Below are 143273 nucleotides of genomic sequence, written 5' to 3'. Positions count from 1 at the left end.
CCATCATTATCAATAATTATCAACACTTGGCCAATCATCTTTCATCCACTCTTCCTATTTACTTTTAATTCTTTTTGAGTATTTTAAAGCAAATTCCAAATCATAGAGATGCTTGTGTGCTGGTTAATTTTATGTGTCAATCATCTTGGGCTGCCATAATAAAACACCACAGGTGGGCTTGAACAACACAAGTCCATTTCTCACAGTTCTGGAGTTTGGACGTCTGAGATCAAGGTGCAAGGTAGGTTTCATTCTGAGCTCTCTTCTGTTGGCTTATAGATGGCCACGATTTTGGTATGTGCTCACATGACTTCTCCTTCCTGCTTACCTTATAAGCCACTGATCCTATTAGATCAGGGCCCCACTCTTATAATCTTACTTAACTTTAATTACCTCCTATCTCCAAATATAGTCACAGTAGAGGATTTGAGTTTCAACATGTAGATTTGGCAGGGGAACACAATTTAGTCCATAGCATCCGTGATGTCCAGATATTTGGTCAAATATTATTCTGGAAGTTTTTTTGAAGGTGGTTTTTGTTGTTGTTGTTTTGTTTTATTTTTTGTTTTTTGGGTGATGAGGATAACATTTAAATCTGCAGACTCAGTAAAGCAGATTGTGCTCCATAACGTGGGTGGGCCTCATCCAATCAGTTGAAGGCTTTCATAGAACAAAGACTAAGAAAAAGGGAATTCTGCCAGCAGAGAGACTCTGCTGAGATTCAAACTGCAGTTCTTCTTTGGATCTCTAGACTGCCAGCCTACTGTGCAGGTTTTGCGGTCACCAGCCTCCACAATCATGTGACCCAATTCCTTAAAAGAAATATCTATCCACATCTGTATCTATATCTGGCTCTGTTTCTCTGGAGTATCCTGACTAATACAGCCTGTAAATGCTTCAGTAGGTATCTCTAACAGTAAGGGCCTTAAAAAAAAAACCCCAAAACTCACAATTACACACAACAAAATTAACAATAATTTAGAATATCACCTAACATACAGTTCATGGTCAATTTGCTCCAACTGTCTCGAGATGTCTTTTTAATCACTTGTGTGTTTGAATAAGGGTTTAACAGGATCTATACATTGTGCATGGTGGATGTTTCTTGAGTCTCTCTCCCCCTCTCTTTCACATTGAAAATATTTTTTACTGTTATGAAAAATCTTTACATCAGTGTAGAGACAACAGTATAGTAAAGTCCTGAATGCCCATCACCAGCCCCTACAGTTATTCATACATCCATGATCTTATTTCATCTATATTCCCTTCCTCAATACACCCCCCACCCCTACATGTTATTTTATTTATTTGTTTGTTTATTTATTTATTTTTAAAGATTTTATTTATTTATTTGGCAGACAGAGATCACAAGTAGGCACAGAGGCAGGCAGAGAGTGAGGAGGAAGCAGCCTCCCTGCTGAGCAGAGAGCCCGATGCAGGGCTTGATTCCAGGATCCTGGGATCATGACCTGAGCTGAAAGCAGAGGCTTTAATCGACTGAGCCACCCAGGCGCCCCCCCTACGTGTTATTTTGAAACAATCCCAGACTCTACATAACTTCAGTTACATACTTCTGTATATAACTCTAAGAGATAAAGAATCTATTTTAAAAACACCCACAACATCCTTGTCACATCTACAAAAAAATAACAATAATTCCTTAACTTCATCTAGTACCCAGTAGGTGTTAAAATTTTTCTGTCCCATCAGTGTGTTTTACAGTTGGTTTGCTGCAATCAGGATTCAAGGAAAGAAGTTCTACGCGTGGCTTCTGGTTGATAGGTGAGGTAGAATGAATTGTGCGCCCCCTACCCAGATTCATACGTTGAAGCCCTAATCCACAGGATGACTATATTCGGAGATTGAGGAATTAAGTTTAAATTAAGTCATAAAGGTGGGGTCCCTATCCAACTGGGGGATTAAGGATTTATAGGCAGAGTATCTATGTGCACGCACTGAGGAAAGGTATAAGAACACACAGCAAAACGGTAGCTACCTGCATGCCAGGAGGAGGGGTCTCATCAGAATCCAACCATGTTGGCACCCTGGTCTTGGGCTTCCAGACTCTGGAACTTGGAGAAAAATAGGTTTTCATTGTTCATGCCACTCGGTCTATGGTGTTTTATTATGGCAGCTTGAGATGACGAACTCAATATATATGTTAAATTTCTTACATTTCCCCACTATCCCCTCCTTTGTATGCCATTCATTTGTCAAAGAAACTGGGTCATTTGTCCTATAGCAATCCTTACATTCCAGATTTGACTGATTGTTTTCTCCTGGTGTCACTTAACACAGTCCTTTTTTTTTTTTTTTTTTAAGATTTTATTTATTTAGTTGAGAGAGAGAGAGTACAAGCAAGGGGAGCAGGAGAGGGAGAAGCAGACTTCCCACTGAGCAGGGAGCCCAATGTGGGGCTGGATCCCAGGACGCCGAGATCATGACCTGAGCCGAAGGCAGACACTTAACTGACTGAGCCTCCAGGCGCCCCAACACATTCCTCTTACTCCCATATTTTATGTGACCAGAGAGTTAAATCCAAAATCTTGATTAGATTCATGTTCATTTGGCAACAATTCTTTAATGGTAGTGCAATGTGTATTCCTGCTGCATCACATCTGGAAAAAATATGATGTCTGGTGTTCAGTGATTTTAAGTTGACTGATGGTTCTAGATATTGTCAGCCTGATATATCCGTAATACAAATCCCCATGAGCCTTTTACCTAATGGCTTTCATACCCATTGATGTCCATGGCCTAGATCCATTAACTCAATAGGGATTTGAGAATGAGGATTGTCTAATTATGTCCTTCCTGCTGCTTTTATTAGCTGTGATCTACCTATAAAGAAGGTATTTCCCATACCGACAATGACAACGCAGTTACCCTGAAATACAGGTTATTCAGAATAGGCAGGAAAAGATCTGTTCCTTTTATTTAACAGCCTGTCTGGAACTGGTCTCCTAGCAACCTCCAAAGGAAATCACTAATTTGTTTTAAAATTGTCATTATATGAGCAATGGGATTTTTTTATATTTGATGTGTTTCAGTCTATTATGAGTATTCTTTGGTGTTCAGATTGACCCAACTATGGCCAGAGAGAGAGAGACCCTCCAAGTTAATTTCTGTGTCCTTCCACCATGACCCCAAGAGCCTTTGATGGTGACTTTGATTTCGGGCATAACAACATATTGTAGCCTTATTTCGAATAATTCCTGTGCCAGATCTTGAGTCACTTGTTTCACCAAGAGCCCTGGTTTCTTTTAGTAAAAAACGGTATTTAGAAACTATATCTGGTGCTAAGCTTGTTTATTGCCATTGAACTGTCTGTCATTGCTTCCTGGTCTGATGAATAATATTGAAGAACTAAAAATGTCTTACATAATGAATGGAACCCTAAACATCTCTTTAATTACAGAGACTTTTAAAGAGATTTTTTTTAATTGAGAGAAAAATGTAATAATTAAGAAAACTGAGTAGTTAGAAAATAAGAAAATAGCAGAAAATAAGTGCCAGCAAAAAATCAAACTGTCAACTTGGATAGATAAATATTTTATAAAAATAATGACACAGGGGTGCCTGGGTGACTCAGGGGGTTAAACCTCTGCCTTGACTCAAGTCATGATCTCAGGGTCCTGGGATAGAGCCCCGCATCGGGCTCTCTGCTCTGCAGGGAGCCTGCATCCCCCTCTCTCTGCCTGCCCTTCTGCCTACTTGTGATCTCTTTCTCTCTGTCAAATAAATAAATAAAATCTTTTAAAAGAAATGATGACACAAATATATAATTAAATATTATATATTTTGCTAAGTGTTATATTTACTTTTATGTTATTTTATTCTCTCTAATAATGGTGTTTTTTTTCAATTTAAAACAAAATGTTATTTATATGTTATATTTTATATTATGTAATATAGAACAATATAACATTAATAATACAATTACTCAATTATGTTATTATATAATTATTTAACATTATTATTAAATAGTAAAGAGCCATTAAAGGCAGCTACATGAGTGAATGACAGTCACAAATCAGGTTAGAGTTTTTTGTTAAGCCCTGTGTTCTGATTTGAGTCTCAGAAAATATGCTTATCTCTAGCAGAAAATGGAGCATCAAACGGTCACAGATGGATTATTTGATCGGTGGGCTTCATTCCAATTTCTGCTCACCCATTAGCTTTCTGATCAGTGTCTGCTTTCCTTTGTAGACTACTTTGCAGAGAAGAAAGTGCCCTGACCAACAGACATGAATATTTCAATTTCTTAGGCAATGCATTTTTTATGTCAAAATTATACTGAGGCACTCGGATTTATACATCTGTTTTCCATGACTTTGGTCAATGTGAGTCAATCCCCTGACTCGGATTGACCAGATGAACTGGAAAAACTGAATTGCTGGATGTTCTCAGATCAAACTCCGGACTATGACCCCTATAAGATTCCACCTTTAGGATGGAGGCTTTGCAGTCAAGGGGGCAGGGGGACCCCTTCACCATTGAGAACATTGAGCAGAGCATTAGCTTTATTTTCTTTGTTTCTAATCATTTTACCTTTTAAAAAACTGGGGCTCAACTGTATGTTTTGTGGCTCTCCATTCTCACAGAGTCTTTGTCCTGCTGTTTCTTCAGCCCCGGAGCACCCACCTAACCTCAGTGCACACACACAGAGGAACATGATTACTTCTGATTCCCTTCTCAGATCTTAGCTCAGTTATCTGCTTCTCAGAGAAACCTTCCGCAGCCCTCACACGAGATGTCCTTCTGTTAGATGCTCTCATGGCACTCCGTGTCCCTTTCCTTCTCAGCTCCCCTCACAGCTTGTAATTAAACACTTATTCGTGTGATGACCAGGTCAGGGTTGAGAGACAGGGGCCACCTCTGCTGTGCTCCCCTTTGCACCCTCCGTGCTGATCGCAGGATCTGGCACAGCAGGAGGGCAAATGACCAACATCAGGAATGAAGTGCATGACAGACCCGCCAAGGGTCGGTGAACACAGCAGCTGGAAACCCACTCAGCTGAGCCCACGCGATGGATAAACTCTGCCTCCGCCAGGTTCCTCATTCCTCTCCCAGCAGCTCAGCCCCATCCCCCAAACCTGGGCGGAGCTAGAAGTATACTAGCATCCTCTGATCCAACAGCTGGTCCAGGATAGGCACATGCTGTCAGTTGGCGTCCAGCGGGTTCTGGGGGCGCCCACCCTCATGCGGTCCTCCCTTCCCACCATGCTGGCCCCTGGCTTCTGACTGACTCTCCTCCACTTTGCTCCTGCGACAGGGACTCTGCCCCTGTTGCCTGTCCCCCTGGATGCCCTGCTCAGCATCCACTCTTCTGGCCCCCCCCGCCCACTCCCGGGGGACCTGCTCCACCAGCCTGGGATTGGGCTTTTAGCTTGTTCCTTCTTTGCTGTGTGACCTTGAACATGCCATATCAGCGCGTGCTGATGAAAATTGAGAGTTTCTAGCATGCTCTGTGGCATCGTAGCCGGGTGCCTGGGAGCAGATGAGAGGACTCGGAGGGCAGCAGTGTGTTGCAAGGAAACAAGGAGAGCCCGGCAAGTCTAGATCTGGAGAAAGCGTCCCTGAAAAGGTGACATTAGAGGTGAGATTGGAAGGATAAATGGGAGAGCTGCTTGAAAAGGTATAAGGGAGCCATGAGGACAACAGGTGTTCTATGGAGCAAATCACCATGTTTCCAGATGTGGCTCATTCCTTTGCGTCATGCAAAAAGGCATCAAGCATTCCTGGCTTTCCATGGAAGACAAGAGAGTTACAGAGATCACATAGATATGTACACCGGTTGTTCTCGCTCTCTTTTTAAAGATTTTATTTATTTATTTGAGAGAGAGCACAAACAGGGGAATGGCAGAGGGAGAGGGGGAAGCAGGCTTCCCGCTGAGCAGGGAGCCCAATGCAGGACTCGATCCCAGGACCCTGAGATCATGACCTGAGCTGAAGACAGAGGCTTAAACAGATGAGCCACCCAGGTACCCCAGGATCAGTGGCTCTCAACCACAGGTGATTTTTCCCCCAAGGGAGGAATATCCAGAGACCTTGATTGTCACGACGGGGAGAGAGCCGTGTGCTATTGGCGTCTAGTGTGTACCAGTCAAGGATGTTGCTAAGCATGCACTCCTGCCCAGGGCAGCCACAGAGCTGTCCGTGGTGTTGGGGTTGAGAAGCACGGCCACAGCCAAAGCAGTTAGCCCAAAACACACTACTGAGCCTTAAATACCAAAATGAGGACCACAGAAATTCCTACCCCTTAATACTGGACTTAATTTTCAAGATTTTTCTTACGTCTCCTCTCATCCCGAAGCCATCCCCAGGTGCCCCTACTCAGTCTTACTGCTAAAGACCATGGACCGCAGAGGCAGACTCCCCAGGGCTCACAACTGGGGTGCAGCTGGTGTGGTTGGCTGGGTGGCTCTGCGTGAGTGTTCCCTACTCCCTAGGTTTCTGCTTGCTCATACATGACACATGGGAGACTCTCCCTCCACACAGTGCTGGGGTGGTGAATGTAGATCACACGTAGATCACAGCGCCTGGCACCTAGGTTTATATCCGGGAACTGGTAACAGTTCTTTCTATGCCCACAGTGGTTTTGTTGCTAATTTGGCTAATTTCACCTGTCCTAGGTGTGTCCCTGTGTACTATGTACCAGGAATGCCTTGAGGGGCTTGACATATTTCAATTAATGTTTATAAACAATTCAATGTTTATAATAACGATTATGGACTAAATGCCTGTATCTTCCCCTAATTCATATGTTGAAGTCCTACCTCCCAATGGAATGGTATCCAGAGGTGAGAGGGGGACTATTGGAAGGTTATTAGGTTTAGATTAGATCATGAATGAGGGTGGAGCCCCCTGAAGGGATGAGTGCCCTTCAAAGAGAAGGAAGAGCTCACTGGCCTCTGTGGTTGGACAGAACATACTTTGATGCCTCCTCGGTCAGGCCGCTGTAAATCACTATTGGGTCTGTAGGCGATAGCCAAAAGGAATGCAAGATTAATATGCACTGATTCATCTTTTTATTTTTTCTGTCATCTTTTGATTTTAATTTATTTTTTATTTTTTTTAAAAAGTAGTCTCCACACCCAGAATGGAGCCCAACTCGACACTGGAACTCACAACCGTGAGATCAAGACTGAGGCCCCCAGGGGCCCCTCTTTCAGTAATCTTTTTGAGTGCTTTCTGTTTATCGGGCAATTGCTAAGGACTGGGGATATACAGCCATGTTTAAACAAGTCTTCAAGTGTTCCTCACATCAAGGCAGGGAGCTATGCAACAAATCCATGATGACGGGGACAGGTGATAAATTCAAAAGATGCGGCAGGCTGACAGAGGAGAGAGCTTTAGAACACAGTGGGAGGGGGTGCGTAGGAGACAAAATGTGACTTTGAATCCCAGCTGTGCCACTTAGCCGGATTTTGACCTCAAGCAAATCACTGGACCTCTTGAAGCCTTGGTTTCCTGGTCCGAGAAAAGGGGATAGCACTGACTGGCAACTTTTGCAGAGATTAAATGAAACCCTGTATTTGGAAGAGATTCCCTAAAATGAGAGAGAGCCCTGTGAGCAGGTAGCTGGGAGGGCTTCCTGGAGGAGGAAACATGTGTGCTTGTTTGGTTTGGGGTGAGGAGGGAGCATTCCAAATTGTGATAACAGCACTTGGACACACATGGGGCTCATCAATGTTTAACTGCTGAAGAGTAAGCCTGGGTTGAATTTCCCTCTTGTCAATGTCTGATATGGGAACAGTTTATGATCTTTTTAATGTTTTTGGAAACACTTCCCCCTATTTCCAACTACGGTTGTTGGTTTCTACCTGTCTTCCATATCTAGGAGAAGGAAACAAATATTCTCCTTAGAAATTAAAAAAAAAAAAAAGACAAACAAACTTCAAACTTGCCTTACATTTTGGTGGAGCTATGGATTCATTGAAAATGTTTGTGGGGTGACTGACTGGCCCAGTCAGTTAAGCATCTGCCTTCAGCTCAGGTCATGATCCAGGGTCCTTAGATCAAGTCCTGCATTAGGCTCCCTGCTCAGTGGGGAGTCTGCTTCTCCCTCTCCCTCTTAGGATCCCCATGCTTGTGCTCTCTCTCTCTCAAATAAATATTTTTTTAAATTTATTTTATATTTTTTAAAGATTTTATTTATTTATTTGACAGAGATAGATCACAAGTAGGCAGAGAGGCAGACAGAGTGATAGGGGGGAAGTGGGCTCACCACTGAGCAGAGAGCCCAATGTGGGGCTCGATCCCAGGACCCTGGGATCATGACCTGAGCTGAAGGCAGAGGCTTTAATCCACTGAGCCACCCAGGTGCCCCTATATATATATATATTTTTTTTTTAAAGAAAGACAATGTTTGTTAATTTGCTTAAGTTCATGGGAGTGACACTGATTTAACAGTGGGGAATCCCAGCTTCTCTCTGTATTTTGTTTGTTTATTTTACTGAAAACCCGAGAATGATACCAACTCAGAGGCTGGCTGACCCCGTTGTGGATTATCTAAGCTGAGTGACTGGAATTACTTTTTAGATATTTTGGCAACAAGGAAATCCCAAAATGTATTCTTCCCCAAGCACTTTTTACACTTCTTACCAAGAAAAATGTCTGTAGTTTAGAAAGAAATTAAATCTCTGAACACTTAATTACCTTAAATTTTACTCATTCGAATAGTGTTTGTAAAAAAGATATTTTGTTCCAAGAAACCTGTAAGACATTAAAAATCCTACTCACTCAAATTTCCCTTGCCAGAAATAGAAAAAGAGTGTCTGCCAAAATAAATGAAACTTCACAACCACTTTGTAAAACTCTTTGGCATTATTTCTTCAAATTGAGTGTTCCTATAACCTATGACCCAACAATTCATTCCTGGGTGTACGTTAAGACAGAAATCCATGCAGAAATATGCACTAAAAGACATATACCAGAATGTTCATACCAGCACAATTGCTAGCAATCTCAAATTGTAAGCAAACCCAAATATCCACGAACAGTAGGGTGAATGAATAAGTCATTGTATAGTCATCACATGGAATATTACGTAGCAATCAAATGAATGAAACACATCAGCCACATGCAAAAGAATGAAACTAGATGACGTTCTTACACCATACACAAAAATAAATTCAAAATGGATTAAAGAACTAAATATGAGAGCTAAAACCATAAAATTCCTAGAAGAGAGCACAGGAAGTAAGATCTCTGTTTGACATTGGCTTTAACAACATTTTTCTAGATAGGTCTCCTGAGGCAAGGGAAACAAAAGCAAAAATAAACTATGGGGACTTCAAAATAAAAAGCTTCTGCACAGCGAAGGAAACAGTCAACAAAACTAAAAGGCAACCTACTGAATGGGAGAAGATATTTGCAAATGACATATCTGATAAAGGGTTAGTATCCAAAGTTTGTTAAGAACTTATACAAAATCAACACCCAAAAAACAAATAATCCAATTAAAAAATAGGCAGGAGAAATAGACATTTCTCCAAAGAAGAGATCCAGATGGCCAACAGACACTTGAAAAGATGCTCCACATCACTCATTATCAGGGAAATGCAAATCAAAACTGTAACGAGATATCACCTCACACCTGTCGGGATGGCTAAAATCAACAACACAAGAAATAACAGGTGTTGGTGAGGATGTGGAGTAAAAAGAACGCTCGAGCACTGTTGTTGGGAACGTAAACTGGTGCATCCACTGTGGAAAGTAGTATGGAGATGCCTCGAGAAATTAAAAATAGAATTACCCTACAATCCAGTAAAATACTACTGAGTATTTACCCCCAAAATACAAAAATATTAATTCAAAGGGATTCACGCACCCCTATGTTTATAGCAGCGTTATCTATGATCGCCAAATTATGGGAAGAGCCCAAGTGTCCAATGATAGATGAATGGATAAGGAAGATTTTTACACACACACATACACACACACACACACACACGGGAATATTATTCAGCCATAAAAAGAATAAAATCTTACCATTTGCAGCGGATGGAACACGGATGGAACTAGAGTGTGTTCTGCTAAGAGAAATAAGTCAGAGAAAGACAACTACCATATGATCTCACTCATATGTGGAATTTAAGAAACAAAATAAATGAGCAAAGGAGAGAGAGTGGGGGGAGCAAACCAACAAAGAGATTCTTCACTCTAGAGAACAAACTGATGGCCGCTGAAGGAGAGGGGGTGGGGGATGGGTGACATAGGTGATGGGGATCCAGGAGGGCACTTGTGATGAGAACCAGGTGTTGTATAGAATTCTTGAATCACTATATTGTACACCCGAAACTAATACAACCCTATGTTGGCTGTACGGAAATAAAATTTAAAAAAAAAAGAAAAAAAAAAAAGAACGAACTACAACTATACAGAATACCCTGGTGACTTCCCAAAACATGTTAAATTAAGGAAGTCATACAAAAAAGAATACATATTATATCATTCCAATTGTATAACATGTTTAAACTAGCAAAACAAGTCTTTGTTGTTTAGACGTGAGAGTAGTAGTACACAGTGGGGAGCGGGGAGGGGATAGTGTTGGAGGGGGTTGGAGGGGGCTTCTAGGGTGCCAGAAATGTTCTACTTACTGACTTGGGAAGTGATCACACAGGTGTAAGTACTCGGTGATAATTCACTAGCCACTTTTGATGAGCGAACATGTTTTTAAAAATAAAGAAATTAATAATAAGTGCATTCTAAACCTCATGAGTTTTAATACATTTTGGGAGAGCAGACTAAATCTGAGAAAAGATATTCCTTTCTTCCAAATCTCATCCCTATGACTTCATCTAATGAGAAGGTAGCCTCCGTTATAAAGTACATAAATGAGTATTTGAATCATTTGAAATACCCAGAATGGAAACAGTTTAACAGTTGAGTTTAGAACAAAAGTAGTTAGTCAGTTGGTCTCTTGACTGTAGATTCTTATAGTTGTCTTTACAGATAAACTGAAGTTTTCTCATAGTGCATTTAAAAATTCACTTCTCTGTTAGTTAAAAAGAAAAAAAGAGGAAGAATTCACCTTTGAATAGCTCAACTCTTTTCTAGTGCAACATGGATTTTCAAATCTTGACACAATCTTGATGTGGGATTGGAACTCAAACTTAGAAAAAGATTTTTTTAAAGATTTTACTTATTTATTTGTCAGAGAGAGAGAGAGGGAAAGCACAAGTAGGGGGAGTGGCAGGCAGAGGGAGAAGGAGAAGCACTCTCCGTTGAACAGGGAGCCTGACGTGGGGCTCGATCCTAAGACCCTGGGATCATGACTTGAGCTGAAGGCAGACGCTTAACAGACTGAGACACTCGAGGGTCCCTTAGGCAGAGAAAATTTTCAAGTGTAAAGATGATAAAAGGTTTTGTGTATATTTCAAAGAGTAGCAATTCGTGGAGTTCTTGAAGGATGAAAGCCAACCACCCCCAGCCACAAACACCGACCCACCAGGTGGAGAGAGGCTGCAGGTTCCCCTTGGTCTTGTCTCATTCTCTCTCTGCCCCTCTGGCTGGAGGAACAGGGCCGCTGTCTGCTGCTCTAGTTGGCAGAACATTGGCTAGAGAAGCTGATCCAAGAATCAGAGGTCACAGCAGAGTTTTTCAATTCTTGTCACCCTGCTGCCCACATGTATATGGTCTCGCTGACTTTGGAAACCTGTTATCCCCATCCTGCCATCCCTGGGGCTACCTTCAGCTTCTATTTCCAAACTGTGGCTTTCAAATCGCCATCTCAGATGTTGCTAATAAACGTCCTACACTCTTTACTGAGAGTTCCACATAAATGCCGTGATTTTCAGCTGGCTGCTTGTTTCCCCCCTAGGGGCTGGACAAATCTTAAGATGCTTCTGTGGTTACTCTAAACTATTCTACAGACACTTTTTATGATATACAATGAAAATATGGCTTCATTTATGTTTCTGTAATGTATTGCAGGAGTGGACCGGTCACCCGCTGGGCCCTCAGCCAAGTGCAATCTTTTGCAAGTTGAAAATGACTCAAAACCAAAGTCATCCACAGAAGGAAGAAATCCTGAGCAGCTAACAAAAAAATGTAACTGGGGCTTCTGCCTTTGGAAATCCTTAAATAACATGGCTATGCGACCTCTGGGATCTGGGACAAGTTCCTGCCTTTAATCTAGGTGCTCGGCGGTCACTGGTCCACAGAAGCAAGCCCTGGTAACTGGCACGGATGCCACCATTGACACCTTGTACATCCTGAGACTTCCAGAAATGCAGATCTCATTTCAGAAAAGAACCAGGATTTGGTTGGCATTTCTGGGTACTTCAAAGAGTGTTTGAAATTAAAATACATGATTCCCCAAACAAGAGGAGATTCCATTAGTCTGAAGAGAAATGGGAATTTAAGACCACCATATATCTATGTATATATGTGTATTTATGTATATATGTGTATGTTTAATCAACTCAGTATACATCCATCCATTTTTTGAATATATATATGTATATTTAAGATTTTTCAGTTTGGTATTGGCACAAACAAAAACTCTATGTTATTAATCAAAGATTTGGGGATTTTATTAGAAATTCCAGGAAGCTAAAGCCTTCTTGGAGATAATGAATAAACCACAGAGAAGATATTGGTCAAGGCAGTCCGAGAGGGCCCAGATTTCAGTGCTGACAGGAGCTTGGGGAAGTACAAATTGGTTTTTTATAACTCTGGAAAGGTTGGAGAAGGTAGCTTGGCAGTGTGTTTCAGATGTTTTTAAAGTGTAGGGTGAGTTGGCATGCTGGATACTCAGGAAGAACTCATGTCTCAGTTCAAGTCCAAAGGCAATAAAAAACAGAAGTCCCACTTTGAAGACAGGCAGGAAAGTATTTTCTCTTATTTGAGAGAGAGTCAGCCTTTTTGTTCTACTCAGGCCTTCAACTGATTGGATGAGGCCCGCCAGATTAAGGAGGGCAATCTGTTTTACTCAGTCTGCCAGTTCAAATGTTCATCTCAACCAAAAATACCCTCACAGAAACACTCAGAATAATGTTTGACCAAATATCTGGGCACCCTGTGGCCCATTCAAGTTGACCCATAAATTAACTGTCTTCCCAATCTATTTTTTTAAAGTCTCTGACTGAGGTTTAATTTACTTCTGGTTCTAGTGTATCATACTATGAGTTCTTCCAATTTCTTCTAAACACACTGAGATCACACATATATCCATAAAAAGACAATTATTTGCATGTGATATAAAAATTAGAATAATATTGTACTTTTATTTTAATCAACAATATATTTCTGTAGCTTGTTCTTTTACTCTGGTGTAGTATTTGGTTTATTTTTTTTTAAGTTTTTTATCTTTTTTAAGATTTTATTTATTTATTTGACAGAGAGAGAGAGAGAGAGAGATCACAAGTAGGCAGAGAGGCAGGCAGAAAGAGAGGGGGAATCAGGCTCCCCGCTGAGCAGAGAGCCTGATGCGGGTGTCCATCCCCCCAAGATCATGACCTGAGCCGAAGGCAGAGTCTTAACCTACTGAGCCACCCAGGTGCCCCTAAAATATATATTTGGTTTAAATATACCATTTTTAATATTTCTCCATCCTATTAATGGACACTTGGGCTTTTCAAATTTTCTCTGCCATAACTGATCCAGCAATAACTATCTAATAAACTAACAGTGGGCCTTTTTGTGGAATGGGGCCAGAGATTCTCTCTGGAAACTCTTCAATGGCTAGGAGTGGAATTGTCAGATCACAGTGTATGTACACATTCAGTTCCGCTTCCTACTGCCAACCCTGTTTCCACACTGGCTGTAACAATTTATATCCCAGCAATGTATGAGAATTCCCATTCACCCACATTCTTGATATTTTTAGATTTGTTAATTTCTATCAATGGGAGGGATTAGAAATAGACTCTCACCCTGGTTTAATTTGCATTTCTCTGGTTACTAGTGAGATGGTTAAGGAGTATCTGGGTTACTTATTTTTCTATTGGGCTGCTTGTCTTTGCTCAGTTATTTGATGGGGTTCTTTGTGTGCTCTGCTTACTGTATGTTGCAAATTACCTTCTTCCTTCTTTTGTCTTCTCATCTCGGTGGTAGTGTCTTTACCTTTATGGCATGCGTTTGTGTGTATGCGTCTGATTTAAGAAATCTTTCCTATAACCATAGACATTGTCCCACATTATCTTCTAGAAAGTTTTGAAGTTTTGTGTGTGAAGTGCGAGGATCCAATTTTGTTTCATTTGGGGGTTTGTATGTCGGTTACCTATTGCTGCATCACAAATTACTCCATCACAAATTGCTCCAAAACTTAGCAGCTTGGAAACACAAGCATTTATTATTTCAACAATTTCTGAGAGTCGGCAATCTGGGAGCCGCTCCGCTGGGCGGTTCTGGCTCAGGGTCTCTCCTGAGGCTGTGTCAGATGTTGGTCAGGGGTACAGTCATGTGAAGGCCGTGCTTCCAAGATGACTCACTCACATGGCTGTTGGCAGGCAGCATCCGTCTCTCCCCACAGAGGCCTCTCCACAAGACTGCCCAAGAGTCCTCCTGACAGTGGCTTGCTTCCCCCAGAGCCACTGATCCATTCAAGACAAAGCGTGAGGGAGCGGAGAGCTGTAGTGCCTTTTAGGATGTATTTTCTAAGGTCTCACACACTGTTACTTCCATTTAATTCTATTCATTGGAAGTGAGCCCACTTCTATTCACGAAGTCTAGCTCAAACTCAGTGGGACGGGAATTACATTCCATATCTTGAGGGGAGAAATGTCAAAGAACTTGTGGAAATCCCCCGTCAGTATGATGAGTCATTCGTCCCATCCCTACTTACTTTGAAAAGCCTACCCTTTCCTTACTTCTCTATAATGACATTTCTGTCATTTATCGGGTTCCTCAGAAGCTAATACCTGTTTCTAGCCTTTCTGTTTTGATCTGCGGATTGCCTTCTCTGGTCATGCACCAACACTCTATTTTAACTTTACAAATCTTGACGTGCGACAGGTCCCTGCAGGACCAGTGAACCACATCTACAATATGTAGACCCCGGGGTCATCACCTCTTAGATCTAGGTTGGCTTAGTGACATGCCTTAATCTTAGGGTCAGGGAGAAGTCACACCAGGCCAGTTCCTGGTGTAAACCTTGGGCTGTCAGCCTTTATTTTGTGCTCTGGAGAGCTGAGCCACGCTGTAAACTGTCCGGTGGCCCTCTGGGAGAGACCTACAGGGGGAGACCCAGTGGACAGGGATAAGCTCTGACACTCTGTAGACAAAGAGAAGAGCCTAGCCATCTTCGCAAGCCACCTGAGCTGAGCTGCTGGCTGCAGGTAGGGTCACCTGTGTGACCCTCCGAGGACAACAGACCTGCCCGGCTGAGCCCATCCCAGGCTGCAAAGTCACAATGATGATAGTAAGCCACTGAGTTTGGGAGAGGTGTTTTATACATCAGTAGATAACCCAGACAGCTCTTTCCCCGTTGGGGCTTGTCTTTCTCAAAATTACCTTTTTTGAACTTATAAACTCATTGGGGGAAGAATACTGAGACTTTCTGTTTGTTGCTGTGTTCAGCTTTTCTTTCTCTCTCAACACAGCTTCTTGTATGTTTCCTATCAAGCCCTGACTATCCTTCGGTTAACTCATTCTTAGAGTCAATATAATTTAAAAAAAAAATTATTTATTTATTTGATGAGAGAGATCACAAGTAGGCAGAGAGGCAGGCGGGGGTGGGGGGTGGGAAGCAGGCTCCCTGCTGAGCAGAGAGCCTGATGCTGGGCTCAAACCCAGGACCCTGAGATCATGACCCGAGCCGAAGGCAGAGGCTTAACCCACTGAGCCGCCCAGGTGCTCCATAGCGTCAATATAATTTCTATTGCTATTGCAAATGAGAATTTTTTCCTACCAAATTTTCTAATTGGTTATTGATGGGATAAGGGAATGCTTTTTTTTTTTTTTAAGTTGATCTTATATGAAGCAAACTCTTATTCTTTCTAATAGTTTGTCTGCAGATTCTCTTGGACTTTCAATGAAGACAATTTGCAAAAGATGAGCATTTTCTCTCTTTCTCACTGAGTCTTTTGCCTCTTCTTTTCTTGTCTCTTTTCACTGGCAAGGAGTTCCAGTTTGATATCAGACAGTAGGGCTGAAAATGGGCACTTTGACTTGTACCTTGACTTCAAAGGAATGTGTTTAAAGTTTCATCACTAAATATGATATTATTATAGGGTTTTTTTTGGGGGGGGGACATTTCCTCAGGTTAAAGAAGTTGCTGTCTATCTTTTGTTAAAAGTTTTATTATTTTTTAAGATGAATGAATGTTGAATTCTATTGCCGACATTTTTCTGTATTTCTTGAGATAATCATATAGTTTTCTTCCTCTTAACATCTTAATATTTAATAGTGATTTGCTACATTTTTCTGATGTTGAGTCATATATTTTTTTAAAATGTAGTCTTTTTTTTTTAAGATTTTTTTAATTTATTTGACAGACAAAGATCACAAGTAGGCAGAGAGGCAGGTGGAGAGAAGAGGAAGCAGGCTCCCCGCAGAGCAGAGAGCCTGACATGGGGCTCGATCCCAGGACCCTGGGATTATGACCTGAGCTGAAGGCAGAGGCTTTAACCCACTGAGCCACCCAGGCGCCCCTGAGTCATATATTTTTACAGAATAACCTTAATTATGACAATTTTAATATACTGCAAAACTAGATCTGCTTCTTTTTCACTTAGAATTCTTTCTGTTAAAGTTTTTTTTGTTTGTTTCTTTTTGTTTTGTTTTTGAGAGAAAGAACAGAAGGAGGGGGAGGAGCAGAGGGAGTGGGAGAAGGACTCTCAGGCAGGCTCTGTGCTGAGTGTAGAGCCCCGATGTGGGGCTTGATCTCATGACCCTGAGATTATGACCTGAGCAGAAATCAAGAGTTGGATGCTTAATCCACTGAGCCACCCAGGCACCCCTAGAATTCTTGTATTCATATTTATAAATTATATTGGCCTATGCTTTTCTTTTTTGTTTTAAAAAATACTTTTCTACCTATAGTAACCTCATAAAATGAACTACGTATCTTTTCCCTTTCTTCCACTATGTGGAACTGTTTGACTAAAATAAGAATTACTCATCCCAGGGCACCTGAGTGGCTCAGTGGGTTAAAGCCTCTGCCTTCGGCTCGGGTCATGATCCCAGGGTCCTGGGATGGAGCCCGGCATTGGGCTCTCTGCTCAGCAGGGAGCCTGCTTCCTCCTCTCTCTCTCTCTCTGCCTACTTGTGATCTCTCTCTGTCAAATAAATAAATAAAAATTAAAAAAAAAAAGAATTACTTGTCCCTAGAAGGTTTAATTAAACTTGCCTGTCAGGTTATTTGAACTTGTAGCCTTTCTTGGGAAAAGATAGTTACTAGCCATTCAATTATTTTCATAGCGGTTGTTATATTCAGTTTTTCTATTTCTTCTTGGGTCACTCTGTAATTTATATTTTTCTGTAAAGTTGTCCATTTCATGAATGTTTTCAAGATTATAGGCAAAAGTTTGTGGCATTTTTGTCCCTCATATTGTTTATTTTGCCTTTTTTTCCCTAATTAGTCTTTCCAGAAATTTGTCTATTTTATCATTCTTTTAATTAATGATATTTGGGCCTTATTGATAATTCTGATATTCTTGGTTTTAGATACTATTATTCATGTTTCCATACTCTGGTTTCTCTTCAGATCGCATAAATCTTTCGCCTTTTACTATTATTCGTGTTTCCTAATAATTTCTCCTTTCTTCTAGATTCTTTTATTTCTCAATCATTCAGCTGAATGGTTAGTTCATTAATTTTCAAATCTTTTTTGTTATCCCAAAATATGCATTTGAGCTTTATTTAAAAAATTTATTTATAAAGATTTTATTTATTCATTTTGAAAGAGAGAGAGAGAGAGAAACAGAGAGCATGGTGGGGGGAGAGGCAGAGGGAGAGGCACAGGCAGAGGGAGAGGGACAAGCAGACTCCCCATTGAGCCAGGAGCCCACCATGGGGCTCCATCCCAGGACCTGGAGATCATGACCTGAGTGGAAGGCAGAAGTGTAACCACCTGAGCTACCCAAGTCCCCCTGCATTTGAGCTTTAAATTTCTGCCGAGCACAATTTTAGCTGTGCCTCATACTTTTTAAAAAAAAATTATTTATTTATTTATTTATTTGAGAGAGTGAGACAGAGAGCATGAGTTGGGGGGCGGGGCAGAGGGAGAGGGAGAAACAAACTTCGCGCTGAGCAGGGAGACCAACATGGGGCTCCATCCCAGGACCCTGAGATCATGACCTGAGCTGAGGAGAGCCACCCAGGAACCTCTGTCACATGTTTTTATATGTATGCTTTCTTCGTGTATCATTTCTAAATATTTTTCATTTTCATTATGGTTTCTTTTTAAATTCTGAGATTATTTGGAATGATATTTTTCACTGTCAGATTTGTATGTCAGATATATATTTGTCAGATGGGAGAATACCCATGTACTGTTGGTTTCTATTTTCAGTGCATTGTGGTGAAAGGACATGATCTGTATGACATCAGTCCTTTGGAATGTGTTGTGATTTCCTGTGAGACCAAACAAATGGTCAAGTGTGTAAACCTTCTGGGTGGGCTTATAAAGGATATGTATTCTGTATTCGTTGGGTGAAGGTTCTCTCTAAATGTCTGCTATTATTTCTATGTATGATTATTGTTTTACTAATAAATACATAACTTACTGTTTGGAAAAGAAGAGTAAAAAAGGAGCCTCATCTTGTCAGGAAGGGAAGAAGTGTTCCAGAAGCAGAACCTGAGTAGGATCCTGGGAAACCAAACACAACAGCAATTATGTACTCCTGGAAAAACAAACTCCCTTTCTGACCCCCAGATGGGGGAGGGTCTAAAGAACAGTCCTGCCCTCGGAAATGCCAGAACAGGTCAGAACAGTGTAAATGCCAGCTGTGTCACCGCTCTGCACTTGCAGTCATCCAGCAGGTGACACGGGAGTAGCCTCCGCTCAGACAGCAGAGTTATGGCCCCCTGGTTAACTGAGCCCTTCCTGTTTTGAGTATTTCTCCTTTGCTGATGCCTGACAACGTTCTTTCACCGGGGATATTATCTGATTAGATCAGATTGGATTGAACTAAAGTGAATTGGATATTCATTTAGCTCAGCCCTAGGTCCGTGTTCTATCTAAGGGTGGCTAGACAAGGTCTTGGTTCTGTAACCAGCCTTTCTTTTAGTTCCATGTGAATCCTTGTGGGGCTGGATTTTTCTTTTAGCTAGGAACATTGTCACCAGTATTCACTGGGGCAGGAATATGGGAGGGACTTCTCTCTAATTTTCTTAGTTTGGACTCTCGTAGACAAGGCTTTCCTCCTTGGTAGATGGGGATCCCATTGCTTACCTTCCTCTTCTCTCTCTGATTGTGATTTTGCCCATTTACAAGTGCCACTCCACGGCTAGATGACATCCTTCCAGTCAGGGCACAGCAAGCACTTCCCAATCCCTGTGGAGAGGGGTGGGCCAGAGGGATCTCTCAATCTGCTTGAAAGATGATCTCTTCTCCCTCAGGGGATCCAGCCGTCCACAGACAAGTCACCCCAGCTGCATGAGACCTTCCTTATTTTACCCCAGTGTGCTGTGAAATACTATTCTTCTGTGTACCAAGATATGAGAAAGGTAGGGAAGGTCTTTGAGGGGCTCTAAACTGAAGATAAATAGGTTTAATTTTTTAGCCATGTTCTCAAGTTTAAGGCTGTATCTGATATTATTTCCCAGCCATTAACTCCTAGACCTCTGCCCCTGCTCCTAGCCCTTTGTTTAAAAATTGGAGTCACGTCTTGGCTGTGTGTGGAGCGAAAAAGCAAAAGGTGAGTGTGTGTGGCATGGGTGTGGGGGAAGGGGTGATGGGGGAGGGTGGGAGTGGGGATATGGGGAAGGACAGCTGGGTCATTGTGGTGGTAGTGATAGCTGGTGAGAGACTCCAAGGGTGAAAAGAATTCCAGGAAAATTGAGGCTGTGGCTCCCATGGGGACTGTCTGTCCATTATCCACTGCTTACTATAGAGGATGAAAAATTAATTTTACTGAGGCAAGAAGCATTTCCAGTTCCTTTCTCATACCTTGCCCATCACCTCTCCTCTGCTTCCTCTCCACCCCTCACTTGGTTTGTGTGTGTGTCACTCCCACAAAACTGTGGTTTTCCTCCATGATTTTGCTTGGCCCATACTCCATCGCAAGTACCTGTTTGCCTGTCTGATGCACAAAGCTACGAGCACCCTACGGGACACGATGGAGTCTTCTAGCTCTATATTCCCAGGGAGCAATTCAGACCCAGACAGAGCGGGCACCTGCTGTGCACAAACCCAGTACTGGCTGTACTTCATGTGGCAATGTTCAGCCACTGCTCTGAGCTGTGGGGGCTGCTATGCCACCCCACTGCCTTGACCTCTCTCCCAGCTTTCCCAGGCCTGACCATGACCCAGGAATATTGTGTTGATGCTTGATCTAACAGGGGACCGTCAAGCCCATGCTTCAGGGATATCAGTGTTTGTTTGGACTGGCTGCTGCCCATGCAACACCAGATGTTCAAGAAGTTTACTATCACCTTTGGATGAATGAATGAGTGGATGGCTTTGGTTCCCTTCTATTCTCATTATGATTGACATGTTCTCTCCACCATCATTCTCCCAGGCCACATTTTGTCCCTGATCACCTCTACCTAAGAATAAGCCCTAGGTCTCTCAGCCCTTTGCGTAGCCCTCCACTGGACCACAGAATTACAGAGCCAAAGGCTATGTTGTGGACTCACTGTCCAGATATGAATAGTTCAAATGATTGATTTGGGGTTCTGTATATTGCCTTAATTAATAGATAGGAGAGACATGTTTAAAACGGAGGATATATTGTTTTATGTGCCTACTCTTTAAACCAGAAATTGAGGGAGTGGAATAATGCTCTTAATTTGAATTGCAAAGGCCATGTTATTCTCTCTCCAATAATATTTACTTTCTGCCAGGCTGTTACGAGGGTTATTTTTCTGGTGTGCTCCTCTGTGTGTGTAAGCAGCGTGTTAATGATTTGGGATGCTAAGTAGTTTTCCTACATCCTTATTGATCTGTCCAGAAAAAGCACCATAGTTTTTTTCTGTTTATTTATAGAGTAATTATATCATCTGCCCCTATGTCTTCACATCTAACTGAGGCAGTAGAACATTTCGTAGCATAGTGTTCTCCCAGAGAGACTGGGGGCAGGAAGAGGACAGGTGCCCTGAGGATTTTCACATGTCAAGAAGGAAAGTTCTGTATTTTCCATTGGAGCTAGTGATGTCCAAGCCCCTGTGTATTTACTTTAAAACCATTTCCACAGAGCCATGGATTTGGTGATAGTGTCTTAAACAGTGTCTCCAATTCTCTTGGCCTGGTGTGTGACACAGAAAAAAAACAAAAACAAAAACAAAAACAAAAACAAAACAACTGTTGCTGTACAATCTAGTTGGATGACTAATACTTTTGGTATTTCAGAGGACTAGTAAAACAGCTAGATGCATTTGGGTTCCCTCCTTCACTGGGTTCATTGACTCAGAGTGTGAGTTGGGCATGAAAGAAACTTCTGAGCATGTGACCAGAACTAATTGTTCATTTAAACATTTAAATGCCTTTTTTCTTTATTCTAAATGCAAGGGAAGTACAGAAATGTAGGGCAAAGTGGTTTTCTTTTCATTTCATATGGTATTTCTTCCTAAAAATAGAGAGTTGTATGCACAATGAGGGGAACTGTATACTTAAAAATAGTTAAAATAGTACATTTTATATTAGTATATTTTACACCAAAAAAAAGACATAGTTGTAATATTATATATGCAACATGGTTTTGGCTTTTTATTATTTATTTATTTTTTTAAAAGATTTTATTTATTTATCTGACAGAGAGAGTGAGAGAGCACTAGCAGGGGGGACAATGGGGAGAGAGAGGAAGAAGCAGACTCCCCGCCCGAGCAGGGAGCCAGATGTGGGGCTCGATCCCAGGACCCTGGGATCATGACCTGAGCCGAAAGCAGACGCTTAACCAACTGAGCCACCTAGGTGCCCCTTGGCTTTTTAAACATGACATTATGTCCTGAGCATTTTCCCATGCCATTATGTGATATTAGAAATTGTTTTACCGCCTACATGGTTAACTTATCGTTTCAACAAGGACTTAACTGTGTCTCAGGGAGATACCAAGTACTATTTCAGGCTGAAATAGCCATAAAGGAGACCAATGAGACCCCTGGATCCACGGAGCTTCTAATCCAGCCAGGGGAGACAGGCAGTGGTCGAGAAAGCAAACTCATGCAGACTGTGGAAGTGCTGTGGCTGCAATGAACCCAGTGGTGTTGGGAAGCAGCCAAGGGGTTTGCAAAGAAGAGCTACCAGCCTATGGTGGGGAAGACGAGACATGCCCGTTGAGCCCAAAAGCCTGAAGAACAAGCCAGTAGGTGAATGAAGGGCCGAAGGACAGCATTCCTGGCAGAGGGAAGAGAAAGTGAGTTGTCTGGAGGCCGGAGAGAACCGGGCAAGACAGAGGAGGAATCAACAGGAGGGGCGGGTGCGACTGACACACAGGCCTGACCCTCAGCTCGAGGATGAGTGGTGTCAGTCAAGGGAGGTGCAGGTGAACAGGGACGATGGGAGCAAGCCCCAGGTGACAAACATTACACACCGGGGGCACTTAACTGCCGACTGAGATTGTTAAACCGCTTCTCTTACAGAAAAGAACCAGGATGGGGCCAGGATGCGGCCCCATATGCAAGCCAGACTCAGAACAGAGGGCCCGGCGTTCCAAAAAGCACCAATGAACTGCCTGAGTCGTCTGCCAATATCGACCAATCAGGACGAGGCCCTCCCAACCAATCAGGACGAGGCCCTCCCAACCAATCAGCACGAGGTCCTTCTAACCAATCAGGATGAGGTGTTTTTCCTCCTTTCTCTCATTAACCTATTGGACCTGTGGGATCCTGAACGAGAACTTTCTCTACCGAAGCAGGACTTCCTCTTTGTTGGGCCGGGGCAGTTATCCTAAGAGCGCTATGTTGGTTCTCTGTCTCCTTTCAGCTCCATCTGTGGCCCAGACAAAGCCTTGCCTCTGCCAATGGTTCATCCCGGCCTCTTTTCTATCCGTGTTGGGCCCAAGAATCTGATTTCTGTAAACAAGGGACAGAGCTGAGTGTCCCCCAGGCCGTTTTGAGGGTTTTGGATTGTATTGAAGGTGCAAGAGGAAAGCAGTGGAGGGTTTTCATCAAATGGCCAATGCTTTTATTTTTATTCATTTCTGTCTTTTTTTACATAATTTTTTAATTGAAGATAGTTGATGTGTAATTTTTTAAGTTAGGAATATATAATATATTCCTAAATATATAATATAATAATATATGATTGTAATAATATAAAAAATATATAAAATATATTATTATATATAAATATATATGCTTATATATAAATATATTATATAATATATAATAATATATATGATATATGTATTATATATTTTATATATAAAATATAACAATATAAAAATATAATAATATATAAGAGATATAAATATCTATTATATATAATAGATATAATCTATAATATCTATTATAATAGATATATATTTCCTAAACTTAAAAATTATATATATATAATATATAGATATAGATATATAATTGACCTATAATGGCCAGTGCTTTTTAAAGCTCTGAGGGGCGCCTGGGTGGTTGAGTCAGTTTACCCTCCCTCTGCCTTCAGCTCAGGTCATGATCCCAGGGTTTCTGGGATGGAGAGGCATGTAGGGCTCCCTGCCAGCAGGAGGCCTGCTTCTCCCTCTCCCTCTGCCCCTGCTCATGCTCTCAGTCTCTCAAATAAATAAAATTTTTTAAAAAATTAAAAAAAAATAAAGCTCTTTTTGCTTACTTAGGGGTGGGAGGCAGCAAGAGTGTGAGGGTCTGCCATGTTAAGACGCTAGGGCAGGAGTCCAGGGGAAAGATGACAGTCACAGAACCATCCAATGCCCCCGTCCCAAGGAGCACAGTACAGGCTTAGTACTGCTTTTTCTGACCTGGAAACAGCTCAAGGGAACCCCTGCTCAGGAAGCCTGTTGACCCTTGCTAGGGGAAGGGGAGAAAGAGGAGAAATGCCAGCATGCCTCTCTTCTCTAGAGGGCCAAGGGCTGTGCTGTCCCGGGAAAGCAGAGGCTATGTTATCTACCCTAAGTTCAGGGGCTTAGTGGTCACAGACTATGATTTTGGAGCCTGGTGATTTCAGCCAAATGCTGTCTTTATGACCTACCTCAGGCACGTTAACTCTGTGTGTGTGTGTGTGTGTGTGTGTGTAGCAGGGGGATAATTGTACTTAACAGCAAAAGCATGCAAAGTTTAGAGCCTCATGTGTAGCAAGCACTCAATAAATGGTAGTCATTATTGAAAACACCCCCTCCCAAAGAGTTGAAGGTAGAACGATTAATGGGTAGTTTTTAAAACTCTACTAAGGATAAGTTCAGGAATAAATTTCAGCATTATGCATATTGGAGCTGCTTAGTAGGACTGCTCCAAGATCTTTGGCAGTCATTTGGCAAAGTTATATTTCTACCAAAAGCAGAATTTCATTCTACGATGGATTAAGATTTATAGGGATGTTGGGTATTTATGGATAATCAACTAAAAATAATCAAAACTTGTTTCTACATTGTATGAAAAAGAATAAACAAATTTAAGGAGATAGCAGGATTTTCTTATTTTTCATGAAAACAATATAATAGTTCTAAAATTGTGGAAGCAAATAAACCAAATTATTTACAGTGGCTACATAAGGATGGAGAGATTAAATCTTATTTCTGAAATTTCCACAATATGTATAAGTGACTTGTACAATGAAAATATATAAAATTATCATTAAACTGAGTTAATATGAGAAGAAAATCCATTTTATCATCATCCTAGGACTATGAATAAAAATATGAATCCCCACTATTTTTATTTCTAAAAAAGGTTGAGAATGTTCTTCTTGGAGTCACATGACGATCATCTTAAATGACATTAAACTAGGCCTCAAATCTTCACCCAAATGCAAATGGTAGAGATTGGCAGATAAATCACGGAATGAGGGGAAAGAAATTTTTAGGCTTATTTTTAGAACCGTTTAAAAGGCTAAAATGTCAGATTGTGTCAGGATTCAGTTTCCAGGTTTCAGAGGGTCTCACACAAAGAACATGAAAAATAAACACCCCAAAAAGAAAGAAAGAAAGAAACTTTGTGCAGGTACTAAAAAAAAAAAAAAAAAAAAAAAAAAAAAGAATAAACACCAGATATTTGTGAGGGTATCATGTGCAAAAGCACTGGGGTTCAAAGGTCCATGTTATCAGAAGCTCAGGATCCATGCATGCTAAGAGCCATCCTCCTGTGCCCTGGACTGTGTACCAGTAAGACATAAATGTATAGCCAGCCTCTCCACCAACCACAGCCTGGTTGTGTTTTTTTTCTCACTTCCCACGTCCGATTAGCTACACGGCCAGGGAGCCATCATTTTGTCACAGCAGAGTGCTTGCATCTTCACTCCCATGCCTGTGCCTTCCTTCACTCTCTGGTATTGCAGTGGTCTCCTTGCAGGGCTGTGTGGGGTGCACCCCCTTGCAATTCCCCTCCATGACGGAGCCTGAGTGCTGATTCTAAAATGCCAATCTGGGGGTGTCTGCCTGGCTTAGTAGGTAGAGCATGCAACTCTTGATCTTGGGGTTGTGAGTTCAAGCCCCACCTTGGGTGTAGAGACTACTTGAAACAATTTAAAAAAATCTTTAAAATTGTTCACTGTCTGCTTTACATCTTTTAGTGATTGTCCATCATGTTCTGGCCTCTTCCAAACAAATCCTTCTACCTTGAGTTAGCCTATTTTTAGCATCCCCAATCTAGAACCTTCTCCCCTCTATAGTCTAGCTAACAACTGCAGCAAGTCTTTCAAAACCTGGGTCTAGTGCTTTCCTCTCTCTGCAAGTCTTCGGAGGCTTCCCATTCTGATTGCAAAGCCTTCCTCTGCTCCCAAATCACCCCCTGCAGGTTCCTACCATGGCATGAACCATACTATATTGTCATTGTCCATTCATGTCTCCAATCAACAGGCTACCAGGCGTAAGCAACCTGAAGGCAGGTGCTTCCTCAGCCTTGCTTCTCCAGGGTCTAAATCATTCTTGCACATGGCACTTGGCACAGTTCTAAGCAGTTTATAAATATTAACTCATACGCTCTTCATAATATCACATGGTTATTAGAAGAACATATAAACATTTGTTCAACAAATGCATATTGAGTGTCTAGCAGGTGCCAGATCCAATTTTAGGCACTGCGGATTCAGAAGTGAACAAGACACACAGACTCCTGATCTCCATGAGTTTATAATCTGTTGAGGCACACGGATGATAAACAGATAAACAGGTATATATTATGTGTGGGGCAGTGAGAGGAGATATAAAGAAAAATAAATCTAGACAAAGGAATGAAATGTGACAATGATGTCACTGTAGCCAGGATGGTTGGGCAAGGCAATCTGAGGAGGGGATATGGGAGCAGAGACCTGAGGAAAGGGGGGAGAGTGAGCCATGTAGATATGTCGGGGTAGAAGGGGTGCATGCGGAGGAAACAGCAAGTGCAAAGGTCCTGAGACACAAATAGGTTCTGAGGACACTGTGCTGGAATGCAGGCAGTGGGGTGGAGAGCTTTAGGTGAAGAGGTGTCCAAGGCAGGGGGTTAGCTCAGGCAGAGCTTTTCAGGCCATCCTGAGGCCATTGGGGTTTATTCACTGGTAGGTGTCAAGCCTGGGGGGACACGTTAGGACTTATCTTTTAAAGGTTCTCTCTGTCTGGGACACCTAGGCTGTACTGTTGGTTCAGCATCTAACTCTTGGTTTTGGCTCAGGTCCTGATCTCATGGTTGTGAGATCAAGCCCCATGTTGGGCTCTGCTCTCGGTGTGGTGTCTGCGTGAGATTCTCTCTGCCTTTCCTGCTAGTGCTTGCTCTCTGTCAAATAAATATTTTAATATTTTAAATACTAGAAATTAGATTAAGTTAGATTTTAATATCTATTATTGTAAATATTAAAAAAAATAAACGTTCACCCTGGCTGCTGTGTGGACTGCAAGGGAAGCAGTAAGTGTGCAAGGAGTCTGACCAGTGCAGAGGTGAATGTTGTGGTCAGGCGGTGAGGATGGTGACCCTGAGTTCCCAGCACGCAGGGAAGCTGTCAGACTCTCGATGCATTTTGCAAGCTGAGCAGATAGGGCCTGCTGATGGTCCACTATGGAGCGTATGTGAGAGAGGAGCCCTGGATGCCTCCACAGTTTTTGGCCTGGTGGGCTGGCAGTGCCATTTGTTGAGATGGGAATGACTGGGGGGAAAATGGTTTGGGGGGAAAGGTTGGAAATGAAGCCTTTTCTTTTAGATCTATACGTTTGAGTTGCTACCAGGATTTAGTTTTGTCTTCTATGAAATGGGGATGATGTTTGTTTTATGCATTCAATGAGAATCAAATGTCATCATTTTCTTTTGCTATTATACAGATTTATTTTATTTTATACACAGTTTATTTAAAAATAAACACAGGTTTATTTTTACTTACATAGAAGCCAAGAGTAGAGTTCCTTTAAAAGAACACAGACCAGCTACCTCTTCCTGGCTAGATATTACTGCCCTCGTATAATGGGCTCTCATATCAAGAACCGATGTTGGTAACACACCTTCTCCATATTTATTTAATATTTATCTGGAGCTTACTATGTGCCAGACGCTATGCTAAGGACCTTAGAGAAATAGTCAATACAGTCTTCCAAAAGCCTTTGTATATGCCATTATTACCCTGACCTAGCAGATAGAACGGTGGCCCCCAAAGGGGAAGTAATTTGCTTAAGGTCCCACAGCTAGTGAACGACAGAGAAGAGAGTGAACTCTGGGTACTCTGGCTTTGGTTCTAACCCCAATGCCAAGTGCCACATCCCCAGCTCCAAATGAGCGGCTGCCATGGCTGACATGTGGCCTGCCCTCTTGTGCAGCAGGATGGTGCCTCGCGTCTGACACCACTGCCTGGACCCCTTGCCCCTGTAGGCGTTCCTGCCTCGGTTCTTAACAAAAACATCTGCTCAAAAGAAGCCTGTCAGTACAGATGGCAATACTCCTTTTGTCTCAGACCTTCCCAGGCTGCTGGCAGCCACTCAGAGCACTCAGTGTCCTCCGTGCTTTTCTTCTAACGCCCTGAGGTCAGCCACCTCCCCCCATTGCAACACACGAGCCTCTTTGGTATACTGCTCTCTCCACGTGCCGCCTCATTGGCAGTTGTTACAAGCGGCTTTAAATGCTTGCAGATAACACGTTTTCCACTCCCGTGTTGAAGCAGACCATGTGCCACGGTGAGCTGAGTGAAGACAAGAGAGGAAAATGCCCGGACCCCTGACCTCTCAAGAGACTTTGAGCCGGAAGCCAAGTCCCGTATCTTTCAGCTTTGGGTCCAGCATCCCGGCACTAAGCGGGCACAAAGTGGACATTTGGTGAATATTCATTTATTTAGCAAATGTTTATTGAGGGTTTACGACCTACCCGCCGGGTATGTGCCCAGGCAGGAGCAGAGGGTGGGGGTGGGGGTGGAGGCTAGGGAATGGGCGGGGGGCGGTGTAGGGTGGCAAGCGGCGAAAGAAGCCAAAGTCAGAGGTCGAGTGACCTGGCGCAGTTTCTTCTGGCCAGGGCGTCCTCTCCGTCTCAAAACCCAGACGTGCACACACGTGCCGCAGCCGCTTGGGGACCCCACACCTAGCGTCTGCTCAGGCGCTGGCCTCGCGGGGAAGGCAGAGTCTATTCAGAAGGCGACCGGCCGGTGCTCCCACTGCGGGAGGGGTGGCACAGGACTGGAGCAAGTTCGCTTGGAGAGAGAACTCTCCAGCTCACCGCCCAAACTCTGGAGCCATGCCTGGATTCCAAAGTCAGGCCAGCGGCTTACCTATCGTGTGACCTTGTGCAAGTCACTTACCTTTCCCGGGACTCAACTGCATCATCAGGTAAAGGTGTTGCACCAATAACCTTAAGGTTGGTGCAAGGATTAAGAGGGAGTGCCTGGAAAGCGTCCCTACAGTGGTTCTCTGCGCGTAGGAAAGGCTCCCTTTCCGCTGCGCACACCTCGGTGCCCGCCCCACCCCCCGACTCCCCCGGGACGAGTCGCCCACTGCCAGCTTCCCAGGGACTGACGACCCGCCCGAAAGGGCGCGCCGGGCCCTGATGGATTTATTGGCCTGCTTGGGGCGGGGTCTGGGAAGAGGCGAGGGAGGGAAGGAGGAGGTGAGGGCGAAGAAAGGGAAGCCTCCGAGGGACCGCGGGCGCTCGGGGCGGGGCGGGGGGAGGAGCCGGGCTGGGTTCCTGGGCCCCGCGCGGCGCGCACCCGGAGCCCGCGGCGGCGGGGCGGGGGCGGCGCGCGGCGGCCAATGGCGCGCGGCGCTGCGGCGGGGGCGGTGCGGCACCACCCCGGCTGCTGACAGCCAAACTCCCCAACTCCGCCCTCGTCCCCGCGGGATCCCGGAGCCCGAGCCGGCCTGGGGCCGAGGCCGCCCGAGCCGCGCGGTGAGCGAACATGGCAGCAGAATGAGGAGGCTGGCGCCGGGTCGTGGCCGCCCGCGCCGCGCTGCAGCTCGAGATCCGCGCCCGGCGCCCTCCGAGCCGCGTGCTTAGCCGGCCTCCTGGCGGCCGCTGGATTATTTCATTCCGAGCCGAGGGCGGGCGAGAAAAGGGACCCCGCAGCCGCGCGGGTCGGTGCTCGGGCAGGCTGTAGAGGCTCGTGGGTGCGAGTCGCCGGCTGCGGAAACCACGCGGGAGAGAGCGGGTCGCCGGAGCTGCGGAGGCACGGACGCGGGGATGAGCCGGCCATGGGGCGGCCGCGGCGGGGCTCGCAGAGCCGGCCGGCGCTGCGGCGGGGGTGCCGCCTGAGCCGGGGCTCCGCGGGGCTTCGGGGCCTCGGGCGCCCCGGGGGGATCCCTGCCGCCGCCCCCGGGAGGGACGAGAGCCCCGCGTGGCGGACACTGCAGCAGACGCCGTACTGAGGCGCCCCGAGCCTGCTCCGCCCGCAGCTCGGTGCGCTCTCGGCACCCGGGCGCCTTGCCGGGGGCACGGGCGGCTGGCGCACCGCGGAGAGCCCGGCGCAGGACTGGCTAGAGGGGTGTGTGTGAGCGCGTTGGATTGGAGATCTGAGCTAAGGCAGAACCCGGCGGACCAGAGCAGCCATGCTTCCCGGGGTGGGCGTGTTCGGCACCAGCCTCACGGCCCGTGTCATCATCCCGCTGCTGAAAGATGAGGGCTTCGCGGTGAAGGCGCTGTGGGGCCGCACGCAAGAGGAAGCGGAGGAGCTGGCCAAGGAGATGAGCGTCCCCTTCTACACCAGCCGCATTGACGAGGTGCTGCTGCATCAGGACGTGGACTTGGTGTGCATCAACCTGCCGCCGCCCCTCACCAGGCAGATCGCTGTCAAAACCCTGGGTGAGCGACCCCCTTCCCTCTCCCCTCCGGCTCCTTCCCTCCCCTGCTGCCTTTCTGCCCTCTCCCCCTCTGCATCCCAGAGGTATCTACGCCGGCCCGGGGACCTGAGATGCCACATGCCACTCGGAGCTCCCTCCTTCCTCATCCCCGGCCTTCCCTGCCTCTGAGCTTCTCTCCTCCCTTCTGGCACCACCTGGACGCGCCTTCCCACGTGCGTGGCGCGGAGGCTGGAGGAGGCGTGTGTTCCGGGGCTGGCGACGAGGCGGATCCGCTGCTGAGGACTGGGCAGGAGCCGCTCTCAGGAAGAGAAAACTAAGTCCTCAGCTGTGCCTGTAGTGCCCCGAGTGTGTGCGTGGGTGCGCGCCTGCGAGAGGCGAGTGCGCGGCCCAGGAACGCCCGATTAAGGGGCCCCACACGTGTGGCGGATATTCTTGGGGGCGGTGGACTACCTGATGGGTAGCCGCTGTGGCGCCCTGCTAGGCCGGTTTGCTTCTTACTGCTCTTAGTTTGGTGTGAGATTAGAATGTGACGTTCAACTGGGATGATTCCGCCTTCGCCGTAAGCGAGGATGGCGGGAGTGGTTGGATGGGGGGTGGGGGACGACTTCCAGGGGGGTCCTGGGTCCGTAACCAGGTTTGACAGAACCACCAGGGGGATTGAACTGTCGAGTGTGGCAGCTCGGGAATTGGGGATTGTCTTCCGCGTGGGTTTGAAATGATAGATCTTAAATTTTGGGGGGATGGGCGCACTAGTTGCGGAGGCAGGGATGTTTTGTGTGGGAAAAGGCCCAACGCAGCCAGTTTCACGTGGGAGCATGCTGTAGTCCCTCCTTAATAACCGTCGGGAAAGTTCCCAGGCCTGAGGTTGACAAGCAGGTTGGGAATGATTTCACCACCGCTCCCTCGCCATCCGGTCCCCCCACCAAACCCAAGCCGTCTGAACACTCAGGACTCAGGAGCTTCGGCGTCCATGCCCTGCCCAGAGGAAACAGGAGCGCATAGTTTGTCCGCCAGCAGTTCTTGTACGTACCTAAGACAGTCCCAGAAATACTGCTCACTCCTTACTCTCCCAGGAAAAGGAACACCCACCTTGAAAGCTGGAATTTTTATTGATGGGGAAAGAGACAGAGCTTATGGCACAGGACACAACGTTAAAGAAGAGTTACAGGGCACAAGCAGGGACAGTACTCAAGCCAATCAATGGTAATTTATGTCATCTTGGAAGGCATGTTTTATTTTTTTTTAAACTGGCATGAATTTAGGATAGGTGAAATGTACACATATGTTAATTCTATCTTCAGAGGTCTAGGACCAGAAGATAGAACTCTTTCTTCCTAGAAAACCACTTTTTATCAGGCCATTCTGCTCTTGACTCTAGCAGGGACTTCTGATAGAATTCCTAAGAGGCTGCCCAAGGCTGTCCGTTTGTTTTCATCTTAATTTCATTAAGTTTCTGACCTTTGTGGCTTATTTTCTTTGGTCTTGAATTGAATGGCATTGGGTTCTGACTTTCCTGTTTGATGTAATCTTATGTATTAGGTTGCTCACCTTTGTGCTTACAAGGGATCTGTGCATTATCAGATAGCTTATAACCATCCAAATAGCATAAATCTGTTAGAACACTTTGTATCCAACAGGTCTGTCCTAAGCTCTGTTTCTATATAGAGCTAATGACTGGTCATATCAGAAAGACCTTGTAACATTGCTTTTCCCCACTGTGGCAGCACAGTCCTGCAGGTCAGCACCCATAAGGCCTATCTCCAGGAGAGTGACCATTTGGAGAATAAGGTTGTTCCTATTTTCTGACCATCTCTTGTATTTCAGCCAAGAAAGCATCTGGGGGCTCTGGGTTGGAGAGAAGTGACACAAATAATACATTTCTGGATACTTCTGTTCTTATTTTCAAAAATTCCTATGACTTTCTTTTTCCTTGACAAGATTAACATGGGTTACCTCTCGAAAACCAAGCAAGAATCTTCAGAAATAGACCTAGTTTAATAATCATGACTAAAGACTAGGGTTTTGCTTATATTTTTGTAGGAAGTCTTGGGCTTTTTTTTTAAACCTGATTTTACAGGTAATTTGAGATAGTTTGTGATTATAGAGAATGGGGGGGGGCATTGAATTTAGGTGAGGCTGGGCTTTGTCTCATTCCCCAGTTGTCTTCACTGGAAAATGCCCAGAGGTCCCTCTCTTTCACATTATGTCTGTGAGTGTGCAGCTGGGGGTTCGTCTTGGTGTGCTCTGCTGTCATGGTTAGAGGTCCAGCACACACACACATACACAACACAGGAAGTGAAACACCCGAACAGTTACAGAGCTGGTTTGGCCGTTGGGGGGTTATAGATGGTGGTGTTTGCCTGGCATTGAAACAAGCCAGTGTTGACTGGCCCCGGTGAAGTGTCCTTTTGGCTAAAGCCTGGGCTTTGAGTTGCTTGTCCAGCGATGGCAAGTGGTCTGCGACCCTCCATCCATAGTCATGACAGGTCTCTGGTGTGTCAAGGTGAGGGACAATCTGGGGACCACGGAGGAATAACACTCAGAGTCAGTAGAATCATAGACATCCTCCTTGAATTTCTAAAAATTCCCGTGAGATCTGTCCTTTGGTGAACTAGGCATTTCTCTGTGGTAGAGACTTTCTGCAGTCCTTTTGTACAATTTTACCGCATGCCAGGCAATGTGGCCGGTGCCGTGTATAAAACATTCCCCTTCACTGTGAGAATGGGCCCCTAGTGTAGACGTTAGCCCCGTTTTACAAATGCGGCAAACTAGAATTCAGAGAGCTGAACGGCCTTGCTCAGGCGCAGACAGCTAGGGATTTGAGCCTGCCCTTCTGCCTCTTTTCTTCCTCTTCTATCCCCTAAACTTGCTTCTTGGCCTCAGTTTCTTCTGTCAGATCCAAGTAGCTTGGACGAGATCATTGGCGTTCTCCTTTGTTCCCGTTTACCCCACGCGTGGAATCTGTTCTCTCCTGACTCTGTTCCTTTTTCTCCATCATCGCTTCCTCCGTAGAAGGAACGAGACCCCTACCTAGGTCTCTGAGTGAGGTTCCCGTCTGCCCCTCCACACCGCCGCCTCCCTCCGTCTCCCACACCACTGCCAGCCTTTCCTTGAAGAACCGCAGGCTCGGTCGTGTCACTGTGCCCCCACTTTCATCGCTTCTAGGAAGAGTCTCAACTTCTTGGCTTGACTGGCAAGGGCTGGCCTGTGATGAGCCTTGCCCAGGCTTCTGTCCTGCTGGCGGTTCTGGAACCCTAATGGCTTCAGCTAAACCCAGAACTCCTGGTGTGTCCTCAAACGGACCCTGTTTGATTATAGGTCCATGCCTTTGTCTGGAACCTTCTGCCTTGTGTTTGTGATGGATGCCTGTCCATCCTGCAAGACTTGGCCCCAGGGTTGCCTCCTCCCTGAAGTCTCCCCCCTCACATACCCTGCTGGGCTCGCAGCACCAGTAGCTGCTCTCACCTTTTCTTGAACCTATTCTAGTGCATTTGGGTAAAATTTAAATTTCACTTAGTTATTTGGAATAGGTTCTATATCCACGTGTTACAAATGGTAAATACTATAAAAACGTACAGTGAGGGATAAGTGTCCCCCAGTCCCTGTTCTTCAACTAGAGGCAGTGCCAGGTTGTTCTGTTGTTGTTTTGTTTGCCTTTTTAATGTCAACCTTGGAAGGTTTTGCTAGGTATGTGTTAGCAAATAGGTGTCTGGGCGTTTTTTAAATCTTTTTGACACAGTTGGTAACATCTCATACACACTGTTATATAGCTTGATTTTGTTGTGCAACAGTATTATCTTGAGAAGAATTTATGTATTCGCTCACATACACATCTATATTCATGTAAAAAAACAGCATAGGGAAGTATCCATGTTATTTTTTTGCTGTGTAGTATTTCATTATGTGGATAAATCAAAATTGATTTAACCAGTTCCCTATTACTCAGCATTTAGGTTGTTCCCAGTGTTTTGCTTCTACAAATGAATAACCTAGAACCTATTTCCCTTTGCACACACACCAGTGTGCTTGTAGGGTAAATATGTGAGCTGCTGGTCAAAAAGTATGTGCTCATTTCCTTTAACAAAGATGTTGCCAAATGAACTGGCCCCTGAAGTGACACTGCTGTTTGTCGGTTTCCTCGCGTGCCTCGCCCTGCAAGCCCCTTGATTGCCCCGTGCCTGAAGGCAGCCAAGATGGGCTCACTCACCTTTGTTTCCAGTGCAGCACAGTTCCCGGCCAGCCTTGGGGGTGAGGGGTCAGTCAAATCCCATGTCTGATTTGTCCTCCAGCACCTAGACTGTGCAATGAGCCAAACCTGCTCGCTGCCTCCCTAGGTCCGCTCTTGTTCCTTATCCAGTCTAGTCTCTATACAGCAGGGTGAGTGGCATACAAACACGTATGTGGTTCTGTGTCCTTCCCTGTGCAGAAGCTGTCTATGGCTTCATGTTCTTGGTAGCGCTGTCGCTGTTAGTGATGACCTCTTTTCGTTTGTTTGCTTGTTCCCTTATTTGCTATTTCTCTCCCCAACTGGAAAGAAACTTCTTTGAATTAGGGCCTGTGTCTGCTTTGCTCACCAGGGTGGCCTTATCTCCCCTAGACAGTGCCAGGCGCTGAGTCACCCAGTAGGCACACTATAAATATTTGCTAAATGACGAATGAATGCCTTTCCAATGAATGAATGAATGAATGCTTGGGGAAAGCAAAAGATTATCAACAGAAGCCTCCCAGACATTTACACAGGGGCTCACCCCCTCCGCCCCCTGGGGAGTGACGGTGGGGCGGGGAGAGGGCTGGGGGGGCTGGGGTGGGGAGATCTTGTCAAAATGCTGATTCCAGGGTGGGACCCAGGGTTTAGAATTTCTGTCTAGCTCCCAGGTGATGTGCCTGCGGTGGCGGCCAGACACAGAGATGTGGTGGCTCTCCGCCTTTGAGAAAACAAGACCAACCCTGCTGTGAATAATTAACCTGGCTGGGGAACTGTGTTAAAATAATCCGTTGGCTTTAGTGTGTGATGTGACGATGTCTGTTTTCATGTTCCCTGCCCCAGTGTTTGGAGACCTTAGCGCAGACTCTGGGGGAAGCCTCTTCATGGGAGGGCAGGCTCCTTTGGGATGGGGAATAAGGCTGTAGAGTTTCGTTGAGCGTTGATGGCACATCGGTCTTGCCCGGTCATGTTTGGCATCCTCAGCTGAGGACCCAGAGTACCGTGCCCTTTCCTGCCCTACTGCAGAGTTTCCGTGGTTGCCCCCGGTGGAGAAGGGCTGCGGGAAAGGGTGGGAACCAGGAGGAAGCAGGGCTGGGCAGGCGTGGTGGCCACACAGGCAGCAATAGGGCTGGAGATGATCAGACGTCCTCTTTGGACGTGGTAGTAACCGTTCTGGAAACACAGTTCCCCCTCGACCTCTCTTCTGGATGTATTTCTCTCCTAAGACTGTGTGGAAGAGGGAATTGCGTTTTTCTCTCCGGCTTTCTGCCACTGAGCACTGAGTGAGATGGTTTTGGTCTATCAGCTTGGAGTAGGGTTGAGGAAGCCCTGGGGCATTATGTAAATGGCAGAGATGACTGTGTACTGTTAGGAAGAGTCAAGCATCACCAATCTCATTTCATCTAATTGAAATTAGGTGCAGTTGAGTGATTATTTTGCTGATGATATCTGGCTTTGAAGATCTATGAGTGAGAAGAAGCTATAGGAAGAGATTGGGCATTTTGATCCTGAAACTGGGGAAGAACAACAACAAAAAAAAAGTGGAAGTAGGGGAACCTGGGTGGCTTAGTTGGTTAAGCATCAGCCTTTGGTGCAGGTCATGATCTCAGGGCCATGGGATCCAGCCCCACATCGGGCTCCCTGCTAGCCTGCTTCTCCCTCTGCCATTGCCTCTCTCCCTGCTCGAGCTCATGCTCATGCTTGTTCTCTTAAAAAGAAAAATGGTGGAAGTAAATAGCCTGTTTTAAGGGTTTCACCAAGAAAGAAATACACTGGCAATTAGTTACATATATTGATTGAGGACAGTCATAGCCCATCACTGTAGACAGCGTTGTGATTGACAGACCTGCTGATGATAGAGAAGGTTGGCAGGTCACAACTGTATAATCATCCGCTGAGCCTCAGTCTTCTGATCAATAAAATGGAGCTAAAGATACTATGATACAAGGTTGGTATGACAATTAAAATCAGGGTGTGTGTGTAAAGACTTAGCCACCGCCCCCCAGCTATCTGTATAAGTTCCATAAATGTCATTCTATTTCCCCTCAAGGTGGTCAGTTCTTCAGCCTGTTCCAAGTGGTACTTTTGAAGATTTGGTTTTTGTATTTATTAGACATGATTCCCTTCTGCCAGATTCAGAAAATACAGTTAAAAGGTTTTTAAAATTTTTATGTATTTATTTATTTATTAAAAGATTTCTTTATTTAGAGAGAATAAGGGGAGGGGGAGAGGGACAGAGGGGGAGAGAGTCTCAAACAGCTTCCCGCCTGACATGGGGGCTTGATCCTACGACCCTGAGATCATGACCTGAGCCGAAACCAAGAGTTGGATGCTTAACCCACTGAGCCACCCACATGCCCCTTTTCCAAAAATTTTTATTTTTTAAAGGGAATGCGCCTAAGCCAGTCTTCAGATGTGGGGTTTACTTGCTTCCTGGGTCTGGGATCTGGAAGGCACTGACGGTGTTCCCAGGAGCGCACCGCGTTGCTGTGAGGATGTACCATTACCTGTGGGAACGATGCAGGGCCTTTCTCGGAGCTTGGGGGCAGGGACGTAGCAGAGGCCTGAGCAGGTGCCTGCAAACTCTGAACTCCATGTGTGGGCCTCATCCCCCATCCTTCTTTAGACCAGGGCCTGGGTGCAGGACAGAACTCCTAAATACAAATATTACGGGTTTAGAGACCCCCCCCGCCCAGCCCCCACTCCCGGTGGTCCCTGCTCGTGTCTGATGCTTTCTCTCAGCTCACTCTTTTGGAGGGTATCTAGTAATGTGGGGGTTCATCACAAAACACCATGGGGACCCTCTACTGGAGGGAAATGGGGCCGTAGGACTTAGGAGTGCCCCACTCCCAGAAGGCACAAATGCCAAGGCCACAGACTGGGTTGAAGATTTTGCAAATGCAGACCGTTCTTGACTTTGTAGGTTCTTTATATCCTTTCTTCAAATACACACCTGGCATTTCGCTGCTTGGCATAATGGCCATGGTAAAACAGTGGAAAGAGCAGATGTGTGGGGCGATAAACTGATGCCCGCCTTGTCGTCATTATTACTACACTGAGTGTCTGTGTTGGTAAAATATGGGATGGGAAAGCAGATAAACATAACTGGCTTTGTGGGGTGGTTCTATGGTCCAGCCCCTCCGGCCTGGCCTTTGCCCGCTGAGGACCGAGGTGAGGCAGAGACCCATTGTGTGCGTGTTAGGTTAGGGCCTCCAAGGTGTCAGGAGTCAAGAGAAAGACTGAGGTCCCGGGAAGAGGAATTTCTACCTTCAGATCGCTTCACACTGGAAACTGCAACATCAACCCTTCCCTAGGTCTCCAGCCTGCTGGCCTGCCTTGCAAATCTTGGACTTGTTGGGGCCCCATAATTGTGTGAGCCAATTCCTTAAAAAGAAACCTACCTTGCTCTCACTTGCCCACCCATGGTCTCTCTCCCCCTCCCCTCCCCTCCTTCCACCTCTCCTCCATCTCCCCCTCTCCCCTTCCCCTGAGTCTCCCCCCTCTCCATTTCCCCCCTCCCCCACCCTTCACCCCTTCTCCTCCTTCCCTCTCCTCTTCTGCTCCCCCCTCTCCCTTTCTCCTCCCTTTCCCACCTTCTCCCTCCCTGCCCCTTCTGTCTGTCTCCCCCTCTGCCCCCTCTTCCTCCCACCCTTCCTCCTTACCTCTTCTTTCTCCCCCCCTTTCTCTCTCTCTCTCCCTCTCCCCACACATCCCCCTCCCCCACCCCATTACTGGTTCATTTTCTCTGGAGAACCTTGATGAATCCATGTTTTGCCTGGATCAAGTCCACCCAGACAGGCAAGCTGGGAAGTGATGGACCTGACAGGCGTGTCACACAAGCGTGGGTCTGGTAAGTCTCGTTGGTGTGGAAGCTGCTCCCTTGAGCCCAGCTGGTGAATGTGGGTTCCTAGGAGAGTACTTTTTGAGCATCTTCCTCTAAAGCAGGAAGACCTTGAAGGCAAAATAAATCTTTTGGGTTCAGACTCAACCAAGGGGGGCTGTTGGGGGGAAAAGGCTTTCAAATCTTCATTGCCAAGACCCACATGGACCCTTTACCCTGACCAATTCTGCATCTGTCAACAGGGCTTTGGGGAAGCCGGCTTCTCAGGTTTAAGCAAGCCGGGACGCCTTGAAGTTTAGACTTACCTTGAGAATTGTTAATGCCCTGCGGATTATTTAAAAAATTCAGAAAAAATAACTTTCCATTAAAATGATATGACTTGTTTGTAAAATTTCTAATTTCCAACTATAATAGGTTTTATGGTACCGAAAAGCTCTTTTAGCTAGCATAATATCTATAAACTGAAGCCATAGAGTTTTAAAGCCCCAATTAAGTTGGTGTGTAGCTTTTGCATTGCTTTTTTGCTTTATTAAGATAAACTTGATATAGCATAAGGTTTCCCCTTTGAGATTCACTAACTTCTAGTAAATGTATATAGTCTTGTAGAAAGTTTTAGGAAACTCCCAACATCCCCAAGAATTTCTTCCTGTCAGTTTGCAACTAGGACCCATTCCTGTACCAAGCCCCAGACAACCCTGCGTGTGATCTATCCCTATCGTTTTGCTTTTTCTAGAAATCTCATATAAATGAAATCCTATAACATGTAGTCTTTTGTGTCTGGCTTCTTTCATTTAGCATTTTTTAAAAAAGATTTTATTTATTTGACACTGAGAACACAAGCAGAGGGAACAGCAGGCAGAGGGAGAGGGAGAGGCAGGCTTCCCACTGAGCAAGGAGCCCAAGGCAGGGCTCAATCCTAAGACCCCAAGATCATGCCTTGAGCCCAAGGCAGACACTTAACCAACTGAGCCAGCCAGATGCCCTTCACTTCGTGTGTTTTTGATCTTCATCCACATTGCTGCATCTGTCAGAAAGCCACTCCTTTTTTATTGCCAAGTAATATTCTGTTGTATGGATATACCACAGTTTGTTTATCCATTCGCCATTTCACTTGGTGTTTGTATTGTTTCTGGTTTTTAATGTAATGAATAATGCTGCTGTGAACATTTACACCCAAGTCTTTTGTAGACCCAGGCTTTTACTTCTTGAGGATAGATCTCTAAGAATGGAATTGTTGGGTTGTAGGGTATACATATATTTACCTTTTAACCAACTGCCAAACTGCTTTCTGAAGCAGCTGTACCTGTCCAACTCTTGGTCTTGGCTCAGGTTGTGATCTCAGGGTCAAGATCAGTGCCAAATCTCCTGGAGACTCTCCCTCTCTCTCTGCCCCTCCCTCCACTCATGCACTCCCCCCCCCCCAATAAATGAAAAAAAAATTGTTTGAAGTAGCTGTGCCATTATATATTCCTACCACTATGTAGGAATATTCTATTATTTTTATTTATTTTTTATTTTTAAAGATTTTCTTTATTTATTTGACAGAGAGAGACACAGTGAGAGATGGAACACAAGCAGGGGGAGTGGGAGAGGGAGAAGAAGGCCTACCGCTGAGCAGGGAGCCCGATATGGGGCTTGATCCCAGAACCTGAGCCGAAGGCAGACCCTTAATGACTGAGCCACCCAGGCGCCCCAATGTAGGAATATTCTAATTTCTCTACACTATCACCAATACTTGGTATTGTCAACCTTTTTAAAATTTTTTTTAAAGATTTTATTTATTTGAGACATACAGAGAGAACATGGGTGGGAGGTGTGGGAGGGGCAGAGGGAGAGGGAGACTCCCCGCTGAGCAGAGATTCCCAACATGGGACACAGTCCCAAGCCCCTGAGATCATGACCTGAGCTGAAGGCAGATGCTCAACCTACTGAGCCACCCACGTGCCCCATTGTCAGCCTTTTTGAGTATAGCCAGTATTATAGTTAGTGCGTAGTACGATCTCATTATGATTTTGATTTGCATTTCCCTAATAACTAACGATGTAGAGCACCTTACTGTATGCTTCTTAGCCGGTCATAGGTCTTCCAATTTCTTGAGCAATTTTAAATTGGGTTGTCTTCCTATTACTGAGTTGTAAGCATTGGTTTTGTGATTTTTGTTGTGGTGTTAAGTTAGGGGTAGTCTGTTGGGTTTTCAAATACTTCCCTTTGTTTTTGATTTTGGAACTAGATGCAGCTGAACAAATTCTCCAGCCCAAGTAAAATTAGCTTTGCCAAATAGTCACTGAAATGGTTCATTATGTAGAAAAGCGAGACGGCCATGTGAGCGGATACTGACGCCCGGGACCCCAGCGTTGCTGTGGGCCCCGATGTTGTGCTGAACGGTCTTTTTGGGACATTTCCAGTTTGAAGATTATCTGAGGTGGTCCAGGATCCTTTGGTCGCTTATTCTGCCCAGTGTCCAGGGAATGTTTCTCTTCCTCATTTATTTTTATTTAATTAATGTGTTTGAATGCCTGTAGCACTGTTAGCTGTGGTAGCAATGCCCCAGATAGTAAGATACGGTCTTTGTTCTTGACACAAGATAAGCATATGCAAACACACAACAACGCAGTAAAGTCTATGATTAAGTACAGAGTGAATTGTGATACTGTGAGGCCAGGAAGGATTTGCTTATGGCAGTTGTATAGCCCCAAAATATCAGTATTGGAATAAGGGTCCATCACCTGGGTAGCTTCCCCTTGCCAATCCACACAGGTACTAAAATGAAGGAGAAAAAAACAGAAACCAAAAACCCCAGAAAAAAACAACCAACAAACCCAACAACAAGACAGAGAATTCCCCTCACAAAAAGTGTTATTTGTGTGAATGGGAGACTTGCACAGAAGTGAGATCTGGCAGGGTCTGTAATAGGTGTAATAGGTGGTGAATTATCGCTATGTTGTCTTCTAGAAGGGCTGGAGCTAGAGGCTGGTTAAAAAGTTCACTGCTGAGCCTTTGTTTCACTGAGTGGGGAACTTGAGTTTGAGGTTAGAGATAAAATGCGCCGGGCCTGTGAGGAAAGGCCACACGGGTCCCCAGGGGCCCTGCTCCTCAGGCAGCAGGCGTCCCTGAGGAGGTGGCCTTGCAGATAATGGATCCTGCCTGACAGCAGAGGAAAGAGGAATTCCTGAGGGCCAGATGGTCCAGGAAGACCTTCTGGAGGAAGTGGGGGCTTATACTAAATCCAGAAGGGGGGAGTGCAGGGGTCAGAGTTACATAATTGTAAAGGAAAATATAGAAAGTTCTATGATATAAAGTCCTTTCCAAGGTATCACTTGGTTCTGGAGCAACACTTTGAGGAAAATTGTGTATCCTATGACTGACCACTTAGGACAAAGAGTAGTTTAAGAATGTCCAAAATTTAGGGGCACCTGGGTAGCTCAGTGGGTTAAAGCCTCTGCCTTCGGCTCAGGTCGTGATCCCAGGGTCCTGGGATCAAGCCCTGCATCAGGCTCTCTGCTCAGCAGTGAGCCTGCTTCCTCTTCTCTCTCTGCCTGCCTCTCTGCCTACTTGTAATCTCTGTTTGTCAAATAAATAAATAAAATCTTAAAAAAGAAAACTCCAAAATTTAAAAAAAAATTTGTTCTTATCTAGAATTATTATCATTATTATTATTATTATTTTGCCAGCAGATCACCCCCCATGCCATCAGCAGTAAGTTCCACTTAAATCTTTCTCTCCCCTCAATTCCAACTGGCGACAGTCACAGATGACACAGCTCTGGGGTAGGTGAGGGAAACAGCTTGCAGGATCATTGGAAAGAACCCCCTTGAGAGGAGCACAAATGGCCGCCTTATAGGGTGTGAAAAGAGCTGCAAAAATCCATTCAGCGAGAGACATTGTAAAGACAAAAGCTCCCTGTGTGATGGACTCAGGGCCATGCTGTGGTGAAGAGTGGGGTCAGCTGAGGAGAGGGGGAGCCTGCTCTATTCCTGGTTTTGTGCTTGTGTCCGATGGCAGTGGAAACTTGGAAACTCGCATCCCCATGTGATACAGTTGAACCCCTTACGGTACAAGGGTCAGTTCCGGAATGGGGCTGTGATTCATGACATGAGAAAGGATAAGAGGATCTCCTTAGAGAAGGACACTCAGTGCTTGATGTGTGGAGGCGCTTGTCGGCATCAGGAGGCCAGAGCTGCCATGGTTGTGAGGCTCCCGCAGGGTAGCCGGCTCTCCAGGGAGATGGTTTTAGGGAAAGGCCGCAGTGGTGGGATGGATGGTTAGCTCTTGTCCTGGCATCCAGGAGTTGGTCAGCAGAGCCTTGTGGGGTGCTTGCACTAGCTGGACTTCTAAAACATCTCCCCAGGGGCCCCTGGGTGGGTCAGTCAGTTAAGCGTCTGACTCCTGCTTTCAGCTCAGGTCATGATCTCTCAGGGTCGTGAGATTGAGTCCCACATCGAGCTCCACGCTCAGCATGGAGTCTGCTTGAGATTCTGTCTCTCTTCCGCTGCCCCTGCACTTGCTCTCTCTCTCTCTCTCAAATAAATGAAAAAATAAATAAATAAAATCTTAGGAAAGAATAAAACATCGCCATAGGTGACACACCGTATCTTCATTGCTTTATTTCAAAAGGAAAAGACGCCTGTTGAATTTGGTGTTGCCCTGTCGTAAAGTGACGCTCCTGAAAGCTTTTTTTCCATCAGTGGCAAAGTTGACCGGTTTGAAGAGGCTGCCGGGTCACTCTACTTGGGGCTGGGTCCTGGTCTTGCCACATCCTTTGTGGCCGCGGACCCTCCACTTAACTCTTCCGAGCCTCAGTTTTTTCCTCTGTAAAGCAGAGTTAATCAAAGTACCAGACTCCGAAGTTTGTGACTTGAACAGGGCTTTGTTTAAAGTGAGTGCCCACTAAAATCGAGAATCCTGCTTCTCGCAGTCCTTACTGTGGCGAACCACTCACTGCATTCACTCTTCCCATGACCAGATACTTACTGAGCACCATCTGTATACCAGCCACTGTCTAGTTCTGTACTTTGCGATCGAGTAGCCGTTAGCTATACTCTTGCGTGTGGCTCTTTACATTTACACACACTACAAAGAACTAAGATAAGCAATTCATGAAGTTCCTCAGGTGCCCTGGCCACATTTCAAGTGCACAAAGTTCACATGTGGCTGGCTGGTGGCTTCCAGGTTGGACGGTGCCTCACAGAACATATCCCTCGTTGCAGAAAGTTCTAGGCTGCTAGAATTTTGCAGAAAGTTCTAGCACACGGTGCTGATCTCCAGACTGGGGATTCAACCATGAACATAGCACTCATTTATGCTTGATCTACATGTGCATTCTCCTTCTTCTTCTTTTTTTTTTTTTTTAAGATTTTATTTATTTATTTAGAGAGAGAGCGTGTAAGCAGGGGGTGTGGGCTTGATCCCAGAACCCTGAGATCATGACCCAAGCTAAAACCAAGAGTTGGACGCTTAACTGGCTGAGCCACCCAAGCGCCCCAGATGTGGATTCTTAAGACATCCAAACTTTTGGGCGCATTTCCTTTCCTCCCAGGAACGGGATGATAGTCTACAGTGGATAATGACTCTCATGAGTAATTAGTAGCAGCTTAATAAGGTATGGGCATGACCTTCTCTATTTATTAGTAAGGACTCTAACAAGGAAGACACATGCTGGCTGTGGAAAGTTTCCTGAAATCCCCATTAGAGGTTGGCAGTGAGGAAGCAGGTAAATGATACCCCTGCCCGCCTGGGGGTCATCACAGGTGCTTTGGGCAGCAGCTGGCACTGATGAGGCTGGAGTGAAGCCAGGGCAGGAATGCAGCTTTTGGCTCCCGGCACACGCTTCCTTAGCCCTCCCAGCGACCTTGGGAGGTTTTCCCTCCTTTTGGCCGGTGAAGAGCTTGAAGCAGAGAGAAGCACAGGAGGGCAGGAGAAAAGGGACTCGCAGCAGGCATTGGAATCCCACAAGAACGTAGAACACTCTTGCAGCGACTTTCTGAGGGCTGGCTTTGGGGAGGAAGCCCGACTTCTCGGGGAAGTTGCTTTCCCTTCTACTGTCAACATACTGGGGGAGATGGGGTTTCTGCCTGATTGCCTCCTTTCTCCACTCCCCCTGTCCTTCTCTGCTTCCATGGGGGAAAGTTGAAGGAGTCCTAACCCATGAAGCTTCAACAAATAATTCTGATTTTCTGGTTATTTGGGGGAGGGGGTTCCCCTCCCCCTCCAGGTCCCATTCACTTTGTGAAAGCAATACCCATTTGTGAGAGCAGTGCTTGGGGGCCCTGGGACGGGGGACTGCGGCGCTCCCAGCTAATCCGAGCTGGTGGGGGGGCGAGTGTGCCTTGGTGAGGGTGCGGCCCTGCGCATGCCCAGTGCGCCTCCGGCGGAATGGCGCCTGCCTGAGGTCAAGGGCGAGGTGGGAATTCGAGGTGATTGTTCCTGAAGTCTGTCATCCGCAGCCCCTCTCATCTCCCACATGAACATGAATAATCAAAAGTGGGCGGTGGAAAATGAGATTCTTTGCCCTGCTCCGTCTCTTCCCCTTTTCCAACCGAGCGGGGGCCCTCCCGAGGAGGAAAAAGCCGCAGGTACACACATTTAGGGGGGAAAAAAATAATGCCACATGGTTCTGTTTGTCTCAACGTCTGCTCCTTCCAGCACCGCCCACGTGGGACATTTGTTTGCTCCGCGCCGTGCTGCTCTCAGAGTCCTGGGGGACAGGGGTAGAGCCCCTGGGGACGTCGCCTGACTTAATATGCACAGCCGTTCACATCAGGGCACGGAGGCTGCCCGGCTTTCCCCGGGAGGCCCAGGGCTGCCTCCGAGCTGCTGTGTCTGTGGGACTGAAACGTGGCTGCTTGTGCTTGTGCACAGCCTGCCTGCGTGGGTGGTTCATGGGGACGCGCCCTGAGCAGCTGACACTGACTTTTCTCCCTTCCAGACCCTGCAGCCCATTCAGGACGATGACACTGGCAGGTGCGCTTGTCGCTTCCAGGTGCTGGGGGAGCCGGTGGGGTCACATCGGCTGTGTCCTCCGACAGCAGTCCCCTGCTTGGGCGTGGGTTTTCAAACTGGTTCAGCCGTCGTAGTCACCATCCATTTATTGGGTGCCTGCAATGTATAGGGCGATATTCTAGATAGTGGGGGTGAGAAGAGGTCAGAGATGTGTAAGATAGGGTACCTACTGTGAAAGAGCTTATAATCTATCCGGAACTTAACCTACCACTTTTTTTCCCCTCTTAATTCCAGGATAGGGACCTATTATCTTTGTTTTTATTTTTGTTCTTTTAAGCGGGCTCCATGTCCATGGAGCCCAGCCTGAGGTTCAAACTCATGACCCCGAGATCAAGACTTGAGCCGAAATCAGGAGTGAGACGCTTGACCCACTGAGCCATCCAGGCGCCCCAGTACCCATCACTTTTGAAATGGGAAGAGGACCCGACATTGTGTCAAGCACTCACCACATACCAGGCCCGGAGTTAGGCACAGTATGGTGTCCTCTCATTCCCGCCTCACAACCAAACTTTAAGGTGGACATCTAGCACCTTGTCTTACAAGTGAGAGGTGTAACTGTAGAGAAGTTAAATATCACATAGCATTGTGGGTTTTTTTTTTTTTTTGGTCTCTTTTTTATTATTAACATATAATGTATTATTTGCTTCAGGGGTACAGGTCTGTGAATCATCAGTCTTACACAGTTCCCAGCGCTCACCATAGCCCATACCCTCCCCAGTGTCCATCACCCAGCTGCCCTCTTCCTCCTCTCTCACCCCCCTCCCAGCAGCCCTCAGAGCATTGATTCTTTTTTTTTTTTAAGATTTTTTTGCTTATTCATTTGAGAGAAAGAGAGAGAGCTTACGTGAGGAGGAGAGGGGCAGAGGGAGAGGGAGAAGCAGACTCCCCACTGAGTAGGGAGCCCAACTTGGGGCTCCATCCAAGGAGCCTGGGATCGATTATGAGCTGAGTTAAGGACAGACGCTTAGCCAATGGAGCCACCCAGGTGTCCCCTGCTTATCACTGATTTTTTTTTTAAAGATTTTATTTATTTATTTGAGAGGGAGAGAGAGAGAGAGAGAGAATGAGAAGAGAGAGGTCAGCAGGAGAAGCAGACGCCCTGTTGAGCAGGGAACCCGATGTGGGACTCGATCCCGGGACTCCAGGATCATGACCTGAGCCAAAGGCAGTGGCTTAACCCAGTGAGCCACCCAGGCACCTTTATCATTGATTCTGAGGCACTTTTTCTCACACTTTAACAGCTCCGATAGAGATATGTTTTACAGTCGCTGGCCTGTCCTAGTTTAAATTGGCAGAAGCTTTCTTTCTTGGTAGTAAGTAAAATCACCGTAGGTCTTTGCAGTGGTGTCCTTGCTCCTGTGACGCACTGACTTTGTCAGGTCCGCTTGGCTGAGCGGCAGAATCAGAACTGGATGGAGGTTTGCCAGCACAACGTGCTACAAAGTCTGTGGTCCTTATGCATGAAGGCTGCATGATTTTCACAGACCAGATACGAAATGGGGGACAACATGAGTACATTGGAGTTCCCGTCTAATTTCACAGACCGAGGAGACAACAGCAGGAGGAACTGTGTGCAGAAAGGTAGAGGAAATATTCTGGAACCGTCTCCCCTTCTCTACCGATCATAACTCATTGTTAAAAGAGGCCGATGATAAATGGTTCACTGTTGTCTTGGATAAGATTAAAACCAGACTGTTGTATTTTTCCATTTGTTCCAGTTGCTCCGGGCCAAGGGCGGGGTTTTTACCTCAGACGTCCACTAGGGATGTGACCAGTGGTCACAGACACGGTGGCCTCTTTATGGTCCTGCAGAACCCCAGTAGAAGACACAGGCTGTCTCCCTCCCCCACACACTAGCTTCTGGGACATCCCCAAGCACCGGCCTGGACGTGTTTATTGTTGTCACAGTACCCTCCGGTCACCACCCCCAGGTACGCAGCAAGGTCTGTGTAATTCCACGGCTGACCTGGATTTAGAGAGCAGCACCAGGGACCATAGCGGGAGGAACAGAGGTATTGGCTAATACCACGGCCCGTTTTGCACACCTTGGACTTGATGTGCCCAGCCTCCATGTACTCACAACAAATCTGGTCCTCTGATGGGCTTTGACAAAGTCCCTTTCCTGAGCAGCTGCAGTGAAAAGCAGAGAGGCAGGAGGGAGACCAGCTCGGTGACGTTTGGGCGCGGTAGGCTCTGTGGAGCAGCAGATGGGGAACACTCCTGGCGGGCAGAGCACCGCGACAGGCCTCGCGGGGACCCAGCTCCTGAGGCCCAAGGGAAACCAAAACTCAGGGGAATTGAGTGGCTTCTCGATGTTCACACAGCTAATCAAACCTCAATCCCCAGAGAGGGTTCCTTTTGGCCCATCAGATATTGACTCATTTGGGGCCCGAGTTTCTCCAACAGTGAGTAATACGGGAGGTTGACTTCTGGGAAACTGTCCTAAGGAAATAACACCCAGTAATAACTACGCAGAGACCTGCACGCCTAGTAGTGTTTAGTGAAGCCGTATTTGTGTTACTGAAACACTGGAAATAAACCTAAATCCACAGCAGGGAGACAGGGAAGTATGGCAAATACAGCTGATGAAATACTAAACAGACATTGAAGTGCTTGGAGGCCCTGGGACGGGGGACTGCGGCACTCCCAGCTAATCCGAGGGTTTTTTTTTTTTTTTTTTTTTTTTTTTTTAATGATATGGATAAAGAAGAAAGATACAGAAATATTTCTATATCATGATGGTAGCCTGTTGAAAGCACACACACGTACACACACACACACACACACCCAGAAAATTGAAGTCTGGTAGATAATAAGCCAAAATCCTAATGATGGTTCTCATGGGCTTGTGGGATTATTTTTAAAAATTTGATCTTAATGGAAAAAAATTAATTTATTTTTTTAAGAAAGAAACAATAGCATGGAGGAAACTCATTTGGTTGAGGTGACTCTCTGGTTCTTACATCCTGTGATGGATGAATCTGGGACAGCTGTCCCCAGGCACGTGTAGACATTTGTGGCGAAGCAAAAATTAGTGCAGCCTTGGCCAAAGGGGAAAAGCAGTCTTCCAGGAAGGGAAGCGGATATATAAAGGTCGAGCAGCTCTGCTGTTTTGCAGAAGGAGTAACTGGATATGAATTTGGGGAGAAGCCATAGCCTCCTGGTTATAGGGTAATTGATTTGTACTCTGACCGTATATGGTGGAAACCCGAACACGGTTGAACAGGGCTGGTGCGGTCCCATCCTTTCCCTCTGCCTTCTGAACTGGCCCCCCGGGTGGCAGGCGACGCTCTTGTTAGCTTCAGGCTTCCTAAAGGACATAGGAGCCATGCCATTGCTATGTTTGTCGTCCCCCATTGCTTTGCGGGAAGTTTTCTTTTTGGCCAAAGCTGTGCTGGGAAGCTGTTTCACAACCCTTAACACTGAGGCTGATAACAGTCCTCACCTTCTGCGGGAACTTCTTTCTGGGCGGCGGGGGACCGTGGTAGGGTGTACCTGAAGGACTGTTGGCCTGGGAGTCTGGACAGGTGGTTCTTGTCTCCACAGCATAATTAATTAGCTGTGTGACCTTGGGCGAATGACCTCACCTCTTAGACTTTCGTTTTCCTAACTGTAAAATGTAGGCCCTACGCTCGGTTTAGAAGAGTCCCTGCCGGTTCCCAGCTTGTCTGGCTGCTCCGGAAACTCACTGTAAAAGCTTGGCATTCGTGGGCCCAAATTATTTGGTTTGCTTAAATATTTTTAAGCATTTGTTTTATTACTATTGTTGCCAGATTGTTGATTAGCTTGACTTTTTTTTTAATTTAAATGTTTTTATTTTATTTAACACAGAGATAGAGAAGGCAAGTAGGCAGAGAGGCAGGCAGAGGGAGAGAGAGAAGCTGGCTCTCCACTGAGCAGGGAGCCCGACGCTGGGCTTGATCCCAGGACCCTGGGATCATGACTCAAGCCGAAGGCAGTGGCCCAACCAACTGAGCCACCCAGGCGCCCCGACCATTTTAATTTTTTAATTTTTTATTTTTTAAAAAGATTTTATTTATTTATTTGACAGATGGAGAGCACAAGTAGGCAGAGAGGCAGGCAGAGAGAGGAGGAAGCAGGCTCCCCACTAAGCAGAGAGCCCAATGCGGGGCTCGATCCCAGGACCCTGAGACCATGACCTGAGCCGAAGGCAGAGGCTTAACCTACTGAGACACCCAGGTGCCCCATTTTAACAAATTTTTTAATCTATTACACAAACATAGCTCTCCTTTTTACCAGGAAGCAGCTTTCCCTTTATCTGCAAGGGAGGAGATGCATTTTGGGGGCCAAGTGGCGTTGACTGGTATGGTTTAAGGGGAAGGCTGCTTGCCAGCTGCGTGTGTGTGTGTGTGTGTGTGTGTGTGTGTGTGTTTCCTGCTAATGTCACTGCTGAGAACACATCTGTATGTGTAGCAGCTACCAGCTGCCCAGCTGGTAATTCTGTGGGGTTCAGTATAATTTCTGGGCACAAATTTATCGCACAGTGTGCGTTGGGGGTTCGCTTTCTCTCTGGTGCCTCATTAAGCAGATTGTGCTCTGTCGCGCTAAGGAAAGATACAGTTTTGCCCAAAAAGAACTACTGCATTGTCGGCAGCCGTAGGGACATTCCTGTCAAAGGGATATTTATTCCTGCCAACTCCATGCCAGAAATTGTCCTGGGGACAGTTTACAGGAGGCCAAAGGGGGACGGGGTGGTGGGGGGCTGACAGTAGAGAATGCTACCTTGTCACACTTGATTAGCCGGTGTCCACGCTGGGATCCCCCCCAAGACGGGCCCCTCTGTGGGTCGTTACCCAGAGAGCATGTGACGGAACTGAACTTGGGGGGACCCTGTAGTCACTGATCAGAATGCCGGCAGAGGACTGAGAGGACCAGGTCAGCATAAAGATAAGACACAGGGGGAGCCTTGCAGGGAAATGCCTGCTTATTTCCTAACTCAGATTAGGGAATCCATGCCATATGGCAACAAAGCTAAGAAGGCTTGGTAATAGCATCATCTTGTACCTGTCAAAGAGGTTACGTAAGCAGAGATCAGGGACCGGCGCAATACAAAGGAGCCAGTGGAGGTAGGATGTGTGTTGGCCTGGACATTTTTGGGTCACCCTAGACCGGGGAGTGCGGGTGGCTCCTGTCTTTCCCAGCACTAATTTTACCCTTGGCTTCATTTTTGACAGTCAGTATAAATGGGAAGAGTTTCGGAGAGCTAACCTAAGCTGAGTGATTCTTTGAATTCATAGAGAATCCCTTCGGTTCTTCTTTCCAAAGGAGACACTTGGTATAATGACAGTGTTCTTCGTCAGCTGGGTGTTGGATGACCCAGGTTTCATTTTAAATTTGCCCACAGTGTACATGGATCTTTCTTCTCTTTCGTTAACATTTTCAGGGACACCGGAAACCCTGGTGGGGTCCTGTTCCTGATATTAACTCACTGTGTGGCCTGAGCCAGGCTCCTGACTTTGTTGTCTCACTTCCTCTTATACAATGAGGGGTGCGTCTAGAGTGGTTCTCCAGCTTGGCTGCACATCAGAAACCCCTACCCCTGGGAAGGTTTTAACATCCTGATGCTGCCCCGGGCTGTACCCCAGACCAACTCCATGAGTCTCTATGGATGGTAACTTTTAATGCTCCTCATAGTTAAGGAGCTTTGCTTAAAGCAGTGCTTCTCAAACTTTGACCTGATAGGATTCACCCCAGCACCTTGTTAAAATGTAGCTTCTGAATCTGTGGTGTGGGGTGGGGGTCTGAGATTCTGCATTTCTAACAGGTTTCTGGGCGATGCAGGTGCCACCTTTCATGGACCAAGCTTTGCATAACAAGGTTTAGAATCTAAACATCAACCACAGTCCAAGGCACAATAATCTGCAAAAATGTAGCACGAGCAATATACTCCTGAGATGAGCATAGCAGAAGTAACAATTATTCTAACAGAGGAAATCAGGGGTGTTACATGGAGGAGGCAGTATTTGAGAGAGCCTTGAACAACGACCAGGCTTTCTCTGGATGGAATAGGAGTGTGTGTTAGGGAAATTTCTGTTTCTTAGAGAAACAGAACCAGGGAGGGGTGTGTATGTATAAAGAGAGACATTTATTTTAAGAAATTGTTTTATGTAGTGGTGGATGCTGACAAGTCTGAAGTCTGCAGGCCAGGACAGCAGGCTGGAGATCTAGGGAAGAGTTAACGCTGAGTTCAAGTTCAAAGGCCAGTCTGCTGGCTGAATTCCTTCTTTAGGGGAGAATATTAGTCTTTTTCTATTGATACCTTCAACTGATTAGACAAGGCTCACCCACATCCTGGAGCATAATCTGCTTTACTCAGAGTCTGCTGATTTAAGTGTTAATCTCACCTAAAAAAAAAAAAAAAAAAAAAAAAAAAAACCAAAAAAAAACTTTCACAGATATATCCAAAATAATGTTTGACCAAGTAGCTGGGTAGCATGGCCTAGCCAAATTGACACATAAAATTAACAGGAAAAAATGGGTCTAGAGGAAAACCTGTGTGTAATGCTATGGAACAGACACCCTGCCTCATTGCCTTGTGATTTGAGTCATCTGGGAAAGGGGAAGATGCATGGGGGCAAAAGCGTTCAAATATCTGTAGACCAGGATCACAACTATAGTGAGAGGGTTTGACTTTCTCTGACTTGGACCCGCAGGAGGGAATGGATTTTACATTATGGCCCAGCGGATATATAACTAAATGTATAGATGTAGATAATGAGTACATGTGTCCAATGAAATTGCATAAAACCAAAAAGGTTTTCTGACCTGGCATGGCCCGTATTTCATTGGCAAATGACACACTATGATATATTTTTTTAAAGATTTTATTTATTTATTTGACAGACAGAGATCACAAGTAGGCAGAGAGCGATGAGGAAGCAGACTCCCTGCTGAGCAGAGAGCCCGATGTGGGGCTCCATCCCAGGACCCTGGCATCATGACTTGAGCCGAAGGCAGAGGCTTTAACCCACTGAGGCACCCAGGCGCCCCCATTGTGATATTTTCAACTGTCTTCTATTTTATCGCGAAGAAGGAAAGCTGGCTCTGTCCCACGGAACCAATTTCACGATGCTTGGTGGGTGGATACCTGGAGGGAAAGTGAGACCCAGGCCCTAGTAGGGTGGAAAGAGCTCAGAGAGCCTCGGGACCTGAAACCTCACTGTCCCGTAGAATTCCTGTGGGGATGGGAATGTGCCGTTCTGCACCATCCAGCACTGGCCCTGTGTGTCTCTTGAGCACGTGAGACGTGGCTAGGCAAATGAGGAAGTGGATTTTATATTTTATTCCATTTTAATGAAATGAAACGTAAGCAGCTGCGTCTGGCTGGTGGCTCCCTTGGTAGGCAGGACAGATCTGGGGTACCGCCGTGCCTCCACCTCTAACTGGTTGGCAGTGAGCCCCCTCCCTACCCCCACCCCTGCCCCACACCCCCAGGCCTCTGATGCCACATCTCTTCCCAGGGAGGAGGCTGGACTCTGGGATTGCCACCACCGCTCCACCTTTCTGGAAAGCCAGGCTGACGGCTGACCTGGGGCCTGCAGTTAATTGAGTCCCCTGGGCTGTGTGACAGATAATGGTGCTCTGCATTTTTAAATGCCCCTTAAGAAACCCTTGCCTTCTTGCCTTACAGTTGCTTAACTGCTCACTCGTGTGACTTGACGGTTTGAAAAGGGAGATGCTTTCTGCTTAATGAAATCTTGCCGGCCCATCTTCACAGACATGCTGAGCTCCTCGGATGGTCTCTGTGACCCGAACATGAGGCGCTTTGCTTTGCCCCGCTCTGTCCAGACAGCCATACCGGCCCGGAGGAAGAAGGCAGTGGGAATTGGGGTGCACAGGGTTCACCATCAGGGGTGGGCTTGGTGGGTTATTTTTGTTGTATGTGGATCACAGAGCTAGTGATTATGTTCGAGGAGAACAGAATTTGTTTAAATTCTAGGAGTTGGAATTTCCAAAGACCCATGATTTCGCAGACCTCAAGGCCCAGCTGGGAAAATTATGGGACCCGGTGAAGGTTGGGAGAAGAGGTGATTCCTTCCTCCCTTTCTCTCTCTCTCTCTCTGACTCTCCAAAAACTCCAGTAATAAGCGTCAACCTTGACTGGGGATGGGTTTGGCAGGGCATGCCACAGCCCATTTTACTTTTCTCCCAGGCCCTTCCTCCTGACAGGACTGGGGGTGAGCTGGGTGAGAAGCTCCGCAGCCCAGGGGTTTGTGAGGAGGGCAGAAGTGACTGGGGATGTTCTGACAACTCATTTTTGAATCTGATGGGAGGGGTTAAAAGAGGGATAGAAGATTCTAGGAAGGGCCCTAATTTAGGATATTCAGAAGTCGGAAACAAATTATCAAGCCCCCTTCCTCCCCGCATTGGAATTAGGGGGCCCCAGGTTACTGGGAGCATTTATCTTGTTTCTTTTTTTTTAAACTTTTAAATTTTTTAATAAACATATAGTGTATTATTAGCCCCAGGGGTGCAGGTCTGTGAATCGCCAAGTTTACACACTTCACAGCACTCACCATAGCACATACCCTGCCCAATGTCCATAACCCCACCCCCTTCTCCCTCCCCGCCTCCCCCCGGCCCCCCCTCAGTTTGTTTTGTGTCTTGTTTCTTTTTTGTTTTGTCTGTGTGTGCTTGAGAGCCACAGGGGAAGGAGAAGGATGCCCCGCTTCAGAGGAGATGGGAGACATCCCCCCCCCCCCCCCCCACTGCCAGGTCGAGCCCTGCACAGACCCTCGCTGCTGTGCCCTCTGAACTGCCCTGGGTCTCCTGAGTCAGCTCCCACTGCTGTGTAGACGGGTTGGCTAATGAGCCAGAGCAACTCCCCCCCCCACCCTCCACTCCTGTCAGCTCAGACCTGCCGCCCTCTGCCCCCACATTGCACATTTCTCCTTCAGCTGCCGTTTCCTTCCAGCTGCATCTGTGAGTGCCGCACTGTTACATTCCCCTTCATCAGGACGCCCGGGGCGCTCTCTCTCCCGCACCCCGAATTCCTTCCCTCTGACTTCCGAGAGAAAGAAGGCTCCTTCGCCATCCCTCCACCTTGCCCCAGAGTCCAATCTGCCCCCACAACACAGAAGCCAGGCTCAGCTTCCACCAAGAAAGCCAGAGGGCAGAGGATTAGCCTTCCCACCCCTTTGGAGCCATGCCACCGTGTGCCCCTTATACCATCTGCGCGTGCCAGGGATGGCATGATGAGTCACCAACACACCCCCGGGGACACCGCAGGCCACCCTCAGCTTGTCAGCTGAGAGGCAGCACGGCCATTTAATAGCCCTAACGGTTGGCTTGGGGTCTGACTCTGCCGTCCCTAGCTGTGTACCACTGGTCAAGTTACTCAACCTCTCTGTTTTTCTATCTGTAAGTGAAGATAATTCAGTTCCTCCGAGTGTGGTGGTAAGAATTATGTGAGACGTCTGACATACAACAGAAATTTGTACTTTTAACAAAAGAGGTTGCCTGTGTGTGGGGGCGGATCTGACGTAACTAACCTACCTTGCTGAGCCATTGTTATGTTGGGAAATCAAAAGTAGACGTTCTACAAAAACAACAAAATTGGAGCACCTGGCTGGCTCAGTCGGTGGAGCGTGCGACTCTTGATCTCAGGGTTGTGAGTTCAAGCCCCACACTGGGTGTAGAGATGACTTAAAAAAAAAAAAAACACCCAAAACCCAGAACCAAATGAAAACGGTCAGAGTCAGAATTTGAACCTACCGTGTGGCCTCTCACACTACCACAGGCTGCCTCTCAACTTCAAGCCTGACGACTCAAAGTGACATGCGGTATCCCGGGGTACATGTGACTCATTGCCACTGACGTCCTCGTCACCCACAGACACGGGCGTCCTTGGGGCCCATCCCCTCGGAAGGCGGAGAACGAAACCTAAGGCAGATTCTGGTGCTGGCCTGAGGGGTGATCGCTTCGTCTCTCCTTGGAGAACTCTCCTTGGGGTGCCGGGGGCAGCGGGATTCCCGAAGTTGGCCTCGGCTATGGTGCAGCAGCCGTTTATTTCGAGTCTGTTAGAAGGAGAGCGAGTGGGGGTCCCATCCTCAGTGAGACCCCGGTCCCTTGGGGACAGGCTGTGGTACCGAGTGAGAAGCCGGACTCACCTGGGAGGGGAGGGGCCCGGGTGTCGGGGCCCGGAGGGGATCCTTACAGAAGCCCTGACATTGGAACAAAGCTTTAGTGGGGGGGGAGGGGGCAGCATGAGCTGACGTCAGGGCATGGTGTGTCCAGGGAAGGGGACCGGGGGACGGTCAGCGACGAAGCTGGGACACAGAAGAGCGCTGACCCGCGGAGCAGAGGGCCTCCCAGGTGGTGGGGAGGGACCCCGTGAGCCCTGGGTTTGGAAGGCCCATCCGTGACAGGGCAGGAGAGCCTGGGGGATTGTGGGCACCGGAGGCAGGGAGCCAGCTGAGTGGGAGGGACTTGCCGTGGTCCTGAGCGGGATGGCACTGGAATAAACACAGCCAGTGGGACTGTGGACGCCACAGATGGCGGGAATGGGAGGTGGAAGGAGGGGGTGGGGGGAGGCTGAAGCAGGGGTAATGATCATTTCTTTTGCTCACCAACTTAGAGGTCAATGGGCTCACATAGATGGTTCTCACTCAGGGTCCTTCATGCTGATGCAGTCTGATGGTGGGCCTGGGTCTTCTCGAAGGTCCCTCCCACAGCAGTCAGGTACCTGAGCAGAGAAGACAAGGTCCACCAGCAGGGACTGGAACACATTGGCTCCTCGGCTCCCCACCACCTTCTCTCATCTCTCCCCATGAGATTTTAGGGGTAGCTGGACTTTTTCCAGAGTGGCTGGAAGCTCCCAGAGTGACTGTTCTAGAAAGTAGGGGGAACAGCAGACAGAGGGAGAGGGAGAAGCAGGCTTTCCACCGAGCAGGGAGCCTGACGTTAGACTCGATCCCAGGACCCCGGGATCATGATCCGCGCTGACAGCAGACGCCTAACTGACTGAGCCACCACTCCTCTGGTTGAGGAGAACAGGGCCAAGAGACTAGGAAACAATCAATTAGACTTGTATTTTAATTATCCTTAATTTCTTTGGGCTGAGCCAAGATCTCTAGGCTTGTGGGACAGGATAGGCTGTGGGGGAAAGAGGGAAATCCCTTTGAACCAGTAACCCCAGTCTGAGCTCTGGGAATTGGATCTGGAGCTTCTGCCATTCATTGCCTGGGTGGAAAACACTTTTTGGTTTCAACCAAGGGCTGTCATCGAAGCAGCCCAAGCAAATGATTTAAGAACACGGAGAACAGAGCCAGTGAAGGCTCCACATTCATTTTTCTTGCAAGAGGAGGCTGGCAGCTCCTTCCAAAGAACGTAAGTTAGAGTCCAGCTTCAAACTCTATGACGGGCGTCTTGCGGACTCTGACTCACATCCGGATTCAGAAATATGGCACAGATGGTGGCTGACACTTGGTGGGCTCCCCACCAATAGTTAATAATCAAGAACCTGGCATAGAAGCTTCAAGTACGTTGTCATCCAGCCCCAGCCCCGTCATTCCCCGGGTGCAGGATTTGTTCTCTCTACCAGTCCTTCAGAGTGTTTCTGAGGACCCCGAGTTGGGGACGGCTAAGAAACACATTTCTTGTTGGGCTCTCGGCTGCAGGCTGACTTATGCATCATCATGCCCACTCTGAGCACCTGCTGTCCGCAGGGCAGGGTTCTACAGGCTGTCCAACTCTCTAGAGAGCATTCCTCCACTTTAGGCTCTGGAAAATCACAGAGAGTCCAGGTCACCTCTGCAACCCTTGGCAGGTGCCCCTTTGTGTTTGGCAAGTCTGCGTAGGGAGGCAGGAGGAAGCGTGTCTGGGAAGGGGAAGCTCCCCCCATGTGGTCCTTTCTACTTTCCATGTTGGGCACATGGGTCTCTGCCTCTTTGCCTCAAATTTATGATAGAAAGCCCTATCTTTGATTTTCCCACGTGGGCCACCAAGTCACCTGTGAGTCATGGAAGCAGCGAGGAAAGGCAGGGAAGGCTCACCTGCCCAGGTTCCCCAGAGTGGGGGAGGGGCCTAGCTCAGCACCTTTTGGGGGCCATGCGGGTTCTTTGAGGTCCCTTGTGTCTTTTTTTTTTTTTTTTTAAGATTTATTTATTTATTTACTTGACAGAGAGAGAGAGAGAGATCACAAGTAGGCAGAGAGGCAGACAGAGAGAGAGGGGGAAGCAGACTCCCCACTGAGCAGGGAGCGCAATGTGGGGCTTGATCCCAGGACCCTGAGATCATGACCAGAGCCGAAGGCAGAGGCTTATCCCACTGAGTCACCCAGGCGCCCCAAGATCCCTTGTTCTTGTTTCAGGAATTCAGGGGAATTCTTTCTTCTTGGTAATGTTCCTGTGATTGTGTGAATAGGGGAATTTTTACTCCCAGGAGGCTACTGGGTGCCTGGTGTGGAGGGGGAGGGTGCGGGTGCCCTAGTCTGTGAAGCTCCAGGAGATTGTACCTCAGAGCCCAGTGCTTGGTTCTGCGTTGATCATCTGCAGCGAGAGACCCACTGAGCTCTGTCTGTATCTTCTTTAGAGTCTTACTTCTTTCTAGAAAGGGTTAGAGGGGACTGCCCCAGGTAGTTTAAAAATGCACCTGTTTAATGGATCCAGGAGAATGGAATACACCTGGTGTGTCATGACACTATTCGTTAATTTTTTTTTCTTTTAAGCAAATTTTTTTAAAGATTTTTATTTATTTATTTGACAGAAATCACAAGTAGGCAGAGGCAGGCAGAGAGAGAGGGGGAAGCAGGCTTCCCACTGAGCAGAGAGCCCGATGCGGACTCAACCCCAGGACCCCAGGATCATGACCTGAGCCGAAGGCAGAGGCTTTAACCCACTGAGCCACCCAGGCGCCCCAATTTTTTTTTTCTTTTAAAAAGCTAAACCAATCTACAAGAAGCCTCTGTTCCTCTTACCCTCTGGAGCTTGCTTAGTGATCCCCTTTGCCTGCAGTTCCAGACCTCTCCCGGTCAGTCTGCCATCCTCTGGGGAGACAAAGGGAGGATTTCCTCTTTAAGGTGATACCTGTCTACCTCTCCGGTATTTCTACCATCAAATTCAGACCCGGAGACAAGGGGGGCGTTCCCTCCCTGTCTGGAACCATTCTGCACAGTGAGCCAGGGCTTGGCTTCCTTCTGGGGAAACAAAACCCCTGCTGGGCGTCTGGAATTACCAAGGTGATTGAGTGATAGGGACTTCTGAAAGCAGTAACCCTGAGTGTAAAACTCAGTCCGGATCGGGTCAGAAACCTGACCCATCACGCACCTCTCGGGGTGTACCTCCTGGCTGCCCAGTGCATGCTTTCCGCTTAGGCGCCCACGGGGACTGGAGCCTGGGGGTGGCGGGGTGTGTGCACAGAGCCCCCATGTGACAGGCACACGAGCGGAGAGATTTAGATCAGACAGCTTCAGATGACTAAACCCTAAACTCCAGTGGGAGCCACATCATCAGATGGTATAAAATCTCCTCTTGAGGTATTTATAATCTCTTTGAGGTTTTTCATGTTGGGGCGGCCAGAGGTTCACTGTGAGTGACAGCCAAAGGGTGAAGCCAAAGTCCTGGGGTCTGAAGTCCGCCCCCTCAACCCCAGCCACACACCCGCACCTCCCCGACTCCTACTCTGGCATCCCACGTGGGGCCGCTCCTGTCTCCCACATGCAGCCCACAGAAGGGGTAGGAAGCGCTGGCTTTGGTCCCTGGCCATCAGCACTTGTTTCTGAGTCATGAGCGGCCCCTGGTCCGTGGGAGGTAGAGAATGCCAGCAGTGCATGCAGGCCGCGGAGAGGAGGGAGGTTTCTGCTTTCTGGGTGATGTGTGTGAGAGCACACGTGCTCTAGGGACTTGTGCCGTTGCTCATTCTAAGGAGCTCGTGGGCGGCATGGAAATGTGTCTTGGTTTCTTTTTGATTGGCTTTAAAAGCCGTAGTCACCGAAAGGCCAGGAAGCAGGGTTTGGCAATGCGCCAGCGAACAGGATGCTCCTTGGGGCCTTGGGTCACTTGCCTGTCGCTCCGGGAAGCGTGTGTTACTACTGTGCTCTGTCTGCTCTTTTGCAAGACCATCTGCCAGGACACCTTGGCTTTGCCGGTTCCAGCAGATTCCTTGTATTGGCTGGATGCTTGCCTTCACAAAATACCTCCAATGGCCTGGCTTCAACAACAGAAATTAATTCCTTAGAGTTCTGGAGTCCAGAAGGCTGAAATCCAGGGGTTGGGACAGTCCCTTCCAGGCCTCTCCCGGAGCTGCTGGGGGCTTTGTCATTCCTTGGCTTGTAGAAACATCTCTCTGTCTCTGCCTTCATGTGTGTGTGTGTGTCCCCTCATGTTTCAATGTCCCCCCTTTATAAGGACACCGGTTCCCCCATTTTAACTTGATCCTCTGTAGATGTCATTGCTAAATAGAGTCACATTCACTAGTACTGGGGGCCAGGACTTCATCTTTTGCGGAGGGCTGGTGGTGAGGGGGAAACGCAATTCAACCCAGAAGATTTGGGTAAAAGGGTTTTTGTATTCACCTTATGTGGGGGGCCCTGGGAACACAGGTTGTGGGGTTTGATGGCCTGGTTGGAAGCTGCCGCTTACTAGCCGTGTATCTTTTAGGCAAGTTACCTGCCTCGTTCCCATATCAGTAAAATGCACAAATTAAAAAAAAAAATGTTGGCGGGATCAAAAGAGTCAATGCATATAAAGTTCTTTAAACACTTGGCATATCGTAGCTCTCAGTAAACGTAAGCTGCTCACTGCTCCACCATTTGACTTGTGTTTTAAGATCTGAGGACATAGGGCGCCTGGGTGGCTCAGTGGGTTAAGCCTCTGCCTTCGGCTCAGGTCATGATCTCGGGGTCCTGGGATCGAGTCCTGCATCAGGCTCTCTGCTTGGTGGGGAGCCTGCTTCCTCCTCTCTCTCTCTGCCTGCCTGTCTGCCTACTTGTGATCTCTGCCTGTCAAATAAATAAATAAAATCTTAAAAAAAAAAAAGAGAGATCTGAGGACATACTATGTTAAGGATCCTTCACAATGATGCACTGAAAGGAGTCAGGGTGTCGTCACCTGGATTTCTACATGGGTACGTCTTCAAATGATTCCGTAATTGTCCCCTCCAGGGAATCTGCAAGGATCCATTGTGTTTGGAATGGCAAGAAAAATTTACCTTTGAAACTAGATGTATGCATCTAGCAAACATTTATTCAAGCCTCTTGGTGTGCAGGACACTTCCCTAGGTGCTAAGGTGAATTTAAAAACAACTAAGATAGTATCTGCAGGTTTTGAAGGAGCTTGCAGCCCTAGTGAGAGACACAGACGTACATCGATGTAATCATAAGTGGTAGCAGGCATTGTGCAAAGTGCTGCTCCTGGGTTAACCTGTGTCATCCTCAGAATAATCCGGCAACATAGACACAGGACCACGATCCCTAAGCCTCAATTGTGAATGCACCAAAACCAAAAGCAAAACAGAACACAAATAAAACCAAAAAGCCCAAACACACAAACCCAAGTATGAAAATTGAATTTTTTTCCTTGGGTCTTGTGTAAACTCATTTGATCACAGAAGCTAAGCTGGGCTTATGGGAGACAATTTGTGGTTTGATTTTTCTCCCGCACATCATGTGAATGCTCAACACATTTCTCAGCAGAGAAAAATGCTGGGAGTGATGTGTAGCATCTAGTAAATGCACCGTATTATCTTTCTGAAACCTGGGAGTCCTGACTTGCATCCGGCCCCAGAGAGTTTGGAAAAGGGGTGGAGGGCCTGTGCAATTAGATGTTTTACCGACAAGGAACACTGAGGTCCAGAGGAGCTGAGCAGTCTCAAAGCTTTGGGCGGGGGGGGGCGCCTGGGTGGCTCTGTGGGTTAAAGCCTCTGCCTCCAGCTCAGTCATGATCTCAGGGTCCTGGGATCGAGCCCCACATCTGGCTCTGCTCAGCAGGGAGCCTGCCTCCCCCCATCTCTGCCTGCCTCTTTGCCTACTTGTGATTTCTGTCTGTCAAATAAATAAATAAAATATTTAAAAAAAAAACCTTCAAAGGGATTTGCATTGGTTTTCAGAATCCGCTTTCTTGGTCCAGGGCCCAAAGCTGAGTCACTGTATGATTCTGAGCTGGAGGGTCCAGCGCGGGAAAAGTGCTGAGTGCAGGTAGACCTCTTACCTGTCTTCTTCCTTCTTGGCCCACGCCATCCTCAGCCCTCGTCTCTCTCTCTTTTTTTATTTTTAAAAGATTTTATTTATTCAACAGAGAGGTCACAAGTAGGCAGAGAGGCAGGCAGAGAGGCAGGCAGAGAGAGAGGAAAGCAGGCTCCCCACTGAGCAGAGAACCCGACGTGGGGCTCAATCCCAGGACGCTGAGATCATGACCTGAGCCAAAGACAGAGGCCCAACCCACTGAGCCACCCAGGTGCCCCAGCCCTTGTCTCTTTAGGGTCCTTTAATCGGGAACATTGCCACAGGCTTTCTTTGTCCTAAAGGGTGGACCAGTTAACTCTGCAAGCTTGGGGCAGCCAGTCCCACTGGTATGTTTTGGGTCCATTTTGCTCGGAGGTCCTAGAAACTAGCCCCAGGAGTATTCAGAAAGGGGGCTGGGGTGGGTGGGTGAGGGATGATTTGGGTCCAGGCCCAGAGCTGCAGACAGAGCTGGGGCTCCGTCTCAGGAGGGGTTAGGAGCAGGGGTGCAGGAAATCTGGGCTTCTTTGTTGGACCACTGACCTTGACCTTTCGTTTCCCAGTCCCCATGTTAGAAAACAGCCACAACTGCCCAAACCTGGCTCTGTAACTCCTCAATTGAGGAGAGTAGCTAGACTCATCTACAATCTCTTCAACCTAATCCACATGCTGTGTCTGCCTCCCTTCTGCATGTGGGAATGAAGAATTGGGGTGGACTGGAGGTCTGGTTCCAGAAAACACAGCGTGCAGGAGCCCTCCCTCCAGTGGTGGATTGGATCCGCATCCCTGGTCTTGCTGACCTCAGCCTAGTATCTGGTACCTCTTTGGAGTGAACATTACCTCAACCTTGGTTCTTACTGCTTGGGTCTGTTGCCTTTTGTTCCCTTTGCCGACTGGCATTCCTGCTGTCCTGGAGTGATGGTGCAACCCATTCGCTTGGGGCTGTGGCAAGCTGCTTGGCCTTTGGCTTCCCCTGTCCCCCAAGCTCCTGGCTTCACATTGGTGGGCCCCTGGAGTCACAATCCCAGTACCTGTTTAACAGCTACTTGGAGGGCTTTCTGGTGACCCAGTATTTATAAAGATGCACTGGACTTGACCTTGCATACTCCATGACCTCTCCATGACCTAGCTGCTGGCCGCTCTTCCCTGACCTCCTCCTGGTCCAGTCGAAGAGCCAGCCTGCTCCCTAGGCTCAGAACTCCATGTTTCTCGTCTCTTCCCTCCTCTCAGGTCCGAGGTCATGGCTGAGGGCCAAGGATTAGGGCCAGGTTGGTGTCAGGGACCAGGAGAATCTGGCAGAAGAAAAGGGGCTTTCAAGTCCAGATTTATTCCAGAGAAATCACTTAACCTCCCTCTGGGTCTCTTTCCTCTTCTGTATCCTGGAGGGAATGGACCAGATGTCCTTTCAGGGGTCTTTTGGTTCTGAGAAATTTCTGTGATGTCCGTTAGGGTCTCTAGCAGGAGTTATCAAGTGTGTACAAAGAGTGAGCATTCACAGCTGATGAAAAGGATGGCCTCTCTATCAAACCGGGCCAGCCACAAGTGGGAGCCTCTCTTAACACCAAGGCATGGCAGGTCACCTTACCGAGCACCATCCCAGGCAAGACAGCTATGGTCTGGGATTCACATACCTTGGCCCGAGTCTTGGTTTACTTGTTGCGCAGGCCCAAGACAGCCTGAGAAAGGCTGGCTCACGAGGTTGACCCTTGGCTGACGTCTGGGAGCTTGACTGTAAATAGTTCCCTATGCTGATATAAAACTTTCCCTAAGTGATAAGCATGGTTCCCTGTGCCCGAACTGTTAGTCCAAACAGTATGGTTGATAGCAAACACTTGCTTTCCTTTTGGAAGTCTGGAATTTGGGTAGAAATTCCAGGCAGAAAGTGGCTGACCAGCCCTCCCGTATGGACCCTAAGCACGAAGTTTCTCCTGGGCTTCCCTGGGGGACGGCATTTCACACCTGAGGTACTGGTGGCTGCTGGAGGAATTTAGCATATCCCCGTGCGACTCCACCAGGAAAGGAGTCTTGATAACTTGTGCCTGGTTCCCCCAGACTTTGCCCTGGGAGCCTTTTCCCTTTGCTCTTCTGGCTTCCTGTTCTTTGGCTATGATTGATTGTAGCCTTGGGTATGGCTGACTGTACCCTGAGTCCCGGGAATCCTCCTCCCATGCCTGGGCGTGGGCTTGGGGACTCTGGGCACTCATGGACTTTGAAGTGCCCCAGAGCAAGTAAAGATAAACCCCACAGCCCTGTGCGGTCTCCCGCTGCTGATTCACGGCAGAAACGTTCAGGATTCTGCTGCCTGTTCAAAGAGAAACTTTGGTTTAGTGAAGATGGCGTCCCGAGCGCTAAGGTTCTCACCAGCCCCATGTAGAATCCAGATGTGGTACCCTCTGCGGAAAGACCAGATCCCTTGTGTAAAAAATCAGCAAGGAACTCTGGGCTCTGCCTGATGTTCCAGAAAATGGAGGGAATTTTCTGAAACGGTTTGGCTGGCTTGGCTTCTCCTCTGGGCAACTCTGGAGACAGGCTTCAGGATTCTTCATCGGAGGAGGTTATAGATTCCCCAGAGCCAAGTAGGAAAGCCAGGTAGTCTTATGCAAGTTAGGGGGCGAAAAATGACTGATGGAAGAAAGTCATTTGGGAAGAAATGCAAGGAAGGTCCTAACCTTAACATTTTTAGTCTCTTTCCATGAACTTTCATAAGAAACCGCGTACGTTTTCCCGGATGCTTTAGGAAAGCCTTGTGTTTGGAAACAAGTTCTGTCCTGGGGAGGTAGAGTCCTGCAGCCTTAGTAGCAAGAACCGTGCATCTCTGAGTAGTGCAGAGTCTGAGCTCTGGTGTTTGGCTGTCAGATCTTTGATGGACCCCAAGAACCCAGATCCTAGGATTTGAAGCTCTGTGCAGCTGTCTTTTCTGCTCGCAACCGGCCTGCGTCAGTTGAGTTCCTGCTCTCCAAGGGCAGAAGATCACTCCTCGTGCTCCAGCGTTGAAAATTAGCCCCTGCTTTAGAGAGGCTTGGGCTTGGTCTCTGGAGTGAGAATGTTAAGGAGAGAGCGTCTTAGGAAGGGCTGCTGGAGCTCCACCAAGTTGCCAGGAGCATCGTGACCCTCGGAGGCCATTCTGAGCGTCTGTACGTTTCATGGCGATTTCGTGGCTTGAGACACGGACTCTAGGTGAGCACGGCTGAAGCACGGTTTTCTGTGTCCTTGGGCACGTGGAGACAAGGCATCGAGCCGTTGCCGGTGACATGCGTGGAGCAGGCAGATACGCTGCCCCTCTTGGCGTTTGGGAGGAAGTCTGAGCATTGCTGTGGCATTTGGAAACGCGTTTTCTTTTCAAAATTGGGTGTGGCTTAACAGGGTGTAAAGAACACGCATCCATCCTTTACACAGATCCACCTGTGGTTAATATCCCATTCTTGTTGCACAGGAGCTATCTCTCTCTCCACATGCGTGTGTGCGCGCACACACACGCACACACACACACCCTCTAATCTCATTTTAACCGTGTGAGCGTGCATTGCATACATCCTGGCCCCTAACTCCTAAATACTTTGTGTGTTTCCTAAGAAGGGGGATGTTCTCCGACATCATCCTGAGGCTGATATCAACGTCAGTGAATTAACCATCAAGACAGCTACAATCTGGGCGTGGGCTTGGGGACTCTGGAGATTTCTACAATCTCCCTTCCCTGTCCAGCTGTTAAACCAGACTCAATTTCCCCTCCATCCATTACTGTTTGGGGGGGTTGCAACTAAGCCATCCACGGGGGAGACTCTTTAAGATGACTTTTGGTTCACCTTCACGGTTGCCCCGCAGATTTCGCGTTCACCGATGGCATGTCTCATCTGGACTCCGGTTATGATTTGCCAACTCTAGCCTCACTGTAATGTTTTACCTGGGTCAGTGCAGCAAACAGCCTTCCTGGGGGCCTCCCTGCCTCAATTCTCTCCTGTCTCCTCCATGTCTGCTCAGAGGTGGTTCTCATTCTTCGATCCCCATGCACACGTGGTTCCACTGGCTCTTCTCACTCCTGGGATAACCTCATGCCCTCCCTGGCCTGCCCCTCTTCATCTTAACCTATCACCCTGCTTGTCTGGTCCTCTGTTCTCCAGGAGCATTTAGCTCGTGATGTCCCCTCAAATGTGTGCTGTGTTGTACCTCCGTTCCCTTCACTTTCTTGACCAGAATGGCTTTGACCCAATGACTTTGACGGGCAGACTCCTGCGCATGCTTTATAACCCAGCGAGGCTCTCCCCTCAGGAATCCTTCTCTTACGCCTTCCGCTTCTCCAAGGCTCGGGTAAGTTCTCTCCTCTGGGCCCCCACGGTGACCTGTGCCTGCCTCCGTCTTACCACTTACCATAGTACGCTGACATTTCCTGCTCTGTACACCCTCACCGCCATCCCCCTTGAAAAACCCAGTTCCCCAGAAGTAACCAGGTCTTAACTGAGTTTTGGAGTTTCTACAAGCTCAGAAACTGTTGTAGAGAACAGGTGCTTCATAAACGAGTGTTATAATGGATTCCTAGGATATAGTCAGAGTCTTTCTCAAACATATTAGACCAGAGGATTCTGTCTTTTTTCCTAATCTATTACTTTTTAAAATCTTTTCCTTTTTAAAAACACCTTATTGATGGGGCACCTGGGTGGCTCAGTGGGTTAAAGCCTCTGCCTTCGGCTCAGGTCATGACCCCAGGGTCCTGGGATGGAGCCCCGCATCCGGCTCTCTGCTCAGCCGGAAGCCTGCTTCTTCCTCTCTCTCTGCCTGCCTGTCTGCCTACTTGTGATCTCTGTCAAATAAATAAATAAAATCTTTAAAAAACACTTTGTTGAGGTGTGATTGCCATGTAGGAAGCTATTTATATTTCATGTATGTAACTCAGTGATTTGGGGGATAAGTGTATACCTGTGGAAGGATTCTTTTTTTAGGGAGCATTTTTAAAAGCTGGTATTTCATAAAACATAGTTTGAAAATTCCTGGATCTCTAAGATTCCTTCCAGGGTGGGTTGAATTGTGCCCCCTTCCCCCTCTCCCCCTACCAAAAAAAAAGAGAGAGAAAAGAAAAGACAAGAAAAGTTAAGTTGGAGTCCTAACCCTTAATACTTCAGAATGTGACCTTACTTGGAAATAGGGCCTTCAGGCTAAAATGTGGTCATTGGGTGGGCCTTAATCCAATATGACTGGTGTTCTTATGAAAAGGGAATATTTGAGACAGACACTTGCCCAAGGAGAGCTCCATGTGAAGATAAAGGCAGAGATTGGGGTGACAGGGAAGAAGCCAAGGTTTGCCCGCAGACTGCCAGAAATAAATTCTTCCTCATGCCCTCAGAGGGACCTGGCCCCGTCCGTATCTCGATCTTCCAGCTCCCAGGGCTGTGACCCACCTCTTTCCGCTGTTTGAGTCCCCGAGTCTGGGGTCCACCTTCCAGCTTAAATCTTTGCTCTTTTGTGATGATGGTCAAACAGTCATCTGTTTAACATCTGGGAGGGCACCTAGGTTCCCCCCCAAAATCTCTTAAACATTCCCTTTCAGATTAGGAAATTTTTGCCAATAAACTTTGACACCTGTAACTGATGGGTCTAGAATTCAGGAGGCCACTTCAGCTATAGGTCCAGGTGGGCCGAGAAGGGTCTGGTGAGGCCAAGGGATACATGGCTGTGGGCTGGTGGAAGGAGAGGGGACCCACAGGCATGCTTCCAGCTTCATAAAAGCTGTCTTCACTGTCAGTAGGATGGACTTGTGGGACCGTGGTGGCCTCCTTTCTTAGGATGCCTATCTCCTTGCAGCCCCCACCCCCACGCCATAACTGGCTGCCATCTGCCTATGTGTGTTTGGAAGAGGAGATGCAGCCCATAGGTGTGATTCACCGCCCATCTCGGGGACGTGTCTGCTGACACTGCTTGAGAATGTCACTCTGGGATTAGCAGGTGGCTGCAGCAGGCCTGTTGGGACCTGGCAGGCCCCCAGCCTCTCTGGGCTCAGCCTTCCCCTCCTGGGGCTACACACGCAGGCTCTTCCCTGGCTGAGTGGCTTTCCCGGAAGGATGGACTTCTCTTCGGCTGGAGCCTCCAGCTGAGAGGTCAGGGCCATCCTGTGATCAAACTAATCACCTTGCTCTTGGCCCCCTGGGGTTCTAACAAATACAATTCTCTATTTTGATGCTTTGGCGTCATTCTCTGGGGTCAGCCCGGGAGAGCTGGTTCTTAGGATTGGATTTTGGAAGTCACAGGTGAATAGCATCGTGCTGGGGGGTTTCAAGGCGATTTGAAATAAATTGCATTTAATGGTGTGACTGTTTCAAAGCCTGTCCGCTCTTCTGTTACAGTCCCCGGAGCTGCGACTTTGTTAACCTTTAGTTTCTAGCCTTGTTAGGATGGTGGGGCTCTTTTTGTTAGCAACGTGGGCAAGGTAGAAGGTCCAAACTCCCTCTCCCTATGCTAGTCCTTTATGGTCCCTGACAGCGTCACCGTACCCCTTTTGCACTCGAACAGACGGACACTCTCCCACCTTCCGTCTACTACCGTGCACATTTCTTCTCATCAAGGCTGCCGTGCCTGGCTGGTTCCTTGACACGATGGTCTGTTAAGAGATCAGACCCGCACTATGGTGTCCAGCCACAGAGGCTTAGGACGGCGAGGGGTTGGAAGTACATACCCTGCAGCCCAGCAGGACAAGCTACTGGCTTCTTAAAAATGAAACTTGATTTGAGTACGACTGCGCATGCTCTAAGCTACATCATTAGGATGTCCATTTACGGAGTATGTCTCTAGATGCTGCAGGAGTAAGGGAGAATATAGTACCTTAGAAAGCAAGCTTGTCAGCAGGAACGGTGACGTGAGAGACCCAGCTGACTTTCACTCCCTCTGGTTAGTGGCAGGAATCTTCTTTCCGTGTCAGAACTGTGGCTTGGAGAGGGAAGAAGCCAGGCATGGCCAAAGGGCAAGATCTGTTTGCGTCTGGCCCTGGAAAATGTTAAACGGAGAGTTTGTTTTCCTAAACGGAATTATCTGGCCAACCCCATACAGGAAAAGGTGGGGTTGGATCTTGGTTTCCTTAGATTAAGGGCTGAGAACAAGTGCAAACATTATTACTGTCATTAAATAGATTATGGCCATGGCAGTGTCTAGATCTCGTTGAGATGCAGGTTAGGCCCTGAATATTCATATACAGATATGACACATGGTGCTTAGCGAGCATCAGGAAACTTGGCCCTTTACCGGAGACAGGAGTAGGAAGCATGTGCGGGCTTCGGGCTTCAAAGCCTGCCAGCCCTCACCTTTACCTGAATACGAAGGACTTCCCTCCTCCCTCTTCTTCCACATCCCCTTCTGCCAGAGGCTGAACTCTTGTTTCTTTGCCAATCCCCTCTACCGTGGGCCTGAGCTGGTCTGTTACCCCATTCCTGACCACAAATGTGCAGTTATGGGAGGGCTGGTGTTTCTGTTACGAATCAAGTAACAGAGGGGGCCTCACTTACAAATTCGAGGAGCTTGATTTTAACGGTGAAGCTGAGAAGATTAAGAAATTCTTTGCCCAGAGTATGAAATTGAAGAGAAGCCTCCGTTCAAATATTTTCTCCTTTCAGAAAGAAACTTGGGCCCCGAGTGGTTTTAGGACGCTTGCCTGAGGTCACAGCTAGTTAGAAACAGAAATGGTGGATGAGATAAGTCTGGTGGTTTCCAGGACACCGTGGACTTGTCCGCTTCTCCATGAACAAGGTCAAGGCATTTGAACGCAGGGATGGGGAGTGTTGGCTCTGGGGGTACAGAGGCACCCCTTTCCAGCCCGTACCCAATGAGCCTACATCGAACACATTTGCCCTCCATCTTACTCTTTGGTGTCAAGGGTGCTTCTCAGCACAGCTCCGTCCTTGCTAGTAGGGAGGACCAGGGGAGGCGAACTTAATGTTAAATGCTTCTGATATCAAGAAATTATATTAGCCTGGGCAGATGTGAGTGGTGGAATTTCTTTGCAGTTCTCTGATTAGTCTTAGATTAGCGGATGAAATAATTGTGCAACAGGCCAAATCCTATTCTTTTTATTCCCATGGGTCTGAACACCCAGATAATTGTAGTGTCTCCGTCTCTCCCCTCAGGGAGGAGCAGTAGGGAAGAGGAGAGAGTGGAGGAGGGATGGAGAGCAGGACAGGCGCGCCCCAGGGACGTGGTGGCCACGCCGAAGCCTGGAAAGACCCTGGAAAGATAGCGACAAAAGCTCTTTTTTTTCAAGTATTAAAGGGCTCCGCACTTCTCAAAATGGGCTGTGGATGTTTGGATCAAGACCCAAGTACTGTTTACGCTGAAAGCTGTTCTCTGATTTAATAGGAAACGTATCTGGTTTTGATTTCTGAAAACATCTGTTAGCAAGATTGCTGCCAGGAGACCAAGCCAGCCCTGGAATGGGAGGGCGGCTTTGAGCTCTTGCTTCTCTGGAAATGAGAGGTGTTGCCCAGGGGCAGGGTCCGAGAGCAGTCGTCTGAAAACGGATTGAGGATAGTCTGCCGGGGCACGGTTCCCAGAGAATTTACATTAACCCTCAGGTCGAAAGACCTGGAACCTCAGGGAGACCCGGGCAGCCCGGGGCAGAAGAACTCTTCTAGCTAGGCGTTCCTGTAACCATTACTAGTGACTGGCAGCACTTAACGTGCCTGATTTCTGCACGGAGGGCCGTAGAGACGAGCAGTTTCTATCACAGGCTCTGGAATCTGTCAGACCTGGATCCAACTCCTGCCTTCCCCATTGACTCGCCTGAGTGAGGTGATGTCCTGCCCTGACTGAACCTTAGAATCATCCGGGCTCTGGACGCCCAGGCTACACCCTAGAGCCAGAATGATGAGTATCTCTGGGGGAGGAACACAGGCCCTGGTATTTTGTAAAGGATCCTTCCTCTCCCTCTGTAGCGGATAACCGTGTTGAGAACGACGGCTCAAGACAGACCGTGGAGAAGTTTATTAGTTCAGCACCTGGGTTCCCTTTTCTGTCACGTGGGGATGATACTATCTCATGTAGATGGTCCCGTGAATATAAAAAGAGGTGATACGTGCCGGGTGCTTGGTCCAGGGCCTGGCGCATAGCAAGGGCTCAATAAAGAACACCCTCCACCATGAGTTTAGCTTCTGTGCATGCAGAGAAAATGCCTGAAATGCAGAACTGTGATGTTGCTCATGTCTATGAAAGAAGGCTCTGGGTAATAGCTTATGCCGTTGAGACAGACAGACAGACAGACTGAGAGCCTCCAACCCAGCAGCTGTCAAGGAGGGCTGGGCCTCAGAACCCCTTCTGGGTCGGGCCTGTTCGGGTCTGGGTGCCACCATCGTCTGACTTTTTCAGATCTGTGGGCGCACCCAAATCCCTCTGACATCCCAGCGACCCACCATCTTTTATTTCCAACTGCTTCTTCTCTGACCCGCCCTCCCTCTCGCCCCGACATTACGGTAGCTGCTCACAACTCCATCCTGTTTCAGTGTGTGACCAGAAACCCAAACTTGAGTCAGGTGTGGGCGGTAGATCTCCAATCTTCTACGCAGTGCGTCTGAAACCGTGAATTCCCAAGTGCTGTGATGGCAAGGAGGACGTCTCTCCCAGAAGTCAAGAATGCACATTGGCCTCCTTGTCTGTGATTTTTGTGCTCGTTCCCTGATATAAAATAATGTCCACTTGTGGCGTATTAATGGGTGTCTGTGTTGCCACCTTAAATATCAGTGATAAAAAATGAATACCTTGTATCTGGGCTAACGATTCTGCTCTCAGGACGTGGTCAGCTGGGACTCCCACCTGAGCACCCACTCAGACACTGATTTGCTGGTTCGGGGGGTTTAACTGACACGTGCTTGGGGCCGGATGTCCACCGCTCTGCTGGGCTGTACGTGGCTGAGGGCTCCTTCCTGGAGTGAAATAGAAGTCATAGCACAGCACCAAGGCCAGGGACAGCCCGGAGTGCATGAACTTCAGACCTCAGGAGGTCGGGTTAGGGGCCCAGGTCAGTACCTGGCCCCTGAGCCTCAGTTTCTTCACTTGTCAAATGGGAGCAGTGGTGTCCATGTGGCTGGGCGGCAGGTGGTAAAGATGGGAAATAATATAAATCATATATATGTTCCGTAACGTAGATTAATAGACGAATGTTAGATATAATCTCTGTAAAATGTTATATGTAATGTTAGAGAACTAATATTAATGTATTACTAGTTGAGACAAGTCATTTGCATTTCCTTAAGATTTATTTATCTGAGAGAGGGAGAGAGAGTATGTGTGTGCGCGAGGAAGTATGTGCTAGTTGGGGGAGGCCCAGAAGGAAGAGAGTCCCAAGTAGACTCCCCACTGAGTGCAGAGCTGGACCCGGGGCTCGATCTCACGACCCTGAGATTATGACCTGAGCCGAAACCAAGAGTCAGCCGCTGAACTGAGTCACCCAGGCACCCCAAGTCCTTTGTGTCTTAAAACTAAAACCTTTTTCCATTTGTTTTTGGGAAGGTATGATTTTATATTCATAGACGGCACTGTGTTTTCTCAGGCTGGGGAAGGGGTCTTAAGTTAGAAGATATATTAAGAGTCTGTATGATTGCAAGCAGTTTTCTTTTCTTTTTTTTGAAGATTTTATTTATTTATTTGAAGGAGAGAGATTGCAAGTAGGCAGAGAGAGGCAGGCAGAGAGGGGAGGAAGCAGGCTCCCTGCTGAGCAGAGAGCCTGATGCAGGGCTTGATCCCAGGACCCTGAGATCATGACCTGAGCCCAAGGCAGAGGCTTTAACGCACTGAGCCACCCAGGTGCCCCGCAAGTAGGTTTCTTTATAAAGAAGGTAATTTGCATCCTTGGTTCCTCAGCATTTTCATTGCTCTTGCCTTCCACATCGAAATAACTTTCTTTTCTGCCCCTTCTTCCAAAAATGTGCTGTGCAGTTGCTTTAGTCTAGGTTTTAATAGGCTGGGCACGTGTGGACGTGGGTGGGGGCGAGGGGCTTGTTGGTATAGACCGGCAAGATCACACTTTGGAACAGAGGTAGAGGCTGAGTTCATCACATGGCCTTTGAGGCTCCCAGAGTTCTCTGTGCATAACACGACTAACCCTGTTATCGTGTTACTTCGTCACTGGGCACTGGTCTTCTCTGTGAAGCTAAATCAGTGAAACGACCCGTGGGAAAGCCCAGAATGCCCAGCACGTGGTTTGTGTGGTTTGAGTTCTCTATGCACACATATATATCTTCCTCCTCCTCTCCCTCCCATGCTCTCCCCCAACATCTTATGCCTCTGCCACCCCGGAGCCCAGCCCAGCACCGATGTCATAGGTGTTTGCTGAATGAAGGAGGAGGGGAGCATCTTTCCCCTCCCAGGCTCAAGGGTACCAGTGATGCGACCCTGTCCAGACAGAAGCAGGGACTGCTAGAGGTCATGGTCAGCATTTTGGCCCACGATGTATTCACTTCCGTACATCCATCTGTTACGTGATAGCTGGAGAGCTTGTCGTGTTCAGTGAGCCGATCGAGAAAGATTTGGGCTCAAAGGGCGTCTGCACTTTAAAAACCATGACAGCAGCTCTGCTCGAGACAGTGGCCACCAGCCACATGTGACGATTTACATTCAAGTTAATTAAAAGAAAATGACAATTCAGTTCTTTGCATGTGCTCAGTGGGTGCGTGTGGCCAGCGGCTCCCATGGGGACGGTGCAGAGAGCACAACGTCATCACCGCAGAAGGTTCTATTGGCCGATACTGCATTCAAGGGAGGGTGGGAAAAGAGTTACAAGTGGCCTGTAGAGGGGCACCTGGGTGGTTCATTTAGCTGAACATCCGACTCTTGATTTCGGCTCAGGTCATGATCTCAGGTCCTGGGATTGAATCCTGTGTTGGGCTCTATGCTCACAGGAGCCTGCTTGAGATTCTCCCTCCCCCTCTCCCTGTGCCTTTCCTCCCACTCTCTCTGAATGAATGAATGAATGGATGGGTGGATGGATGGATGAATGAATGAATGAATGAATACGGCTTGTAGAGGTGAGAGAGGCCCTTTCCATCTTCCCGCATTTGCCATGGTTAGAGGAAGGACATTTTCAAAGATAAATCTTCGGTGAGGCTTGGCATATCACTGTGGGAACTCAGAAGTGGAGCAAGGACAAGGGAAAAAGCAGCCGAAATCCAATCTCCTTGCATCTTCTTGGGGTTTTCCCTCCAGCCATAGAGGCTGGAACTCTTCTTTTTTTAATCACTGCCTTCGTTGACACCCGGTGCCTTCGGGTTGGGCTTCCCTTTCCTCTCCTACCTCACTCAGGAGAGCATCTTTTTTTCTTTGAAACTGATTTTAGGAGGAAAGCAAAAGGCCGTCCTGGACATGGACAGACCTGTTCCTTGGCCGCCGGGCATCCAGGGCCACTGAGGTGGGTGCTTGTTGGACCTGCCCGCAGCCCAGCCTTGTGTCTGGCCCCAGACAACAGTTCTTTTGGGATTTTGCACGAACATGGTGCCTTTGACCAAACGTAACCTTAAATTACCCCACTTTGTATTTCTCAGGCTCGCCAAGCCTTTTACGGGAGTGAACTGAGAGCCCATCAATAGTTTCCGGATGTATAGATGGAGAAAAGAAAGCCACACAGTGACTGTGGGCCAAGGAGTGCAGCAAGAGCGAAGTTAAAATCACGCCTACCCTTCAACCCTGCAATTCTACCTCTGGGGATTCATTTAGCTGTTTTAGCACAAAAGCTTATTGAAGCATTAGTTATAATATTGAGTAACTGGAAGCATCCTAAGTGTATACGTGGAGGGAAATGGATCGTGTGCGTTGTACTCTAGGAACACAGTGTAATTTGCAACCTATAGTGCCATGATTTACGTAAGTATCCGTGGATATGGAAAGATCTCTAGGATATTAGGCGAAAAATTAAGGGTGTGAAATAGACCTTACAGCATGATCCCATTTAGATTAATTATTTTTTATTTCTTATTTTTTTTTAAAAGATTTTATTTATTTATTTATTTGAGAGAGAGAGAGAGAGAGAGCATGAAAGGGGGAGGGTCAGAGGGATAAGCAGACTCCCTGCTGAGCAGGGAGCAGAGGATAGAGGGCACCCCTTCCGCAATCTTCATTTTACAACTCCAGAACTCCTTCTTCTAGAGTTCTCTGTTCCTCTGTGTTTGAGTTTAGTTGCTTGATTTTTCTTTATTAGCACCCCTTTCCCAGTTAGGTAAATAGAGATCACCATTGTGCCTGAGATTTTAGGCCCCCAACCTGTTAGAAGAAGTGGCGGGGTGGGTGGGGGGTCACGAGTGCAGGACAGCCTCTGCTTGGATGTGCCCCAGGGAGAAAGCTCTAGAAAGGAGCAGCTCTGAGGTAGCCCCGGTGGTGCGGAGCCGGGGACGTGCCTCTTAGGATGTGTGAGTTTCTGTGGTGACCTTTGTGGACACAGGTGGCCTGTTGAAGTGCGTCAGATGCTGGCTGAGCACTTGGCAGATTCTGGAAGCTTCTGGGTCTCCAACCACATTTGTCTTGCTGCTTCTTTCCAATGCTTCTGCCATACATTGGCCTTCAGCCTGCTCTTCTGAGAACCCACTGTGCTTCCCTCCATCCTGTCTTCAGGGAATGCCTTCCCTGCTCCATCTGCCTAGCTGATTCCTCCTGGGCTTTTAAGATGTGGCTCAGACATCGCTTCTGGGGGGTGGGGTGGGATGTTACCTCCTTCCTTGTCTCCCTCAAGCCTAAGCCCAGGGTTGGGCACTGGACTTCTGTGTTTCTGTGATACCCTGCGCCATGTCCATGACTTCCAGGCTCTCCCGGGACCTGGTCCCTCCCAGGTCTCTCCTCGCTTTCTCTTGGTATTTAAGAACTTGGAGAGGCTGTTCCAGAAGGTTCTGAAATGTTTTTCTGAACAAATGGTCTGCAGATTACATCTTCAGGCTCTGGAACAGGCGATGCTGTGCAGACGAGGGAACCCATAGAGCCTTGATGGAGGGGCTTGCCGACCCTTGTGGCAGCAGCGTGGGAGGAAAAGCCACGGGCAGCGTGGGTATGGGCAGTGGAAACTCACCGAAGAGAGAGAATGTGACGTGAGGTGGGTGGAGGGGGAGAGAAAGAGTGGATAGCCTGTGGAAAACCCCTATGGGCTTCCCCTACCCCCACTACTAGAAGCCCCCCTGTGGGTCAACCCAGTGGTCTTCAGCTGGAGGAGACTCCGCCCCCCAGGAACATTTGGCCATGTGTGGAGATAGATGTGGTTGTCCCAGCTGGTGACGTGTTACTTGCTTCTAGTGAGTAGAAGCCGGAGATGCTGCTGTGATACCCTACAGGGCATGGGACAGTCATGCCACCCACAGAGAATGATCCCACACAAAGTGTCCCTCATGCCGCTGCTGTTGAAAAACCCCATTAGAAGCAGACCAGGACGTTGTTCCACACTGATGACGTGGACCAGGGCTAGGCGAGCAAAGAGTAAACTTTTCTAATTCACTTGCGCGTATGACCAGGGACACTCGACAGGAAGTGTTTTATGACCAGAGATGCTGAGAGGAAGTGGGTTGGGGGCAGATGGCTGCTTTGTTCATCGAGGTCTTCTGCCTTCTGTCAGGACCAGGCTGAGAGGCTACACCATCAGGGTGTGAGACGGAGAGCTATGCAGGAGGTAGAGGCCGCACAGTCCTGTGTGCTGCCCACCCCCGTGGCTGGGGGTGCACGCACGGGCCATTGACAGGTGTGGAACCACAGGAACAGACGACCACGTGGACAGGTGTCCTGATACGGACTGAATGTTGTGTCCCCCCCATTCTTACCTTGATGCCCTAACTCCTCCCCCCACCAACATTGTGATGGTATCTGTCATTGGGGCTTGAGGGAAATGATTCGGTTTAGGTGCAGGCCTGAGGGTGGTGAAGCCGCCATGATGGGATTAGTGCCTTTCTGAGAGGAGCCCCCAGAGAGATGATCTCTCTCCCCCATGTGAGGATAGGGGAGCAGGTGGCCGTCTGCAAATCAGGAGGAGGTTCCTCCTCAGGAACTCCCTTCGCTGATCTCAGACCCCAGCCTCCAGAACTGTGAGAAATGTCCGTTGTTTGCGCCCCTTGGACCGTGATATCTCACTGCAATGGCCTGTGCTGGCCCAGACCAAGGTGGAGGGACCAGGATGGGGACGCTTCCCTGAAGCTTCTCTTTGGCAGAAGTGTCAGAGTTGACCAGAGACAGGAGTTGCACCGTGTCTCCCTCCTCTGTTATTTTCCTAAGAGTCTTCTCTCTTCGGAACATCCCTTAGCCAGGACGAGGTCTGCTCAGTCGCTGGTTGTGTGGCCCTGGCTGCCTCCTGTCCCTTCACGGATCCACACGGTTGAACCTGTAGCTTCTTGTTTGACATCTGGCTGCTCGGGGTGGGTTCGGAAGCCCCCTGGTGTGCAGAGAGAAAGGCTGGGGCTGAGTTGCTGACGAGTGAGAAACCCCTTGAGAGAGTAGAGCAAAGATCCTGCTAAGAGAACATGACCTTCATGTCCGCGTTCGCGAAGGTCAAGGGCGGAGAGGGTTGCTTTTTCCATGAAACGGGCTGTTGGAAGCAAGGGCGGCAGCCGTCGGTCATTACCCCAAACTTTGAGTTTCGAGGTAGGCTCCCTCAGGGGTGCTGTGGAAACTGAATGCATAGTTCAAAATACGCCCAGCATAGTACCAGGCATAGCGAACATTTACAGAGTGAATAAGTGAATAAGTGATTAAGAAAAATAAGTGTATGCATTTGAGTTTTGCTCGCACAGATGGTCTAGTTCAGGGTTTCCCAGAATTCTTGAACATGACCCACAGTGAAGAGAGAGCTTCCGTGTTGCATTGCAGCCCACTGGTTTCTGCTTCTCTGCTGCTGCATGACGGGCTGTCCCAACACTTAGTGGCCTGGAACAATACCAGTCATATTTTGAGCTCTTAAGTCTGTCATCTGGGCAAGGCTGGTGGGAAGAGCTCATCACTGCTCCTCATGCATCATATGGGCGGCTCTAACGAGGGCAAGAGGCTGAAGTCACCAGAAGGCTCCCTCACTCATCTGTCCGGTAGTTGACACTGGCTCTTCGCTGGGACCTCAGCTGCGATCCCTGGCAGAAACATCGGAGTGCGGCTCGGTCTTCCCGCAGCAGGGTGGCTGGGTTCTGTAAGAGAGCATCCTCGGGGGAGAGTGTGAGTCCTCCGGAAGCCAAGTCACCTTCTAGCACTGATTCTTGGAGGTCCCGTGGCGTCTTTCTGCATTTTTGCTTTCGTTGCCCCACTTGTAAAGACCCACCTAAATTCAAGGGCAGGGCCATAGACTAACTGTTCATCAGGAAGTGGCAAGGTTCTAGGAGACTATGTGAGACCAGAAGTCCTGTGATCACATTTGAAAAATACAGTTGGCCAAACAGTATACCCATGGGTCTGTATATATAACGTAGACATGCATACATATATATATATCATATAATGTATAAATATCTGAACATACAAGACAGGTGTTGTAAGATGGTACCCCCTTATTACATGCAATATGCTCTATTTTCTGTTGTATTCTTTAAGAAAGGTGATCTTCGCTAATCCAGCCAGCTGATTTCATGACACACTGTGATGTTGTCTGGTTTGGTGGTTCCAGAAAGTCCCAGGCAAAGAGCTGTTTCTAGGAACCCCTAGTGTCTGAGCTGGGCCCAGAGGCCCAGGGCACCCCCTCACCACGTTTCTGGTGAAGCTTTTTACATCAGTAGTGCTTGAGTGACCATTCAAGTTCTTGGCCAGCCAGACCCTTAACCCTTCCTGCCTGAGGGCACCAAGGAACTCACAGTTTCCAAAAGTGGCTTCCTTTGTGTTAAATAGGCCACTGGCAGTTCTTGAAGGAGCAACAAGTTGGCAGAATGTCTTGGTGGATGGTATGCCAAGGAACCAAGTCCTGAGGGCAGCCACCCTCCCACGTTGGGCCACACAGCCCTTTGACAGTGCCAACACCTGCCACACAGGGGACACGGTCTTCCCTGTGACCCACTGTATCCCTTCCGGGCAGGGAGCTGAGGCCAGCGAGATGCCCCTAGTTTTCTCTCTGTCCTGGAACTACTGGATTCCCACCCACCTTGATTTCTCCCGGGAGTGCATCTTTATAGGTATCTGCCTGAGCTCATGTTGTTAGAGTCCTTGTGTAGCTTTCTAGCGGCCTGGCATCGCACGTTCAGGGACTTTGGTGCTAATTAAGATATTAATTCCCACTATCTTGGGTGGTCAAGAAAATAGATGCCCAACACGATACTTTTTAACAAGGCTGGAGAGAAAGCAGGAATTAACACCTCATACAGTCCTTAGCGGACCTTATTATTAGAGCGACTGAAAAATCAGAGTCCCCTGCCCCTGATGGAAGGTCACGGACAGGAAGTGAGGAGGTGCAGAGAATTCCCATTGCCCTGGGGAGGGGCACGGGCTGGGGGACTCCCTCAGAGAAAGTTCTGTGTGCGTTAGTTGGGGAAACGCCTAAAACACCTCATCCTCACACGTGAATGCTTGAAGCTTTGTTGTTTTTCTTGAGGCCGTCTTTCCTGTGCTGGGTGTACGAGCTGGTGGAAAGAGAAGCTGGCGCAGTCACCCGGGGTGCCCGATGCGACAAGGTGACAGGAAAATGAAAACGTCAAGTTTGCGTTTCCATGGCCGGCGGTCGGGCTTTGAGGGGCACCTCCCCCGTCTCTGCTCACACACCCTTCCCCACTTCCTCCCCGGCCCCCAGTTTTCACTCTGCTGGGTGACAGGTGTCACCCCCAGACCGAGCCAGAGCCAGGCTCTCATTTCATCAAAAGAGGCGCAGGGACCAGAGCAAGGGCAGTTGAACGTGAGGTAGGAAGCCCAGAAGGGACGCAGCTTCCTCCAGACACCGCACATGGGCTGGCTTTCCTCCTTGTATTTTCTAATGCCAAGAAGAAAAGGGAGGTGGCATTCAAAGACGGTTGATAGAAAAAAGTAACTAGTGGAGTTTTCCAGTTACAGGGCTCCCGGGCCTGCCTGTCCTTGAATGTTGACTGGGTCGGTGAGGCTCTGCTGGGCTACGAGCCCTTTGAAAAGGGAGCAGTCAGCAGCTTGCTGTCAGGGACTGGTCATTTTTCTCTTTTGGCAGTTTCTTCCCAGGCTTGGGGGCCTCAGGGTTAGAAGGCTCAGTGTCCTGGGTCCTGCTCACCATGGAGAGGTGCCCAGTGGGGATCCCCCCCACCCCCGGCGTCCCAGATATGCACAGACCAAGGAGAGCTCCAGCAATAGCAGGGGGCGGCATAAACTCTCCTTTATGGCCAGATGCAACAGTGGCATTTATGAAATGTGGGTGTGTCAACCTTACACGAACTGAGTGTCCCAAAAGCATCAGAGAAGTTTGCTACTGGCCGTACTTTTAAAACTCGTGTTTTTAAACTCTTCACAGTTTGCTCATGTCTGTTACCTCCCCTGAGCCTCTCACTTTGTCACTTTGGGTTTTTGCACACTTACTGGACTTTACTGAAAGGCAAACCCTCCTGCATACACATTCTCCTTACAGAGGCTTGGTCTGTGTACCAGACACGTGGCCCTGGGTTCTGGACAGACTCTGCATGATCTTGAAAATGCAATTTCAAGATGATTGAGTCAGACTGGAAGAACTCAGTGTGTTGTGAGCCTCTGTGACCTTGAGTTTGTTCTGTGGGTTCCCACAACACCACATCGGGGCTGTTTCCAACTTCCTGTGTTTTCTGAAAATGCTTTCCCATAGTCTTGCTCATCACAACAACCGCGTAAGAAATACTGTCATATCCCTGCCTCATGGGGGAGAAAACTGAGGCCCAGAGGCATTAAATAACCTGCCCTAAGACACAGGAAATAAGAGAAAGAGCTGAGACTCGAACCCCAACCTTCTGGTACGAGGGCCGAGTTCTGGCCCCAGTGAGCCATTCATTCTCAAAGCTCTCTGTCCTCTGGTCCTTATCTCCCAGTCCCCATTCTGCTCGCAGCGAACTGAGTGGTCCCTTGCTAGAGGCCTGCCTTGCCACTCCACCCTGACCGCTGCTTCCGGGCCCCAGGAAAGCCGCTCCTCTGCTCTCCCTCCTTGGTGCCTGCAGAATGCCAGCAGCGAATTCATTCAGCCTCCCAGGGAGCAGAAATCCCACATCCGTATGTTTTGAGTTCTCTTTGCATGTGAAGAAGCTGAGCTAGTGGTTTGGGGGGTTGTTTATCGCGCTACTTACCGGGTGACCTTGACTTCATAACCTGAGCACCCCAGCATCGTCCTCAGTGTGGTAAAGTGGGCTTCACTGTATTCGCAGGGGGACACACGACAGGTGAAGAGGGTAGCCAGCCTAGTGCTCTGCACAGAGCAGGCGCTCAGGAGATGGACCCAGCCTGTTTCTCAGGAGTGTCCGTCAGCGGTCAAGAGGAATCTGGTCTCAGCGGAGCCCCCTCGAGCGAGGGGGTCTGGTATTTTGGTTGCTTTTTATCTGCCTGGTACGATGCTGGGCACTTGACATTTATTCTCAAATGTGATGCTCTCTGGGGTTTCATTCTATTATTTTCTTTTGGGAGTGAAACAGACTTTCAGAGGGATCCACCTGGCTGGTTTTCAAGAAAGCTTTGAGCAAGCCAGCTAGCTGTAAAGGGGTGTCAGGGCTCCCTGTGACATGCCACACTTCGTGGGGGCCACGTTCATCCCCACATATGTGCCCCATCCCTGGAAAATCTGCATTTTGAACAGCATTAGATGTAGAAGGAATAACCAACTAAAGTAAAGGTGGATTTAAAACATTTCCTTGGAAAGATAAATAAACAAAAAATTTAATTTAATTGAATTTAAATTAAACACTTCATTGGGCAAAATCGCTGGGCACACACATTCCCAGTCTACTCTGCTAGCTGGCTTTCCAGAATTGTCAAACCAGAGGAAGGCATTCCCCCCAGAGAACCTCCTGCTTTTCACGAAGAGAAAATTCCTGTGCAGAATCCCTGCCCTCTGGTTCCCTGCGGCTTTCAGGAAAGCCTTTTGTTTCAACAAAGGAACCAGCTCACTGGTATCTGGGTGAACACATGCTTCCTACTAAAATGGAAATGATCTGAGTCAAAAGGAACCTGGCTTTCCTCTCTCTTTCTTTCTTCCCCTTCTTCTCATGTACCCGAGACTGTGAGTGACTTGCTTGCAGAGGGTCAAAGTGTAGACACGTAAGCATCTCTCCTTTTCGAGAAGAAGCGTCTGCACCTGTCCTGCAGAGGCGTTATTGTGAAGGAAGAAATCGTGATGAAGGGGAAGTGGGCGGAGGAAGGTCGGGGTTTGCTGGGGAGAAAAGGCTCTGGGCAGCAGCATCTCGGGGACACCAGCACCCCGTGGCAGACCTCAGAGTCCTTGCCTGCAGGGTGGGCGGGCTCTCCAGTCTCTTCTGGCCACACCTTTCTGATACCTGCAGACTTATCCTCTCCTAAGAATCTAGCCGCGCAGGATGTGTTCCACGGGCCTGTGGTACCACTTGGGGTTTTCTCAGCATTGCAAACCATAAAGCTTCTGGTTCTTTTTGTTTGTTTGTTTGTTTGTTTGTTTGTTTTTAAAGATTTTTATTTATTTGACAGACAGATCACAAGTAGGCAGAGAGGCAGGCAAAGAGAGAGAGAGGAGGAGGAGGCTCCCTGCTGAGCGGAGAGCCCGATGTGAGGCTCCATCCCAGGACCCTGGGATCATGACCTGAGCCGAAGGCAGAGGCTTTAACCACTGAGCCACCCAGGCGCCCTGGTTCTTTTTGTAGTCACTAGAATGCAAGGTTTGAATTGCAGCCCGAATTGGAGGAGGGTATCATTAGCAGAGAGGGAGGGAGATCATGTGTGTTTGTGTGTGTGTGTGTGTGTGTGTGTGTATGTATATTTGTGCATGGTATGTTTGCATGCTTGTGTGTGTGTGTGTGTGTGTGTGTGTGTCTGTGTCTGTGTCTGGACGTGTGCCTAGCAGTGAGAAAGGCGAAGGGCCCCCACCAATCCCTAGTATCCATCCCTTGGATGCATTTCTCCTCCAAGGAACTATAGCTCGTAAGTCAAGATTTTGCCCCTCGGTCTTTCCTAGAGGAAGAAACCGCGGTCTTCTGTCCCCTGCCATTGCTGTGTCTGTTTGATTGACAGCCCTGGAGGAGGGCTACCCTTGCCCAGCAAACGGTTCTGCAAGCTTCTAGAGACCCTCCTTAGACGGGAGGGTCTTCAGGCTGATCTGTGAGGCGCCCCTGCCTCCGTGACTTGTATCCCAGCCAAGGCCCAAAACAAGAGAGATGCTGGAAATGCTGTTTGGGTTATAGAATGATGTTTTTCCTCTGCCTCTCAAGTTAAAGCAGCAGTTGGGGTAGAGAAGACAGGTCTTGGGGGTGGCATGTGCCTTTTGTGCCCCTGGCAATTACAGGGGTTGGGGTGGTAGAGAAAGACGGATGGCGCTTTTCCTGACAATAAGGCAGACATACAGTCTCCCGTGGAAAGGTGATTGTTCAAGTATTTCTTTCACTCAGATTTTGATATGCATGTGGCCATTCCAATAGGGGAGAAAAGCTTAAAAAATCACCCATCATATAGCATACCACACTTTCTTTAGTTACTCACAATAAAAACATCATTTCTACCCCTTGTTGGTCAGTCACTGTGTGCCAGGCACTGAGCTAAGAATTTTACATACGTAACCATTCTTATTTTGAGATATTTAGGCTGTTTCCAGCTTTTTTCTATTATAAATGTGCTTAGATGACTATCTTAGCATATAACTTTTTGCCTGATTTATGACATCCTGTTTGGAGTGGATTTCTCTAAGCTCAGTGACTGGGTACGGAATTAAAAAAAAAAAATCACTCGGGGGGTACCTGGGTGGCTCAGTGGGTTAAGCCTCTGCTTTCAGCTCAGGTCATGATCTCAGGGTCCTGGGATGGAGCCCCACACTGGGCTCCCTGCTTCCCTTTCTCTCTCTCTGCCTGCCTCTCTGCCTACTTGTGATCCCTGTCTGTCAAATAAATAATAAATAAAATCTTAAAAAAAGAAAAATCACTTGGAACATGGGCAGGGTCGTCTCAGTGCCATGTTCGACTCCCACCTGAGGGAGGAGCGCGCCTGTGCTTACTGCCTCCTGAAGACTCTGGAAAAATGGTCCTCTGGTGAAGAAGAAGCATCAGCCTCGTGCACGCATAGAAGTGCAGAGGGATAAGATGACTACGTAACCAAGTTTATTCTAAAGAATTAGAAAGGGGTGCCTGCATGGCTCAGTCATTTAAGCGTCTGCCTTCAGCTCTCGTCATGATCTCAGGGTCGTGGGATCGAGCCCCGCGTCGCTCAGCAGGAAGCCTGCTTGTCCCTCTCCCACTCCCCCTGCTTGTGTTTCCTCTCTTGCTGTGTCTTTCTGTCAAATAAGTAAATAAAATCTTAAAAAAAAAAAAAAAAGAAGAAGAAGAAGAAGGAGAAGAATTAGGAGTACAGGTGGCTCATTCGGTTAAGCATCTGCCTTCGTCTCAAGTTATGATCTCAGGATCTGGGGATCAAACCCCGAGTCAGGCTCTATGCTCAGTTGGGAGCCTGCTTCTCCCTTTCCTTCTGCCTCTCCCCCCACTTGTGCACGTGCTTGCTCTCAAATAGATAAAATCTTAAAAAAGAGAGAGAGAGAGAGAGACAGAGACTTAGAAGAAAAGATAGCAGCTCCTTTCCTGGGTCTCCATGAGATGTGACGTTGGCAGGGTAAACTCTGCCTTTATTCCCGTGGAGTTGGGATGTTTTCAGGAGGGCCCTTGGGCCGGCTTGGTGCATGAGTTCTTAGCCTTGCTCTATGTTTCTCTTCCACTCAACTTCCACAGCATTCCACTTTTGAGCTAACTGTCTCTTCGGAAGGAGATGGGAGGGGGTCTTCTTGGGAGAGTCAGGGGTCAGGGCCACCCTTGGGCTCTGAGCTGGAGGAGGTCCTCTCCCTCTGGGGAGGCTGCTGCTGAGCCCTCTTCCTTGTTCTCCCTGCCTGGCTCCGTGTGGCATGCCCTGAGGCTTGGTTGTCGCCCTTTACAAACAGGGCTGTGTGGGGGCGCCTGGTTGGCTCAGTTGGTAGAACGTGCGACTGGTGATCACAGATAGTGAGTTTGAGCCCCACAATGGGCATAGACCTCACAAACAAAAACAAAAAGAAAAAAAAACAGGGCTATGTGGACAAATAGGAGAATATATATTTGGAAATAAGCCTATGTGTACTGAGAAATCAGGGGGCCCATTGGCCTTGGGTTTTCCAGTGGAAATCAAGTTTTCTTCTTCCAGACCGGGTTTAAAGGCAAGGTCCACGAAAGCTGACAAATACGTATGGAATGCCTCCTCTGTCCTAGCTGTTGTCACTGGGAACAGGGTAGCAAACCGACTGAGTGCTGCCTGTGTGGAGGTTACCCACCTTCCAGCAGGGGAAAGAGAAACACAGAAGGGATAATGGTAGCCCTGTGGAAGGCAGAGGAGGGAGAGGACAGAGATCGATGGGGTCGCTGGCTTCCTGGGGTGGTGGTCAGAGAAGGGCTGTCTGAAGATGTGGCATGTGACCAGAGAATTGAAGGCAGCCAGACAGTGAGAATGTTTGGGGACGTGCCCAGGTGGAATGTTCCAGGTGGAAGCCACAGCGAACTCAGAAAGGGTGGACATGCGTTGCCATGTTCCCCAATAAGGGGGAGGCAAGTGGGCCAGGAGGGAATGAGTGACGGGGGAGAAGGCAGAGGAGCAGTGGTGTGGGGCTGCGCGGGAGGAGAGGCTGATCGAGGACTGCTCAGTAAGCCACAGTGAGAATTCGGGGTTCTCTGTTGAGCAAGTGCAAAGCCATCGGCGGGTGGCTAGCAGGAGGGTGATGTGATCTGAGGTCCTGTTTTAAGAGCCTGGCTCCAGCTCTGGTTTAGCCCATTGGCAGGGGTGAGGCGAGACGATCAGCTGCTACTGACAGATTTTGGGTGGAAGAGGGTGGTGGTAGCTACGGAGATCCAGGAGTGGCCCATTTGGTATCACGCCTGTCCGGAGGTCAGGTGTCATTTGCCTTCACTCCATCCCTTGGGAGTAGAGTTCTGGCCAGTAGAGGCAGGAGCAGCTCTCTGGCACCCTTCCCTCCCACAGGGAAAAGGAAGAGCCCCTAAAACAGTCTGTTTCCTTTTTTGGAATCTTGATCTCTAGGTTCCAATCCCAACCATCTCCTTTGGAAAGACACTCACTCACCCCTCGAACTGGCACAACTCTTTCTTTCTACAGGAAATACCCGAGAAGTCCAACATGACAGCCTGGCCTTGAGCAAGCACCATCTGCTCCTTTTCCTCTGTGCCAAGCCTTCTGCTGGGTGGGGAATTTGAGGGGAAAAAGCCACAAAACCAGGAACCACCTGCTGCAGCTCCCAAGCCACACAGGGTGAGCAGGAAACACAGAACAGACGATTGTTAGGCTACATTCTGCAGGTCTGTGCCTTCTATGTGTGTTTGACTTCCTTCTGGGACTTTGTGTTATTGACAATGTTAGCAAAAGGGCCTGAGAAACGTTTCCCAGTGTAACAGGAAGGCTCTTGCTCGGTCAGGGCTTGGGAGACCTTGGTTTTCATTTTGTCTGTGCCAGATGTGTGCGTGCGAGCGTTCATCTGCTCTGGGACGGTTTCTCAAGCTTCACCGTGAGTTCTAGATGGCTCAACTTCTAAGATGCCTTTCAGTTGTCACATCTCACACTTCAAAGTAGGAATTGAGTAAGAAATAAAGAGTAGAGACGACCGAGGAAGCCCATCTTCTGGGCTTCGGGAGAGAGATTCCTGCACGTGGTGGCTTCAGTCTAAATTCAGGGCAAGCTTCTCTGCACCCTCCGCCTTCAGTATTTTCAAGATATCTGAGGCTTCCTGACTTGTGTCAAAGACGAGCAAGCTAGAAGGGTGGAATGAGAATGCCCAGAGAATCTCCTGTGACAACTTCGTACCCCACTAAAGGACCTAGTTTCATCAGCCCTGCGTCAACCAGACTGTGTGTCTTCATTGAATTTTGCATCTCAGGATGGTCATGGACCATGGATGGCCCAGTTACCCACCCAAGATCGGGCTCTTCCTCCAATTCTAGCCTCATTTGGGGAGGCGGGGTGGAGCGTCCATTCTCCGTTTTGTTACCCTGCAGAGGCTTTGGGGTAAGGTTTTACTGTGAATGGCTGGCTTCCAAAAATGACAGGCTGAAGCCAGGTCTGGGGCTGATGGCCAGGTCCGGTAAGCCCGATGCCTTTCTTCTTACCTACAAGTTAGCACGTTCTTCCGGGTTGGGGGGCAGGATGGGAGACCCAAGGCACCCACCTTTAGAAAGTTCCCTTTTCCCTCTTACTTTGTGTCCGTTTCCTCAAGTGTCTGCTGCCCGCTGTGAACTTCATCCTTATGTTGCTGAAGGGGGTCCATGTTTTCTGGAGCATTCTGGAACGCATACTTTCTTACTTTAGAGGGGGTGCTCTGCACCGAGGGCTGGAGCGAGCTCTTTCATCAGAACGGTTTCCCAGCAGGTTCCCAGGACAGGCCCGTGTTACTGTTTCGGCGACAATGATGTGGCCCCTGAAAGCGTTATGCACGCTGTGGCTGAAAGAACCCGTATTCTAGCAATTCTTTCCCCGCTGCATTTTTTTTTTAAATATTCTATTTATTTATTTGACAGAGAGATCACAAGTAGGCAGAGAGGCAGGCAGAGAGAGACGGGGAAGCAGGCTCCCCGCTGAGCAGAGAGCCCGATGCGGGGCTCGATCCCAGGACCCTGAGATCATGACCTGAGCCGAAGGCAGAGGCTTTAACCCACTGAGCCACCCAGGTGCCCCTCCCCGCTGCATTTATGAGACGTTGTCCCCAGGCTCAGGGCTTGCTTGCTCTTTGAGCCTGACATCGTTCTGGGCCTCTATGCGACACACCGAGGGACACCCCCTCCATGGTAGGTGATGCTGGCCATCCTCGCGGCACCCCTGCGTGGGTCAACAGCACTGGTACTCAGCGTCTTTAGGCTACATCCCTGCTTTTGCTCTGAGTGGCGCTGACTTGAATCCATGGGACCGTTCAGCAATTGTTAGGTTCTTTTGGAAGCTGTTTCTAGACTCAGCCCTTGGAAGTCAGTAAAGGCAGAGTACCCAAGCATGGATTACCGGAGGACTCTGGGGCCCAGAGTGACCTCATGTATGTGCTCGGTATGGAACACAGTGTCTCTCCAAGTACAGGCACATGTAGTAGGTGCTTTATAAGGAAATCGACTTGCTAGTTTAATCTTGGTCTTTGGGTGAGTGATGATCGTGGCTGGGGATGATGACGAGGGTGGTGGGACAGTTGGAGAAGCCAGGGGCATTGACGGTGCTGATGTCTTCCCCGGGCCCCATTCATTCTGTCAGCGTGGACTTCTTGAATCTGTCCACTTCTCTTTGTCTCTGCTGCCATCACCCTAGCGCCCATCGCTGGTAGCCACGCCTGGATAATGCTGGTGAAATTCATGGTGCATAGCCCACCATGTGTGGAAGTGCTTGTGAAAGCATAGATACGTCTATATGAGGTACCATTTCTTGATTAAAACCATTCTGAGACTTCCCTTAGGATAAAAATCAAATTCCCTTCCATGGCCTACCACTCAGCCCCACTCTCCCACCTTACATGTGACATGGTCCCTTTCATGATGGCGCCCCAAGCCCTACCGACTTCCTTCATTTCTCAGACCCATCAAGCTTCGTTCTACCCCAGGCCCTTCCTGTGTGCTGTTCCTTCTGCCTCTTCTCTCCATGTGGCTAGTTTTTTTTTTCTCATCCTTAAAGTCTAGGCTTAAATGTCACTACAGAGAGGACCTCCCTGCCCACTGTAACCAAAGTGAGCTCCCTCTGTCACAAATTCCCTTTGATTCCTTCATAGCACTCCCACACCCTGACATGATATTTCTTGGTTTGCTTGTTTGTTGGCTGTCTCTCCCAGTAGACCCTAAATTCCACGAGGGCTGAGGACCATGTCTGTCTTTTACCACTGTGCCTGGTGCATGGTTGGTGCTAGAAAAACATGGTCAATGTTTGTTGAGTGAATGAATAGGAAACTGGGCACTAATCATTATAGCCACACAGATAATGATGCTAATGAGTAGTTAGGCGAATGGCCCTCATGTGCCAAACTCGAAACTATGTGCTTTGTGTTCTTGATCTCACTTGGCCATTTCCATGGCTCCAAGCAGAGAGCCATCTGATGGGGAAGTGAGCCATCCAATAGGTCAGCTTGCCCAGCCGTTGAATCCAGAGCCACAGAGGGTCTGTGGAAGTTAAGCCTGGATTCCCCTTGAATCCAGGACCTGGACAGCCTCACCTTGAGGAAAGAGGAGGGGTGGGACGGCATCCGAGGTCTGCAGGTACCCGCCCAGGAGCCTCCACGTCCTGGGAACTTTGTTACGTCCTGGGAGCTTGAGCAGCCAAGGCCAGGGGGGTGGGGACGTGGGTGACTCGGCGATACCATGTCCATTTTTCTAAGGACGGGGTCCTTCCTCCTGTCCCCCCTCAGACGGGATGTCGGTGTTGAAGGCACTCAGCACGTGGAAGGGCAGGGCAAACTGGCTGGCAGAGAGAGGCCATCCGTGTTGTTCACGGTCAAGCATCTTCTCGAGCTGTCTCCTGAGGAGACCAGTGTTGTTCAAGTTCTGGAACTGGTGAAAGAAGGGGAGGGAACCACCGTTACTGGGACCAAAGAAGAGTTGGTTGTTTGGGTCTAGATTCTGAGGAGTATCTTAAGTGTTCTCACCAGAAAGGCCATCAGTGCTATGGAATGATCTGAATGTAAGCAGTGCGGGGTGAGAGGGAGTCCTGCCAGCAGAGCGCCGGCCCGTTCCTTGCCGCAGGGTGTTTTGGGACATCACCCCTGACGGGCTTTCTCTCCAGTGCGGGCTTCTGCTCCCTGCTTGGGCTCCTCACCCAGCAGGCCATTTCTGTGACTGGCCGCCCCATGAGCTGAGGTTACACGGCCTTGACTTTGAGTTACAGGCTCTTCTGACAGATGCCATGTTCCCGGGAACCTAGCGCCTCCGCAACCCTCACCCAAGAAGATCATGTTTGCATTTCCATTCTGGGGGGCGCCTGGGTGGCTCTGTCGGTTCAGGGTCCAGCTCTTGACTTTCGGCTCGGGTCATGATCTCGGGGTCACGAGATCTGTGTCGGGCTCCGTGTTGGGTGTGGAGCCTGCTTGGGATTCTCTGTCTCGCTCTGCCTCTCCCACCCCCCTAAAAATAATGAATTAAAAATGTTAAGAATTTACCTTCTGCTACATAGTGTGTCCTTTGACTCGGACTGAACAGCTTGCCGCGTGCTGCCCACCCCCTTAGAAGTTCAGGCCCGTGATAATAACAGCTGATGTTTGCCAAGCGAATTCTCACGCGCTGTGCTGAAGTGCTTCCCACGACAGCTCGATGACATCAGCACTCTTTGTTGGTGTCCATTGTACAGACAGGGCCATGGAGGCCCAGAGACGTCATGTGAGGGCCCCGGGGCTACACACTCAGCAGGTGAGGTGCCCGGAGTGGAAGCCTAGCCAAGTGACACTCAGACTTGCTCTCTTCAGCTCTGCTCTGAGGCAGCGGGCCCCACCAGAGTCCGCCATGATCATCCCAAGCCACCCAACACATTGCCCTTTCTGTTTAAGACCAACAGCTCAGCTCTTGGACTCTTAAGTCCAGTTTCCTGCAGTTGGTTGGGTGTGCGGTGGGGCTGGCTGCCTCTGGCCCTCTCTGGACCCTCCTAGTGCTCACAGCCCCACGTCACACCATCTGGTGTTCCATCCAGTGGGACTGTACTGCCATCTCGAGTCATTTCCAAATATACACATCTTTTCTTCCCTGAGGAGGGCAGGGTGGTAAGGAAGAAGGCCCATGCTTGGTTTTTCTCCAGTTTCCCCAGAGCAGTTGGCGTGTTCATAGGAGCTTAGAAGTGGGGTAATGTCCCTTAGCCTGGCGAGGGGACCGGGCAGCTGCCTCGTAAGTGGCAATCTTCGATGGGTGAAATTTGCTTTAGACCGCTATTAGAGCCCTTACCTGTAGACTCGAGAAACCCGACTTTTGGGAGACTTGTCAGGGACTTGGCCATCTTGTGCATTTTATATTGGCCTCTTTATATGGGGTATTTTTGTGCTGTGTCATTCCTGAGGTGACTGCTGTTCTCAGTAATCTGTTCAGAAGACAGAACCAGATTGAGCTCAGAGATCGAACTCTTTGGGGTCTGAACTGCCAGGTTGTTTCTGCTTTGTGGGGGGCTGATTTGCACGCATGCTTGTTTGAGAGGGAGCACAGGCTGGCCGAGGAGCCAGGGGGTGCTAGCTGATATGGCCGTGGAGGGAAGGAGCAATAACAGGGTTCAGAGTGGTGGTGGGCGGGGGAAGGGTGTTTGTTTGAGTTTTTTCCCCTTTTGGCTAAAGAATGCTCAGACATTCTTTTCAGCTTGCCTCACCCTTGGCTTACCACGGGTGAGGAGAGTAAGGAGCTAAATTACAGCCATCTGGGAGCTCCCTGCCCTTCCGGAGCTCAATGCCACATGGGTCACCTTGCATTAGAAAGGATTTTATTGGTTATTCTTGGATCAGACCTCTTCTTTTGATTATTCTGTACGAGGAGCACACACTTACTGCTTGTTGCGCCTGCTGACTGTGGCTGCGTTCACGTCCCTTGGCGACAGGGGAGAGCATGGAGGCCAGTGACAGGCAAAACAACCCCTGAGCAAGTGGGGGACCTAAGCCTCTGGTGCCTGTCCCCAGGCAGATTTTTTTTTTTAAAGATTTTATTTATTTATTTGAGAGAGAATGAGAGAGAGCGAGCATGATGGGGGGAAGGTCAGCAGGAGAAGCAGACCCTTGCTGAGCAGGGAGCCCAATGCGGGACTCGATCGTGGGACTCCAGGATCATGACCTGAGATGATGGCAGTGGCTCAACCAACTGAGCCACCCAAGTGCCCTTTCGAGGCAGACTTTGAAGACTAGTAGGTCACTTCTGTTCCTTCCTCCTGGTACCCGAGTGGGCGTGAAAGGGTCAGGGCACCACGGGCAAATACTCCACCAAGTTGTGTGACCAGCAACCTTCCCGAAGAGAATGTCACATTAGCACGGGATGCAGACTCTCCAGGGGGGATAGGGAGGCCGAGGCTAACTGCGTGACAGAGCCAAGGGGGTGGGTCTACTTGAGACTGGTACAGCTTCTTTTGCAGGTCAGATTTCTCTGGGTTTCTTGTGATGCCACTCGAAGGACTGAGCAGTGCCAAGCACGCAGTGAGTGTCGCGATGGTCACAGCAGCCCTGTCCTGGACCCAGGTGCACACACCACCTGAAGCAGACAGGATCCCACAGAGTGTCTCTGCTGAGGGTCTCGTGATGGCCCTTCTCAGAGGAGCCCCCTTTACCCCTTCACTCTACTTGGTGGGCACAATTTCTGTCCTTCGAAGGAAGGAGGCGTGCCAGAGCCCACGGAGCACTGAGCTCTGTGTAAGCCCAAAAGGGAAGGCAAGACGAGGCGGCCAGAGAGCAGACATGCCCTCGCTGATTTCTGTAGCCAAAGGCTGATTCTCTTACCGTCCAAGGTTTGGCTCCACTAGCCTAGGACTAACACGTGTGAAGAGGGGCGGGTGATAAAAATATCTGAAATATTTTATAACCAAAATCACCCATCAGATGTGATCGTGGTTCTGCTTGGATGTGGGTTCATCCTGGCTGGACATCTGCTCTGCTAAGCTAACAGGCAACCTTTGTGTGTGTCCGTCTGTTCCGGCGCCTGTAACTAAGTCCCACGCACTGTAGGGCTTCAAGAATTGACCGTTCTGGAGGTTAGACGTCCAAGATCAAGGTGTCAGCAGGGCTGGTTTTTTCGGAGGCTTCTCTCATTGGCCTGCAGATGGTCAAAATTTCTCCCTGTGTCTTCACGTGGTCTTCCCTCTGTATCTGCCTGTGTCCTAATCTCTTATAAGGATGGCGGTCATCCCGGATTAGGGCCCACCTCCAAGACTTCTTTTACCTTAATTGCCTCTTTAAGGACCTTATCTCCAAATATAGTCACATTCTGAGGTCCTGGGGGAAAATCCCAACATAGGGATTTTCAGGGATATAGTGTAGCCCATAACTCGGGTTAATGTGGTAAGAGGTCGTGCTGGGCCACATGGGCCTTACCATGTGTTGGAATTGTTCGGGCACTTGGTGTGCACTATCTCCTCAGCAGAGGCTCTAAGGTAGCTTCTAGTATGTTCCTCATCTCCCATGTGGGGAAAACAGAGACACAGGGAACTTGGGTACTTTGACTCCAATAGCTAGGAAGGGCCAGAACCAAAGCTGAGCTGGGCAGCCTGATTCTGAAGTCCATGCCCTGAGCGTCTCCACGTGGCCTTTAGGGGAAAGGCCTTGTGCACGTGTCTCCCTGGAAGTCATGTCACCAGGCAGGTTGGGAAGAGGCCTGATCCCAGCTCACCAAGAGAAGGAAATCTGGAGGTACCCTTTCATCCCTGTGCCTGGATCCCCTCACAGACTGGGACGACAGGCCTCCATCTGCGGGCCAGCCGCCTACTTCTCCAGGTGAGAAGGAGAGCCTCCGGGTGACCCTCGGTTGTGAGTCCGAAAGGAACAGGCCACACGTTACAGCTTCAGGCAGGCGGGCAGCTGGTGTCTGTGGGAGTCCTCCCTGAGTCAGAGTGGGGGCAGGCCCCACAGCCTTCACCTGGATTCCATCAAGGCTGGAGCCCGCTGTTTTCACAGCTGCCTTCTCTGATCCAAGGTGTGACTTCGCCTGGAGCCTTCCTTCTGGTTCCGGGCTGTGATACCGAGACAGCAGGCTCGCGGGATGGGACGACAGACTCGCTGGGCTGTTTGTAGGGCCCTGGGCTCTTCCTGCCCAGATCTTAAGGCTTTACCGGGTGGTTATGTAGGCGGTAGGTCCTGGTTACTTTGAAAGCATTTCCCCACTGTCTCCTGGAAGTTAAACTGCTTGGCAGTGTCAATAATTATGTGGCCTCAGTTGTCCAAGGCAGAAGGGAACGGTTGGGGTTTGGGGTGAGGCTTTGGTTCTCAGTGTCAAGGCTGCCAGACACCTTTTCCTCCTACCCTCTCCTTCCTTCTTTGTCTTCGTGGATCCAAACTGCTCAGGCCTCTCTTGGCCTATCCTGGGAGTCCCCTGACATGAATTCTGAGCTTTCAAACTGCTTCCCACTTGTCTCCTGTCAGCGCATTCTGTGATTAACACCCTTCCTTCCACCTTCCTTGTTGTCTTCTGGAATTACCCAGTGCTAGGTGGATGCTCCCTCCTTAAGAGGTCGCATAATCTGTCAAGATCCTGGGGGAGCCAGCCGCATTGTGGGAGCCTGGGCCCTGGGCCAGAGTAGCTTGCCCCCTCTTATCTCAACTGAAGGCATCTCTCCAGAGTGCCAAGGAAAACATTTTCAAATCACTCAGGGATTGGGGTTTTACTTCCCTCTGTTATCTGCTTTTCTGAAGTCATTTACCTTAGCTGGCCTAGGACATTCACTGTGCCTTCAGAACCTGAATTATTTCAGAAAGCGAGCAGATTCTGTTCCATTCCCATTTCTTTTTCTTCTGTGATGTTTAAAGACTGGAATCCTCTTTATGAAAGATGGTGTGTAGTGGACTCCCGGTACTGTCATCTCCACCGTCCTCGATGCGTGTGTGCATGAAGAAGTAACTAGATTACTGTCACCTAACTTACCGATAGATGTTTGACAGGTGGTGGGATTTCAAGTTTCATTTTCCATTTGAGATTTTTCTGAGTTTCTTAATAAAGAAAAAAATGAGCATGTATCATTCCTGCAAAGAGCAAGAAAGCCATTCCAAAACAAATGAGTATATAAGTAAGCAAATAGATCAGCCCACCTTGTTTCCCTTTACAGAGCTGGGTTTTTGTTTGTTTGTTTTTTAAAGATTGTATTTATTTATTTGACAGAGAGAGACACAGCAGAGAGACAAGAGAGGAAACACAAGCAGGGGGAGTGGGAGAGGGAGAAGCAGGCTTCCTGCTGAGCAGGGAGCCTGATATGGGGCTCGATCCCAGAACCCTGGGATCATGACCTGAGCGGAAAGCACACATTTTAATGACTGAGCCACCCAGGTGCCCCCTACAGAGCTCTTTTAACCAGGTGAGCATGGAGTACCATTGGCCATGAAAACGCAGAGGGGGAGAGGTCCCAGAGACTGTGGCAGCATCAGATTATCTCCTGTTTATTAAATCTTTTGTTCACCTGTGGCTGGATTTTATTTCGACCCACTGGCCTACTTTCTTTTAGGTCCTAAGTTGTTTGCCTGAGCTCCTTTAACATGGCTCCTTTATCTTTTCTCCCGTCCCAGGTCACCTGGGGAGGTTTTCCCAGGTGAATATAAATTTTTATGGGAATAGCAGCCATCAGTAGAAAAAGTACTTTCTCCTCGTAATTAAGGCTGTGTTTTTTTAAAAAGCAAAACGTGCCCTTTATCAAACTTCCACTTCAAACCATAAGGAGGAACAAGAGGAAGCTTTTGCCTCACTACCCAAGATAAGGCACTTGCTACATTGTGCAGAAAATTTAATTAGGCAAAGCGGGACAATTGGAACGAGGTCCTGCCCTAAGCAGGAAAAGAAATTAACCTCCGCCTGCCACAGCTGGGCCCAAGGTCATGTTCAATTGTGTTCTGATCAGGCGGTTATTTCCTGAGCTGGAGAGAGAATGTGTCAGTTCCTAAACACTCGCCACATGGGGGACGAGCGCTACTTTAAAGGGCTCTTGGCCGCTCTCGTCTGCAGTGGTCTGTAGGGAAGGGCGCATTTCTCACATATCTCTGCCAAATCACAGTTTTTCTGGGAGCAAAGCCAAGTGCTCCCATCCTTTGGGAGCTGACCCAAGAAGAGATATTCTGCGAACTTAATGCTCTTTGGTTGGGCAATCGCAGATAGTCGGTTGGATGCATATGAGGAAAGAGGTTACATTGGGTTAGAGTCACCATCTACGTTAAACGGAGGGTTTGTGTTTGCAGTTCTTTCCTGATGAAATTGAGTGACTCAGGAAAAGCCATCTAACTAAACCCGGTGGTGACAGCTTGCTCCTTTGAGCCCCGTTTGCTCTTAATTTTCCCCGAAGTTTGCTACATAGAACTTCATAGCTATGCAGGAGGTATTTATACAAAACCCAGTCTCTGCTTTGAAGAAGGTTTCTATTCTAAGATCAGCCCTTTGAACCTGGCCGTTTGGGACAATTTTCTCAGCCATTGTAGCAGAGTGTTTCAAAAGCATTCCAAGGAGACATGACAAAGGGCTTTGTTTTGAGTATGATCTTTATTCCAAGTATCTAAGTCAGTCTGGTCAAGAGGTACTGCTCTGCATCCAGGCATGGGGTAGACGACATACAGAGGGAGGTGGGGACCAAAGAACGTGATGAGAAAGATAAAACTTTGCAAGCCCAAGAAGTCATATAGTGTAGTGAGGGGTGTAAGATTCTTTATCAGTAAGAGCCAAAGGCTCTCCAGAAGGAAGGCCAAATAGTGGGTGTATTAGTCAAGGTTATCCAGAAAAACAGATCCAGTGAGAGAGACAGACAGACAGACACCGAGAGAGATAGATCATATAGTATGGTAGGATTGCACAATCCCTTGTCTGTCTCCCCACTGACCATTGGCAAGCCTGCAGCTTACACACCTCCAGCACCTAGCACAGATCCTGGCAAATTACAGGTACAGCACAGACCCCTGGCTATCCCTCCCCTCCCCATAATCAGTTCCCACCTTCTTCTCTAGTAACAAAACCCTTAACTTTTAGCTGGACCCATGGTTGCCAGGAATAAAAGAATTGGGTTACACAGTTACAGAGGCTGAGAAGTCCCAAGATCTGTAGGCAGCACGTTGCAAACCCAGAGGAGCACATGGCGTAGTTCCAGTCCAAGTTGGAAGGCCTGAGGACCAGGAAAGCCTGGGGTGTAAGTTCTAGTCCAAAACCAACAGGTTTGAGACCCAAGAAGATCCATTATTTCAGTTCAAGTCCGAAGGCGGTTAAAGAGGAGTTCTCTCTTACTCAGCCTTCTGTTTTTTTTTTCCCCCAGGCCGTCAGCTGATTATATAAGGCCCACACTCATCAGGGAGGACAATCTTCTCCATTCAGTCTACCAATTCAGATGTCAGTCTCATCCAGAAACACCCTCCCAGATCCACCCAGAATAATGCTTGAGTAAATGTCTGGGTTCTCCCTGGTGCATTCAAGCTGACCCACAAAATAACCATCACAGTGGGATCATTATTTATTTTAGGGGTGTTCTCCTTTGTCCTTCTCAACAAATAAATCCTCAGCATATAATTTCAGATCTGAAATAATGATTTCTTCCTCAAGTGCCAGTCCCTCTGAAAGCGGTCTGGCAGCTCCACGTTATCTAAGAGCCAGGGTCCTCCATCTTGTTTTTCCACACTCCCTAGGGTGTGGTCCTTGCCCAGGTGGCCTCCCTTCCTGTGAGGATCCACCCAGGAAGAGGGGAAATGTCGAATGGCACCATGGAAAATTTCCACTTCACACTTCTACTGATACCCTATTGGCCAGAACTTAGTCACAGGGCCGTACTTAACTGTAAAGCATACTGGGAAATGTAGTTTTTATTCTTACCAACTGTGTGCCCTGCTAACAACTCATGGTTCTGTTACTACAACCATTGGGGGGTGGGGAGAGACAGCTAAGGGTCTCTGCTATACTTATGATTTGCTACTAGACCCTGTAAATAGAGTGATGTTTAAGATGCAGTCCTGCCAGTAGTGCGTGGGGAGATAAAGCACTCGTTACTGCATTGTGTGATAAATGCCAACATGGGGGTAAACACAGGCAGCCAACCTGGAACAGGGCTTTCCAAGAAGGCTGCCCAGTGACCGAAAAACAGTAAACCATTTTAAAGGATGGCTCTATAGGCCCAATGTGTGGAGAGCCATGCCCCAAAACCCCAGTTTTTGCTGGACCTATACTTTCCCTTCTTTGGCAGGCAAACTGAATTCGGAAGTTGAGGTTCGGATCTGTGTCCTTAAGGTCAAGTAAGGAGATCTGAAATATGCCTGGAAGCATGAATTAAAAACAAACAGGATTCCTTCCCTTTCCTGGCATCCCTTCTCAGCCGGTTAGGCTAGGATGAAGGGCTTCCATAGGCCCAGCAGGAACGCAGGTGTCCTTTCTGACCTTGTTCACCCTGTATGTGTGAAGCCTTGTGGCCTTTGTGCAAGAGGCCCTTTGGAGGGTTTCATCTTGGCGGCGGGGGCAAGGAGTGGTGGTACAGAGACCTCTTACATAATGTGGTAAACAAACAGCCAATGGGCGTTTCATTTTCCATTAGCTGGAGTGGCATTTTATTTCCACTAGAGATGGGAGCAGACGAGAAAGCAATTAGTGTTAGTGGGTTTACGGTGACATCCCTGGAGCCAACAAAATCCCGGAGCCAGATGTCTGTACTTTACTGGTTCCTTGTTCAAAGAACATTCGTGAGTTATTTCCACCCCTGCCCATCCCACCTCCTGCCAAAAAGGCCCAAAATATCACAGTTGGGAGAACATAATATTCCTTGAATAGCAGAAGCAGAAGGCCTGTTCTTTGGAGATCGGGAAGGCTGCCTCAGAAGTTGGGGAGGAGAACTCAGGAGTGGCAGGAAAAATTCCCACTGGCCACCGCCTGGGGTGGGGACTCTGAACTACTGAGGACTGGTTGGGAAGGCAGGGCTCGAGGCAGAGATAAGTATTAGGAATGGTGGTCTGTCAACCCCACTCTCTATTCTTTTTTGTTTGCTGCTTTTTCCCCTGCCCAATCTCACCGCCCCCAATACATAGGAAGTACAAAGGATAGAAGGAGAAAAAACAGCATAAGTTGAAGCCCCGAGTATCCTCCCCTCCCCCTCTACACTGGAATAACGTGGTCTCAGTGTCTCTTGTCTGAAGCTTCCATGTGACCATTGTTACCACCAAGACCATGAAAGCCCCAGAACCCGCCACTTCAGTACTTTCCAACGTAGCTGTTGTTTTCCTGTAGAAGCCATTCTCCCCTTAAGGTCTCCCGGTGCTTGGTTTATCATGGGTTGTCTCTGTCTCCCTGTCCAGTTTGGGAGGCCCTGGCCACATGTGGTTATTGAGCACGCGAAATGTGGCCATTCCAAACTGAGATAAAAGTGTAAAACACGCACCAGACTTCAAAGACTTAGTTGGAAAGAATATAAAATATCTCATGGGGCACCTGCATGGCGCAGTCTGTTAAAGGTCTGCTTTCAGCTTGGGTCATGATCCCAGGGTCCTGGGATCGAGTCCCGAGTTGGGCTCCTTGCTCAGCAGGGAGCCTGCTTCTCCCTCTCTCTCTGCCTGCTGCTTCCCCTTCTTGTGTTCTCTCTCTGTCAAATAAATAAACTCTTTTTTTTTTTAGTTTTTTTTTTTTAAAGACTTTATTTATTTGACAGAGAGAAATCAGAAGTAGGCAGAGAGGCAGGCAGAGAGAAAGGGGGAAGCAGGCTTCCGTTGAGCGGAGAGCCTAATGTGGGGCTCAATCCCAAGACCCTGAGATCATGACCTGAGCCAAAGACAGAGGCCTAAACCACTGAGCCACCCAGGCGCCCCTAAATAAATAAACTCTTTAAAAAAATAAAATATGTCAAATTTTTATACCAATTATATGTTGATACTATTTCAGATATATTAGACTAAAAAATGTATTATGAAAATGAATCCCATTTCTTTTAACAATTTTCATATGGCTACCAGAAAATTCAAAATTATACATGTGGCTTGCATTTCTTGTTACATTTCTATTGGTGCAAGGATAGTGCAAGGTGTTATCTTTTCAGATATTTTGGAACTTTGTATTTTACATTATTGAAGCTATTAAAAAAGAACTTTAAAAACCTTCCTAAACCTGAAAAGCCTCTAAAAGAAAAACGGCTCTTCACACTTTTGTAGGAAGAAAGTTGGTTAACCAACAAAGATATTTCCCAGTATTTGAGATAGACTCAAGAAACACAGTCACCTTCAGGAACCAGATAAGGATATGAACAAGTGGAATAGGCTCTAGGTTACACAATAGGGGATGGTGGGGCTTGTGGTTCACTGGAGCGAGGTAACCTACGTAAAAGCATCTCAGTTCCCAATTTTGAAACACTAGGTGCTCCATAAGCAGTGTCTTCAGGTAGAATTTGGCCCAGAGGACTCCTGCATGCTATTCTTGGGGTCTTAAATACTTGAAAACAAACTGTTTTACACTACAGAGTCCGTGAAAACTACCCCTTGCAAACAATTCAAACCAAGCTTTGTAAATTGGAATTTCTTTTTTAAATCTTGAAATGACATTATTTTAAATTTAGCACCCAAGTCCACTTATAGCATCTTACATGTTCTTTTACCAAGAACATGCCCGCATGAGTTAACTTACGTTGAATTCACATTCTGGGAGCCGTCAGGGGAGCGTCCTCTCCTATAGTCCTTTCTGATAATCCTGTGAGGATGATTGTATCTTCATTCTCATTGAGCCTCCAGAAATCAAACTATCCACTTGGGCATAGCAAGAAACTGGCAGAAATGAGGCTTCAAGCCCGTCTATTTCAGATCCTACTGCCAAAATCTTCTAATGCAAGGTCTCGAGATTTTACTCCTGTGTTTTCTTCTAAAAGTTTTCTATTTTCAGCTCTTACATTTAGATCTTTGATCCATTTTTGAGTTAATTTTTGCATATGGTGTAAGCTAAAGGTCCAGTTTCTTTCATGGAGATCTCTGTCTCTGTATCACTTGTTGGAAAAACTACTCTTTCCCCGTTGGATGGTCTTGGCACCCCAGTGGAAAATCAATTGACCACGCGTATGAATATTTATTTCTGGATTTCCAGTTCTTTTTTTTTTTTTAAGATCTTATTCATTTATTTGACAGAGAGAGAGATCACAAGTAGGCAGAGAGGCAGGCAGAGGCGGGGGGGGGGGGGGGGGGGACCCAGGCCCCCCGCTGAGCAGAGAACCTGATGTGGGACTTGATGCCAGGACCCTGAGATCATGACCTGAGTCAAAGGCAGAGGCTTAACCCACTGAGCCACCCAGGCACCCCCGGATTTCCAGTTCTAAGCTGTTGCTCATGCCACCACCACACTGTCTTGATCACTGTAGCTCTGTAGTAAGTTTGAAATCGTGAATGACAAGCCTTCTAGCTTTGCTCTTTAAGATTGTTTTTACTATTCTGGGTGCCTCGCAGTACCATATGAATTTTAGAATCAGCTGGCCAGTTTCTATAAAAAAAAAATAAAAAGGCAGCTGGAATTTTGGTGGAAATTATATTGAATCTGTAGATAAACTTGGGTACCAATCCATCTTAACAATACGACGGCTTTGGATCCAAGCTAGCATCCAGTGGTCTCTTTCTTTCCTTCTTTCTTTCTCCTTCCTTTTTCCCTCCTTCCTTTCCTCCCTCCCCCTGCTTCCTTTTTTTCCTTTCTCAGTAGCCACCATGCCACTATTGGACCCATCACAATTAACAAAATGCCCTGCTTTCATCTACTACACAGTTCAGATTCTGATTTCTTTGATCATCTGTAAAAGGCTATGACAGTGGTCAGCCTTCTCAAATCCGGGTCCAAACAAACCTTCCCCTTGTACCTGAAGTTCTATGGGTCATGTCTCCTTTATGTCCCGACAGCCCTCTTTTCCCTTTTTTATGCCTGACGATTTGAATTTATATTATTAAGGCACAGTGAGTCTTTGACCTCTTATAAAACTGACCTCTATAGTCAGGCAATCCTCATTCAATGGATTCCTAGTCCATATAAAGAAATTTGAAACCTGAAATTATTTTCTTCAGCAAGAAGGCCCCTGGTCTGCCCAAGTGTGTGTTGGCTCTCCAGGGACCTACTAAAGAATTAATCCTTGCTAAAGATAATGGACAGAAGGCCATTGTTGTCTCTCCACACCCCCCAATACTTGAGCATCAATGACTAGTTGTAAGGACTGACAGAGGCTCTCGCTCATCTCACTCTATTTAATAGGGTGGAGAGCTGGATTCCCCTGGCCCCACAGAAGAGGGGGGCTCTGTTTCCTCAGGGCCTCTCGTACTCCCACACCTCACTGCTGGCCTCCTGTCACCAGATGTGGTCTTCTGTCCCTTCTTCCAGGATTCTTCCTCTTCCCTTCATTTAAAATGTTGATCTAGAAGCGAGATACAAGTCTGCAGTTAGGGTCAAAGCAGAGCTTACAAGTAGGGAAAAAAAAAAAAAACCTTTAGAGTTTTACATGGCATGGGACTCAAAAAATCCCACTTTTGTGGTTTTTTTCCATTGACATCACTGCATTCTGTGTTCCGACAAAATGCACACTCTTTTTAATCACCATATGCTTGTAGATTATTCCTCATTTATATTGTTCCAGAGGAGGAGGGTGTTTGAAATATTTCCTCACCTAGTATGGCCAGGCACCAAGCTGTCATTACAGAAGCCATCTTGGAACTGGAGTAAGGTCTTGGCCATCTAGCGGTGAAGCCTTCATGCTGCTGGACTGTGGGGAGGCAGAGAGGGGCCCTGGGCGAGGAGGGAGATGCTCAGGAATCTCAGGGCAGAACCACTTGCCAAGTGATAAACACAAGTTTAACTTTTTTTTGCCTCCCAAGTGTAGGTCGTGTGCCAGCTTTGTATCGGTCCAGGCATTGGGTCTGGCTCCCTGGGCAAGTTTGTGCGGTGTCCTCTCTGGGGCGTGCATCCATCTGCCAGAAAGTCTCTACTCTCTTCTTTTTTTTTTTTTTTAAAGATTTTATTCATTTATTTGAGAGGCAGAGAGATCACAAGTAGGCAGAGAGACAGGCAGAGAGAGAGGAGTAAACTGGCTTCCCGCTGAGCAGAGAGCCCAATGTGGGGCTCGATCCTGGGATCCTAGGATCCTGGGATCATGACCTGAGCCGAAGGCAGAGGCTTAACCCACTGAGCCACCCAGGTGCCCCTCTACTCTCTTCCTTTAATGTGTCAGAAGGCTGGAGGTCTCTTCCTTGAAAAACAAAAATCCGTATTCCCATGGTTTCACAGATTATAATCCTTCCGGGATGAAACTCAGTTTCTTTAGGAGCATATGAACAACCGTGTGGAGGATTTCAGGAGAAAGAGAAAGGGCGCATTGTCCTTCCCTAAAGGGAACGTGTCCTCAAAGACATTAGACACCTCTTCCCTTCCCCCCACCCCGTCCCCCATCTACCCTCTTCCATCCCCCTCCCTCCCTCACCTTCCTGTCTCGCCCTCCCCTTTCTGTCTCAGTTTTTTTTCTACTTACTTTATTGAGGTATAATTGACATATAATAAAATACACTCATTTTAAGTGTATAGTTGGATGAATTTTAACAAATATATGTATGGGGGCGCCTGGATGGCTCAGGGGGTTAAGCCTCTGCCTTCGGCTCAGGTCATGATCCCAGAGTCCTGGGATCAAGTCCCGCATCGGGCTCTCTGCTCAGCAGGGAGCCTGCTTCCTCCTCTCTCTCTCTCTGCCTGCCTCTCTGCCTACTTATGATCTCTGTCTGTCAAATAAATAAATAAAATCTAAAATATATATATATATATATGTATGTATATATTTGTTAAAAAATATATATGAAAAAATACATACATATATATGTATATATAGAAATATGCATATATATATATATGTAACACCACCCCAATCTCAAAATATAGAATGTTCCCATTATTCCAAGAAGTTTCCTGTGTGACCTTCTGGCCCATACTACCCGCTCTGAGCCCCAGGCCCAGCCCCAGCGCAGGTGTCCACTAATGTACTTTCCGTCATGGCAGCTAACTTTCGTCTCTTCTACTGCTTAGTGTAAATGGAGTCCTAGAGCATGTGCTCCTTTGCATATGGCTTCTTTCCCTCAGCACAGTATTTTCGAGATTTCTCCATACTGTTGCATGTCTGGTGAGTTTATTGCTTTTTATGGTTGACTATAGTCTATTTTCTGGGTCTGTCATAATGTCTTTGTCCCCTTAGCTACTAAGGGACACGGAGCTGTCTCCAGTTTGGAGCTACTGAAAAGAAAACCACGGTGTACCTTCATATTCGGGTCTTCTGTGTAGACCTATGTTTTCATTTCTCCCCAGTTACATTTCTAGGAGTGGAATTTCTGGGCTTTGGGGCAGATATATGTTTTACATTACAAAGAATAATGCCTGTTTCCCAAAGTGCTTGTCCAGCTGTCTCTTCTCACTGCCCAGCATCACTGTTCACTGGCTCGTGCTTTATGCTAAGAGAGACAAAGAGGATGAGTGGAGTGGACTTGTGTTCGTGGAATCTTCGTCAATAGCGAGGCTTCCAAAAACGACCCTGTGTCCCCGAATGCCCCTCTCAGGTTCCTGTTCTGGGGCACGCTGCGCTTGGTGGCAGTCGCGGGCTGGCCTGAGCCCTGACTGGTGGGAAGGGCCCCTCACCGAGGCACCTGGTCAGCTTAGCAGGTGGCTGAGAGGGGATTCCTGCTCAGCAGAGCTCCCTTCTGCCTCCAGGCTTCGGGATCCTGAATTACTTCCTTTCTGAGGGCAGGGAAGTGCCTTCATCAAAATTAGTATGAGCTCTCATTTCTATTGTACAGATGAGGAAACGGGCCTGGAGACATGACTAACGTAATATACATGTAAAAAATATATATGTGTGTAGGTGCTGTGTTATATAACCTAGAACACTATATAATGCATAGTACATATTTTAAATATACTATATATGTTATATATGAGATATATAACATAATACATGTTACATAACTAGCATGCTACAGCGAGGTGCTGGCCACGCCAGCAGTCAGACACAGCCGGGAAGACCCCAGTGTTGGCGCTTTTCCCTAAATGTCACTTGTCAGACTTTCTTCTGACATATTTATTAAGAACAAAGAAAAGTTAATATGCTTACTTTGGGAGTCAGGGGGAGTATCTAAGGACGTGGCCTGTTGTCAGAAATTGCTTCTTCTAAAAGTTACTACAAAATTTGTATTCAGCTCCAACTATGCTTGTGTTGATTTTAATATAAAATATGTTTAATAGGAATATGTTTGTCCCCTCCCCAAATCGTCAAGTCAAGGGACACTGCAGGGAGATGCCCTGTGGGCCGTGTGTCATTCCGGACGCCACTGTCTTCTCCTAACTCCTATGACTGAGTTGGTGTTTGGCCAAATAGATTGCCTGTTCCCCCCACTCTCCTGTTTTGTGTTGGCTTCTGACATGGAAGTAGCTGGAGGTGAATGTTTGCCCCACTAGGTGGTCCCAGAGTCCCCAGGTCTCCCTTTAAGTCCACCTCTGGGTCTCATGATCCCATGCTGGCTCCCACCTTTTGGAGATGTGGTGGTGCTTGCCCCCGGGATAATAGAGCATCCGGGAGTGACAGTGGAAGTGAGAAGCTATTCAGTGAACATGCTCATAAGTCCTCACAGCACATGGCAGTCCTCAGGCAGAGAGGGAGGAGCCTGAAGCCTCACCTTCCTTTCCTTGTAGTCCCGCCTCTGTGGGGCCCCAGAAGCCCCAGTCACTGCTGTGAGCTCCCCAAGTGACCATTGGGGGTGCCCTTGTTCTTCTCTGCACCCTGGTCTCCAACTGGGCCTCTCTGTGGCTCAGAAAGGGTGGTCCTCCAGTGAATCACTGCACCCTGATCGCTGCTCCCAGGAGCCTTTGCGTCTCCCTGGGCGGTGAGTATCTCTCCCTTGGACAGGAAGCATGTGTGTGAGATTCCTGAAGCTGCTCTAACAAATTCTCACAGATTTAGTGGCTTCAAGCAACACAGATTTATCCTCTGAGCAGTTCTGGAGGCAAGAAGTCCAAATTCAAGGTGCTGGCAAGGTTGTGTTCCTTCTGGAAGCTTCAGGGTAGAATCCACTTACCTTCCCAGCTTCTAAAAGCTTCTAGAAGCTGCCGTGGCTGTACTCCTTGGTGCACACTTTCTCACATCACTCCAACCTCTTGCTCCCGTGACATATCCTCTGCCACCCATTCTGATCTCATGCCTCCTTCTTCTAAGGAAGAAGGCGTCACTTGTGTGATGACATTGGTTCTGTCTGGCTAATCCAGGATAATCTCCCCATTTCAAGATCCTTAACTTAATCCCATCTGCAGAGTCCCTTTTGCGATCCTATAAGGGAACATTCACGGATCCTGGGGATTAGGATGTTGACATTCAGCCTTCCACACTAGGGGGGACACGGAATCTTCAGCAGCCGCTCCTAGGAAAGGCCACTTGTCCTGTAGGTGATGGTGCTGCTGGTCCAGCTCTCAGACACTCAGTGTGGCACTTGCTTTGAGAGGTGCATGGGAAAGGAGGTGGGTGCGTGGACCCAAGTTCAAATCCTGATCTAGTGGTTGGCTCTGTGACCCCTCGCAGGTTAAGTGTTACATGTATGGGCTTCACCTTCCTTTTTTGTAAGTTGGATGCAGTAATCTCACTTTGCAGGAAGATCGAAGGTCAAGCACATGGCACAGTGCCCAGCAAACAGTCGGTACTCATTAAATTATGCCTATACTCATTTGGAGGATTTCTGGTGCACTCCATAGAAGTAGGACGATACTGTGTCTCTGTGGAGTTTTCATGTTGGGAGGCCTCAAGGGTACTTATACTTACTATGTATGTGTATACTAACGGCACATAGATGTGCTTGTATGTACTAAGTGAACATATAAATGCTGTTCCCCAGGCTCCCAAACTCTAGAACCTACATCTGCAAGTTTAGAAAAGGCCCTGGGGAAGGGCATGCTAGGATTCTTGTACTACCTTCCCTGGGCCTGTTTCATCCCAAGATCAAGACTTCCCCAGAATAAACGAACCCCAGCTGGGCCTGGACTCTGGGGACCAGGGATAACTATGCAAGCCTAAGTGGGACCTCCCTGGGGAAGGTCCCCAGATCTCCTTGTTCGTGGCTGGGAACTCACTTGAGTGGGATTGGGGGGTAGCAGTATTTATGCCAAGAAGGTTTCTTTTGCAGGGAAGCAAAGGCCAGGGAGCTCATCAAGCCTCCCCCCACGGTGGCTTCTGGGCTCCTTGTCTCTCATTCATGAGTGAGTGCAGGCAGCTGGTCATGTCACAGGAGTCTTGCTTGGTCACTCCTCGGGATCGTCCTGTCCACATGTGAGGGGAGGAAGCCACGGCCCTGAGCGGCCACGTCTCTTGTCCGAGTTTGCAAAGCTGCCAGGGCGTGGGTCTGGCATCTGTCCAGCTTCTAAGACAAGCATCCCATGACCTGGCAACATCTGCATTTCTGGATAATTCCTGAATCTATTGTATTATAAGGAAAAACTAGATTTCCCTATCAGAGGCAGGGCCATGATATGGGAGTTTTATCAGGTGATTCATAAGCTCGTTATCGTGTATTCACTGCCACTTGACAGAGGGCCATGCCCAAGGCCATGCCCAAGGCCACGCCATCACAGGGCTGGAGACGCCAATTCCTTGTTGAATTTGTCCTGATCTTCCCTTCTGAAACTCAGTCCCCACCTTCCATTCAAAGGGCATTGTGGGGTTATTTTTTCCTTTTTTTTCACCCAAAGATTTTATTTATTTATTTATTTGAGAAGGAGGCAGGGGGGCATGCACAGGAGCGGGGGAAGGGGAGGGACAAGCAGACTCTGTGCTGAGCACAGAACCTGACTCAGGGCTCGATCCCATGACCCTGAGAGCATGACCTGAGCTGAAATCAATAGCTGGACACTTAACCAATTGAGCCACCCAGGCGCCCCTGTTTTTTTTTTTTTTTTCTTTTTGGATAAAAGCTGTAATTTTATCTATTTATTTTAGAATTAAGAGTGTAGTCACCTGGCTCAAAGTCCTGAGTCCAAAAGCAGATACACTGAAAAGCCCCCCTTCCATCCTGGGCCATGAGGCCCCCATCTCCTGTGCGGGGAGAGAAGAACCAATGTTCCTGGTTATCTGTGTTTTCTTTCGGAGATACTTGACAGAAAAACAAGCAAATATACTTGTATTCTTTTTAATATACAAGTGGTAAGTGTACTGTGCACTTGGTTCTGCATCTTTTCCTTTCTAACTTCTCTGTCATGTAGGAGGGACTTTATTTTTCATGTGAAATGCAAAATTTAAAGTCCCGAGAAAGGTAATATTAAATGACAAAGTAAATCTTTTCAATACAGGCTACATGTTTATTTATTAACAAGCTAGCAAACTCCTGTTAAGTTATTTCTTTAAGAAATTGGGGAAGGGGGGCGCCTGGGTGGCTCAGTCGTTAAGCATCTGCTTTTGGCTAGGTCATGATCCCAGGGTCCTCAGAGTGAGCCCCACCTCGGGCTCCTGCTCCGCAGAGAGTCTGCTTCTCCCTCTCCCTCCCTCTCTCTCCCTGCTCTCCCTTTCTCTCTCAAATAAATAAATGGAGTCTTAAAAAAAAAAAAGAAGAAGAAGAAATTGGGGAAGGAAAATAATGTACTATTTGCAGAGTCTGAATAAATAAGTAATAGTTCCCCACAAAAAAAAAGGTGATTTGAGCAATTTTTATTTTTTATTATATATATTTTTTAGATTTATTTATTTTTAAGATTTTATTTATTTATTTGACAGAGCAGGAGAGGAAGAAGCAGACTCCCCGCTGAGCAGGGAGCCTGATATGGGGCTCGATCCCAGGACCCTGAGATCATGACCTGAGCCGAAGGCAGAGGCTTAACCCACTGAGCCACCCAGGTGCCCCATCCCTTTTATATCCTTAAAAACTACAGTCGTATCCTTTTAACATTCCCTCCTCTGGATGTTGTTCCTCCCTTGTTAGGTTAATTTCAAGCAACAGTTTGTGGAAGATGGCCATCAGGGTAGGCCATCAGAGGATGCCAAGAAGTAGATAGGATATGGTCCTGATTATTCTAAAGGGGTTCACCTCTGGTTAATAAAGCCTGCCACTCAGCAAGCACTGACTGTGCTGGGCGCCGTGCTAATTGGCTTCCATGCATTACCTCATTTCGTCATCATAACCACCTTTTTTTTTTTTTTTAAGATTTTACTTATTTTGAAAAAGGATGTTATTATTTGTCAGAGAGCGAGCGAGCGAGTATGCACAAACAGGGGGAGCGGCAGGCAGAAGGAGAAGCAGGGAGCCTGAGGCGGGACTCGATTCCAGGACGCTAGGATCGTGACCTGAGCCGAAGGCAGACGCTTAACTGATAGAACCACACCCAGACGCCCCCATAACAATCTTTGTAAATACTATCATTCTCCCTTTCTATATACACCAAAAATAAACGGAAGTTCCGAAAGTGAGAGAGAGTTTGCTCACAGTTATGGAGTTCACAGGTGGTTTGAAGCTCTAATAGCATACGTGGAAATAGGACCAAATTCCAGATGTTTATGTAAAAAGGCTCAGAAAGTGTAACTGACTCAGGTAGCAAGTATTTGAGAAGGGGAGCTACCTGAGGCTCGGCGTCCTCAGGGACGATACCCCAGGGGAAGTGGGACCGCAGCTGGACCATGGCTGGGGGGTGTGCGCAGTAAGGACTGCAGAAGAAGGAGCCAAGGTCTGAGGTGGGAAGGTGCACGGTGGGGCTGAACCTGCTGGAACTTGAGCACTTCACAGCGGGAAAGTCGAGAGAAACCCTTCAAAGAGATCAATCATGGCCAACGTGTGGAACGTTTCAAATGGTGTGCAATGGGCAGTGGCAGATTAAGTCTCTAAATGGGAGAGAGGTATGTGTGTGTGTGCGTGCGTGCTGTATCAACGTTTGGAAAAGATGAATGGTACCATAGATGGGAAAGGGGTGCTGGACTTTTTTTTTTTTTGACAGAGATCACAAGTAGGCAGAGAGGCAGGCAGAGAGAGAGAGAGGAGGAAGCAGGCTCCCTGCTGAGCGGAGAGCCTGATGTGGGGCTCTATCCCAGGACCCTGGGACCATGATCTGGGCCGAAGGCAGAGGCTTTAACCCACTGAGCCACCCAGGCGCCCCTGGACATTTTTTTTTTAATGTTATTTATTTATTTTTTATTTATTGGACAGACAGAGATCACAAGTAGGCAGAGAGGCAGACAGAGAGAGAGAGGAGGAAGCAGGCTCCCTGCTAAGCAGAGAGCTGGATGTGGGGCTCGATCCCAGGACCCTGGGATCATGACCTGAGCTGAAGACAGAGGCTTTAACCCCCTGAGCCACCCAGGCGCCCCGTGCTGGACATTTTTAAAGACACACTGTTGACGCTGCGGCCCTCGAGAAAATGGGTTGCGTAGCCGCAGTTGTCAAAAGCTCCTCTATTTGGATTTTACAGTGTGCTGAGGTTGTTTTTTCTGAGCAGTTTTCCATAGATATTTCTTCCTTTTCTACTCCTTCAACCTAAAAGGTGTGTGTGTGCTAGAGGGTGGGTAGCACGGGCTTCCCAACGTGTTTCAAAACGCTTTCGTATCCTCACCTTCCTTGAATTGTGCCTTCTGGAATGGCGGTCCCTCTTCTCTCGAACATGCTTTATCGTGAAAGGGGACGGTCAGATAATTTGGGGACTGTACCACTCTGTAGACTCCTTGGACATTCACGTAAGCATTAAGGATTCAAACAAGTACTATATTGGAGAAACTTTCTTTTAATGGAGAGGGTGCGGGCGACCTCAGTGTGTGTGTGTGTGTGTGTGCTTTCGTGACTGTTGCTTCAAATTGCTTTAAGAAAACCATCAAAACACACAGAAGCCTATGAGGCGAAGGTGGTCGTTGGCAGGTCTACTCTCCCCTTGGCGGGTCTACTCTCCCCTTGGACTGCGAGGAATGTGTTCAAGGCTGGCAGTGGGGGTGGAACACAGAACAGAAATGTTTTAACATTTTTAACAGGCACTTCCCAAACTTCTTGAGCTTGGAGTCCTTCTCAGGTGTATGGCCCAGCTCTGAACACCCAGTAGGATTAGAGTTCCTCAGAAACACTTTCAGAAATGCTGCGTTAGCCCCGTCCCCTCCCTTTGGAGATGAGAAAATAGACAGTGGCAGAGTGGGGGCTGGGATGTGGGAAAAGAGGTCCACAGAAAGTCTTGACCCCTGTCACCCAACTCATGCCTGTATATACTAATGACTCAGCCTCTGCTCACTAGAGGAGAATGCTGCCTCTTTGCCTCTTGAAAACCACCAGGGAGTGCAGCAGAACGAGGGGTGTGTGGGGAGAAGAGCTCACTGGCCCGCAAGTGGATGGCGGAGAGGGGATTCTGCTGGGTGAATGGTGCTTCTGCTGACTCTGGCTGGCGGGGGACCATTTTAAGGACAGTCCCATGAACTCTTTCGAAGTTTCTAGTCCTGCTTGTAGGTGCTGGTATCACCTGCGGATGATTGTTAGGATTAGAGCCCGGTGGGACCAGGTGCCTGGGTGGGTCCACCTCTGCCTGCCTGTCTCGAGATATCCACGCACAGAAGACTGGCACATGCCAGAGATTAGAATGTCAGCCTCTCCCTGGACCCACAGCTCTGCTCTGGCAGCGGGATGCAGCTGTTGCTAAGCGACCAGTTTATCTCCCGGTCAGCAGACAGAGAAGCAGGCAAGCAACTCCTGCTCTGGAGAGTTCCAGCCGTGAGAAACCAGGGGGAGGGTGGGGCGTGGAAGAGCTGTGAGGGCTGGCACTTGAACTCTGCTCCTGCCCTTCGGCTCTGACCCTCTCCTGTGTGCTGAGGGCCCCCTTCTTCCTGGGGTGGGGGTCTGTCTTTTGAGACTGGAGGGAATGATGTAGATCCATGACACCATAATAGATTCAGCTTAATAAAAAAAATAAAATAATCACATAATAATTATTAAGTAATTACTAGTAAAATTATAAAATAAAATAAAACAGAATCCCAACCTCCCAGGCAAAGAAGTCTCCTTTTCAGAGGAGTTTGAAGTGGTTTATATGGAAACTCTATCTGTATTTGTATTCAAACCCTTAAATGGCCGTTGATGATTTAACTTTGCACCTGAGAGTGCAGAAAATGGTATTTATTTGCCAGGACCCAGCAGGGGCTTTATGCATCTCTCACCCCAGCAGGTGGGACCTCTGAGCTGGAGTGTAATCACCCCATAATCATTCACACCTCACTGGACCTTTCTGGATGTTTAAAGGCTTCTCATGGTCAGGTTCAGTCTTTTATTGCTGGTTATGAACTAGTGCTAAAAAGTATCTAGAGCAAGCCAGGTATATTGCTGAGGGAAAAATCAAAGTATTGACCAGTACAATGTGGCTCCTACCTTTAAAGATCTTACAATTATGGATGAGAGGAGGGAGTTCCCAGAATGTTCTAGAACAAAAGTTCCCCAACATTCTCCATGCGCAATATCTTTAGTGTCTCAGTACTTTTTCATGGTGTTCCAAGGACAACAGAAAGACCTAACAATTGAGTAAATCCAATTAATAAGTACTTGTGTTCTAACATGCAGGATACTTGGAAAAAAATTAACACAAATGGGAAAAATGAGAACATTTGTATTTCATTCTTAAATAATCAGAACAAATTGTAATGGTATATGTGTGCCTGTTGGGCACTACACAACGTCTCAAACCTTGGAGTCAAAATACAACCACTCTCATTTTCTGTCCGACCTGGATTTTTGCCTGGTACTCGTGTTTTCATCACGGCTACTGCCCAAAACCAAGCTGCGTTATTGAAAGGAATGTCGTGCAGTCCAATATTGAAACTGAATTTCCTTGAGCTAGTGGTTCCTGTCATGTCCCGTAGATGCCTACTTTGTGTTCCTTGAATGGTTAAAGCCCACCACAGTGCCCCTGAGAGTTCCCTGTGGGACCCCCTGCATGCCTTGGGTGCCGAGGCATTCAGGCTGGGAACCGTGATTCTAAAGCACAGAAACTAGTTGTGAAAAATAACAAGATCACGTAGAGGAAGGAGCACTCCCTCCCATCTCTTTCCCAGGAAGCCTTTAAGAAGTATTTGTGGCTGAACAAAAGGTTCCATGAAAATCTGTGATTACAACTTGATTCCTTCATAGTCGTGTTTTACTGCCTTTCACATTGCTTTTAGAATTGCAATGTATTATTCAAAACTGAGCCCCAGATACACAGAGCCAGAATGTGTGGATTCGAATCCCAGCTCTGTCATTCACTAGCCTATGAATCTGGTACTGACTCTTCATGGTTTGTGGGAATGGCAATGACCTCCCAGGGTCATTGGGAGGAGTGTAACCCCGTTTGGTACGTAGTAACACTTCCACAAATAAGAGATCTCCTCTTCTTCTTGCTCCTGGGGTGCCGTTAGACTTCAGTGTGAGCATCAGACGCTTTTCTCAGGATGAGGTGCTGGTGCTGGGAGGGTGGGTGTGGGCTCAGGTAGAGGATGGCATCCTACCAAGAGGGAAGGGGCCAAGCCACAGGGAGGCCCTTGGCAAGAGGCTGGCTCTCTGCTCTCAGAGGGGTTGAAAGGCCCAAGAACTGCTTCCGGGGCATGGACACCCCCTCCCCAGTGTGGCACGTAGCACACCAAGCCTGGTCTCTGTCCTCATTCTCTGTATCTGTGGGCATATACCGTTAGGGCATCCACAGTGTCTAAGACATCCGGGCATCTCCCCCCAATACTTGCCCCAAGTCCTGTGCCGGTTTGCCCAAGCCAGACTTGTTCCAGCACTGTCTGCAGACCCCTCTCTGGGGAGCAAAGAGTCCCTTCCATGCTGGGGTGTCCTCAGGATGTATCTAAACCATTACAACCTTGCTACGTCTCTTTCCCCTGGGGCTGGAAATTTTAGAGCCTTTCTCACTTATGTGTCTGTATCCCAGCCTTCTCCAAGGCCTCCCAGTATTAAGGACAAGAGAAAGGATGAGGATTTAGTGCATTTCTTCATCTGTAAAATGGGGCTGCTGCCACCCAACTTCACCAAGCAAGCCAAGGGCTTTCTAGTTTCTCAGGCTTTCAGCTAGTATCGTAGGTGTGCCCTGTTTTCTGGGAGTTCCTGCCAACTAGGATTCTTTGTTTAAAAAGAGTCCACATTGTTTGCAAATTGTTGTTTAAAAAAAAAAATCTCAAGACCCGCCCCTAGCCAGCGCCTGGGGCCATAGGACTGGTCTCCCCTCCCGGTGAGCAGTTTCCAGCTTTCAGCCTCTGCAGACCGGGCTTGCTGAAACTGTCCTCAGGTGTGCACAGAGGGTTGGCTTCTGGTCCTGGAATGAAAAACTAAGCGCTGTCCCTTTAAGAGAACAGGCTGGTGGAGGGAAGAAGTTCATGGCTTCTGGGCTTCTGGGCTTCGCAGGAAAGCCCTATTCTCTGTGTTCTGTGAGGTGCTGTGTAAACTGCCCTTCCCCCCTCCCCCAGCCTCCTCCCTCAGTCTGGCCCATTGTTGAGGTTCTGAGCTCTATAGACAGGATCCTCCCCACCAGCCACGTTGTTAGCCCAGATCTGTCAAAGTATCAGTGGCTGCTAAGGGGGAGGTTTGGCTCTCAGGAGGGAGGGGTTCTCATTCACAGCCTTCCATCACTTGCTGAACTAGTGGGAGCCGCTAATAAGGTGCACAGCTAAATGTCTCAGCCTGCCTTTGCTTTGCATTTTCCCCGCCTTGACTCCCTGTCACCAGCCCATGCAGGCAGCAGTGCCAACAGAAGCCCCTGCCTGGGGTGATGGAATAAATCAGCATCCCCACCGGTGCCTGTAGGTTCTGCATTTTGTTCTCAATCACATGAGCATCTAGTACTAGCCCAGACAGACCCCAGGTTCCAGACAGAGAGGGATGCTGTAGGTTTGGTTTTCAGGCTTTCTGTTTTGCTACCGCAGGTCAAGCAGTAGCTTTCTTCTTGTAATAGGCTCTTCCTTGTGGCAGACTTCCCTATGTCCGTCTGTGCCGTGCTGTCAGCGGTCTTATAAAGCTGCCATTTCTAAGAAGGCTTTCGCACCTTGAATTGGTGGCAGAGCCAGGCTTAGAACCCATTTCGATTTCAAGTCTTGGTCCCTGGCCAGCCCCACGCTACCATGCACTGACGTCCCTCCTTCCCAACGTGTTAATTCTTGTAGCTCTAGGGGCTGACAGCAGTTTTTGGTTGGATCGATTGTTGACTTCAGTAGACATTCGAGCACTCTTTATGTGGCCAGACAGTTGCCCATATGTCATTTCATCCTCAAAGCAGTCTTTTGAAAGTGTTACTGTTCCAGTTTTATAGATACAGGAACCCAGTTTTCTCGATGTCCAACGGCGTGGGTCAAACAGCTCCACATGCTGGAGTCAGAACTTTAAAACACATCACCCGACCCTCATTCCACTTCCCTTTCCAATAAATCAGGCTGGATCTCGGGATGCTTTATTAACAGGCACTCAGTGGTTCCTCTGTGCTCAAATCAATCTTTTCAAAGAGGGATCCAGAAAGCTTATTAACCTTGTCCTGGAGAAGCATTTTGATGGCCAACCACAGAAACTACTTGACTGATTTTAACGAAGTAGAATTTCTTGAAAGGAGATTAGTTCATCACAGAAATGTGAGTCAAGCTGGGGGAAGTAGGCTTGGAAAACAAGAGGACCAAAGGAAGACTTGGCATCTAGAGTTCCCATCTGAGTCACACCAGAGAACCCAGCCAATATCGACGGACCCCGTTGCTTTCTCGATGGTGCTGGCATCATTGGAATCACAGCCACAGCCGCCCTTGGAAACTGGATATTGCCATCCCCACCGCCAGGATGAATTTTCCATTCTCCTTCTTCCTTATGATCCGAACCCAGGCAGGGTCCCTGGTTGGCCAAACCCAGGCATGTGCCCATGCGTTTGCTGCCAAGGCGGCCAGGAAAGCATGCCCCTGGCTTAGCTTCCACAGGAGGGGAGAAGTTCTACTTCCCACCAAGACTTACCACGGCGAAGCATTTCCCAGATAGAGCAAGGAGATTCAGAGGCTAGGCGGCCCCTGAAAGCAACAAGTCCCCGCTACCTACCCCGCCCCCAAACACTCCCCTAATTAGAAGTCACCTCTGTTTCTAACCATCACCACCTTCCCACCGCTCTCCACGTCTTGTCACAGACCTGCTCTAAGAAGCAGAGCTGAGCTGATGGAGCTGAAAGTGTCCAGCGAAGTGGTTTGTTCGCGATAACCCCGACGCGTTGTCCAGGAGCCCTAGACCTGGGTGTTGATGCAGGGGACGGGGAGTTGATCGCTGTTGTCTGTCTACATCAGCAGGAGCCATGACTTAGAACTGAAGACGGTCTCCTGGCTGGTTGTCCCCGTCCACCCTGGCAGTGGGGTGAGCCCATGGGGAGCTATAGTGTGGCCCCCACTGTCCTTCTGCTGCCCCCTTGCTTGTCGGAAGTGGACTGTGTGGCAAGCGCCTTGCTGCCCCGTTCCTTCGGCCGAGCCGGCGGCTGCCTGTGTGCAGAGGGCTGTGGCCCGTGCAGGGCTTCCTGTGTTCAGCTGTGGGCACCCTGTTCCCACCATGACCTGTTTCCCCAGCCTCCCTCCTTCCTGATCGTCTTCTTTGCAGCTGCCCCCAGGCCGCTCTCTGCACAGATGTGGTGCAGCTGGACACCTGGCTTGCCAGGCCAGCCACCGTTGTGGTTCAGCTTGGAGCCTCCAGCCCTTTGCTTCTAGCTCTTACCCCTTCAGGCACGGGCCTTGGCCCGCCCCCGCCTCCAGTGCCTCCCCACAACCCGTCTGGACTCCGTGCCTGGGTCCAGTGAGGCCCCCAGGTTTGGGGCTGCTTCTCCCCTTCCACCCATCATGGTTCCTTAGGTGAAAAGTGGAAAACTGAGGGCGTTGGAAACACAGAGCTGAATTTGCAGTGGGGACCTGCCATCTGTCTGTGGTCCTGGGTCATCCTAATCTCTCTGAGCCTCCACGACCTATTCTGGACAAACGGAGATAAGGGGCCACCAGCATGAGGCTTCACGGGGCCCGCGGGCACCTGGTGGGTCCATGACAATTTCAGCTCCCCTTCCCTGCCGTGCACTCATTTTGGCCCCTGGAGACCCTGGCCACCACCCTGCCCGGCCCTGTTCGTATTAGGGCTACCTACAGGGAGCCCCGAATTGGGGACACAATCTCCGTGGTAACAAGGAGACTAATAATAGGATTTTTAAGCCCAGAGTACCTCACTGAGGCTTTCTTTTTGATGTGGTAAAAGTTACCGAAAGAACACAGAAACAAAGGTTGATTTGAAAGGAATGTCAACACGTGTCTGAGGAGCTTTACGTGGTCGGGAGAGGACTTGAGAATTCTCCTGCTGGCAGGACTTTTTTTTCTAGAGCTCACAAGCACACCGATGGAGTGCAGTGGTGTCATTTGTGATGACCTTTGCTCCCCGGTGTCCCTCCTGTGATTAGTTATACGGCCAAAGGGAAATGATCTGGGCCGGGCCAAAGGGAAATGATCTGGGTAGGCCCTCACGTAATAACAGGAACCCTTTAAAGACAGAGCGTTCTCGCTAGCTGGTGGCAAAGGAGGAAGTCAGAGACATTCCAGCTGAAGGACCCACTTGTAGATACTACCACTGGCCTGAATGTAGCACCGCACCTCAGGAACGCAGGCCCTTCTAGAAGCTGAGCAGCCACAAGGAAACCATCAGAGAATCTCAGATCCTTAGCTCCAAAGCCCTGAGCTCAGCCAGCAACCCTGTGAACGTGGGGAGCACCTTCTTCCCCAGAGTGGCTTTGCGAACCCCTGAGCAGAGACGCAGGGGAGCCCACCGGACTTCTGACCCAGAGCACTGAAGGACAGTGCATGGGTGTTGGGTTCAGCTGCTCTGTTGGTGGTAGTTTGTTACGGCAGGAATAGAAAACGGACACAGCGATTCACTGGGGACCGGTGGGGACTGGGGTCGACTGGAGATACACGCACCATCCAACTTTGGAAGGCACTATTTCTCTCCAGCTGGTTGTTGTCATGCAGGAGGCTCTGGGGGAAAGAAACCCAATGTTTCTGGGTCTTTCTATTGTTTAAGAGAGGCCAAAAACTTGGGCTGTGTGAAATATCCTAATTCAAAACACACACACACACACACACACGTTACTGGCTGAGGGTCTCTGACTATGATCCCTTCACTGGAGAGTTTGTCTTGAATGGAGAGTTTCCTCCTTTTTGGCTTGTTTGAGTAGTTGCCCTAAAAGGTTGTCTATTTTTTTTTTTTTTAAAGATTGTATTTATTTGACACAGAGAAAGGGAGAGCATAAGCAAGGGGAACTGTAGAGGGAGAGGAAAGGTCAGGCTCCCTCCTGAATAGGGAGCCAGACCAACATGGGGCTTGATCCCAGGACCCGGGGCTCATGACCAGAGCTGAAGACAGACACTTAGCTGACTGAGCCACCCAGGTGCCCCTAGTCTCTTGTCTTGCATTCTATATGCACAGTGAGGATAGTCTATATTCCTCTGGAAATCATTGACTCAAAAATCAGTAATTTGGTACTGAGGTCTTGGAGAGGACTGTGGAGGGGCTTTGGGAGATAATGTGGTCCTTCCCCCCTGCTTTGGGATATGTGATGAAAATTCACATTTACTTCGATATCCTTCTAGGCCCCCCACCATCCTGCTTGACGCGTGGGTAAGGAATGGAATTATAGTGCAATACAGTCGACTCACCCAGCCCAATCACTTACAGTTTGAGTAGCTCAGTCTCTTTGTGATGACTCTGGTGACCCAGCTCAGCATTCTGCCCCGTGTCCTTGTCCCCTGCAGGACGTGGCTGTGCCCCTGCATCAGGTGGTATCCTATGAATTCTGGCTTGTTTGGGTGTGGAACAGTGGTGCAGGCTTGAGAGGGGCGGTTCCGGGCCGCTCCCCAGAATGATGCACACTGAGAGGCAATGGGTGTCCTTAGGCTACTTGGGACCAGCACGGCAGGCCTCCACTGGCGAGCCCGCAGCCTGGCTGTTTTCCTCTGTCCTCAGCTCCCTGACCACTGCAGCCACTACCACAGCCCCAGGCCTCTGTATTCCCATGGGGTGCCTGTGTGTGTCACCCACAGGCAGGTAAGGGCTGCCTCAGGCCCACCTCCCAGGATGCCTGCCACCAGCCTAGAGGGTGTCTGACTTCTGCCCCCCTTCCTGCTGTCTCCTCCGGGTTAGGAATGGCAGCTTTTCTCTCCTGGGGAATGCCCAAGCTGGAAGGGGCTGGCGAGTGACTTCCCAACACCATGTTCATTCTCAACACGTACGGGCCGAGAGGGACGCAGATGTGTAGGATTGACCAATAAATGAAATGTGTTTCGGGAGCACAGTCCCTGCTCTGGATGTCCCCGCTGTTAATGGGCTCAGTGACTAGATGACAGAGTGCGCACGGAACAGTCTGAGAGAATCCAACTCCTGGTCGGGATTCCATTGCAAAAGGAGGCTTTAGACAACAGTCCTGAGTGGCGGTGGTTGCGTGGGGGGGGACCCGTAGAAAGCACTGGTACGATAGAAGCTGGCCTCTAGGGGCCAGTTGGATATAGAAAAGCATTTGGAAATTTACTTCAGTTTGATCACAAGTCTCATCCGTATTAGCTGTGCTGATTTCCTTTCTCTGGTCCATTCATCTTTTTCAGAGCCCACCAGCAGCATTAGGGGCCTTGGTGGTGGTGGGGGGGTTGGGATGGGAACCGAAGGAGAGTCACCCTTGACCCATTTCCATGTCAGGTTTGGAATTAGAATGGAAACTTAATTGTGGTGCTCTGGGGCTTTTGGCTGTCATCCAGGAGGCCAGTGGGCACCCTCCCCCCAGCGCCCTGGTGTTTGCACAGTTCTCCCTGGAGCCCTCCTTCAGATACTGTGTGTTACAGGCGCTGCACATGTGGGCACGGGTGTGTGTTGCCTGGCGGCATTGGGAGAACGTGTCAGGGAGGTGGATGTCACCTCTGGGTATGGTATGCAGTTCAGAGAGGAGAAGCACCAAGTCAGATTTAGGACAGGAGTGTTCAGAAGGCAGTAGGAGTGTAAAAGTAAAGGCCAGGTTTTCTCTGAGGCCCAGCAATCGGGGTTCAAATCCTAGCTCTCCCGGTCACTGACTTGCAGAAATGTGGGCAAGTTGTTACCCCTTTTCGAGGCTCAGTTTCCGAATCTGCAAGATGGGGACGATATTAGTGCCTGCCTCATGAGGTTGGGTACCCTACAAAAATGGAAGGATATGGAAAATGCTCAGCCTCTTCTGACGTAAGTGCTCAGTAGCTGGTTGTGGTTACTAGTTGAAAGTATGTCTTTGAGGCACCTGGTGGCTCAGTCAGTTAAGCGACCCTTGGTTTCAGCTCAGGTCATGATCTCAGGGTCGTGAGATGGAGCCCTGGGTCCAGTTCTGCACTCAGTGGGGAGTCTGCTTGAGATTCTCCTCCTTTACCCCTCCCCCCACTCATGCGCTCTCTCTCTCTCTCTCTCAAAACCAAAAAGAGGGAGAGAGAGAGATTTTAAGTATGTCATTGTTATTATAAACAGATCAGATCAGTAGTTTGAGTTGGGAAGTTGCTTGTCAGAAGCCCTCATGAGGATTGACGATGAGGGATTTCTCCAAAGGGGCTCTCCTCCCAATTTATATGGAAGAAGGGCCAGAGGGCACAGACTGGGGTTTAGACAGGTCATCCCTGCTGGTGCTGAAAGAAACATTCTCAGCTTAAAAAAAAGCACAAGTGTATGGGGGATGGGCGGGAGGGTGGAGAGGGAGAACGTGCCAACCCCTAGGGAATAAAGGAAGGACGAGCAGGAGCTGAGACAGGGCTGGACTAAAGGCAGGTTGCAGGGAGTGAGTGAAACCCACGGGGAGAGGGGAAGGACTGGTTACGAGTGGCCCAGTGTACTCGGGTACTTAGTTCTGCTAAAACCAGACATTTGTCTGTACTCTGCCTTCCTTTTTGCTTTCCCTCTGCTGCATTTCTGCTTGATCTCCCCTTGATCATAAAATCTTTTTTTTTAAGATTTTATTTATTTATTTGACAAACAGAGATCACAAGTAGGCAGAGAGGCAGGCAGAGGGAGAGGAAGGGAAGCAGGCTCCCTGCTGAGCAGAGAGCCCGATGTGGGGCTCGATCCCAGGACCCTGAGATCATGACCGAGCCTAATGAATCTCTCAGAAAATTAAACATCAGGATACATACACACAATTTCCAAATTTAATGGTTTCTCAGATCCTAGGTTCAACACTCTTGTTTTCAACCACTTTCTAAATGGGACCCGAAGCTTTTGACTATTCGTTCGGTAAACTCTTTTTTTAAAAAATTTATTTATTTGAGAGAGTGTGTGTGTTCAAGTTGGGGGAAGGAGGGGTCTGAAGGACAGAGATAGAAGCAAATTCTGCCCTGAGCAGGGAGCCTAACACGGGGCTTGATTTTATGACCCCAAGATCATGGCTTGAGCTGAAATCTAATGTCAGGGGCTTAACTGATCGAATCACCCAGGTGTCCCTCAGGTAAACTCTTACACATACCTCAGAACCTTGCTCAAATGTCACCTCTCCAGCAGTGGTTTCTACCACTCCCAGATCAGTCGGGCAGCCCTTCTTCCTGCTCTCACTGCTTATCCCTCTGTTAGATCCCGTAATCTATAATATACTGTAATCCCTCATTTCTGGTTGGTCTTTTGTACTAGACTGAGAGCTCTATTGGTGTATCTTACTCATTTTTCAGTCCCAGTGCCTAGCACAGAAATGTTGACATAATGGAGTATATATGAAAATAATAAGTTCCCTCCCTGAATGGCAGAGAAATCTTCTCTACCTTCTGTGAATGACAGGAAAAACTAGGAAGCTATATCTGATGGGACTTCTTGTGGGAATTCTGCCAATCTGCCAGAACAGCTGGGAGCCCGCCTGTAGGACCAGCAGTCATGTGGGCTTTCAGAAGATAAGGAGCTGTCAACACAAGTGGAATAATTGGGAGGAACTGGTGGGAAAGTAACATTGGCCTCATAGATTCCCACCATCGATTAGATAAAGGAGTGTGTAATTGGCAATGTGTTGGCAGGGAGGCAGGCTTTGAAGTTTCAGCTGATTATGCTGGGGGATGGCTCTGGTCTCTGGGTGGCCAGGTGGCAGCTGTACCCCAGGTGTCCAGGGGATAACCTACTTGATCAAGGGCAGGAAAGGGCAGCTGTTCTTTGGGACAGCAGACAGCACAGCTCTTTCCCTCAAGGTGTCAGTGGGAAGTCCTTTGTCCCTGTTCCTTCAGGGATCTTCTGGAGGGAGTATCAGCCCCTTGCAAAAGCTCTGGTCTCTGGAAAGAGATACGGGCGCGTACCCAGCCCTAGCTCAGAGACCTTGAGCTTAGAGGATGGGAGGCGCAGGGACCTGAAGGTGGCTTAGGGTCTGCCGGTGGGAAACTATGAGCAGCACTGACCCCTCATTACAGAGAACAGAGTCTGTAGGCTGTGGAGGGAGCCAATTTCCCATTTCCCCATGAGAGCTCTCGGGAGGGCAATAAAGCTCCTTCTGGAATTATTTCATTTTAAAAGCTTCTGACAAAGAGCAGCCTTACACTGGGCGCTTTCACCCTCCAGAATTTTCCCAATGATCTCATTTTCTCCCCTGCATCAGCTCCATGATAGAGGTGAGAAGGTCTTAGTCCCACCATTTTAGGGACAAGGCAGCTCTCACTTTATTTGCTGACAAGGGGTTCTCACCTGAAAAATGAAGTTTGTTCCAGCCCAAGGTGCTGTAAGGGGCAGGCAACATTTTCCCATCTTCCCTTCTAAGTTTCTTGGTTGGCTAAAAATTAAATGGACGTAAGACAGAGTAACGGGAGAAGAGCAAATTTCTTGCATATGGGAGCCCCTATAGAAACATGAGACCCCCTGGCACGCAGGTCGTTGAGGGTTATAGATCATAACTGAGCTAAGGAGAGGGCACAAGGTCTGGGGCTTCAAGGGGGAGGACGAAGACATTTCACAGGAAGATGAAAGAGGACAAATGTTCGATAAACCAGTATTTGCCAGGGCCATGCAGATAAGTCTTTCTGCTATAAAAAGTCATCTCTGGTAATAGCTCTCTCTTCCTGGTACAGCCCCTCTAGCTAAATTCTTTCAGGCAGTCAAGGGGGAGGTAAAAATCTCTTCTTGAGTATCATTGTCTTCAGTCTTGAAATAATCCACATGCCAAAGCGGTACATTCTGGGGGGGGACGTATTCGGCTCCTCTCCATCCCCAAAAGACCAGCTTCGACCTTTTGTCTTCATACAAAAGGAGAGGTGGTCTGCAGTGGAGGTGGGCTGTGAAGACTTCCTCACGTGCCAGGCCGGCGCCGATGTATTCTCTGCCACCCACCCAGAGTCACAGTGCTCTCTGCCTTGACAAATGTGGCAGGATTCCAAGGCATCCATTTCTGGGTGCAGGGGCAGATCCCTCAGAGGAGAGAGCTAAGCACAGGGTGATGCTTTAATGGCTCAGATCACTTCCCGGGGGGAAGCAGCAGCAGGGTGACCGCTTCCACCGCAGCCCCAAATGCCTGGCAAGCTCCCGCCTTTCCCCTGCACCATCGTGAGCACCGGTGGGTCGAACCAGAGCTTGGGAAGCATTTTGGGGCTTGACAAAACATACAGCACTCTTTCTTCCTCAGCCATGTAGCATTCTTTTCTGCTTTTCATTCTGCACGGCCCGTGTATTAGGAGTGAAATTGAAGCCGTCTGTTTCAAGTCCTCGATTATCTTGATCCCCCCGTGGCAGGTTTTTTAAAGAGGGTTGGGGGCGCCAGAGCTGTGGATCTTTCGCCTTAGAAGGAGGATGCCACCGCTTGCCACAAGACAGTATCAACTCCTAAGGGAGCATGTTTGGTCTTTGGGTAAAGTCCTCCCATGAGTGAGAACACACACTGTCTCCTCTCAGAGTCTGCAGAGCAGAGATCAGGGTACTGCTCTCCCCTCGTGGTTTCTCATTAGCAATCGGCCATGGCTGTTTGGGGGCAGGCAGGGCTCTCCCAGGGTTCTCTCCCTGAGAAACAGAGGCTTTCAGCTCTTGTCGCCCTGATGGTATCTATTTACCTTCCTGCCGAAGTCATGTCCGTAGGGAGGAGCGCAGGATTTGGCCCCCACTTGTTATTTTCTTTTCAGCCAAAACAGAGAAAGGCTGTTCTCTAAAGAGCCTATTCTAGCCCTTTCCCAGGGGTAGCAAGAAAAGCACTGTGCTAAGACACCTGAAAATCACAAAGACACCGAAGAGCCTGGTATTTTCTGGACAGCCCGACCGAAGCCCAGGCTGGCGGAGGCAATTTGGAAGGCAGGTATTGAACTGCTTTCTTTGGAAGAAATCTCGGCCACGGAACCGTGGCACCTGATGCACCCGGGATTGTTGGGTGTGTGAAACCTATACCCAGACAATCTAAGTTCCCTTTACACTGCTTGTGGTTTTAGGTGAGGGGATGCTCTGTGCCACACTCATGTACTTACATATACACACACACACACTCACACTGTGATGACTAGAAGTCTACAATCTGAACTGAATTCCTTTAAGCACAGACTTTCCGCTATAAGATGAATAAAGTCTGAGGATTGTATATAAAGTGTTTACAGCTGATAACATTGTATCGTGTAATTGAAATCTGCTAAGAGGGTAGAACCTAAATGTTCTCTTACACACAAAAAAAGATAAGCAAGAGAGGTTAATTAAACAGAGGGTGGAAATAACTTCACAATGCATACGTAAGCCAGATAGCCATGGTGTACACCTTAAGTATCTTTCAACTTTAGGGGCGCCTGCGTGGCTCAGTGGGTTAAGTGCCCAACTTCTGGTTTCAGCTCAGGTCATGATCTCAGGGTTGTGGGATCGATCCCCAGGTCAGGCTCTGTGCTCAGTAGGGAGTCTGCTTGAGATTCTCTCTCTCCCTCGGCCCCTGCCTTCCTAAAATAAATGAGTAAAATCTTTTTTAAAAATAAAGATCTTACAATTTTATATGCCAATTATACCTCAGTAAAACTGAAATAAAACAAAAATCAGAAAACCAAATAAGCAAACAATAAAAAAAAAAAGAATTCTATTTCTTTAGCCTAAGCCCTTTGTTCTTGTTAAATGGCTAAGGATTTGGAGCTTCAGGTTCTGGGCATTTTGGTGGGGATAAGCTGGGAAAGAGGACCTGAGGATGTTGGGGAGCTCCAGAGGGTGCTTAGTAGAAACCCCACCAAACGGGGAGGGGTTAAGGTAAAAGTATCCAGAAGAGAGAGAAAAGGAATTTGCTCCACAAATCAGTGAAGGGTCTATTAGCTCTGCATTTTGGATTTCTTTTAAAACTGGAAGTGTTATCTCGTTTTTAACATAAAGCCTTCAAGAAATTATTGTATGGGGCGCCTGGCTCACTTGGTAGAGCATGGGACTCTTGGATCTGGGGGTTGTGGGCTCGAGCCCCATCTTGGGCACAGAGCCTACTTAAAAAATAAAAATACATACATACATACTTTAAAAAGAAGAAGTTACTGTACAGTATATGATGGAGAGGCCTGCTCCTTGGAACCTGAGGGAACTGTACCGGGGCTTGAGGTGTGGGTATAGTTTTGTGTGTATGTTTGAATTGCATCTTCTGAAGAGAGTCCATAGCTTTGAAGTCCTGAGGAATTGGAACCAGAAGACGTAGCAACATAGCCTGAGCCTCTGAAGCATTCACAACTGAGGGTCAGTGGAGCTCTCACCAGCCCGCTGGGGCAGGGGGTGCTGGGACAGGTCCGCTGGCTCTTGCACCTGCCTGCCACCCTAGACCTTGGAGGGCCCTTGGCCATCATGTCAGCATGATCCTTCAAAGGTCTTCATGTCTCCTTCGGGTTTAAGACAGGAAAGCTACGGTGCACCTGGGGTGGCTCTGTCAGTTGAGCATCTGACTTCAACTGGAATCATGAACTTGGGAGTCCTGGGATCGAGCCCCCCATCAGGCTCCCCGCTTGGCGCAGTGTCTGCTTGTCCCTGCCCCTCTGCCCCTCCTCCCAGCTCATGCATGCTCTCTCTCCCTCTCGAATAAATAAATACAGTCTTTTTTTTTTTTAAGATTTATTTATTTATTTATTTGACAGACAGAAATCACAAGTAGGCAGAGAGGCAGAGGGGTGGGGGGCGAAGCAGTCTTCCTACTGAGCAGAGAGCCCGATGCAGGCCTCGATCCCAGGACCCTGAGATCATGACCTGAGCCGAAGGCAGAGGCTTTAACCCACTGAGCCACCCAGGCGCCCAAATAAATACAGCATTTAAAAGAAAGAAGAAAAGCGAACATTTTTTCTGACCATAAAAGGAGAAACTTAGAAAATACAGAAGAGCCTAGTGAAGAAAATACAAATCAGTCATAATCCTACGAATGAATTAACCATTATAAACATTTTGAGGTGTTCCCTTCCAGATTTTCTCTTCTTCTTTTGTATGTTTAAGAGACAGTACAGATCATAGTATGTCTATGAATAGAGCCCCTTTTCACGTAACATGACATCATAACCCTCTCGCCTGCCATCAGAAAGTCTCCATTAGCATCACGTTCAGCAGCTCCACAATTATCCCATTATGCGGCTTCCGTACCATTCTTCTGTCATTGGGCATTTGCATTGTTCCAAGCTTTTTGTTTTAATAAATAATTCAGTGAGAAGCCTCTTTGGGCAACAAGCCATGCTTACATTTTAGCTTCTTTCTTTCTGGTAGATTCCTAGAGGTCTCCTTTGTGCTTTGTAGGTATGGCGAGTTGAGACGCTGCTGACACCCCTCTGGGAAGTGTGGATATTGCTAAAGACGGTGGGCCGTGAGGTGGGGCGAGGCCACGATGTCCACTGGGTACCGTGGGCACAGCGGAGGCTTAAGAAATGAGAGCCAGGCTTTGTCTTTGAGGACTTCATCATGTAGCGTGAAGCCACAACATATTTAAATAGCCTAGCGGAAGATAGACTTTATCTCAGGACGTCAGGGGAGCCATGCGTGAGTGTCAGAAAGGGAGAGGCATTTTTGTGTCTGTTCGTAGTGTATTTTCTGGAGAAGGAATTTTCCACAGAATCGTTTCATCTATGCTGCTGCAAGAAATTACCCATTTAGTGATGGCTTTGGGTGTGTGGATGGGAAGTCAATTAATTTCCCCTGTTTTTTCTTTGGCTATTTTATGTTTTTTTTTAAATTTAATTTTATTTATTTATTTGACAGAGAGAGATCACAAGTAGGCAGAGAGGCAGGCAGAGAGAGAGGAGGAAGCAGGCTCCCTGCTGAGCAGAGAGCCCGATGCGGGGCTCGATCCCAGGACCCTGAGATCATGACCTGAGCCGAAGGCAGAGGATGAACCCACCGAGCCACCCAGGTGCCCCTATGGGTTTTTTTTTTTTTTATGATAGAAAAAAGGCATGTGGGTGGCTCAGTCGGTTAAGCCTCAGACTTCAGGCTCAGGTCCTGATCTCAGGGTCCTGGGATCGAGCCCTGTGTCAGGCTCCTTGCTCAGCGGGTAATGTGCTTGTCCTTCCCTTCCCCTCACCCACGCTTGTGCTCTCGCTCTCTCAAATAAAAAAATAAAATAAAAAATTGGGAGTATAATAGAAAAATAAGAAACTTTTACTCATGTGCCATTAAGATGACAGAAAGAGTGTACTGAGAAGATGACAGGCAGGGTCCTGGTTTGGGGATACCTTGAGGTAGGGTATAGGAGAGGCCACAGCCCATACCCAGCAGGTGCGAGGCATACTTTGGCATCATTAGTCACCTGTCCCTGCAATGACCTACCAATCCGTTTACATATAAATCTGCTCCTGCTAGCGTGAGCTGCTGTTACATGAGCCTAATGCCTTCGGGATCGTGTTATCAGAACACTGTGTTTCACAAGCTCGTGGCACATTTGGTAACATAAACCAAAGCTTCCTCGTCCCTCTCCCAGAGCCTTAGTCCTCAGCTGGTTGCTAAGAGTTAAAGGAGCTTCTTACTGATCGTTCATGGTCACCAGAAAAACCAGCCAGCTCTGCCAACATGGAAAAGGCAAGGAGATGTGGTCATCGTGAGGCTTCCAGGCCTTTCATTCAGGGCCAGAATTAAATGTGTGTGTGGAAATTGACAACCAACAATCGTATTTATTTTCTACAGTCTGTTCTGGCTATGTCTATTGTTTGGCTAGTTCTTCCACCAGGAAAATGAGAGCCACGGGGCAGACCGTGGCCTTGTCCAGGCACTTCCCCTGGACAGACACCCACAGTTGCAGGACCCCCACAGAACCCGATGTCAGCTTAGCTTATTGTGAGATTTCCTGGGTTCTCTCAAGTTGAATGCCCACAGCATGGGATGGGAGTGCGTGTCTCATTGCTCTATCTCCCTTGGGTATCTCCCCCGTCAGTGGCTGGAGTGGACAGGTTCCCAGTAGAGGGTCCAAGTGCTAAGCGTGACTCGACAAGAGAGACCAGCCACAGGGAGGGACACGTGGCCTGACTCAGAAGCTCTCCAAGTATTTCCACCTAGCAATCTTTAATCTGACTTACTAACAAAATCTGTGTGATATGACTTACTAACAAAGTCTGTGTAATTCTATTATTATTAATATTATTGATATTATCATTATTAAGTTCCACTTGGCTATCTCTACAGGTTCAGCTGAGTTGTTTTTCTTCCCTCACTCTTGGCTTCTACAGAATAAATCCCTCTCATTGCCTGTCACTCTTCTTTCCTTTGATCCTTTGTTTTCTCCAGGCCCAGAATCACTTAGTCTCCCAAAGGGCTTGAATCTACCTGTAATTTATGCACCCAGTACAGTCATCACATAAGCCTAATTGTTATTTGGCCTCAGCTGCATTGGCCAAAAGCATCAAACCCCACCATGAGCCAGATGGAGGTCTGGGAGGAACCAGCCGTTGCCCACCTCTCAGAAACAGGGGATACCCACTCTTCCCCAAGAGTGCAAAAACAGTAAACAAAAGTATCTCTGACCACTGCCAGCCCTAATCCATAATGCAAAATAAACAAGCAGGATAATACTCAAAATATAATCCTTTGTTTGTGGTTGTAGGGGAGAGAGCTAAAAGCTTAGACCTCGGAGGATATCATTAAGAAATTCTTCCTCATATTTAACCAGACTGGCCTTGGCTATGACTTAGGCTTGCCTATTCTGGTTCTATCCAGACAGAGACACTCTTCTCTTTCCTATATAGGGTATTTCTAATAGTACATTTTTAATACGTTATGTTTTATATATAAAATAAAGCTATAAAACATCTCATATGGAAGATAATTTTAACAAAACATTTTATATGTAAAAAGATGATATTGTATACCTCAATAGAACTTACATTTTATATTTAAATTTTAAATTATCAGTATTTTACAAGTAAAATATACTTGTGTATGAAATGTTATAGACTTATAGACATGAAACATGAAACGAAGCGTTTTCTATTATATACTGGCAAGCATTTAAAAACCTCTCCAAAATACAGGCTCTTTAAATATATTACAATGAGTCAGTATTTAGATCCGTGGTTTCATGCTAAAGTAATTCCACTGAAATATGAAGATAATTATGTATAGGTTGTATTATAAATGTAATATAGATGGTGTAACTTTTGCCTAAGTAACCAGTGCCACAAAATAGCCTGGGTCGTAAGGGGGACCCTCGCATCAGGCCTGGTCGGCCCCGAGAATTAGCGCCCGCGGGCCGCCGCGCCCCCGCCCGCTGCGCACGCCGCGCCCCCGCCCGCTGCTCACCCCGCGCGCTCACGGCCTGTCTTCTCCTCCCGCCCGCAGGCATCGGCAAGAACGTCATCTGCGACCGCACGGCCACGCCGCTGGACGCCTTCCGCATGATGTCGGCCGCGCACTACTACCCCAAGCTCATGAGCATCATGGGCAACGTGCTGCGCTTCCTGCCGGCCTTCGTGCGCATGAAGCAGCTCATCGAGGAGGGCTACGTGGGCGAGCTGCTGGTGTGCGAGGTGCAGGTGCACAGCGGCAGCCTGCTGGGCAAGAAGTACAACTGGAGCTGCGACGACCTGATGGGCGGCGGCGGCCTGCACTCGGTGGGCACCTACATCATCGACCTGCTCACCTTCCTCACCGGCCAGAAGGCCGTCAAGGTCCACGGGCTGCTCAAGACCTTCGTGAAGCAGACCGACCACATCAAGGGCATCCGCCAGATCACCAGCGACGACTTCTGCACCTTCCAGATGGTGCTGGAGGGCGGCGTGTGCTGCACCGTCACCCTCAACTTCAATGTGCCCGGCGAGTTCAAGCAGGACGTGACCGTGGTGGGCTCGGCCGGGCGCCTGCTGGCGGCGGGCACGGACCTGTACGGGCAGCGCAACAGCGCGGCGGAGCAGGAGCTGCTGCTGCAGGACGCCACGCCGGTCAGCAACTCCCTGCTGCCCGAGAAGGCCTTCAGCGACATCCCGGCGCCCTACCTGCGCGGCACCATCAAGATGATGCAGGCCGTGCGCCAGGCCTTCCAGGACCAGGACGACCGGCGCACGTGGGACGGGCGGCCGCTCACCATGGCCGCCACCTTCGATGACTGCCTGTACGCCCTGTGCGTGGTGGACACCATCAAGCGGTCCAGCCAGACGGGCGAGTGGCAGAACATTGCCATCATGACAGAGGAGCCCGAGCTGAGCCCCGCCTACCTGATCAGCGAGGCCATGCGCCGCAGCCGGATGTCCCTGTACTGTTAGCCCAGGACTGGGGACCTAGGCGGACGCAGGTCTTGGGCGTGGAGCCCGGAGTGGAGGAAGGAAGGCGAGGGGCGGGGGCAGAGGCGGCCTCGAGGTGTGCAGGGCGGGAAGGTGGCGGGGGTCAGTGTGAGTAAGTGGCATTGGGAGGGGTGAACCCCCAGCCCGGGTGAGGGGCACCGAAGAAGACTGATGGCGGGCTGAGCCAATAGTGGCCGGGAGTATTAGGGGCGTGGGGTGTGGGGGCTGCTATTCCTGACATCATGCCTGCCGGGCCTTCGCATAAAGGGGGAGGAGGCTTAGCAGCTTCCGTTGCCCTTGACCATGAGAAGCAGAGAGGGGGTGCTTTCCTCCTCTGCTCATCCACCCCTTCACCTTGGCGAGCCACATGCTCCTGCCATCCAGTGGCAAGGTCAGCCCCAGCGGGATTCCATCCCCCTCCCAAACCCCGTCTGTCTGCAGAAGCCTGTTAGTCTGGGGAGAAGTAGGGGTGCAGAGGGCTAATGAGAACGTTCAAAATTCCAGGAAGCCACTTAAAATGTCTGGAGGAAAGAGCACTTGGTAGCAAAGCCAACAGTGATCTTGATTGATTGGTGTTGCTCATAGGAAGCAGAAGGGAGTGTCTTCCTAATTGGTTCATTGCCCTTGGCCTGGCCTGAGATGGGGTAAGGGAGGGCCAGGAACAGCAAGTGAGCCAGAAGGAGAGTACCAGAGCACACAGGGCCTGGAGACAGAGGAGGCAAAGAATACAATAGCCCTGTGGGTTTGTCAACAATTAGAAAATTGCAAGGAGCCACCTTATACCGCTACTTTGGCTGTGGTGGAACTGAGTGTAGGGGGATATGCTACTGAAATGTCCTTCCACGGGGCTCTCTGGCAGGGTCAAAGGCACGGCAGGAGTGGGTTTGACCACAGACTCCCATCCTGGGGCCTCTGGGGTTGCAGTGGTTTCACCCAGCTTTGTGGATTCAAAAGGGAAGACTTCAGTTCCACACAGATAATAATCTTCCCTGGGTTGGAAAATAGTCAAGGCTATTTTCCTTAGCTTTGACCTTTGCTTTCAAGATGCTGACACAGGCAAGTTTTTGAATCGGTATTAAAAAAAAGACCAAACAGGAACATAATGCTCAGTGTTTCTAAAACAGGGTTTTAGAGCCCTCAGGGGTGTATCTTCAGGTAGGACTGTGAAGGTTCATGTTGGAAAAGAAATGTATTCTTCCTTCCCTTGGTCTCTGTTTCTCTCTCGTCTTGTTACTCTCTGCTTCCAGAGCTTTTACTGGAAATGGTAGACGGCTTGGAGTGGGTAGTCCCAAAGGGAACAACTGAAGTTACACAGACACATGCACACGCACACACACACACGCACACACACTCAACACCACCACCAAATGTCGCTGAAACCATGCTTAAAAATTCAGACCTTTCTCGAAAGAAACACCCCATGGGGGAGTCATCTTATCTTAATTTTTCATCCCCCGTTGGACACTTGTCAGGGCTTGGATGCGGAGGCCATTACTTGCAAATCTACGTGGCTTTTGTTTACAGGTCTAAGAAATCCAACAGTTGTCTCTGGCACAGAGCTGAGGTGTAGACATCTCTTCAGAGGACTGGTGGTAGAACTGGAAGGGAGTTTAAGGGGCCGTGAGGACCATCCACTCCCATCCCAGGCTCCAAGGAGGCAGAATCTGAAAATGAACAGAGTAGTCCCTTGTATCCTCTATCCTCCTCCCAGGGTCTATACACTGTATCACCCCGGCTGCCCGTGAGTGCAGGGTGGGCGTGTCCAAATGTGTTGGTCATTTTCCAGCACGGAGGAGGAAGGATTGCCTTCCTGGAAGGAGTCACCCTGCTTCCCGGGCCCGACTGCAACCGGGGCCCAACTGCAACCTGGCTGGGTTAGTCAGCTGACACTCTCTGGGGTACATGGCGGTCCCTGACATCACGACTTTGTGATGAGCATGCCAGCTTTTGCAGCTGTCAGTTCAGAGCTAGAGATTTAATAGCACAAACGAGTCCCAGTAATAGTTCGAGCAGAGGGCCATGTGGTAGACTGTTGGAGTTCAAGTTCTCCTAAATTGCCCTCTGGATAAATAACTTTTGTAGGCACTGAGTGGAAAGAATTTTTTTTTTTCTATCTAACCAGAAAGGCTGTGATTAAGAACAAAGGGAGAAGAAACTAGATGACTCTATGGGTCTCATTTTCCTAAGTCATTTCTAATGTAAGAAGAGCTATTCCAAGGGTTTCAATTTTATGTTTCTGTATTTAACCAAAAGACTTGGGAAGTGTTTTTTGTGTGTGTGTGTGTGTGTGTGTGTGTGTGTGTGTGTGTGTGTGGTTTTGTTTTTGTCCCCCCCCCCCAAAGTCTTCTGAGTTCTGTGATAAATATTCAGTGTCTAAAACAAAAAATTCTCATTTGGGGCTAGGGTATATAGAAAGAAAATATATATTCTTTAAAAGAAGCATGAAAAATATTTTAGTAAGTACTCACATTTTATCTACTGAAATGCATGTAGTTGAAGGAAGGAGAGGAAGAAAAGACCTAAGTAGTTCATTTTTAAATACAAAAATTCTAGGAAATGAATTTATGATCCTTCTTTCGTGCTCCTTTTTGCCCCTGTGTTACCATTTGCAAAAGCCGTGATTAGGAGCCACAATGGGAAGCTGAGAAGTCAGGCATTCGCCTAAGCCTCCCTCCTAGCATGCTCAGGGGACTGGGTACCATCAGCCGGCTGTCACGCAGCATGAGGCTCCAGCAGCAATCCAGCCCCTTTCTGCTCTGATGATGGTGTTTCAAAGATCCCTTGTAAGGCAGGCACCATTATAGGGTCTTCACGTTTAGTCCCTGTTGCTTGATTTCTTCCCATCATTGTGTGGATGCCTCTGGCCTTGGAAATATGGGCTCAGTCTCCTGGCTGCCTGTGCTACTGGTTGAGAGAGGATGGGGGTCAGTGGTCCTTACCTGGTATTCACAAGTGTTTGGAATGCTCTGGGCTTACTTGGAAAACTTGGATTCTCTTGAGTGTTCTTGAGTCCATGACCACTGTCTGCTCTTGTGTGACTTCTCTCAATGGAAGGGACAGTGCCAGGTGCCACATATGCTCCCTCCCTGCCTGGTGGCAAATACCTGTGTGTCCGCTGTATCTGAACTCTAGGGACAGTCTTTGCTGACTCTGCCCTAAGACAAGCTTCTCCCAGACTCCTTCTCCATCGGCAGAGAGCCATCCAAGCTCGTTCTGTGCGCCATCTCTCCATCATCTCCTGTGTGCAGGGTATTTTAGGTAAATTATCTCATTGAATCCCCCCCAAACCCCCTGTGGTATTGGGCGTTGTTCTCCCCACGATACACACGAGAAAATCGAGGCTCTTATGAGAAGAGTAGCTTACCCACAATCACACAAGCATTAAGCAGAAGTGGGGTCCCCTGGATCCAAAACCTTTCTTCTCCAAACCACACTGCCTCCCAAGAAGAAAGGTTGGTACTTCTCCTGTTCTTGCCAGGCAGCGAGCGCTCCTCGTTGAGCATGAGGGGGGCTCCTCTCATGTCCTGTGGAGACTCCCGTCACTCAGGCTGAAGGTGACCTGCACGGGGCTCCCCCCAACGGCTGTCCACACCCACCCTGGGGAGCAGGATGCCACCTTTGACATTGTGCCAGAAGGTTCCTTACAGAGCTGCAAATAGAAGCAGTCGATTTTTCTTCCCCTTCCAAAATGGAACTGGCACTTTGCTTCTTTTAAAATCGACTTTGTAAGTTGATTCTGATTGGAGGTGATGCGGCAAACCGCAGAGTTGGGCCCTTTCAGGACATTGTTGGCCCGCTATTAGAGGTGGCCTTGGATTTTGCTCTGGGTGGTCTAATAATAGGAAAATGTCTTCTCAGGGAGTGGGGCTTCTAGAGTTCGTTTGTGACTCTGATTTATCTGGCCATTGTATTCATACCTCTACACTCTCGACTCTTCCTCTTGTCTCCTAGCCCAGCTGTGGAGTTTGAGCTGGGTCATAAGGTTGGTCTCGGATGGCATCGCTTTTCTTCCAGTGGGAGTGGGGGGAGATTTAAGCATGCTGGGGGGGGGGACATCATGGGGAGGAAGCAGCCTGGTGACATCCAAAGGGACCGCAGAGCCCCCTATCTTTACATCCTTTATTTTATTAGCCCAAAGAGGTTAAGTGATGGCAGAGGTCACACTGCTTCCTAGAGGTAGAACCAGGACTCGAAGCCCCACTTGCCAAGTCCCACCTCACCACACACGGCACCCTCAGAGCTCTCCGATGGGGACAGAGAGGCAGAGAGGTTCAGGAACCTGTCTGAGGTCCTATGAGTAGTTGGAAGAGTTGAGATTAGGACTCAGACCTGCAAACAACCATATTCCCTGAGCTACTGTGGCTGAATCCATTTTTTTTTAACAACTTAGTTATGTCTTGAATATACTCAGAAACTAGCTGTTTTAAATTCCCCATTGTGACTGTCACGTGAACAGTTATCTGTAGTTTGTATTATATTTGGCAAGGATGGGGGACACATGTCTTGATGTCCCCTCTTTGGGATTTCCTGGGGCCAGCTCTGCTAAGGTAGCCCCCCTGCCCTGCCCACTCCTCTCTGGGATACATATCCAGCCCTTGGTGGCCTAGGATACGTGCTTCACCTGCTGCCTCCTTCCTTTGGCCATCAAAGCCCTGAAGTTTCCAGAGCATGACAGTGAGGAGCTCATTAAAAAGAATCTATCAGAGCCCCACATTTCAGGTTTCTTTTGGGGACAGGGAGGAGGGCAATGACAGGACAGCTGTGTGCATCTGCCGTGTAGCATCTGTCCTGACCAGCAGACGGCACACCCCACCAGGCCTGCCCCAACCTAGGCAGAGAAGCGGGCCGACGGCAGTCCTCTGAGTCTCAGGGAACAACCCTGACCGAGTCAGGCTCCCAGAACCTCCCACAAGAGGAGCGAAGGCCTCCTGTGCTGCTGTTTCCCTGTCGTACCTGAGTGACCATATCCATTAGCTGTGGAAGGCGGTGGCCGACTGGCCTTTCTCTTCCCCGTGTCCCAGTCCCTATCTGCTAGAGCCCTTGAGAGGGCCACCGAAGCGACTAGCTCTGTCGGGCCACTGAAGGGTTGCATTACTGAATAGTCTTGAATCTGTTGTACTCTTTTTTTTCTTTAAACCAGCAGTGAGTAATGACAAGACCGCACCCTTTGCAACAGCTGTACGCAAAGTGCAGCATCCAAAGCTTGCCTGGGCTGGTGGGGGCCGGGCCTGCAGGTTACCCTGGCATTCGGCTGTCTCTCTCATCCTCTGTCCCCATCTCTGCTGTCCGCAGCAGCTGCCACAAGGGCTAAGTTGTTGAATGAGCCCCATCACTTCTCCTTACAAGCGTCATGACTTACTTGTGATTCTAGTCTAATCCCAGGTTAAGCAACAAAACAAAAGCGAGTGACCTGACCAGCTCCTTTGCTCCCCTCCTCTTTCAGGCATCCAAACATATCTAAACATAGGTAGTATTGTGCCCTGTGCCTTGCCCAGGGGAGGGAGAAGTTTCTAGCGATTGTGGCTTTCCGTTGGCTGCCTGGTGCTTTTACAGTACTTCTACTTTTTTTTTTTTTTAACCAAAATTACCTTTGTTTGGTTGTCATTGTTGAGTATGTATTTATTGTATTTTACAAACATGAGTATATATATGTCTGTATATGTATAAAACCAAACTTATATATAAAAAGTCAAGGCATGTATACTAGATATTTTAAAGAGTTATTTATCAAAAGAAAAAGATGTGTGTTATAAAGTAAAGAGTCTATATTTTATATATAATGTAGATAGCAAAAAATAGCTTATAAATTATAGAAGGTTTTGGTTTTCTTTTTTTATTATTATTCAAGCAAAAAAAAAGAAAAGAAAAAAAAGGACAATGAATGCAACTGTTTTTAGTGTTTCTAAGGCCAAACCTACTGTGGGACATGACCTTCCCTCCTGGGCCCTTGGGCCACGCAGTATGAGCTCCAGACCCAGGAGCAGATGCCCGCTATTATCTCTGCGGTGCTCAGGGGACTGTGCTTAGTTGGCTTCGTTCAGCCGGCTGACCCGTGCCACCTTGCACGTGGCCTTTTGCTGCCCTCTCCAATTTGTCTTGGTGGGATAAAGAAGTGAAAGTAGCAAATAAAGATGGAAGAGAAGAGACAATTCCAGCTGTTTTCCTGTTTCTTAGACCCAGGGGCTGTAGCTCATGGGTTCGGTACCTGGCTAATCTGTGGGATCCGAAGCAAGAATGTGTCTGGGAATGATGAGACTTCTGGTGTGTTTGTGTGTGTGTGTGTGTGTGTGTGTGTGTGTGTGTGTGTGTGTTGGGGGAGGCTTTTCACGTGTCAGCATCCACGAAGCTGAACAGTGGGAATCCACGGTCCTGCAGATTTGCCAAACGTTAAAAGAACCAGAGCTCTTTAGAACAATCTGGTTCAAAACCTCACTTTGGAAATGTGGAAATGGAGGGGAGAGGCCAGCAGACGGGGAGGGGCTGTGTGTGTTCATGTGTATGTGAAAGCTTCGTCCAGACAACAAGATGACAGTACAGACTTCAGAATGGGGGAGCAAATCTTAGAATTCTTTGCTATTTTTATACCTTAACCTAATACCTCCCACCAAGCTCTGAAAGACACTCTAACAAGCTCATCTCATTGTTGACAAGTGCATCTTTGCTAACTTCCTTGTCAGCAGCCTTTAAGGGCCATTGTCTTGGACCGAGTTCAGCCTAATTTCGAATTTGCATGATGTGAGATTCCTCATGGATAAGCTGGTATTTCCATCCTCTGCTGTCTTTCCATCTCTCTGCACATAGGTAGTTCTTCTGGTCCATGCTTTCCCATCACTTAGAAGCGGTTAAGAATTAGACATTATGGTACAAAGCTACACCCTCGTTTTTCACTCCTTCATGAGCAAGTCCTCACATTAGTGACTTCAGAATGCAGTCTGTCTATTCAGACGATAAAACAAAGCCCTGAATCTACATGGATTATTACAGCACACATGCAACACTCACATTTTATGACACTCTAGTCCAGCTAGGAGCTGTTCCAAAGAAGGCAGTAAGGGTAAGTGCTTTGTCAAAGCTAAAAGTGCCATCTGCCCAAATATAAGGTATGGTTGCCATGGGATCTGGTCCTCTGAGCACCGGAGTGCTCTAACAAGCGACCCGGAAGGGAGACTACACTTGGCTTAGCACTTGTGTACGTTTACATCTCAGGAGCCATTTGTGCCTTCCCAGATTTGGAATCTCTGGTTTTGTTTCTTTCCATTCAAACCCATTTCTTGTTTTGTAAACCAGGGATTACACTACCTCCTAGGAAATCACAGGATGTGATTAGCCCAGCTTTCAGCATCTCTCCATTGTGCTTTAAAAGAACAGATGCAGTCATAATGCAAATCCTTCTGATTGGTCGCTGGTCAGAGGAAGAGAAACCTGTGTGTCCACCTGTGCCCACCCACCTCTCCCCGCACCTGCCACCGCACACAGATGCATACAACCATCTTCCTGTTTCTCTTCTCTCCTGCTGCTTTTATCTTGTGCATTTTTAGCACAGATTGTGACAAGTCTGGGTGGTTCAGTCTGAAAAATTAAAATGATTGCAACAACTGTTATGACAATGAATAACACCTATAGACAAAGGATGCAGAATTCTGTATTGAAATTGGGAAAAAGATCATTTTGCCTCACTTGCACATAGTAAGGTCCTGCTTTATTAACCCACACCTACCTTAATCTTCCCTAAGCAGAAAAGATCCCTTTGGTGTGCCTGGGTGGCTCAGTGGATCCCGGGGTCCTGGGATCGAGCCCCACATTGGGCTCTCTGTTTGGTGGGGAGCCTGCTTCCCCCTTTCTCTCTGCCAAATAAATAAAATCTTGAAAGAAAGAGAAAGAAAGAAAGAAAGAAAGAAGTAGAGAAAGAAAGAAAGAAAGAGGAAGGAAGGAAGGAAGGAAGGATGGATGGATGGATGGATCCCTTTGCTTGGATATTCCTAGGCAGTAGGCAGGTGCACTTGGCAGTAGCACCTCTACCCCCACCCGGCGCTAGAAGGCTGCCCAAGACAACGATGAAAAAGATTCCACTTCAGAGAGTTTGGGCCAAGTCACATTCAGATAGACAGGGTTACAGCCGCCTTAGGCCAAAAACTCTACAAAAAAGCTGATACACAATATTCAAAATCCTTTGCCTTGCTCATTCAAATCCAGGCTTCCTCCAATTCCAATTTTAGCATCTCCCTCTGCTGGCTAAATTTCTGAGAGAGGACTTGAACTCTGACAGCTTTGTGGCATAGCTCAAGGGGGCCAACCACAGCACTACAAGAGGGGCTTCCCCCATCCAAGTTGGTTGTTGGGTCTCCTCTAAAACATCATTCAAATTATGGGAACAGCTTCCTCTCCTGCTTGTACACAGGTTCTGATCACCTTGTATCAAGACAAACCCTCTCTCTTTAGCCACACGTAAAAATGAAAGCCTAAATAATTCTTAGGACTCCTTCCTGGGCAGCTCTAGATTGATTCCTTTCTTGGCCAATGGTTAGTACACTGATGGGGCTCGATCCCAGAATTGCAATCTGGTCATAGATGTAGGCATGTCCCATGGTCTTTGACCCTTTCATCCTGGCCATCAGGAGGGAGGGACCCTAAAAGGGCCTTGTGTGGCTGCAGCTGATGCGGAGACCATGTCCACAGCCCACAAGGCACTAGGCAGTCCTCAGTCTTGAACTCCAAGTCGCCAACGCCCTTCTAGAGAGCATGGAGTGCTCTACATTGGAAGCCAGACCAGGGCTGTTGGAGGCTGCCTTCAGGATGAGGAATCACTCCAGTCTCCTCAAAGTCCAGGACCAGAAACGCATGACAGCCAGTGAGACGACAAGGGTGGGGGAGAGCAAGACCAGAGCCCCACTGTCCCTCTAAGCCTTCTGAGGCTGCTTGTCTGGGACATGGGAGCTAACAGGGGAACCTGGAAAGGTCAGTCAGGCACCCTTCAATAGGCAGGCTGAGTCTGGACTGGGCATTCAGGTTGCTGCCATGAATGGAAGAGAGGGCTGTCCTGGAAAGAAGAGCTCTGAATCAGTCTGGCTGGGAAGTCCACTACATGAATCACTTTGGAAGCAAGTGGGAGGGAAACAATGAGGAGAGAGAAAAGAGGAGGAACTGGAAGTGATGGGGGGCAGCCCGGGGAATGGAGGGCTAGAGCAAAGTGAGTCGTTCATGCCCAGGGTAGAAGCAGACAATGGGGGAAAAGAGATGAAAGACCAGAGCTATGCACTTAAGATATGGAAGATTCTGGAGACAAGGAACTGTTTTGTGAGGTATCTGAAATACAGTTCCTCTGCGGCTGGCAGGCCTGATCTGTGCTCTGAGAACAGCTTGGATGAGGAGGAGGATAGCAGACGAGAAGCAATGAAGGGGGAGTTCTTACAGGAACCTTAAAAAGTCTGGCTGATTCGCTTCTAGGGCTGTTTGGAGCTATCCCACTGTTGGCATTCGCTGGAGAATTTTCAGTACCAACCGCTGTGTAAAATGAACACCAGACCCCAAGTGTATCTTGGATTCCACCCTCCTTTCTTGTTGCTCTTCCTGTTTGCAACTCCCCCAGACCTGAAGTCTTCAAGGATTCGGACGTCGGCCATTTTACCCTGTCTCCCATTTCCTTCCGGGGCGGGCCCCTGGGCCACACCCACCACTTAGGAATCTGCCATTTAACCTCCCCCCAACCCAAACACAAGTCTCTCACCTCTCTTCAGCTTCCAAGACCAAGCCCACCAGGCCATCACTATGATCTGAGGTAACCCCCACCCACAATCTCCCTGAAGTTATCCGAGCGTACCCACTGACCTTATACATATGGTACCCACTGCTTGGCGTCTGGCTCTTTCTCTTAAATGTATTTTTCATATCTTTCCACCTCAGCATAGAAGACTGACCTCATTCTTTTGAATGGCTTTATAAAAAGAAGTCTACATTAAAATTCTAATTAAAAAATTTTAAAACCAGAGACAGTGGTGATGGTTGTACAGTGGCATGAGTGCACCAAGTGCCACTGAACTATATACTTCAACATGCGTATATTGGTAAATTTTATGTTTTGGCTATTTTACTAAAATTAAAAAAAATTTTTTTTTAAGTTCCCCAGGTAATAGAGCTACAATACCAGCTCCCTCCTTTCTATCCATGATCAGGTCAGCCAGCCTGATATTTTGGGGACACTGGCTCTCACTTGCCTCTTGGCCACCATTCAGAGCCCTTGGGTTCTGGAGAAATTAAAAGCAGAATGAGGATCTGAATTTCTTCATGGAAAAAGACGAGATCCTTTCTGGAGGTGCTTATTAACACAGAACGTTAAGTGGCATGAAAAGGTTCTCTCCTAAGCCTGTCAGAAGTCAGCCCAGAGCTGGCCTTACCACGGGCAGTTCTCGCACTCCAGAGGATAGAACCCTTTTTAGCTCTGGAATGCCTTTCATCCTCAGTGTTGAAAGCTTTGCAGAAATTAGGCCAGAGCTTGTGAAACAATTTAAGCCCCATCGTTGTCACAAACAACCCCAAAAGTCTGTGCTAAAGCCTCCTTGTACTTTCTTTAACCTGTCTGTGGGTGTCCTTGACCTAGCTAAAGGGCTTGGAAAAAGCCTTTTCACAAGCAACGTACTCAGATAAGTTAAATCCCCTGAAATTCCACACCAGGTGGTTTAATACACTTCCACTGATCCACGGACTCTGGAGCAGCTCAGAGTGTAGGGCCCGAAAGCTGGTCCACAGTACAGCATCGTGAGACCTTCAAACCCTGCCAGACAGATTCCCCCAGAGCCTCAGCTGGTCTGTGCCACAGGGAGAAGTCAAGGGCAAGTATTGCCTTGGCCACAGACTGATTCAGGGCTCCAACTTAGACCCTTGCCAAAAAGGCCTTAGTGACCTGGCACTGACTGGTACCCCAATTCTTTTTTTTTTTTTAAGATTATATTTATTTATTTGACAGACAGAGATCACAAGTAGGCAGAGAGGCAGGCAGAGAGAGGGGGAAGCAGGCTCCCTGCTGAGCAGAGAGCCCGATGCAGGGCTCAATCCCAGGACCCTGGGATCATGACCTGAGCCGAAGGCAGAGGCTTTAACCCACTGAGCCACCCAGCACCCCATGGTACCCCAATTTTTATCTCTCTCTGCTAAGGAATCACTTGAAATCTCAGGTTTATTTATTATTATTTAAAAATTTTTTTTTTTTTTTATTTGACAGAGAGAGAGAGCATGAGCAGGGATAGGGGCAGATGGAGAAGCAGACTCCCTGCTGATCAGGGAGCCCAATGTGGGGCTCGATCCCAGGACCCTGGGATCATGACCTGAGCCGAAGGCAGATGCTTAACAGACTGACCCACCCAGGTGCCCCCAAATCTCAGGTTTAGAAGTCTCAATATCTCCCACATTTGAGTAGCTTGGCTCCGTGGGTTTGTCCAAATTCCATCAGTAAGGCCCCACACAAGGAGGTGACTGTGTTGGTGATTAGAACTTCCCCACTGTCTTGTCACTCCCTAGAGTGTTAAGTTACGCCCTGCCACTGGATACATCAACATTTCGCGGAAGGGATCTCTGGTTTGGTGAGGCATGGCTGTGAAGGTATACGTTCATTGGAGATGCTTTCCAATTTTCTCCTTCCTGCCTGGTAATTAATAGCCACTTCTCTGGAATGGCTCATCACGTGATGTGGGAAACAAAGACAAAAGAAAAATTGGATTTCCTTACTACCTACAGCCTACTGACAAGTCCTTGAAACAGGCAGAGTGACCTTCCTCTGGGAACTCAGCTGCCTCAATGTTAATACTTTGCTAAGGGCAAAAGGCAATCTTAGTCTGACCCCCCAGGATCCTGTAAGTCTGCTATAATATATAAAATTCCTTTGGGAACTTCCTTTATCTCTAACCCCCCAAGATCCATGTTGGCGATCATCCCTCAAGCAGATGACCCATCGATATATATTGGAAGGGTCTCATGACTAAGGGTTTATTAGATGGTAATCAAGGGCCTTTTCCCAACAACAGCTAGCCCCCTCAAGATCCTGGAAACCTTGTTCCCAAAATTCCTTAGAGACACGCGGTCTCTGGAACCCCCTCCCAACTTGAAAGTATATAATGGGCCACTCCTCATGACCCTAGTGCTGCTCTTTCTGCCCATGGGTCCTGTCCCTGTGCTTTCATAAAATCACCTTTTTGCACCAAAGACATCTCAAGAATTCTTTCTTGGAGGTGGGTTCTGAGCCCCTAAGGTCTTTCTGACATCATGAGGTAGCCCTCTCCCCCTGCATTACCTACGCGGACCATGCATTGGTGAGTGCTACTCCATTGCGCCCTCTACTGGAGTATGACAGACTCACCACCATTCCTTCCAAGGTGGCCTAGCCTAGCCCAGGCACAGCGCATCTGAAGACGCCGAATCTGGGCAGCAGAGGCTGGTGGTCACTTTCAGAGACCGATGGAGCTGCCACAGCGTTTGTGTTTTCATTTCACCACTGCCCTTCCTCTGAGAGCAGCGTGTTCTCAGCTCTCATTCTGTGACTTAAGTCCTGGCCATTACCCTATAAGGTGAAGTCAAGGAGTCTGGACAAGCCCCACCGAGGTCAAACGGAGCCCGGATCTCCCGGCATGCTGCTTTGCTTGCTCTAGGTTGCCGGCTTGCCACCAGGCCTGGTAATAGACCATTAGTAATGTAGCCTTTTTAGAGCTGTTTGCTGAAAATCAACAAGAAGTTTCAAGAGACTTGACTTGCAGCTAAGAAAATAAATACGATCAACTTTCAATTCCGTTTTTATATTCTGGGTGGCTAGCTGGCAACTTCTTCGGGATCCGGGGACACCTAAGAAACAGCAAGACGACGATAGGAGCTATGGGCTCTGTAATCCTTTTTACCCCGATTCTGAATCAGAACTACCCTGTTGCCCAGCTGTGCACCCCAGGTCCTCTCCAGGGGATACGACAGACGCTCAAGTGCAGGACAGGCAAGCTGAGTTAGAAAAATCGTCTCTAGATCACTGTTGCCTGAGTGGCGATCTTAGCTCCGCAGGAATGCAAATTCTCATTCCCACCCCACACCCGCGCATCGGGAGCACTTGAGGCTGCGCCCGGCGGAGCCCTCCAGGTGAGTGTGAGTGCGGGCATGGCTCCAGGCAAGGCTCTGTCTTCCATCTGTCTCCCATGAAGAGTCAGGGTTCTAGAACAGCCTCACCTGGGAGCTTGCAGAAACTAAGTAGGTCCTGGCTCCACCCCTGAGACTCCTGATGGGTCTCATCCGCCAAGGGGCGCAATCACAGCTCTTCTTGTGAAGAGCTAACAG

The 143273-nt window shown here is 48.2% G+C and overlaps 1 protein-coding gene across 2 annotated transcripts; it reads left to right on the top strand.

Annotated features, from left to right (window-relative positions):
• Positions 1–29464: 29464 nt before the first annotated feature.
• Positions 29465–130325, top strand: GFOD1 (glucose-fructose oxidoreductase domain containing 1). Of its 2 annotated transcripts, none has more exons than XM_032861586.1 (2): positions 29465–30456; positions 129034–130325. In XM_032861586.1, the coding sequence occupies exons 1-2, from the start codon at positions 30204–30206 to the stop codon at positions 129951–129953; spliced, it is 1173 nt and encodes a 390-aa protein (XP_032717477.1). In that variant the 5' UTR covers positions 29465–30203; the 3' UTR covers positions 129954–130325. The 2 variants fall into 2 exon arrangements, with proteins under 2 accessions (XP_032717477.1, XP_032717478.1); XM_032861587.1 differs by lacking the exon at positions 29465–30456 and adding an exon at positions 30542–30788.
• The last annotated feature ends 12948 nt before the right edge of the window (positions 130326–143273 follow it).

This window comes from Lontra canadensis, unplaced genomic scaffold, assembly GCF_010015895.1.
Source record: "Lontra canadensis isolate GAN:19392208 unplaced genomic scaffold, GSC_riverotter_1.0 scaffold21, whole genome shotgun sequence".
Taxonomy (NCBI): domain Eukaryota; kingdom Metazoa; phylum Chordata; class Mammalia; order Carnivora; family Mustelidae; genus Lontra; species Lontra canadensis.
Note: the sequence above shows the minus strand (reverse complement) of the source record. Positions and strands in the feature narration are given on the sequence as shown.

Bases quoted from the DNA above. Each gene is read 5' to 3' on its own strand.
- GFOD1 (XM_032861586.1), top strand. From the start codon at position 30,204: ATGCTTCCCGGGGTGGGCGTGTTCGGCACCAGCCTCACGGCCCGTGTC. The intron at 30,457-129,033 runs GTGAGCGACCCC...TCCCGCCCGCAG, and splicing joins GATCGCTGTCAAAACCCTGG to GCATCGGCAAGAACGTCATC.